We start from the raw sequence: 144,179 nt of genomic DNA on the forward strand, positions 1-144,179 counted from the left end.
TAACTTATAAATGTAGATATTTGACCAATATGATTCTTATTTCCAAGTAAATGTTTATACAAAAGCTAGACTTTTAGTATATATTCCAACATACCGGTCGATCGCAGGCCGAGTGAGTGCCCCCGCGCTCTTATATGCTCGGCCAAGCAAAACTCGCCCGAGCATAAAGGCATTTAGCCTTGTATATAAATCTCAGCATATAACCGGCCGACTATAGGCCGAGTAAGCACCCACGTGCTCATATATGCTCAGTCGGGCAAAACCCGCTTGAGCATAAAAGCATTTAACCTTGTATATAACTCTCAGCATATAACCGGCCGAGCACAGGTCGAGTGAGCATCCTCGTGCTCGTATAGGCTTGGTCGGGGAAAACCCACCCGAACATAAAAGCATTCAGCCTTGTATACTATTCTCAGCATATTATCGGCCGAGCGAGCACCCATGTGCTCGTATATGCTCGACCAGGGAAAGTCCGCTTGAGCGTAAAGGCATTCAACCTTATATAATTTATATTCTCAATATATTATTGGTCGAGCGAGTATCCACGTGCTCATATAAGCTCGATCGAGCAAAGCCCGCTCGAGCATAAGGATATTTAGCCCTATATAATACTCTCATCATCTTACTGGCCCACAGCAGGCCGAGCGAGCGCTCTCGTGCTCATATATGTTCGGTTGGGCAAAGCTCGTCCGAGTATAAAGAAAAGATCAATAGAAGGTATTCTTAACAGTATATACGGCCGACTTGAGCGACCGCCCGAGATATATTCAGCAGGAAGCACTCTTAACAGTATATACGGTCGACTTGAACGACCGACCAAGATATATTTAACAAGAAGCATTCTTAACAGTATATACAACTGGCTTGAATGACCGGTCGAGATATATTCAGCAGAAAGTACTCTTAATAGTATATACGGCCGGCTTGAACGACTGGTCGAGATATATTTAACAGAAAGCAATCTTAATAGTATATATGACTGACTTAAATGACCGGCTGAGATATATTCAGCAGGAAGCACTCTTAATAGTATATACGGTCAGCTTGAACAACCGCCCGAGATATATTCAGCAGGAGGTATTCTTAACAGTATATATGACCGACCTGAACGCCCGACTGAGACATATTCAATAGGGGACATTCCTAATAGTATACACGGTCGACTTAAATGATCGGTCGAGACATGTTTGACAGAATGTTTGGCGGGAAATATCTTCTAGAAACTTCTTCAATTATGATGACGTTGTTGGGACCTTGACGCCCGCTAGAGAGAGGGTGGGTGAATAGCATCTCACCCAAAATATCGCTTCCTATAATGGTTAGTGTGCACAGTGGAAATACAAGACAAACACTAACAAAAGAAGGCAAACCTAACATGTTGTTTAACGTGGTTCGGAGATAAAGCTCCTACTTAACAGCTGTCCGTAAGGTGGACGATCCCAATCCGTCGGTGGATGACTCCCCGAAAAACCTCCGACTAGCTCGAGTAGCTCCTTGTGGGTGGAGAAATCTCGCCACAAACTTGCATAAGCTCTTAATCACTTAAGAAGATCTTGGAGACTCTAATAGGGGTTAACCACATCTATTTTCGTCAACCTTGGCCAAGCACCCCGAGCTCTATTAAATAGATCTCGGGAGGAAAACATCTACTTATTTTTCCCACCACCAGTCAACTGGTACAACAACCAGTCGACTGGTCTTAAGTGAAATTCGATTGTTACAAGCCAACGGTCGTCTACCAGTCGACTGATGAAAACACCAGTCGACTGCTATAGTACTGCTACAGTAATGTTACAGTACTGCTACAGTAGCGCTACAGTAAAATCTTAATCCTAGAATTTAACCCCCGAGTACATTCACTCAGGGGGTTAACGAGCGATATTTAAAATTTGTCTTCCCACTTATGTTCTAAATTTATCTTTACAAAATTTTTGAACATTTTCATAATTTATCTTTTGAAAACATTTTCAAATATTATTTTCTAAACACTTATTTCATCGCTTGGTTTTTAGGTTAACAATTCTTCTTTTCAACATTCTTAATCTCTTTTCAAAAAGGTCTATTTTTCAAAAATCTTGAGAAATTTTTGAACTACTCTTTTTGCTTATTTTTTCTTTAAGATTATATGCTTAGCAATCTCTGGTTTCAAAATTTATTAAGTGATTTTTCTAAACTCCAATACTTTTATCTTGGAATGCTTCAAGTTTGTTGTTCATATTTTCCCTATTTTTGATGTGTGTTAAAGGGGGAGGGATAGTAAATTCAGGGGGAGTTAACAAATTCAGAGGGAGAATTAAGTAGTTAAAATGCTTGCTTACTTATCTTTGGATATGTTATAAACTTAACTGTGAATCTTGATTGCTAAACATCAAAAAAGGGGAGATTGTTGGTGTAGAGTGCACTAGAATCGAACATGAGTTTTGATATTGTCAAAGATTTAAGTTAAGTCTTGTTGTAATCTAATAAGTTAACTAAGTGTATAGGATGTTTACTCAACCGGAAAAGTCTTAGCAAATCGTGAAAGTTAGACAGGAAGTCCAAGTGGGGTTGAGAGGATCCAACACTTGGCATGGAAGTTCTATAGGTTTGGAGGATCTAGTATCGAGAGGAAGCCCTAGTGAGCCGATTTGATGCTAAGCGGCAAAGTCCAAATAGATCTGGAGGACCAATGTTTGGCAAATAGGTTAAGGTAAATAACTGGAGAGGAGCGATGGTGAGGTCATGTTCTGGAAAGGAACAAACCCTACGTTGTCGATTCATCTGAAGAAACTGGAAAGCTTTTCAAGTTGAGATCAAAATAGTTCTACTATCAATTACTACTCATACATTATATATTACTCTCCTAACTTTGTTTTGCATAAATATTTTATTTAACTCTATTTTACAAGAACTGGCCTAATTGGTCGACCGGACCCATGGATCGGTCGACAAAACCAGGTTGATACAGAACAAAGATAAGATCATGCCAAAGAAAAAATGGAAGCCAGGCCGATAGGTCGACCAGATCCAGAGATCGGTCGATCGAATAATTAAAGCTTTAATGGAGATTTAATAGTGAATCTCGACGAACAGGGAAACTACATTGTTCGATCGACCAAACAAGGTGATCGATCAATTAATGCTCATAAATGTGTGCATATCTTGATGAAGAAGGAAAGCAAGGGGTTCAACCGATTGATAGGAGGATCAGTCGACCAAATGGATCAGTCGATCGAACAACCTTTTGGTAGACCGAACCAGGCTTATAAAAGGGGAGCTCAAGATCCGAGGCAAGACATCAATTTTCAGTTCAACTATGAGCAAAGTCCCTATTCGTGCTACTACTCTACTACTCATCTTCATAAGCAAGCTACTGCTCCAAGAAGTGCTGACAAGCTGCATGCTTATTCTTCTGTCGGTATATTTTATTAAATCTTGCATTGTATTTAATTTGAAAGAAGATAATAGTTTATTACTATCTTCTACTTACATTTGTACGCATTGCTTCTTTTCGAAGATTTTAGAAAGAAGAATCATAGTGAATTGTCCAACGGTGCGATCAAGGATCGTGGGTCTTGGAGTAGGAATTGACATAGGCTCTGAACTAAGTAACCACCTGAGTCATCTTTATTGCTCTTTCTTTTTATGCTGCTTTACTTTGATCTATTTCTATCGATTAAAGAAAAAATTTTAACGAGCGATATTCACCCCCTCCCCTCTATTGCTTCTTTTTGATCCATAAGTCTATAATTATACGAATAAGGTCTTAACTCCTAAACAATTGAATTGTGTTTTTTTTAAACTTGCAAGATATCTATGTAAGGTCTTATATAAATGAATTTTAAATCAAAAAAATCTCCACATTAGGTTTTATTGTTCTTTGTTTATTATTTTTTATTCATAATTATCTATCATTATGAACAACTCTCTGAATATTAAAAAAGATAAAAAAGAAAAAAAAAAGAGATAGCCCAAAGCTTAAGAGGTTCATTAAATAAATATTTTGGTAAAGAATCACATAACAAAACAGAAATTTTAGTTCAGATTTTAACTAATGAATCAAATACAAATGAAGATTTTGTTGAAAACAAGAATGATGAAAATGAAGAATTTGTGAGAAATGAAAGCGATGAGAATGAGAAATTTGTAGAAAATGAGAACGAAGAGAATATAGATTTTAATGATTTGGATAAAATTGAAATAAACAAAACTAAAGATATTGATAAGTGTTGTGATGATGAGCGTATAAATAAATATCAATGTTCGACACCTAAATATGATTTGAACATATTTGATCCAAGAGTTTGAGATATTCTTGATACAAAAATGAGAGATTTACTTGTAGAAAGAGGACCTAAAATAGAAGATATTCTCAAGTCTCGTTTATATAAAGAATCTCAATACTTTTCTCATATTTACTATATTCAAATGTTACCAAATGGTGAGACTTGTGATTGAAAATGGTTAGTGTACTTGAAGGAGTTGGACAAAATATTTTGTATTTGTTGTAAGTTATTTAAAGTAATACACACCAAAAGTAATTTAGCAAGAGAAGGAGTTAATGACTGGAAACATTTATGTGCCAAACTTAAATAACATGAAAATAGTGTTGAACACCTCACTAATCTAAGAGCTTTTGTTGAACTACAAATGAGATTAAATAAAATATTGACAATTGATAAGAAAATACAGGAATAAATTTAAAAAAGACAATACATTGGATACACATTATGCTAAGAATAGTTGTTGTTGTCCAATGTCTTGCAATACATAATTTGACATTTCGTGGCACGCATAACAAAATTTATGAAGATGGTAATGGTAATTTTTTGAGTCTACTTGAAATGATTGCAGATTTTGATCCAATAATGCAAGAGCATTTTCGACTCATTCAAGATAAAAAGATTCATTATCATTATCTTAGTCATGAAATTCAAAATGAGTTAATATCTATTATAGCCTCCAAAGTCAGGAATGCAATAATTAAAAAAGTAAAAGAGAAAATATTTTTCAGTAATTCTTGATTGTACACTGGATGCAAGTCATAAAGAGCAAATGACTCTCATATTAAGATGTGTAGATGTTTCAAAGACTATAATTAAAATAGAAGAGTATTTTTTTGAATTTATAAATGTAGAAGATACAACTGGTTTAGGCTTATTCAATGAATTAAAATTTATTTTTCAATCTTTAGAACTTGATATTAATAATGTGAGAGGACAATGTCATGATAATAGATTTAATATGAAAGGCAAAAATCAAGATGTGCAAAGAAGATTGATTGACATTAATCCTAGAGCATTTTACATACCATGTGGTTCTTATTCTCTTAATTTAGTTGTTTGTGACATGACAAATTTTTGTGCTAAAGCAAAATCATTTTTTGGAGCATATCAATGTATGTACACTGTGTTCTCTAATTCAACAAAAAGATGAAATGTTTTGCTTGAATAAATTGATGGGTTAAATTTAAAATCATTGTCAACTATAAGATGGGAAAGCTATATTAAAATAGTCAAAGTAATACTATCTCAAGCTTCCCAAATTAGAGAAGCTTTGTTCAAATTAGCATAAATAAGTGAAGATAACAAATTAAGTAGAGATGCTGAAACGTTAGCATCTAGTGAACTTTCAAATTTTGAATTTATATTAAGCCTTGTTATTTGACATGATATTTTGTATAAAATTAACTTAGTAAAAAATTACAGACAGAGGATATGCATCTTGATGTTGTTGTAAAAGAATTGTCTGATCTTGTTTCTTTTTTTTTTAAAATATAGAGAAAATGGTTTTGATTCTACTGTAGTTGATGCAAAAAAAAATAGCATCTGATATGGAAATTGAGCATATATTTCCTATAAAACGTAAAATTAGTAGAAAGAGACATTTTGATGAGATTGCTAATACTGAAAGGGAAAATCAATCATCGAAAGAGTCTTTTTAAATATATTATTTTATCTTAGTGGTCAATGTTGCTATTAGGCAATTGAAAGTAGGTTTGAATAGTTACAATATTTTGAATCTATATTTGGGTTCTTGTATGATGTTACAAAATTAGTTTCATGGATGATGATGAATTAATGAATTCTTGTGTGAATCTTGAAAATACTTTAAAAAATGGTGGCACTTCTGATATTGATGCAAAATATATATTTTCAGAACTACAAGTTTTGTAAGTAATGTGTTGGTCCCTTGGCTGCCAGCTAGAGGGAGGTGAATAACCTTGCACAATAAAAGCAAACACCTTTCTCGAAACTTTGGAAATAAAGCACTTGTATAAAAAAAACTGATTAATAGATAAGAAAAAGAGGCATAACAATTTATTTAGTTTGTAATCAGGTGATTGCTAATCTAAGACGTTTGAAAGCTCACTAATGTCTCTTTCAGACGGAGAAGCCTCTTACAATAGTCAAAGCTCACATTTATACAACTAAACTCAATTATGATCGATTAAAAGTGTTCTCTTTAGCTTCTGAGATCATGACTATATTTATAGCCCTGATCGAGGTGCCTGGAAGAGTTTTAGGAGCCTAGAGGGGGATAAAATTTTATCCCCGTCGCAATGGATCGACTTTCTGGTCCGGACGCCTAGACTAGGTTTGGGCGCTTGGACAGCTTGATGACCTATTGCTAATGCCACGGGCTCATGCACTTGACGCTTGGCCAACGCTTGTTGTTGTTATTGCTCCACCATTTTTGTCGCTTGGGTTTGTATCAGCATATCGAGCTCCTCCTTTGTCAGCGTCACCGTGGTGAGTCATCCAACATCCTCCATCTTCTCATTTTGGATGCAGGCTACGTTCCCACAGACGACACCAATATGATATTGTCCAAAAACAGGAAGGTGGCTAACTGGGGATGTGACTGCTGTGTTGACTGGATGTAGACCGCGCCCGGCTCTACAAAATAAGCAACGTCAATGCCGAACCAGGGAAGGGGTCTCCGACGTTGGCCCTCTGACGCTTAAGTCAATCACCGGAGCTATAGAAGAAAGTGGAGCAACAGTAGCACAAGCACAAACAGTGAATAACGCGTACCTCTGTCGATGTATAGACCCCCTTTATATAAAGCCCTAGTGGACGACGTGCATACTCCTCGAGGAATGAGCACATTCTCCAATGTGTCCTATGAAACGACTTGTCAGAAAAGTGACTCTGACATCATACCTTAACAGGACGTACATATCCTTGACAAGACAGTAGAAGCTTCCGCCGTACGATCTGCCTGTTGACCATACCTTGTGTCAGTGACACTATCTCCCAAAAGGATATTGAGAGATACGACGATGATCCCGCTACTCGGCCAAGTGGGGTAGTCGCTCAGTTGGGGACTCCTTCGCTCGGTCGGCCTCGACTGTTCTTCTTTGCCATAATTGGGTATAGTAGACTGCCGCCTCCCGATCGGACAAGCGCATCAGTCTCCGGGTGTTCTACCGCTCCGTACTGAGCATCTGACGATCTTATAACCATATTGTTCTGAGCTAGACGGGCGGTCAGCTCGGCCAAGCCTGTTGCTGATCGGACATTGTCTGCCCGATCGACCTTGTAGTCAACCTCCGCTTAGCTTCTGTAGGCGAGCCCTTTAATACCCTGGCGTTGATCACCTTGACTTTGACCTCCACCTAGGCAGTTGACCCATACCGGGTGGACCCCTCTTTATCACCGCATCATTGACCATGATTAAATTATGTTCATTTGGAATATAATTAGTGGCATGGAGTTGTACATTTATTTTGCTCGTTGAAATATTATTTTAACTAGATTATCAATTAGAAAAAAAATCAAATTGATATAAAGTTGTTATTGCTAGTCTCTACGTGCTATAGAAGTTAACAACTAGTTTCTATACGTTATATAAGTTACATTTTAATGTTTACATGATCGATTATGATTATATAATATTCATTTGAAATATAGTATGTGTCATGAAATTTTTATTATTTGTTTTATTTATTAAAATATTATTTTAACTTATCATTTAATAAAATTAAAATACATAAAGTTGCTATAGGAGAAGTTAACAATTAATTTGTATCATACGGCTGAATAATAAGAATATTTTAAATAATTCATATTAAAATTGGATTTCCATTTGATTTTAATTATAAATGGGATGCCCATCGGATGATTTTGTACTATGTTTTTGATTTTTGCCCAAAGTTTATTGCGTGGTAAAGTAAAATATTGTTTTATATATTTTCTCCATTTTTCAAAATAAAAAGCGAAATATTGATGTATGTTTTAAAGAAGAATCCACGTAACCTCGTAATTCAACATTCCTGATTTGTATAATTGTATTTGTGCTATTTTAATTACCAGGACGGAGAAAAAATAAGAAAAATTAATTAAATAAAAAGAGTATATATAAAAGCAAGTGACGCTCTGGTATTATCTCCTTCCCCGTTCCATTCCGTTCCACTTCTGCCGCCTCCCTGCCGATTGCTCCCGATCTGCCAATCGCCAACGGGACGGAGGAGCAGAAGTAGAAGGCATGGCGCCGTCCTCCCCCGCCTTTCCTCCGTCCAACATCTTCGTGTTGCTCGGGGTGGGCCTCGCCGGCATATTACTTATGACGCGGCGCCTCCGGCGGCGAGTCACGAAGGAGGACTTCGGTGCCTTCGTCCAGCGTCTCCAGGTTCTACCGCCGCCTCCGCCTCCACCTCCCAAAGCCCCCCACCCGTTGACCGGCCTCACCTTTGCCGTTGCCGACGCGTGAGCCTTGGATTCATTCGCTGCCCTTTTCTCAGTAGTTGTCTTCTTGTTCTAATTTCCTCGTGTTGAATCTCGTGATTTAGGTCGCGTAGAATTACCCTTTATATCCGTTTTGGGTTTTTCTTCTGAGACTGGATGTCGAATAGTATAGAGATCCTGTATGATTATTGCGACATCAAATAGTAAAGAGAGACTGTGTAATTACTGCCATATGAAATAGTGTAGAGAGCCAATGGCAGATGGCATTTGAAGTATGGAGAGTCTGTGGGAGAGATTGTTTGAATGCGATTCCAACAGGTGGTAGACCAAATTTCCAGTAGATAAATTATCTTTTGTGGTTTTTAAAAATACATCGTTATTGAACCATGTTGTCCCAGGTGTTTGTGGTCGGCTAAGTTAAAATTCATGGACATAAGTTTAGGCAATATTGATGTTGGCTGTTATACCCAACACAACATTAATGATTTTCATCTAGGTTTGAGATGATGTTTTTCAGTTTTTGCCCGATGCACTGAACAGATTTTCAAGTGGTGTACGTTACTATATCCTATTTCACCTTTCAGATATTTGACCTTCTCACTTTGACATTATTTCTCTGTAAAATGATAACCCTATTTTTCTTGGATTTGTGGTTCAATTTTCAGATAGAATGTGCTTTTAATTTAACGGTGGCAATTTAAGTTTATGAACACTCTTATTTGATAAAAAGGAAGTTATTTTTCTCTGGACCATAGCTAGATGTGCTTTCTCCAAAATTCTAGATCCAATTACAAATTTAGTGAGATTCTGACTATTTGTCGAATTAACAGATTTGATATTGAAGGATATGTGACTGGGTTTGGGCACCCCGAATGGGTAAGGACTCATGAATCTGCATTGAAAACATCCCCCATCATTTTGGCTCTTGTGGATGGTGGTGCCACTTGCGTTGGAAAAACTGTCATTGATGAGTTAGCATATGGGTAAGAAAGTTAGCCTTTACAAACCTTGTTGGTATTTCCTCATATATGTTCTATTTGTGTTGCCAGTGATGTATACATGGAATATTTGTTCTGAGCCATTTCAATAGTTTTTCGTATTTACAAATAATGTTTACATAAAGACTTCTAGTCATTTCTTTCATCCTCTCGAAGGTCCTGCCTTCACTATAGTCATTTCTAGCTAATAATACTGTGCCCTTTTCCAGTATAAGTGGTGAAAACAATCACTATGATACACCTGAGAATCCTTCAGCACCTGAGCGAGTGCCGGGAGGATGTTCAAGTGGGTCAGCTGTAGCTGTTGCTAGTGGCTTGGTAGAGTTTTCCCTGGGTGAGCTTTCTATATCTTCTACTTTTTTTGCAAAAGAGCTGTTGAAGTTTCATACAAAATATCCTTAGACTAGTCTCTTATGTTTCAATTTTTCCTTGCAATTTTATAACTATGTTTTTCACACGACTGAAAGAGATCAAGCAAACTACTAATAGCTGTGTAGTTTATCTATGTTTTTCACTATTCTTTAGTAAGCATTCATGCGATGATGATGAAGTATTATTATCTTACACAAATCAATTAACAAACTTTAGTGGTTGGCTCATTGTATTGTGAAAAATGGCAAGTGATGTGAAAATAAGAGGACTAGTTCTCTCTTTCTTACTGCTGCAAATATACAAGAGAGATTCTATAAATACAATGTAAAGCAAGAGAAAAGTAAATGAAATACATATTTCCAATAAGACATTAAAGGAAGCTAGGGAAGCCTAAGGACATCTAGGGAAATGGGAAGCATGCTTCATCTAGGAAATGGGGAAGCATACTTGCAATTAATATTTTATTTTCAACATTCCCCCTCAAGTTGGGTTGTAGATGTTGCACATGCCCAATTTGTCACGTTGCTCTTTAAAGTTGTTGCGTGGGAGAGCCTTTGTGAGAATGTCAGCTATTTGATGTCGAAATGAAATACATGAGAGTTCCATATTTCCGTTCGTCACATTCTCTGACATGAAATGTGCTTCAATGTGCTTCGTTCTATCATGGTGAACCAGATTTCAATGTGCTTCGTTCTATCATGGTGAACCAGATTTTTGGCGATACTGATAGCTGCTTGATTATCGCATTGCAGTTTAACTGTCTTCTCCGTGGAGATTCCGAGGTCATTCATAATTCTTCAGATCCGTATTCAGCTTCAGCATTTCTTCTAGCCACTACGGACTGCTTTTTGCTTCTCCAAATCACCAAATTTCCCATTACATACTTGCAATAGCCCGAGGTTGATCATTTGTCATTAACGTTTCTGGCCTTGTCCGCATTAGTTTAAACGTGTATGCCTATGTCTTCAGTTTTCCGAAATAGTAGCCCTTTGCCTAGAGTACTTTTAAGATATTTGAGAATCCTGTAAACGACTTTCATATATTCTTTTGTGGGATGATTCATGAATTGCCTTACCACACTTACAGAAAATCTGATATCAGGTTGAGTGTGATAGGTAGAGCAATCTACCTACAAATTTTATGGTATCTCCCCGTCTGTTGGTGCCTGGTCCTTTTTAGAACCAATTTTATTTGATCCATCCATTGGGGTATCCACTGGTTTGCATCCAAGCATTCCAGTTTCCTTTAGTAGATCCATAGTGTATTTTTGTTGTGAAAGAAAAATGCCTTGTTTCGATCTTGCTCGTTCCATTCCTAAGAAGAATTTTGGATCTCAGAGACCTTTGGTTTCTAATTCTCTTGTGAGGAGCTCCTTCAATAGAGCTATTTCTTTCTTGTTGTCCCTTGTGACAATGACGTCGTCGACATAAACAATAAGAATAGAGATTTTGTTGCCAAACGAGATTTTTACAAACAAAGTGTGGTCTGCTTGGCACTATTTGTACTCGTGTTTGGTTACAGATGCCGGCAAACTTGTTGAACCACGCTCTAGGGGATGTTTGAGCCTTTGAGGTATACAAGGATTTGTGTAATCTGCATACTTTGTTAGGGGATGGTTCGATTCCAGATGGAACTTCCATATAGACTTCTCCATCCAAGTCTTCATTTAGAAAGGCATTTTTGGCGTCCAATTGGTGGAGCTGCCAATTCTTCTTAGCGGCCAAGGAAACGATGATCCTGATGTGTTAAGTTTAGTGACGGGAGCAAAGGTCTCTTGATAATTTATTCTATAAGATTGTGAGACCAGTCGTGCCTTCAATCTTTCAACTGTTCCGTCCTCCTTGTTTTTGACTTTGAATATCTACTTGCACCCAATTGCCTTTTTTCCTTTTGGTAGTTCTCAGATGAACCAAGTGCCATTTTTCTGTAGTGCTCTTATCTCATTTACTACCCGTTTCTATTTTGTCTAATTTAGAGCTTCATTAATGTTGGATGGGACCTGAATGTTGTCGAAGGAGGCAATGCATGCTCAGTATTTTGAGGATAGCCTTTCATAAGAGATGAAATTGGAAATGGGGTGGATAGTGCATGATCTGACCCCTTTCCTTAAAGCAATTGGTATCTCCAGATCATCTGTTGTGGGTAATTAGACTCATGATTTAAGGTCGTACCTGAATGAGTCTAGGATCTGAATCTGGTTCCAGCTTTTGGATCAGTGCTCAGCGTGTTTTTCGTCTAGTATATACACGAACTTCTTCGGGCGGTTTAGGATCGGTAGAGGATGCGTTTATGTTAGAAGTAGGCTCAAGTACAGTATTTGTGTCATGAGTAGGCTTAGACATAGTATTTGTGTTAAGGATTATTTCAGACTCTTTAGGATGATATTCTCTCAAATTCTCCCCCTGAATGTCAGACTTGGAGTAGTATGGTTGATTTTCAAAGAATGTGACATCCACGGAGATGTAGGTTTTCTTGGTGGTATGTGAGTAGCATTTGTATCCCTTTTGAAGGGATGAATATCCAAGAAAAATGCATTTAGTGCAGCGAGGGTCAAGTTTGCCCTTGATGATGTTTGTGGATATGGACAAAGGATGTGCACCCAAAGATGTTGGTGTGTGGAAGTGATTGAAGAAATTTGGTTTGTGGGAAAGATTGGAGAAGACGTTGAACTGGGCTTTGGAAGTTGATGATGCGTGATGGCATACGGTTGATGAGGTATGTGGCAGTAGAGACGACATCGCCCTTGAAGATTTGGGGTGCATTGGAGGAAAACATTAGAGAATGAGTTACTTCTAGGAGGTGTCTGTTTTTACATTGGCAACTCCATTTTGTTGTGGAGTATCAACATAAAAACTGAGATGAATGATACCTTTGGAGTTAAGAAATGCTCCTGGGTTTGAGGTGAAATACTCTTTTGCATTGTCGGTTTTAAATACTTGGATGGATGTATGGAACTGTTTGGATCATGGCAAAGAGTTTTTCGAATGTGACCGACCTCTGATTTTTCTTTCATTAGAAACAACCAAGTGAGTCGTGTATGATCATCAACAAAGGTTATGAACCAACAATTTCCCGTGAGAGTTTTGATTCGGGATCGACCCCACACATAGTTGTGAATGAGTTTGGAAGGTTTGGATGGTTTATAGCGAATTTTTGGGAAGGAGACCTGTGTATGTTTAGAAAGTTGGCAAATCTCACATTGAAATGAACATATTTTTTCATTAAGGAATAGATTTGGAAATAACAGGGCAAGATAAGAGAAATTTGGATGACCTAACCTCTAGTGCCATAACATGATTTCAGCATGTTTACTGACAACTAGGTTGAGGTGGAATCTCGCAAATAATGTAGAGTTCTGAACATAGCTCAGCACTGCCAATCGTCTTCCCCGTCTCCGTATCCTGAAATTTACAATGATGAGAGGAGAATTTAGCACGACATTTTAAATCATGAGTCAATTTACGAATGGATAATAAATTGCAATTTAGTGTGGGAGCCTAAAGATCATTTTTCAAACATATGTTTGGTGTTATTTTAGCTGAACCAACACTGATGATTTTAGCCATTGCTCCGTTAGCAACATGGATATTTGACTTATCTTGTCGTGGCACAAAGTTATGGAATAAAGATATATCACCCGTCATATGTTCCGATGCTCCTGAATCGATAATCCATTGCCCAAACGCCTTAGTTTTATTTTCAAATATCAGGAAAATACCTTAGTGGGCAGCGGGATTTAAGTGGGAAGAGGAAGCATGGCCCCTTCAAATTGGGCTTGAGGAGCACCGTTTTGCCTTTGCTGGAAGTCACAACCCATTCTGTCATTTGGTCTAGCAAAGGAGGCTCATTCTTTCCGCGGTATAAGTCCTGCATGTTAGAGGTTTTTCATAAGGGACTCAATCTAGTTTTGGAGGGTGGTATGTTGAGTAGCGGCGTGCGCATGGTGGGAGCGATCGGTCTTGGCTTCCAATTGACTGACTTTCCATGAAGGACCCAACATTTCTCCCTTGTGTGGCCAGGCTTTCGACAGTGGTCGCACTAGGGGTGAATTCGGTGAGGTTGATGCTCCTCGGTTCGATTTGTAGGACGCTATTGGAATCGCTGCATGGAGAGAGCAGTGGGCTCGATGGCTTGGTGGGACCAAGCATTACCTTTTGTCAACTTTCCTCTCGGCGAATTTCAACAAATGCCTCTTGCACGCTAGGCAACGGTTGAAGACTTAGAATTCATGCCCAAAAGCTGTCGAATGTGGCGTTTAATCCGAAGAGGAACTTGAAGGTTCTTCTTTTTTCAGTGAGCTTTCAGTGAGTTTCAGCGTCATTTTTGTTTGTCCATTCTTGTGATTCAAATGTGTCCACTTGCTGCTAGAGACGAGACAGAATGCTAAAATATTGGATTGCAGAAAGGTCTCCCTGTTTGAGGTCGTGAATGCTCTGCTCGACTTCAAATAATTCAAAGGTATTGTCAACTTGGGAGTATGTTTCTTGCACCTCATCCCAAATGCCTTTTGCAGTTTGATGAAGTAGGAAGTGTTCACCTACTTCATTGGTCATGGAGTTCAACAACCAGGTCATTACAAGGCTGTTGTTGACCTTCCAAGACTTGAAATTGGGATCGTGGATTGGAGGTGGTTGGGATTTGTCAGTAAGGAAATCTTCTTTCCCTTTTCCGTAAATGAAGATTCTAACGGAGTTGGAACATAAGCCAGAAATATATGAACTGTCGATGATGGGTACATTGGTTGATGACATGAAGAGGAGAAGAAGAAAGGCAGCTAGTTAGGGAGATTTTAACAGAGAGATAAGACCATGAAGAATGCCGAGAGATGTGAAAATAATAGGACTAGTTCTCTCTTTCTTACTGCTGCAAATGTACAAGCAAGAGAATGGTAAATGAAATACATATTTCCAAGAAGACATTAAAGGAAGCTAGGGAAGCCCAAAGGACATCTAGGGAAATGGGGAAGATGCTTGCAATTAATATTTTATTTTCAACGTACTGAAGCAGTCTTTATACTCAGAACCTGAACCTCTTGATCTTACCTTATACAGACAATATATCAGAAGCTGTTATGGGTGATGGTGATGCTTATATTGAAGGTTCTTTTAGGCCTACTTAAGAAAGAAAATTTTACTTCTTGAATCAAGATCAATCTAAGCATGCAAATGGGGTAAAAAAAGACATGGGAGATTGTAGAGCTACCAAAAAGGAAGAAACTGAAGAGGTGGAACTGGACATAATAAAATATTAGGTAGATGCGAAACAAGTATAAGACAAGACAGGACTAGTAGCTAAAAGATATACACGTGTATAAGATAGACAAAGGTTTTAAATGCCAAACCGTGCCAGTCGGAATGGATAAAATTTAGGTGACAATTGGTTTAGGGGATTGAGAATGAGGGAATGTAATAATAGTAATATAAAGTGTTTGGTTAATGGGTTTGGGAATAATAATTTTGAAATCATTCCTAAATAATCGGAAATCGACAAAACCCAATGAAAGTGGTGGGTTTAGAATTCATTCCTGTCTTTTCTTTTTTGCTGCTCGTTTCTCTCCTGTGCATAGACAGGGCACGCCTCCGCCGCGCTACTATCGCACACGTCGCAGAGGCAGAGGTGACAGCAAGGGAGGATGACGACCGACGCCGCTTGGCCCCAGCAAGTGCAAGCACAAAATCCTTTCCCTTCAATCTCTAGTTTGTTGGAGACGAACCAGTTCAAAGGAATGGGATACTTCAAGGAAGCCATTGGAATCCCCGAGCCAAGCCGCTTCAGCTCCCTATCCACCTCCCAGTAGGTCACCGATGACATCGACGCTGTTGGCCGCATTGTTATCATCATTGGTTCTCCTCCCATTCCCGTTGATTTCCCACTAAAGTCCCTAACTATTCTATCAAAAGCTCGAGCTTTTCTGACTCAGATCTGACCGATTCCGTGCGGGAGCAGCGGGATTGGAGCAGAGATGCGAGGGTTATGGCCCTCCACAACGCCCACGTCATCATTAGAGTGAGGAACCTCAAGGTCGTTGATGTCGTCAAGCAACGCATCCTCCAGAACACTCCCTCCACTAAGATCGACATCATTGAGCTCGAAATTAGCTCGTAGAAATCTGTGCGAACCTTTGCCGACAAGTTCCTCGCCATGAATCTTCTCCTCAACATCTTGATGTAAGCAATCCACATACAGAAACATTGCAGGAATTATGAACTGTCCTTATTTTGCCCTAAAACCTCATTTTCCCTAATTTTTTTTTTATCAGAAACAATGCTAGAGTTATGAACTGTCCTTACAATCTCTCAGAGGATTGAATAGAGTTCAGTTTGCCACAAATCATATCAGTTTAGTGGAAGTTTGACGATCATACCTAATCCCAGCTTATAAACCAAACAACAGTATTGGAATGGCTAAACCTATTCCCGTTCTAGTCTACTATCAAATCCATTCTCATTCCAATTCCTGCACCCCACCAAATGCCACCTTAGTGTTCTGCTTGTCAGTTGACTCGACTAACACTCAAAATGACTTCGATACTTTGGTTATAGTGACGATGAAGGTCGTTGAGGGATACCGTGACATCAGCAAAGTTCCTCTTCCACGACATCAAGAGAGGCCAAGAGAGATCGTGGGAGCAAGTGACAGGCAAACTAGGATTCGATAGTGTTCAAGCATCTTCTCATCATCCTTTGCCTCTTTTCTAGGTGTCAGTTTGGGCACCAAGGGTTATTAAAGTTTTACTCAATGGCATGCACGATTTTGTTGTCGCACATTCACACAATTAAGGATCCTAATTTGAATCCCTAACTACAAAATATAGTTATAATTATATAAGTTATATTCTAAGTAACTTATTTTCTAATTATATAAGGTATATAACTTATATACTCTAGTCGTTTGGTGTTGGTTCTAGCTATCCTATAGTTCTCATAATGCAATACCAAAATTGAACCTTCGAGTCATCCAATAACTTGGAAGGAAGTTGAAAACCCACCTAGAGGAAAAACTCTCGCACATAAAACTCAAATTGAAAATGATTGAAAATTGTATTAATTCAAAAATAAGTAATTACATGATCCAGGACTTTTAATGGACTTGGCTTGACAAGAAACACAGAAATAAATTATCCTAAATAAAGAAAACATCCTAATTTTTAATAGGGATTACAATAATTCCTTATTTATTAACAAGACAGAAAATGTTAAACACCAAATGGAAAAAAATCAAATATCTGATTTATTGCAGATGCATCAATCTTTTTTTTTAAAAAAAATCTTTCTTTTTATCGTGAATGCGCAAATCTCAAATTTATCTTCAATTTATTTTCTTCAAAATTATTTCCTGCATTGTTTGTTTCCTCATCTGCATTAAAGTGTCCATATATGTTGGTAGGCACAAATACCAAGGGTAGATGAAGAGTACAAACATCAAAGTTGATGACCAGATCTGAAAATTTTCATCACATTCTTTTTTGTTTGCCATATTCAAACAGTTTTCTGTTTCTGCTTCTTTCATTTGTTTATAAAATGCTTCTCTCTATTACCTTCCTCTGCACAAGTGGTAGATTCAGCTATTTGGTTGTTATCTGACATTTTGCATGACTTTTCCTTTGGCAAAAAGAATTTATGCCTACAGTTACCTTTATTCTACATCCATGTCTTGTGAGTTATGGAAAATAGGTACACCCATCTTGGTATTGGAAAAAATGAAGATATCTAGGTTCTGGCACCAATCTTTCAAACAATCAGTGATAAAACCCATTTCCTTTTCCCCCTTTCCTGGAACATAGAATATTTTTCTTATTTATTTTTGATATTTGCAGGTGTTGATGCTGTTGGTGGAGTGAGAATACCTGGGGGATACTGTGGCATTTTAGCTTTCCGACCTTCTTACGGTTCTGTTTCTAATATGGGTGTTATTCCTGTTTCCCCTAGCCTTGACACAGTTGGTATGGAAAGCATTTCTATCACTTGAAATATTACATATTCAACTGAATATGTGTGCTCTGCTGTTAGCTTTGAACTACCATTAAAGTTTTTCATATGTTCTAATTTTTTATTTTGGTGTTAAAAGTGTAAACTTAGATGTAGTTACTACTTGTTAGGCCATTGCATGGGATGAAAGCTTTTAGGGTGCTAATGAGGGGACAATTAACATACTATCTCTTGATTCTATGTGGAATTTTGGATGTTTGATATTGCATCCTTATCCTTTTTTTTTACCTTCTAAAGTTAGTGACAAAATGGTAGTCTATTTTGTTCCATTTGTAACCAAAGGAATTTGCATTGGTTTATGTTGTTTCAGGATTATTCTCCAAGGATCCTAATGTGTTTCATCGTGTGGCTCATATACTGCTCCAGATTCCATTTGGTGGTTTACGCCAACCTAGAAGTATAATGATTGCAGATGACTGTTTTGAACTGTTGAAAATTCCGACCAGCAGTGTGATTCAGGTGCTGGTCAAATCTGTAGAGAAGCAGTTTGGACGTATGTAACCATGTTGAGTTTCTCCTCCAAGGAGATGTTCTTTCATGTTTCACTTCTCCCATTCTTTTGATATTGTTAACTTTGTTTTGATATTAGCTTGTCAATTCATTGGTGTAGGGCGACTTCTAAAGCATCTAAACCTCGGAGATTATTTGTCTCCAAGACTCCATAGCTTGAAACAACTTCAAAATGGAACAAAGAATGATGAGTCAAGAAGCACACTCCTATCGCTTGCTAATGCTATGCAATCTCTTTACAAGTAAATATAGCTTGTCATTGTTACTTGAGCAATTTCCAATTTTCCCCTATGGATATGCATGCTTAAGAGTTTTAATTGATTTTTTCTGTTTGAGTTGATGATGATAGAGTTTTATGTGTAATTTGGAATAATTTGAGAAGCACATTTCCAGTGATTTTTGTTAAACCAAAATAAGAACAGACATTTTGCTGCATTTTCTAAATTTATTACATCCTGATTCAGAGGTGATGTTGATTTCATTGATTTGCTTTTTATGTCAGCTTATGGATGGTTTGGTGTTAATTTCTTGGCCACTTCATCTAGTTCTTATTGAGCATAGACATATAGTTTGCCAAGTGAAAATTTATGTACATTTAAAAAAAGAGCTTAAGTTGCTGAGGGATTGGAACTTGGTCCAATCTGAGGTTGGAGTTATTTTCAAGCTCATATTATGCTGCTAATCGTTTGGTTCTTTATATTCCTTTTTTTTTTGTGAGTTTCCTAAGTGCGTAAATGCATAATGACACCACATGGGAAAATTAGAAGAAAAGAAATTAAAATAGATGGGTCAGGAATTGGATTACCTCAATTCTGGACGTGCAGAATATTTATATCAGCAATCAAAGTTTTAAGAGACGAAAATGACTTAATATGGTTGTTGCTATGATCTCTAAGGATGTCAAATTGGTTGTATCAAACCAAGCTAGAGTTACTTAAGTAATCAATGGTCTTTCTGCTACAGTTTGACATGTTATATACACAAAATGTGAATCGGCAAGCCACATGCCGTAGGCATGGTGCAGACAACTCACCAGCATTTTTTTCCCTTTTTGGCAAATGTCCTCAGATTTACTTAATTAATTAACCTTTTTCTTTTTTATGTGCATATAACTTGACTGATAAAGTGTATTGGAAACTTAATTTTTATACCCTATTCGGTTGCAAATTCTATTAGATGCCTTGACATTCTTAATATTGCATACTTCTTTATGGCGCTGATGAAGCTTAAATTAAATAATAGTTTTGTCCTTTATTCACAGCCATGAGTTCAGGAATAGCCATGAGCAGTGGATCAGCTCTACTAAGCCTGTCCTAGATCCATTTATCTCAGCACAAATAAATAGATCGCTGGCCAATACACTTGCACTTGATTGTTGCCATTCTGCAAGAGAAGAGACACGCTCAGCCCTATATTCTCTTTTAAAGGTAGATACAAGAGACAGAACCGTTCTCTAGTATTTAAATTGGAAGTTCTAATGTAATATGAACTTATATACAACTCTTTAGTCTGATATAGTTGCAGCAAAAAAGTTTTACTTAATATTGTTAGTTCCTCCACTGTTCCAACTATTTCTTTCTTTATGTGATTCCTAACAATTTGCATTTTCATTAACAAAATAGTCATCTTGATTTATTTTTTTATCTTACACTGGAATATCCATTTGTAGAACAAGTATTTTAAGCAATCAGTTTATGAGAATGGCAATATTTGAAATAGTTTGTATAGATATGCAAAAAATAACCGATCAAAATAACCTACACTCTCAGAAATAGTGGTTTGAGTCATAAGTCTTAAGGGTAGAAATGAACTTATCATGTTAGTATGCAGGTTTATATTTTTATTAAATAGTTGAAAATAATGTGTCTCGTGTACTATAAGAAATAGTATAATCTTGCTATGATGCCAACATTGTCTAATGAGTAGATTTCTATCCTTCAATAACAAAGGAGGGGGGAACAGAGTAGAGGAAAATAATAATCCTGGAGATACGCATACATGCTAAGTAAAAGGCAGCACACCTTTGGCCGTTCCTAATTTTTCTCTTCCATGTTCCCCACCTTTCCTGTTTTGGCCCGTATAACTCTCTCCAGAAATTTGAGATTGAAATTCTTTTGCCGTACTAATGTAATTGTTGTGCCATTGTACAATTTAGGAATAGAAAATTATTCTGTTGCATCTATAATTAAGATAACCATGACATGTGTTTATATAGACTCATTATAAAAGCTTAAATTTAGAAGTCCTAATGTTGGACTAGAGGAATCACACCAATAACTCTATTGGTTTATATCTTTAAAGTTAGAACTATTAAACTAGGATGAAACCCACTAGACCAATAATCCTATTAATCTAATATCTTTAATGGCCGTGAATTAATCAATTCCTTGAAATATTGGGTTATATTTTAATGACATTTATATGTTTTCCTGGAAAACTTTTTGACATGAGTGCGACAGCTTGGTGCATTTGTTATATTATAATGTCATTAATATGTTTTCCTGATAAAAGTTTTCACCATGAGTGTTATGCTTTGGGTTCATTTGCTGTATTGTGTTTTGCTCCTTTACAATAGATGCATTTGTTATGGATTCTCAGAGAATGATTTTCTTGTTATCAATAAATTGAAGGACACATTATGGTATTGTTTTATTTACTTTTTTTGGCACAATCAGTGGAGCTCTCTCATTGGATCTTTTGCTTTGTCACTCTTTGCTATGTTGGCACTTCAGGCACTAGGCATCTTAAGTTTCATATGGTCTGTTGGATATCAAAACTCAAGAGTCTCAAATTTCTTAAGAAAGGCCTCCCACACACGAAAGATTTGCAAGATTCATTTTAATATCTCTCAACTCTTATTAATCTCTATGAGAAATGGAAAACAGATGTCATAGAGGGGAATTCCTTGAAGTAATCCACACTGTTGGTCTGAGTCTATTCTTTGCAGTCTTTGTCGTGTATCTTTAAATGCTTTAGCAGATACTTAACTATAAACACCCAATGACAAGAAACACATGCACCACAAGGCGGAAGAAGTTATCATTCATGTCTATTATGATAGAAGAACAAACATTGACGCCATGACTTGTTTTTGATAAGGATCTCCAAGGGCTCCATGGTGTGATTTGGGAATCTTATAAAATGACAAAGACAATAAAAGTGATTAAAATAATTGAAAGAAACTAAATTGGTAGTAGGATACATATGAAGTCAGTTGTAGTGGCTGAAAATCTTATGCAACTATCTAGCCAAGTCGGTGATATGTGTAGTGTATAGTGGATGAATTCAGTGGAGAGGTGAATGGAGCTGCTGGTGGAAGTGGTATGGAAATAAGTGGAAATGGTGAAGAAATGAAGTAATAAGGTGTATTTCAAAGAATGGCACTGCTGGAAAAATCCTCTATTACAATATAAATGTGCATAGATTATTCAAGAGCTATATCTTTCTACAATTGGTGAAACTATGGATATTATTTTGATGAACATGTGCATTGCAAATATTATTCATATGATTTTAGATATCTTATCTATTGTTCAACAAAAGGAGGACATGGATGATGCTATTATTAATAGGATAGAATTAGTGGTCTAGACAATTAAAAGCTTCTGGAGCCTTGCTTGATTGTCATGTACCTCTTGAGCTAAAAGAATTTTTTTTTGTCAGATTGTGTTATGATTCACTGTACTTTATGAATGAAGGTGTTTTGGTAGTAGTGAGCAACATATACACAGAATTAATGTAACAGAAATAAAAATACTAAGATGGATATGAGGATTTGAGAGTAATTTAGTATAGCTTTAGTAGATCATAAATGTGAGAATTGTTGAGATGGTATGGACATATTCAAAGGCAATCAATATATTTATTAGAATGAAAGGTAAAGTTGTAGAGGTAGAGCAGAGAGAATATTAGTAAATGTAATAAAACATGATTTAGTTGATTTGAGTATTATTATTGATATAGCTTTATTGAATTTGGTGGAGTGACAAGACATATGTAGCTAACTCCAAAGTTGGTACAAACATGGCTGGACGATGCTGATTGTATATATTGACAAATTAAAGTTCTGTTGTTATTGTAGTCTTAAATTAGACATGCATAAATATATTAATATATATGCATGATCGCTGACAAGCATATACATTACTTCTTTATGTAACTATGGTGTTAATATGTCATTATACTATTTTTTTGACTAAGTTGATGACTCTGCAAACAGGATGATGGAATACTTGTCATCCCTACAGTGTTAGGACTTCCTCCAAAGCTTAATGCAAAGCAAATATTATCTGAAGAATATCTTTCTCATACATTTTGTCTGTCTTCTGTTGCTAGTATGTCGGGTTGTTGTCAGGTACAATACTTTTAAATGGAAGCTCACTGAATTTGTGTTGGTGGATATGTACCCGCATGACTCATGATATCTCCAATTATTTTAGCACGCTAACAATGATTGTTTTATGTTCTAATACTACAGGTCACCATACCCATAGGAATACATGAAAAATATTCGGTCTCCCTTTCTTTCATTGCCAGGCATGGGGCAGACTCTCTCTTGCTAGATACTGTCAAGTCCATGTATGCTACTCTTCAGGAAGAAGCTAACATTGCATCCAAGTCCAACTTTTCAAAAAGTAGCATTAGCAAGGAAGAATCTGCTGAAATTGCAAAAGAAAAAGTCAGTTACATATCTCTTTATGTCATATGCTTGGTTCTGTAGATTTATATCTAACTCAGGCTGTGTGCACAGTTTTTTTTTCTTAGTACTGTCAACATTTTGCTTTTATGCTGATTGTTTTTGTGCTTTCTTTATGGATTGACCTCTAGTTATTGTTTACGTGAATTGTTTCAAATAATGTATTGTTTGGCCAATTTTACTAACTTTGGTTTAAATTTTTCTACTGTGTTTATCTTTATGGGCACTATTTAATTTTTGTCTCTTGTTCGTATTGTAGGGTAATGCTGCTTACAAAGACAAACAATGGCAAAAGGCTATAAATCTATACACAGATGCAATCAAACTTAATGAAAAAAATGCAACATACTATAGTAACCGAGCTGCTGCATATCTTGAAATGGGAAGGTACATATTGCCTTTATTATCCTGTTCTATGATGTTCATCAATGTACTTCAACGCATATCAAATAATCTTTATTTTCCTGTTTTTCCATTTAGTTACCTTCAAGCTGAATCAGATTGCACTGACGCTATCAACCTTGACAAAAAGGTATGCCTTTTTTTCTTTTGGTGAAATTACAACTATTTTTGTTTTAGATATGGGAAATTAGAACGAGTATAATCCCCCCTTTCCCCTTAATATTGTTATGTTTTTGGCATAAAGTTGTCATGACTGCTAATAGATATACATTTGGCATCTGCATTACTTCATTCTGATTCTGTACAAGTATTTTTATTGTCATATGCTAATCTTGAGTAGACTCAAGGTAGAACTCAAGCTTTAAATTATGATATTATACACAGCGTTATGGTTTATATTGTCTTAAAGATTGTCGATCAGCTAAAATTTGAAATGCGTTGCTTATGGAGGTCTTGGCTTATAGGAATAACTATTGGGTTTCCCATGAAATACCATAGAGTTTATTCTATGTAAAGATGAACACAGAATATTAATTAATTACTATGGAGTTGTTATTCCTCAATCATCCATTTTAGCTATTCCTTCTCAATTTCAAGGAATACCTATTCTTATCTTGTTCCAATCTTCAAAGGGTACCTATTTATTTTCTACTCTATTTAATTTTCCAAGAAATAGATATTCTGACTGGGTTGGGCAGGCTGGGTGGACCGATCAGGTTGGACAGGATGGGCTTCAGTCTATTAGCATAAGTACCAGTATTTCTATATATAGCTATGGAATACTTCTAATTACTAGTTGGTCTGTTGTCCACCGTCATCAAGCTGTTCCTCCCAAGTCGAACTACTAGGATGAGCTCTACATGAATCTTATTATATGATTCAACTCTGTAGAAGATTTGGTCACAAGTAAAATTTTATTTTCTTGGATCATTTTTATTGCATTAATTAGAATTTTATGTAGAATCTATTGGCAGGCTGAAATGCTAATATTCTCTTACAGAAGTTTCTCTGGTTTTATTTTTTTTTCGCAATCATATTCTCTGCTGGAAATATTTCCATTGATTTGAGAGCACTTGAATAATTATCTCATGTACTCTGCATCGTTTTTGTTATTTTGCCAGAATGTTAAAGCATATCTTAGAAGGGGAACTGCCAGAGAGATGTTGGGCTACTATAAAGAAGCAATTGAAGGTCTCTCTCTCTCTCTCTCTCTCTCTCTCACACACACACACACACACACACACACACACACAACATGATTATAGGATCTTAATCCTTAATTAAACTCTCACTATATATACATATATTCAAGCTATCCCACACATGCTCTATCATGTATCTAATCTGTTTGTTCTTGTAAAATCCCAGCACCATAGAATCGCACTGATGCATACAAAGATAAATATAAATCTTTAACAACCATTTCTAATTTACGATTTCATCTCTTAAATATGCAGACTTCAAGTATGCTCTTGTCCTGGAACCTACAAACAAAACAGCAACAAATGCTGTCAATCGACTAAAGAACGTATTTCCCTAGATGTTCGATCACATGAGATGCCAGCAATTTTAGTACTTAAAATTTTTGTAGTCAGGGCGATGAGTGATACAGGATCTAGCTGGGCACCTTGTAAGAGCCCTGTGCTGGTCATGACATAAAAGCACATGAAATGCTCAAAAATGGATTAACAGATGGTGATTGATAGCGCCATAGTTGTGCTGGTTGAGGTGCCTCAGTTATATCTTTGTTTTTTGTTTTTGTTTTAAATCTGTAGGCTAGTCTCATTTTTAGCTGTTGTTACGTGAGAGTATTATAGTTGAATAAAATTGTACTAATTTTTAGACTTATTTCTTTTATTTATAATTGCATTTGCTGCGTTGTACTAATCTTTTATTTTGTTTTTGTTTTTGTTTTGGGTATTTCACTGAAGACAAAACAACCAGTTCTCGTCTGCTGTTTCGGAAGGTTATTTATCTTTTGACAGTATTAAAATGATCTCAATTAACAGCATTGGTGTTAAATTTTCACACACTTCGAGAACACCTTCATCGAATTAGGGATGTAAGCAGCTTAGTAATACAATAATATTATTATAATTTCTTTAAAGTTTCATTAGCATTAGGATATCTTGGGTGTTATAATGTTCACTATCTCATTAAAAAAAATATATATAGAATCTATATTTATATAGATATTATATTAATATTTTTATTTTTCACATTCATTTTAATATTAACATTTGCTATTATAGTCTATATACACATCAAAAATCTAATTTTAACCTTATAAAAAATATACTATCAATTCAATTTAATCCGTTAATTTTTTATTTTAAAAATTATTTATTTTTTAATAAAAAAAATATGAGAGCTCTCATCTGGTGCGTGCATGCATGTACTAGGTGATAGGTTTTTTTTTTTTTAAAAAAAAAAATTATAAAGAAACCTTTCAACGCGTTAAACTGTTTGAATGCGTTCAAAGGTTTGAATGACATGTTGAAATAATCTCTCATCTCATATTGGTTTTAACACCAATTGAATGATATAACATCCAATAATTTCTACCCGTGTCGAATCCTAAGAGGGATATAATAATATGAGTAAAAATAATAAAAAAAAGGCGTTTCGTTTTTTTTTTCTAAAAACAAAGGGGTATTTGCTTTTTAATTAAAGGGCGCTCCATTATACATTGTTTAATCGCGTACCTTTATCTTTTTGCTTTTATTGTTTTTATTTTTATTTCTCGTTTAATTTATTTAGTTAAATTTTGAATTGGTCGGATATGGTAGGACAGTTATGAAGTTGTAATCAATACGTATATGTAGTGTAGTAACTACGAAAGTATAATGGTTATAGTATGTATAATAATTATAAAATCTTAATTGTTATAACGTGTTGGATTGATTTAGAATTTAGATGGAGAATAATGATAATGATAATGATGAATCAGGTAGCACAAAATATGGGATGACCGATTTGAGTTGATGGAAATTTTCTATTAGCCATTAAAATAAATTGGGAAGTATTCCCAGTTGGCGGTCGAGAAGTCCAGCAACACATGGTTGTACGTTCCATCTTCAGAAAAATCTCTATAAATATATTATAATTAGAATTGAATCATAAATATTTAAATGATAATTTGATATCTTTATGTTGTACTATAGATTCCAGGGTTAGAGCGGAGATAATAATAAGAATACGAAAGAAGGATGGATAAATATACGAGATTAAATAGTGACCAGAGAAGACCTCTTTTCAAAAAGATAGATCCACTACCTTAGCGCCCCCACAGGCCATAGGCGCATGGCGGGGTAAACCTCAGGTCGTCAATTCCTAAAAATCAACCCCTGATTATTATGTCAGAGATACTATGCATCCACCGTCTATGCTATGCCCTGGAAATAAGAAGACCTCTTTTCCCACCCAAAAAAAAAAAAAAAAAAACCTCTTTTCAAGATTCCGAAAAACATGGAGTATCTTGTGATTTTTGTCCTTTTAATATTAAAATGTATTCCTTTTTCAGTCAAATTAATTGTATCGCTCAAGATAAATTTTTGCATACTCGATAAATTTAAAATTACAACGTAGCCCTTTCCTACTCTATTCCAACTTTCTTAATCTCATTCCCGTTTGCGTCCTGCTCGATGCGCCCGATTGCGTAATTAGGGTTAAGGATTCTTCTCTTTCCCTTCTCCCGTTTCCTCCTTTACGACCCGTACTTTTTCCGACTTATCGGAGTTACAGAGTAAGGAAAATGGTCAGGCACGGACATGGGATTTCGGTCGAGGTGGTGGGATCGATGCTCGAGATGGCGGACATGGCATGGCACGCCCTCGAGCACCGCCGCGAGCGCGGCGTTGCGGTTCATGACGATCATGAATCGGCGCGGCTCCGGGACGAGAACCTTCGGCTCAGAACCATACTCTCCGATAATCTCGCCCTATTGCAGACTATCTATAATTCGCCCGAAGTCTCCCTGGATTGCCCTCCTGATGTGAGCTCTCCTTGACCTACTTTGAGAATTCATTAAGATGGAATGTTTGTTGCTGTTATAGATAGTTCGAGGAGAAAGGTTTATTTGTCTTGGATTGTTATTCCGAGGTTAGCTCAATTGGAGGTTGGATTGGGAATTTGGAATCAGAGCTGAGGAATTACTTCACGATTAATTTTGTTAGGAAAATGTTCTAATTGATGTTTTATCTCACTAAGACACCTGTGCTAGATTTTCTGTCAGATAAAAAAAAAACTAGTATTGAGGCATATAGAAGATCTAATTTATTGTTATGGTGATATTTTGGTACCCTCATGTTTTTGGATGAAGCGAATTCTGTTGAAATTGATTAAGGTTCTTTGTTTTCAATGAACAGTTATGAAATGTGTTTGACAACTTGTTGGCTATTTTATTTTAGTAAAATTGATAATTTGTTACATATACCAAACACTTGATGCATCTTTCTTTAAATAATGAAAGAGCCCTATTTTCATGTTCTACACTTGCTTAGTTGCTTATCTTTTCCAGTTACAGATCCTTATCTACAGATCATGAAAAACATGTGAAAGTAGTAGTTTTTTTTTCATATTTTATTTACATGTTTATAGTTTAAATTAGAGAACTGGAAGTAATGAGATTATCAGTCTACCAGAAAGTAATTATTTAATAAGTACCTCATAAGACATAGATGTTATTGAAGAAATTGAGATGAAAACCCCTCTATGTATGGCTTGGCTAACATTAAGAAATTCCTAACAATTCTGTGGAATTTGCAGCTTCATTCACGTCTTTTAGCCGCTGTCAAGAACTCAAACTTCCTAGAAAACCTTGAATCACTTCATGAAGGGTCAAAATGTATAGAAAATTCTGGAGTCCCAATTACAAATGATATAGGTTTTTCCTCAATCACATAGACTTACAATTGTTTTTAATCTGAGCATACAAATCTTCTTTACCAATTTTTGGATCCTCAATTTGTGGCCTTTGAATCAGATGCAAATCAAAGTGGTACCGAAGTTGCAATCAAGGTTGGTGATGCGGAACCCAGCTGGTGGGTTTGGGTAGTCCATGAAATTACTCCTGATTGTTTGGAAGAAATCAGCGGGATCGACAATGAAAATTATGTTATCATCAGCGAGGAAAACGTGGTTGATGGCATATCAAACTATATCGCAAGATGCATCATAGAACACCCTGACTCAAAAGTATCCTTTTGATAGCTATAGATACTTCACTTCTGATTGATGCACCTTTTTCATGTTTTAATATTTCTCTTCTTTATTCCCAGATATTAACGCCAGAGGAGTTGCAAAAAGGTATGACAGAATGTAAACCTTCTAAATTATGGTGGTATCAGTAGGATCAAATGTGTCACAAATGGTGGCCCCTTGATAAATTTTGTAACCCCACTTGTCTCTCGTCTGTTTTATAATTTGGTGAATAAAGCCTCATTTAGTGCTGCTATAATGATTTAATTATTTCCTACTAAGAAAATCATTGGAGCACATAATATGATACTTTCTTTTTTTTTAGTTTCTTATCTTGCTTTACATTGTTTAATTTGACTTCTCATTGTGGATTGCATATTGATGTTTTTTTATTCTAGTATTATATTTGGTTTTCAGCACTAGATTTGTTTTGTTTTCTTCATAATTGTACCTTGGAATGTGTTGTTTGTTATTCATTTGAACCATATATCTTGTGCATGTTGCATTCTGAAGATTGAGGTGTCCCTTTGGACATGCATTCTCAAAAATTGGAGTTGGATTTTTCTATGGTACTATATTTCCATGCTTTGCTATGTATAGATTGGGTAGTTGTTTAATCAAACATAACATTAGCAAAGTTTATCCTGTGTTTAAATCTTGCCACAATCTATAATCCAAAGAGCGTCTATCCAATTAAGTTAGACTACTTGCTTTGTCAAATCTAGTTTTGCCCACACGAGGGTAAATGTCATTAGAAATTTAGAACACAAAAGTTTTAATTGGATTCATTAGACATATATGTTGGGTGCATATAATCTCTCTTCCTAGGGAAGATATAGGAACACAAAAATTTTACTGGATTTGTTAGACACATATGTTGGATATATACAACCTCTCTTCCTGTACCTATAAATAGTGATGAAATCAAGGCACATCTGTGTATACATTAGGCTTCAAATATCCTGTATCGCTTAGCTTGCAAAATCCAATCCTATGAATGCTGATTTTCTTTATTGAATTATCTCAGTTTTCTTTTGAAATGGCAATCTGATTGAATGAACTCTGACTTCCAACTATGCAGTTGTAACAAAGGCTATGGGTGTAACTAAGGATAGGAGAAAATGGAAAGACATTTGGGAGGCTGGGAAAATTATCTATACCTTGTCGACATGGGGAATTGCTTTAGCTGGGTGAGTGTTTAGTGAACTTGTTTTCAGAGTTATTAATTTAGTGAATATGTTCAATGTACACTTGCCATCAATTCATATACTGCATAGATGGAGTCCCCAGGGCGTAGCACAGATGGGGAGTGCATGGTTCTGTGGCTGAAAGGTCCAGGGGTCGATCCCCGGGGTGTCACTGCCTGGGGTTAACGTCTCCGCCATGCACTTTCCACCTGTGTACCTGCATTTACCTCCCTCCATATCCGTGGGACCGGCTCTAGGGGGGCCGCTGATGTGGCGGTTCCACATATACTGCATAGATGGATTTTGCAATATATCGCATACACTCGCCCACACGGGCGTAGTCGAGTTGGTACTCGGGTGAGGAGTTGCCACAATAGGACTCGGGTTCTAATCGCGGGGTTCACCCCATGCTGGGCTCCCTCACCTAGGAGGCCGGCTGGCCAAATGACCCCCATGATTTACTCCCTTCCAATGTACTTGGGGCGGACTTGGAGGGGCCCTCGAGGTGAGGGTTGTCACCTTTTGCCACATTATACTGCATAGATAACTTTCAATGTTTACATTTCTCATGAATGGAGGTCTTTAAAATCCATTGAGGAAATTTAATAAGTCGATAATGTAACTTATGCATGTAGAACTATCAAATTAACGACGACTATGTACAAGTCATGATGGTAGATTTTAGCAGTAGATTTAGCACCTCCTTTATAGCCGTTTGAGCTAGTATTATGACAGATTTTTTACCTCCATCATGTGATTCACAGCTCAATATTTAAATTTTGATTTGGTACCAATTTGGAGACTCGTTGTTTTCTACAACAGAAATTTTGTTTGATTGAACTTAATAAGCTGTTTTGCATAATCTTCAAATTGTCAGGCAAACTGGTACATTCCAAACCTTTAAATTTTTGGAATGAATATTTTTCATTTAACTTTCTATACATATATGCTGTATCTTCAAGAGTTTCTAATTTCTTCAATTGTTTTGCGAGATTATTGTTGCCTCCTGAGTTATGTATTCACCCCTATCAATAATTATTTCTAAATTGTAAGACTTGGAATTCCGTGAAAACATTATATATATATAGTTTACACTTTCTATTAACATCTTTATCTGGTACCTTAAGTAAAATCACTCATATTAATATATATGCACAATGCAGTAACAGTTCTTAACATGGATGTCAATTTTGAGAAGTTTATGCGTATAAAACTTCAAAATATCCATGTCAATGCAAGTTTACCAATTGAGCCGTATCTGTGCTTGAGGCCAGATACAAATTCCAAAAGTAACTTATCCTGTGCCCGAATGGAATATTAAATCTTCCTCTCCTAGTTCGTCTTCTGCATATCATTCATTTGTGGGAATACAAAATGGGCCAATGCAGAACAGAAGATTGTCTGAGGTAGTTTGTCTCTTTTACTCGACTGAAGAATATAAATTCATCATTACAAAAAAAAAAAAAAAACAAAACATGTTTTTGTTTTCGATTGTGTTAACTAAACAATAAAACTACAATATGTTTAGTTGGCAGTAAGATAGCTGGTGAGCAATCTGAGTGATGCGGCCTCTTAGCGTCATATAGTTTTCTGGGTTCGATTAACTTTCTCTGTTCGCAGTTTCTATGTATCCATCCACTAAAGGCTCTCGTTTTGATTGAACCTCAGGCTATACAGGCACAGGGCGATCGTGAAAGCCGCAGTAAAAGGGGTTGGTGCATCTGCAAACCTTGTCAGGAAGGCTCTCTAGAATCCCCGACGCTTTGTGCTAACTGTGAATAACACTCTTGATTGTTCTTGCATCAAACTTAAAACTGTTGTGCCATTTGTACAGTTACTGAAATGTTATGTGTTTACAAGGACGGAAAAAAGTGTTCTGATCCTACTGTTGCATAGGAATACATATGCACGCTATCTACAAAATGGAAGGATGGTTTTATATTGTATGTGAATGTCCCAAGAATGTTTACTTGGAAATGATATCTCTGCTATTGTCAGATTACGGTGGTCGTGCCTAGCTACATGCCAAATCCTGACACGGTCCACCTGATAGAACACATCCACCGGATCGATCACGCATCCATTATTTATAATTCAGAAAAAAAAAAGATCTCTTCGACATGGATTTTATCTTCATAGGTAGCCTAAGTTTTCTATGGCTGATGTTCCACGTATTGAATTGTAGACTTGCTAGTTAAAGGTCGAGAGTCTAAATGTGCGATTTTGACATGCTGCCAATCTTTGTGCTAGATTCCCGTGCTTGACGAGTATACAGGATGCTCGAAAGTAATCCGAGTGCTCATAATTTTGTGTGTTGTGCACGGAGTCTGGTAGCATAACACTCTTCTCCAAATGTGTATACGATATAGAAATACTCGAGTCAAAACCATCCAATAATCTAATATTTTAAAAGTTATTTTTTAAATGTACATAAGTGAAGTTGTACTCGGAATTTATTCCATCCAACAATCATGCCAACTCTTCACAAGCTTGCTCAATTTCTTTGGCTACTAAACGAAAATAATTTCAATCGATTAACTCAATGCAGTGTCAATGTAGATAAAGTTGAATATCTTTTGTTCTTATAATCGGATTAATCCTGATCGATTTGATTTTATAAAAATTTTCTATCAATCATTAGGATAAATCGAAAAGTTCAAATAAATCCCAACGAACGGCCTAGCATCACACATTTTTCAAACTCCCTAAATCTAATATACCCCGGATAAAATTTGAACTCTAATCGTCTAAAAAGACATCACACCAGGCTTAACGCAGATAAAGTTGAATAGACGTACTTTAATCAGATTGTTTATTTGAGAACTCTACCACCTGGAGCCACTCACTCGAGCCTTTTACAGTAGTGTAGGAGACTGTGACGGTGTATTTGATTTTCTTTTTTCTTTTTTTTTAAAAAAAGCTGTTTCATTCTCTATGGATTCTTGAAATAAATAAAAAATCTCAGACTATCTCCTTTTATTTTTACAGGATATACAGCCTAATGAACAGAATTTTCACAAGAAAGAGAGAGATTCATTTCCTTTAGCAAAATTATAATAGATTGATGCACCTACTCTAACATAACATTTACAACTCAGATTTATCGATAAGATTCAGATGCCCTTCCCCTAGGAGCAGAGCTTCTTCTCAATAAACTGGGCTTTAGTTTAGCTGGGACACTCCCATCAGTCTCTCTACTAGATTCTGTTAGTTTACTATGATTAGTTGTATCGGAATACAAAAACGATGATGCTCCATCGTTGTGACACTGCTCTCTGCTGCCATCACAAATCGTATCAGCTGTGACACTATCTATATTACAATTCACAGCTGCAGATGAGTGGGTCGAGCAAGAAGCTGAGTTTCCATCGCCGTCCACGAAATTCAAGAATCTTGACGGACTCTGCCAAGTTTGTTGATCCAAGTTCCCAAATATGTAGTCTACGAAGTCTTCAGTGCTTGTCGAATTCCTAGTGCTCTCTGTGCTGCATGAGGTCTCATCTGAGCAGCTGAACAGGGCAGAGCTGTGGCTCGATGAATCTCTGGCAGTGAAATGAAGCGCTCTGTATCCAACCGCCTGATTTGGTTCATCATGGCATTCTGGTAGACCATGTGTGGTCTTTTCTCTGTCATAACCGGAAGAATGAGCTTCTCTTGACCTGCTCCTCTTAGTCAATACGCGGTCTAGGGACAAGGTCCTACTTGCCAAACTTGGGCAATGTGGTGAGCATCTATCATGAGAAAATGTTTGAATAACTACATTGCATTATCAAGAAAATCACGTTATGATCACCTAAACATTTACCTGGCATAAAAAAGCATGTATGCATTCTTCGACAAGACTTGTCCAACCTCCACAGCTTCTACCTGCACATGTGATTAGGTTTCCATGTTCAGTTGTAAAAATGGTAAATTATTGTGCACGACTGCTGACAATTACAATACTTGATTTACCTTATCGAGATCTTAGAACAAAAAGGGAATTTATAAATTAAACTTTTAGTGAAACTTACCATAGCGTCATCCGTCTTAAACCATTTCCCTTGTATATTCTTCACATAACAAACATAGTGGCCAGAAAAAGCAGCATTCATAACATCCAAGTGAACCACCACAGAATAAAGCTTGTACCCCAAGGATTTGTCAGTCGATCCACTATGCATATAAGGTGCTAAATCCAGGTATTCAGGAAAACTAACTGCTTTATTGAGCTTACCAAATTTACCAGACTGTAGAAAATAAACAGACACATGTAAACACACCAATTGCACATATGAAGAGTTATTATACTTGAGAAAGAACAAATTATACACCATAACAATTTTTCCAAAGGATTACCTGAAACCGTTTCAAGGCAATCGTAAGGATATTAGGGGCATCAACTATTGTCAATTTCTTTTTGGCTCGCTCATAGGATTTGCATCTGAGATGGAGCAAACAAGTTTATAATCACAGAGGACTAATTCATAGCTAACAATAATGAGAATACAAAGAAGGTTGAGAATGGGTAGCTAAAAAAGAACATTACTGCTACATATGCAAAACTGTCTTTGGCAGGAGCACTACAATTATTCCAGCAAATACAAAACAGATGTATAAATAGCTTAAGGAAATAAGGAATAGTTATTGTACCATAGGCCAGTAGGACTGGCAAACCACGGAATCATAAGGTTGCCAATCGGTTAGCTCATGGAGTGGAAAATCTAGACACCCGGATTGAATAGGTTGAGGTTTTGAGAACACTGGATAACTTGGGCAGAAAAGGTAATAGGGATCATTGCTGTCCAGCTATATGCAAATACAGAAATAAGCTTAGAAGATCCTAACTTTTTTACACGGATCTCTTGCATTTTTTAATCCATGAACCCTAACACAGTGCAGGAACAAATCCCACTCACATGGTAGCATCATTATATCTACTAGTTCATCATCTCCAAGGCCATCTCTGACTCTAGTCTTCTTCCTTTTTTCACAGTGCCTCAAATACTAAACCTGTCTGTTCATCTCTGCATAGCTACCTTCTTTTCCCAACCAACTCCCCAACCGCATTGCCGATCAAGGACAATTTAGGTGGTTCCTATTAATTCTTCCAAGCTAACTGATGCTAGTAGTAGATCCATCACATCAAATTTTCGTGAAAATGGTTTTTTTTATTGCAATCTTCCCTCTGTATCTCTTTATTCATGTATAGAGAAGAGACTACAGACAACTAAATATTTTTACAGGATGCTTTTAAATTGCTAGTACTGTCAAGCTGGGTTGGACAACAATAATGAAGAAATTTGAGAAATTAAGGGAAAGGAAATCTAAATTCATTGAATGTAGAATATATAAGGTAACAAGAAAATATAAATTTATTTTATTTGAACAAAATATGCAGTTTTCTGTTTGAACTAGGCTCGTCCGACTAGTGAGCATCAGCTTGAAGCTTTGGTTGACATGCAGTCCAATTGATTGACCTGCCTATTGACATGGTAACTGAAAGCTTGTCCAAGTTAAAATTTGGTACAAATCTAATAACTATGGCCCAAGTTCCCAATCAAGCAACAATGGCCTAAAACATTAATTATATGCTAATTGTATAAGAAAGTAAATTTAAAGCATATATTACAACAGAAACTTTGTAGAACTTAATTAAACCCCAAAAGCCCCTAGAAGCTATTTCATCTAACTATACCATCATCTTCAATTATAGTATGGTGTTTCCACCATCTATTGCTTCAAAATCAAATGACATTCAATGCGGGAAAAGGTCATATGATGACCCCGAGCGTCCCACACAGTTGGCCCCATGACCATCTGTAGAGAGGTAAATCAAGAAACTGTAGATGGTCCCCATGGGGAGGGTATTTCCTGGATTTTACCGAGATTCAACCCTTGCTTAATGCAGCAAATCTACCTATGGTTACCATCTCAGCTATGCCTCGGGGCAAATCAAATGACATTCAATTGTAGCAAAAGGTGATTGCGCTCACCCCAACGCCCCTCACAACTCGTATCAAGTTATGTGAAGGGAGGTAAATCACGGGGTTAGCTTATAGCCTACCGCCAAGTGGTTAGGATTTTTTTTCCTGGTGGGAGGATTTTTTTTTTCCCGAGGGCATGCACCCGCCAGAAATTGATCTCTTGCCTCATGGTAACAAGTATATTACCCTCTAGCCAACTAGGCATTCCATGGGGACAAATCAAATGACATTCAAGGTTAGAGGAATTGTGGTCTTGAATGCACTGTTGTATTACATATTAAATATGAAAGGAAAAAAAAAACAGGAGCACAACAACTACAAAACAATCTTTATTAAAGATGTCATATTTACTCATATATAATGATACAAATCATAACTGCAGTCTGCAGGTAGCATTACAACACAAGTATTCCATTTTTCAGTAGTTTCATGAGAGCTAACATTCCTTGTTTAACTCTTGTTCAAAGTTTATTAGGATGATAACTTTGGGACACAAGGTAATTTTTTTTTTATATAAGATTGAAAAAAATCTTCAGTATTATCCAATTCTACAACACTCTCCCCTAGTATGTGATTTAGTGATAGTTTCCCACTCTTTTTTGGTACTCTCCTACTCCTCTCCTCTGTTTCGTGTACCTTGCCCGCCTTGATACCAACTCCTATCCACTTTTCCTATCTCCTACAATAGAGTTTCTCTCTCTTGGACTCTCTCATCTTCTTGTCTCTCTATTTCTTCCATGCACAAGTGGCCATGTTTAGATTCCAATGTCGTCTTATCAGCCAATATCGTCTCATGTATCAGTTAGTGAGTGAGCAAATAAATTCCATCCGTGCCAATGACACATACTTCCGTTAGTGAGTGAACAGATAAATTTCATCCGTGCCCAATGGCACGCACTTCAATCCATGTTTTAAATTAAAATGAAATTTCAATTCTTAATGTCGAGCAACATTTATAACTTTGACTTACTAATCTCTTCTAATCTAGAGCATTTCTATTACAGCTGCAAATTAAATTGGTACAGTAGTAATGCACTATTGCGGCGCAATTCCACCATAACTATGCCTAAAGAGATTGCCATTAGCATGGCTACATCACTCAAAGGGTGAACCAAAAGGCAGGGCATGATGCTCAGCAATAGCCAATCCAAAATTCCATTGTCTTTATTGTTCGCACTACCACATGAATGTGTATTGCTTCTGGAAAATGGTAACAAGTATAGCCACATCATTCACTTAGTAAAGATAACAAACTTGATTTTGTTTGCCCAGCGAGAAGTCTTCAAAACAGCTTATAGAGGGAGAAACATTGCACAGAAGAAAATAATTGAAAAGATTCATTAATCAATTTCTCAAGTCAAGATTTCAGGTTTTACTCAAGGATGATCATTGACAGGAAAAATTGAATTGGATAATTTTCCAATTCTCATAAAGATGAGAGCACAGCTATATTTTTAGCAATAGACATTCAATTTCATTCTGCTTTAAGAAAAGAAAAGCAAAATAAAGGTTTTCCACTTCAATGAGTGTTCCACCTTCACAAATATAGGGATGATAATTCTGAAGACAACATTCTTAAATGGTTAATCATCTAGATGCTAGTATAACACTCACCTTAGGCATTGATACTTATTATCACCATCCAAAACCTCTGTCATTGTAAATTTTCTAAGAGCTTCTTCAAGGGTTCCAATATTCCCTTCTATATCTAATGTAAGATCCATCATTCTTTCATTATGTTCAGATCTGTTGTTGCACTTCATGCACTCTATCTGTAATTTTCAAGAACTACAATTTTAACTCCTAAAAATAACTGGAAAGCACTTTAGCATTGGGAAAACTATTAGACATCAAAAATCAAAACCTTCGAGTGCAAGTAACCACCAAAAGTTAGTTGTATGAAAGTAGTTTCTTCAGTCCACCGATCAATAGCATGTAAGCCAGCTTCCTTAAGGCACACAGATTCCATTGCATCAATGGCATATCTGCAAAAGAAAAGAAAATAAAAATGAATATACATATATGCACACAAATCCCACCAAAATAATGAATTATCTAGCCAGTTCCTGAAAATAAGAGCTCACATTTTCCAATCAACAAAAAAAACATTGTACTGTCAATTCTCAAGCATCAATGACCGATACAACACACTGTCTCAGAGACTCAGAGTGGTTAAGGTAGCATTCATGCTTTATGGTTCTATTATCTTAATAATTTCACATATTAAAATCCAGTTTAACTATGACTTGTGACAAATCACCTCAAAAATTCATGGGCATCTTCTTCTCTTCCAAGACCAAGTTGACTACCAATTTTGTACAAGTGAGAAAGTATGCCAGCGGGGGACAAGGGAGATTGCCGAGCTTGTGCATTAATAAGAAGATTTTCTAGTTCACATGTGAAACACCATCCTCGTTTTGGGCCTGTTATTAAGAGTGCTCAAACATTAGCAAAAAAGCTCTGAGTGACCAAAAAAAAACATGTAACCAGTGGACGAAACATGCATGATTTTGAATGAACTCCTTCAAGAAGATAAGCAGCAAGTGGTGTAGTAAAAGCAAAACTCTGGAGCACGGCATTTGCATAACAGCTGCAGAAAAGGAACGATTTAGAATGACTTTAAATCAGATTTTAAAGAAGACAGTAAAAAAGTGTGGAATATTTGTTATACACCATTGCACTTTGTTACTGATACATATTGTTACAGCTAATATGAATCAATGTATATTGAGTCATCATTATTCTTATTTTGGACGTAACAGTTTCATAATTTAAGAAATAGGCTTATGGAAGGTTTTACAAATATAAAGTCCTGAGGTGATATAATTCATAGGCCAACACCTCATAGAACTAGGACCTCATGCGGTAAAGTGGAAATTTAAAAGTACACAGCTTTCATCAAGACTTAGACCCTGATTCCCCACAGAGAGAGGGCAAAAGGGGGGATGGAGCAAACTGCAAAGCATTTGACCACTCCACCATTTACCTTGGCAATTTGGCCAACAGGAGGGAAGAGTGTTGGATCCCATGGCATGATTTGTTGTGTCAAACTCCTCTGCACAATATTGGGCTAATGAAAAGGAAAGCAGAGAAAAGTGGAAAAAATGGTAAAATGATTTGTATACCCTTTTGTTTTCCATTAAGTTCTGCCTCCTAATAATCCTGACCTAAGGGTATTTAGCCAATTAATTCTTCTTCCAACCACCTCTCCAATCTCCTCTCGGTTTTGTCTGCATGGTAAACAAAGCATGGAAGATACCTTTCCCTCTCATCTCCTTCTCCCTCTCCTCTCCATTCCCTTCAAGTAAATATAACCTTAGACTTACAAAAAATCTCATACTTAAATTGTTAAAAAGAAGATAGCAAAACTGAATGGAGAACAAAGAACATCAGGAAATATTATTTATAAAATCATGTTCAGCTAGTATGAGAATGTAAATAACTGAACAAAGAAATATGGAATATTATTTATAAAATGATGTAATTAATAAAACTCTCATACTATGAAATGATCAACAATCACCATTGGCAAGTATGAGGATAAAAAAACAATTGAAAAACTCAAGAGAACCATTTCAGCAAGGATCTCATGTAGAAGAGGAACGTATATTCAAAACTTCAAAAGACACATATTCAAACTTATTTACCAAACAAAAAATTAAATAAGGATGCCTTCAAACAATAGTTACCTATTGTGGCAGTTTATTAGACCACTAGGGCATAGTACCACTTTGTCAGAATTGTACAATTTGACAAAGTATTCAAATGGGAAAAGCATCTGAAAATCAATAAGAAGAATGTTACTATCTCAGAATACCTAAAAAATGTAAAACCGTAACTTTAACTGCCAAAATAAGAAAAAATAATTCAAACCTTCGGTTTTTTAGAAGAATCATTGTCAAAAAGAGATGAATGCTGCTGGGAGAGCTTTGAAAGCTTTAACTGCTGAACAACTTTTTGAACAGATGTTTTAATGTCACTGGAATGACATTCAGCATTGTGACGAAATTTTGTAGTAGCTTTAGGAGGATTATGTACTTTTCTAGATGCATAATCTGATATGAACTGTCCAGCAGGGGATGCTTGTCCACTGTGACTTTTTGAACCACAAGGAGGACGTGATTCATTTAGAGAAGTTCTCAAGGTTGTGTTTATTTGGGCAACTCCTGACAAAGATCTTAAAGAAAGCATTTCATTTCTTGACTTTGTTTGAGAGCATATATCCTCATTAGGAACCTTCTGGGAGAGCCTCATATGGGATCTGGCATCCAAGATACTGTTCTCTCTCTCTTTGTATGTTGTGGAATCTGTTGAATTAACAACAGTGGCACTTTGAGATATACTGGAAATGCTCTCACATTTACAATCATCTTTAGAGAGTTCAAAATTAAAAACTTTCAGAATTGATAAGCTTTAAGCCTAAAGGGCTATTTTCAGCATACAAAGGCACTTTGTAGTCAACTGCCATTCTTACTTTATCATGCAAGACATTAGAAGATAAAATAATACCGTGTGAAATGTTAGAAGATGATTGTATTTCACTTCCAGATTTGGGGAGTACACTGGGATAAACTGCGGAAGAAAAGGCATCGAATGTTTTAACAGGGCCAAAGAACACTGAATAGCTTGAGGATGAAGAATCAGATGAATCAGAAGCGCTTTCTGTTCCCGATGAGTTCAGAAATTCGTCATCACTAAAAGCTTCAGATGAGTAACTTGATGTAGATGATAGCTTCTTGCTGGATGTCATAACTGCCGCCTGATAATTTCCTTCACTATTTGGTTGATTATTATGCAAGTCAGATCCTTCAACTGTTAGCCCGCTCAATGGTGTGATACCAACTACATCAATCCGTGGAGAACCACACTCATTCTTGTGTCCTTGTCTCCAATGAAGTATCTGGCATTTCCCTGAGCTGCAATTAATAAACAGAAATAAGCAAATACCAATTGCCAAGTGCTAACTAACTTTGATCAGATGATAGATTGAAAAGATGTTGAAACTTATGTGGATAGACATTCTAGAATAAATAAAAAAGAAAATGTTATTAATGTTTAGTGGAGTAAAGTCCATAGCAGTATCGCAAAGTAGCCAAAGAGCTTAGCAATATGAATATGTATAGTTAATGAGACTCAAATCTGAATTCATTCAGGTATATGTCACATGAACATAATTTGAGATCAGAAGATTTGATGTTCCAGGTTTCATTGGAAACTGCAATAAGGTTGAGGGCACTCTAGGGTCACTCACTGGCATCAAGATTACCAAAAAAAACATTGGTGGGATCAATCCCAATAAGATGATGCCTGAGTTTGCCACCTGTTGGTTGAGTGGGGAAAAAAATATTAGAAATATCTCCAAAGTTAGTTAGTCCCCTTCACCTCTATATACATTTTCTCACTTTACATTCATATCCTCAAATTTGACATATTTACAAAAAAATACTAGCCTACTTACAACTAGGCCTCTAACACCTTTGATGTCAAGCCACACATGTTAAATTTTCATCTTTTATTGTAAAGACACTACACAGAACACCTTGTCTTCAGCCAAAAATACACTCTTCCACACGCTGAGATTACAAGAATAAGCATATAAGAAAAGAAGTGATGTTACATGGCTCAATCTAAGTCTACACCATATAGAGATCTAAGCCTACATGATATGAAACAAACGTAAAAAGAAACTTGGACAAATCAATTCCTCAAATCACTAAAAGCTCCTAGATGAAAATTTCCTTATCTACAAGCATTATGGTCTCCTACAAGTACAATTTTCTCCATCAAAGTTCAAAATCTTGAGTTATGTCAAAGTTTCAATCTTTCATTAAAACAATATTGTTTGAATATCGTGCCAGTGTTCTAATGTAGGATGTTGGTGACGTATTGGATGTGAAAGGAGGAAAAGATAAAGAAGAAAAATCAATTATATGCTTGAGTTTGAATGTGTTCCGCCTAAAATGATACAATTTGAGATTATCTTGTATAGACACATGGACACAAGGTACAGAAAAATAATAATATTGTCTTAATTCATCTTGAACTTATTGCAGCGTGCCAAGAGGTGTTGAGTGTTGGCATAACATGATACTCATCGACATAATTGATACAACAACACAAGAGACATTGTTTATGCTTAATATTGAATTTTGATACTTTATTGGAATGATATGTTTAGACTTTACCACCTGACATCCAAGGTGCCATCACTATGACACACTTGTGGAGGTGAAAAACCTAGACCTAACATTAAATAGCTCACAATATAAAAAACAAATAATTGTCTCTTGAACTAAGTGCATGTTCAAAAAATCAAATACATCACGTTTAATCAGATAATTCACATTATTGCCTTAGGCAAAATTGATGAGAGATGCCCAGCATGTACACAAGGATTGGAACAAAGCATAATTTCTAAGGTATCTGAGGTGCAAATTATGACCAGCGATCTAGTTTCTGAAGAGCATTGTACAAATCAAGTAAAACATTTATAAATGGAAACAGTATTTGGATATTTTTTTTACATATCTAAGGCAGCTTAGAGAATAATTTCACTATCAACTTCTCCAACAACCACCGCTACCTCTTCTTCCATGGGTTTCTTCTCAGCTCTCCTCTTTTGCCAACCACAGTGACAGTAATAAATAAGGTTTAGCCTCACTTCCTTTATTATGGGTCGACGAGGAAGAACAACACATAGACAATCAATAGCGACACCTTTAGCCATCCCTCGGAATAAATCATACAGCAAATACATGCAATGCTATTAATTCTTAACCCGAGCGTTTGGCATAATGCTTTCACATACCGAACCAAGGAATTGACAGTTCATCAGGTTACCTAAGATCCACAGGCTCAAACCAAAGTAGAAATAGATTAAACCCCTAATTCTAAAAAAAAAAGGCAGAGTCAAGCAGCAAAAAAGAAGCAAAATTCAGTAAAATTTCAACAAGACTCCAACAATTTCTCGAGTTCATAGAGTGGAAGACCAAAAAAATACCAGTATTTTACAGCCTTGCACCGAGAGCACCTCGTCGTGGTAGGGCTATGGCACACAGCACACACTCCCAATCTCGGCCCAGAAACCCCACCTGCCGCAGCAGGGAAGAGCCTCCTGCACCCAAGCACCACACGCGAAGATTCCTCCTCCACCTGCGCGGCCTCCTCCGCCGCGAGGAGCGCGAGGCGCAAGACCTCCGCCCGCCTCGCCCCGGCCCGCCGCCACCTGCGCCGAGCCAGCAGCATCAAGAGCAAGCATATGAAGAGCGCAACGACGGAGAATCCTAGGGCGGCCATACTCCTGCGCTCCGACCGCAGCCCCTCGTCCTGTAATCCTCCTTCGGCGCCGCGCGCATAGATCTTCCCTGAAGCTTCCAACTCCGGTGGCTGCCGCTCGCCTCCGCTCACTCTCGCACGGGTAGCCTAATTCCGCGCCGACTCCGTGAGATTCCGATGCCGGCGATGGGAGATCGAAATCGGCGCCACGCTCGTGGAAGAGGAAGGAGCTCAAAGGCACAATAATTGCCAAATACGGAAAAAGGTAAAGTGGTACCAGAAAACTCTATTTCAATTGAAAACATCCAAAAGAAGGATAGAGAAATGAGTCAAGCGTTTAACATTTGATTTTAGTCAAAATTTTCTAGCTAGCTTTGAGCCTCATTTGAATAATGTATTAGGAGCATTAATTAATTTATGGCCTCATTTAAAGAGTCAATAAGTTTCTAATACATCTGAGAATCAAATTCCAGCATTGAATTAATTCGACTAATTAAATAGATAATTTTTTCTTAATAAATTATTTATCTAATAACGCTGTACTGATGAGTTATTCATTGAGGTGCTTTTCCATTTATTTTTATGGTAGGTAGAAAATTTTTATGAAACTAAATCCATCATTTCAAAATTAGTTATGATGTTAACTATTTTTTTTAAAAAAATAAATAAATAAAACATAATTATAATATTGACTTTTGGTAGACTTTCATGTAAATTTAGTAAACCATTGAAATGATAGGTAAGGTAATTAAGCCAAGTCAAATTTAAAATAAATCAAATTATTAACATGGTTATTAAGCTTGATTTATTTTTTTAAGAGTTTGAGCTAATGAATTCAAGTTTAATGGGAGCTTAATTCATTCAGATGACATCTTAATTTAAACTTATTTAACTGTTTGAAAATTTAAAGTTTTAAAATTATTTAATTGACTATTAAACCTGATAATATAAATTTATTTATTAATTTCAAAAAAAAATATTTTATTTATTATGTTAATGTGGATTTTATTCATGAATATGATTCGCAAATTTTATTTGTGAATGTTGTTTATGAATAATTTACAATTCATATTCACAGGCATACAAAAATTGAACATATATATATTTAACTCATTTAATTAATAATATGGATTCAACTAATATAAATAAATTTTTACTAAATTGAATATCAAATTAACTTGTTAATGATAATTAAATTCATTTACAACTTTGAATTTATTTGACTTGCATCTCCATGTCTAGGATGCCCAAATATATACAACCTTAGAGTGTGAAATAAAATATAATTCTATTTCATTTGCATCATTCAGCCCCTTTTACAAATGAATGCCTTGATATTTTCAATATCTGACCATTTGCACCCCAACAATAGTATTACTTCACTTATTTTTTGAGATTAATGATGGCAGAGGGTATCTTTAAAAAATAGAGAAATTTTAGGGGGGAAATAAAAATGTTGGTCTTACCTTCCTACATTTATTTATTAAGGTAAAGACACACAATCTTCTTTTGAATGATATTTTAACTTTGATATATAAAAAAAATATCAAGTTGCAATTATATTATTTGTTTCCACCGTCAAGCCAATCCACTGATTTTGAAGTATTTTTTTTTTATCATGAGATTAAAGAGTAGATTACTTGGTAAAAGATTACAAGTTTAATTAATCTAAACTTTAAGGCTTTATTTTATTACCTTGGTTTAAAATGAAAAATCATTTCATATCCAATAGAATGTGAGCTAGTTAGATATATATATTAGCAAGGAGTAGTTAAGCCATTATTAGCTTAAACTAATTATTAGGATTAACAACTTAAAAGACCAACTTGTCTTTGTTAAAGATAACTTTCATGATCAATAGTAAATTAAGGAATAACAATATGTCTCATAGTATGTAGGCTAGATTGAGCTGAAATATTCTGAACAAAATTGTTTGGTCAGGTCTGCTCTTCAACTAGTTGGGCTTTTATCAGATCGGTCTAATAATAAGGTCAGCCTTAAGGTATATCACCGGGGTGGCGGCCAATGCCTCCAACTTTTAGGCCCTAAAATTTGATATTGTATATATATTAAAATTTAAGAAAAAATCTCTAAAAAATAAAGAAAAAAAAAAGAATGTTAACAGTAGTTTTTTTCCTTTCCAAGGCATAATGAATATTGAACGTTTCTTCAACTTTTGTCACTTTGAACTTTCGAAGCAGTGAAAAGGCGTAGTGAAAAAACAAATTGAGAGAAAGCTCCGCTTGGTACCTACCTCTCAATTCCTTTATACTTTTTGCACTGCTGTTTTGCAAGATTCTTCTTTTAGTCTTCTTGATCGTGGTCTCATGATTCCTCCCTCGTAGCCTTCAATGATCAGAAGTTATCGGTTTTGGAGGGAGAGAGTTGCCGAGCACAGTTCTATTTAGAGAAAAAGAGTTTAGATTTGTGTTTAAAGAGTAAAAATTATCAGCTTCTAATCACTCTTAGCAACCTTTAGAGATCATCTTTGGGAATTTTCAGCCACACTAGTAGTGGTGATCTGACTGAGTGGTGATCTGACTGATTGTGATGCCTTCTTCTTTCTTTCTATTTTTAGAAAATATTTCTGGTCGAGTTAGTGATCTGACGGTAAGCATAGGAGGACCCACATGGACAAGAGTCAACGACACGTGGAGGTCAAAGTCAGAGGGGTCAACCTACGGGTTTGGCCGATCGGAGAGGTCTCATGACCGCCCGGCCAAGAGAAGTCTCATGGCCGCTCGGCAAGGATCGTGCCAGGACTGGTGCGAAGACAGCTCGACCACGGGTCGGGCTTCTGACACTCATAAGTTGCCAAGTACAGAGAAATTGCCGAGCTGAGCGGCCTGTCCGCTCGACTGAACTGCAGCTCAACCAAAAAAGCGTTCTTGCTCGGTCTGACATGCCTTCAGGCCCAAGCCCTATGGTGCCGAGCGGCTCTCCCGCTCGACCCAAAACGGACAAGGCGCAGAGGGAGACAAAGGGAGTAGTTGAGGATATCCTTCTCGAGATGTGTGTCGCTGACAGATAGCATGGTTGGCGGTTGGACCGGACAGAGAATCGTATGGTGGAAGTTTCCACTGTCACGTCAGAGATATGACCGGACGATTGCGGCATGGCGCCAGAGATGCTTTTCTGACACGACCATTTCAAGTATGCTTTAAGGAGCGTGCACGCTTTGGGACGCGTGCATGCATCCTCCTGGGAGTCCTATATAAGGACCCCCAGACTTCAACGGAGGTATGCATTCTAGATCACTGTAGCTACAGTTTTCATTCTCGTCATTCTGCCTCAATCTCTTCCCGCCGGAGTTGGCTAGAGAGTCGGAGGGTCGTCGCCGGGAACCCCTTCCCGGCTCGATTTTGAATTTGTAGGTTCTCGCCGGAGGTTCGCCGTCTGTCGAAGGTCTATACGTCATCACCGGGAGCGCCACGTCCCCAGCATTCATCGACTCAGCACTCGGACAGGATCAAATTGGCGTCGTCTGTGGGAACGCACCTGAATCCGAGCCGAGAAGATGGAAGAAGCTGGATGCCAACTCATGGTGACGCTCTCTCCCGAGGAGCTCGACGCACTCATCCAAGCGCGAGTTGCGAAGATGGTCGAGCAATAGCAGAAGGCCCAAGCCGAGCGGATAGCGCAGCAGGCCATCTCGATTTCAGGCGGCCGAGCGGCGATGGAGGACCTACCGGAGCAGTACTCTACTTGGGCACAGAACAAGGGGCAGACCGGCACACTAGGAGATGCTCCGCCCGCCCCTATTCCGTTTCATCGGGCACTGTTCCAGACTCCGTCGGAGCTAGCCCTAGCCAACCAGGGATCATCCAATGAAGCGCCCGTGCGGGACGCCAGGAAGGAGAAGGCGCCGCGGGCTGAGTCATCCCCTGAGCGGGTCAATCGCCAGTTCGCCGGGGCGATCTTACAAGACCCTCTCCCAAAGCATTACGCTCCCATATCGATCGGAGAGTATAACGGTACAACCGACCAGGACGACCACCTCGGTAAGTTCAATAATGTCGCTAATCTCCATCAATATACCGACAGAGTCAAATGTAGAGTCTTCCTCACTACACTGTCCGATTCGACACAACGCTAGTTCCGGAGGTTGCCGGACGGATCCATTCAGAGCTTCAGAGACTTTTGAGAGGCACTCCTTCATCACTTTGCCAGCAGCCGACATTACCAGAAGACCAGCATTAGCCTCTTCTCCATGAAGCAAGGGCCAAGAGAAACTCTCTGAGCCTACATCCAACGCTTCAACCAAGCAGCTATGGACATCCCCGCGGTCTCGTCCGAGACAATGATGCATGCTTTCATGCAAGGCTTAGTTGACGGAGACTTCTTTCGCTCGCTCATCAGGAAGTCACCCCGCGACTACGACCACATGTTGAAAAAGACAAATGAGTATATTAACGTGGAGGAAGCGCGGGCGGCCCGAAAGAAGGAAGCACAAGCCGAGCCTTTGGTCCCGACCGAGCGGAGACCACACACCAGCCAGCAATCGCCAAGAGGACCACGTGCCGAGGGGATAAGGCCACATCAAGACTCCAGGTCGCCCGCCGTTCAGCACATTGCGACCGAACGACCTAGGCAAAAAGGCAAGGTATGGACACCCATGTTTTGCAGAATCCATCAATCAACCACTCACAACACTTGAGACTGCCGGAGTCTCCCCCCGGTCAGCCAACCTGAGCCAAGGAATTATCGCCACCGATCACCTTCACTGGACCGGCGACCTCATCATCAAAATACTGAATGACGAATGGCCAAGCGTTCACCCAAGCAGCATCACCATCAATAGCATCATCACCAGCCAAGGGCCAACCCCCGAGCCTCACAGGAGCGAGTGAGACCATCCGCTCGGGAGGAGGAAAATAGAAGCAATGCAGCGCGGGGCGAAATCAACATCATCGCCGGTGGACCGACGGGCGGTGACTCGAATCGGGACAGAAAGTCACACGCCCGGCAACTCAGGATCCACACAGTTGGCTGCAGTCAAGAACGTGCATCCGAACCCGAGATCAGCTTTGGTCCCGAGGACCTTGAGGGAGTTGAAGTACCCCACGATGACACCCTCATTATCCGAGCGGTAATAGCTAACTATACTATTCACCGCATATTTATTGATACATACAGCTCGATCAACATTATTTTCAAGAAGGCGTTTGAGCAGCTTCAAATTGACTAAGCCGAGCTATTGCCAATGACGACCCCGTTATATGGGTTCACTGGCAATGAAGTCCTTCCGATTGGGCAGACCAGATTGGCTATCTCGCTAGGAGAAGACCCACTTCGGAGGACGTAAATCACTAACTTCATCGTGGTTGATGCCCCCTCCACCTACAATGTGATATTGGGACGACCATCTCTCAATGAGTTCTGGGCGGTCGTCTCAACCTCTTGCCAAAAAATCAAATTCCCCGTGGAAGATCGAGTGGGAGAAGTCCAGGGAGATCAGCTGGCGGCCCGGCGATGCTATATGGAGATGGTTCGAGCCGAAGCAAAGTCCGCTCGGAAAGTACCGCGCCTTGAGGTAAATGCTATAACTGAAAAACCCCCTACTTTGGTTTATGAAGAAAAGGAGGAAGTACAGATTCGGGAAGGCCGACCGGAGGCCACCACATTTATTGCGTCCGATCTGGAAGAAGAACAGAAGGAAGAGTTGGTCAGATGCCTCCAGCAGAATCACGACGTCTTCGCGTGGTCAACGCACGAGCTGCCAGGGATCTCACCAAACATCGTGCAGCACGAGCTCCACGTCCGCCCGGACGCTCATCCCGTCAAGCAGAGGAAGCGGGACTACAGTGCCGAGCAGAACGTCATCATACGGGCGGAAGTCGAGAAGCTCCTGGAGCCCGGCCACATACGCGAGGTATAGTTCCCGAGTTGGTTAGCGAATGTGGTACTGGTCTCCAAGCCTGGCAACAAATGGCGGGTCTGCATCGATTTCCGTGATCTAAATAAGGCATGCCCAAAGGACTTCTACCCTCTACCCCGAATTGACCAAATGATGGACTCGACCGCTGGATGCGAGCTGATATGCATGCTGGATGCTTATCAGGGGTACCACCAAGTGCCACTCGCCCAGGAAGACCAAGAGAAAGTGAGCTTCATTACAGCGGACGACACCTATTGCTACAACGTAATGCCGTTCGGATTGAAGAACGCAGGGGCTACGTACCAGCGACTCATGAACAAGGTGTTCCGAAAGCAGATCGGGTGAAACCTAGAGGTATATGTTGATGATATACTCATTAAATCACTCTGAGCGGCCGACCTCTGTGTAAATATAGAAGAAATCTTCCAGACACTGTGGACGTACGGGGTCAAGTTGAACCCACAAAAGTGTCTGTTCGGAGCAAAAAGTGGTCATTTCCTAGGCTACATAGTCATCGAGCGAGGCATTGAAGCGAACCCTAGCAAGATCAAAGCGCTACAGGATATGCCGCTGCCCAGAAACTTGAAGGAAGTCCAACGCCTTACGGGTCGCATAACAGCACTATCCCGGTTCATCTCCAGGACGGCCGATCGGAGCATGCCCTTCTTCAGGATCCTGCGCCAAGCAACCAAATTCCAATGGGATGAGGAATGTGACTGAGCATTCGAAGAATTGAAGGCCTACCTAAACTCATTACCTGTATTAGCTAAGCCATCTGTCGGTGAGCCTCTCCGCATTTATTTGTCTTCAACCGAACACGTGGTCGGTTCGGCGCTAGTCCGGTAGAACGATGAAGAACAGCCAGTGTATTTCCTTAGCCACATTCTAAAGGATGCTGAGTCTCGCTACACTGGTCTTGAGAAGCTTGCCTTCGCACTTGTTCTCGCCGCTCGGAGGCTCCGGCCCTATTTCCTGGGGCATACGATTATTGTCATGACAAATAGTCCCTTAGGCTGAGTTCTCCTGAACCCCGAGGCGTCCGGGCGACTGATCAAATGGACCACGGAGCTCAGCGAGTTCGACATACAGTATCAGCCCCGGACGGCTATCAAGGTGCAGTCGTTGGCAGACTTCGTCATTGAGGTACAAAATCCCGAGCCCGAAGCCACCTGGAAGGTGTACGTAGACGGATCGCCCACTCGGCAAGGAAGTGGGGTTGGCATGCTGCTGGTTTCCCCCCACAGAGAACGGATGCACTTGTCCGTACGGTTGGACTATCGAGCAACAAACAATAAAGCAGAGTATGAGGCGCTAATAGCAGAGTTGCAGGCCGCTCGGCATGTGGGAGCTAGCAATGTTTTGATTCATTCAGATTCACAGTTGGCTGCTCAACAACTTTCAGGAGCATTTGAGATAAGCAACGTCAGGCTCAAGCTTTATGCGGAAGCCTTCGCAAAACTGAAAGTCGATTTCCGAGAGGTGTTGATACAGAAGATCCCCCGAGTGGAGAATCAGGCTGCAGATGAGCTGGCTAAGCTAGCTAACCCGATATCACCGATCGTCATCGAGCAGCCAGTCGAGCAGGTGTCTCTGGTCGCCCACATCGACCGAATGGAGGGGCTCACATTCCCAAACGACTGGCGAACAACCATAGCGGAGTTCCTAAAGTCAGGAGCAACACCGTCCGGTCGGGAGGAAGCCCATCTGCTCATGAGGAGAGCTATTCAGTTTGTCCTCATTGGCGACCAGCTCTACAAAAAAGCATTTTCCAGGCCCCTGCTCAAGTGCGTCGGTCTGAATGATGTGGACTATATCCTACAAGAGGTGCACCAAGGCTCGTGTGGTGAGCATCCGGGCGGCCGCTCGTTAGAAAGGAAGATTCTTTTGGCCGGTTATTTCTGGCCAACTCTACAAGAAGACGTCGCTTGGATTGTCGCCACGTGCCTATCTTGCCAGAAATATCATAACTTCTCACATCGCCCTGTGGAGGAGCTAAAGACGTTCACAGTATTCTGCCCGTTCGACCAATGGGGCTTGAACATTGTGGGGTCATTTCCAATGGCGATCGGACAGTGAAAGTTCTTGCTAGTAGCAGTGGACTATTTTTCCAAGTGGATTGAAGCCAAGCCGCTAGCTAAAATAACCGAGGAGATGGTCAAAAAATTTATATGGCAACATATCATCTGTCGGTTAGGCATTCCGCGGTGGCTCATCTCCGATAATGGGAAGCAGTTCTCAGGTCAGCAACTCAGGGAATGGTGCGAGGGGTACGACATCCAACAAGCCTTCACCTCCGTAGCGTATCCCCAGAGTAACGGGCAAGCTGAAGTCACCAATTGGGAGATCCTACGAATTCTTCGGACTCGGCTCGACCATGAAGGTAGGAGTTGGGTAGACGAGCTGCCCGGGGTATTATGGGCACTCCGAACGACGCCCAAGGAAGGAACAGGAGCGACCCCCTTCCACCTGGTGTATGGGGGAGAGGCCATCGTCCCAGTAGAAGTCGGGGTAGAATCCGATCGGATTCGAGTCTACGATGAGAACAATGCTGAGCGGAGGCATTTGGAGCTGGACCTGGTGGACGAGACGCGAGCCAAGGCCGCCATCCGGTTGATGGCGTACCGACAGAGGATGAAGCAAAACTACAACAGACAGGTAATTCCCAGATCTTTTCAGTTCGGCGACCTCGTCTGGAAGAAAGTTAAGCCGGTCGGCGATGTGACCAAGCTGGGAGCTCCTTGGGCTGGACCGTTCAAGATTGTAGAAAAGCTCCGTTCGAGTGCCTATTACCTCGAGGATGAAGACGGACGGAAGCTAGAGCGACCCTGGAGTGCAAGCCACCTCCAGCCGTACCGAGCTGGATAAAAGGTGCGCTAATGTAATACACGACATATATTTGTCACCCTTTGTCTCCTTCAACCGCAGGAAGTAAAAGCAGAAGGGTTTTTGCAAAATCACGGTCGAGCGGCTAGTCTTCCCAAATCGTCGAGCGGCGACGTTAAATCCCAGAGTTGGACCGGCGACTATAAACCCCCCGGCCCGAAGATCGTCGAGCGGCGACGTTAAATCCCAGAGTCGGACCGGCGACTATAAACCCCCCGACCCGAAGGCCGTCGAGCGGCGACGTTAAATCCCAGAGTCAGACCGGCGACTATAAACCCCCAGCCTGAAGGCCGTTGAGCGGCGACGTTAAATCCCAGAGTCGGACCGGCGACTATAAACCCCCCGACCCGAAGACCGTCGAGCGGCGACGTTAAACTCTAGAGTCGGCGCGGCAACTGTAAATACCCCGCCTAAAAAACCATGAAGTGCTGCTCGGGAAGAATGTGTTTTAAAAAGTAAATAAAAAAATTGAGAGGTTATATTAATTCGCTAAATGGCAGGTACACAGACAAAAGTTGGGTAACACTAACTCACCGATCGGCGAATGTACAGATAAAACTTCAAAAATTTAGAAGCACTCCTCACTCCAAGTAATCAAAAATTGGCTCAGGGATGACATCGAGTAGCCCGGCTAGGTCCTTGGGAGGGATAGACGTCACTTCAGGAAGTTGACCCTTGTCTTTCAGATAAGCAGTTGTCGAATTAATGGCTTCCTCGAAGGCGATAACGAGCCGGTCACACACCTTCTGGGCAAAGTCATCCGAGAGGATATAAGCCTGCCTCATCACAGCAAAGCGGCCTGATTCACCGTCTTGGTACTCCTTGAGGGCGGCTCGGGAAGCTTCAAGGGCGTCTAGGAGATTCTTCAGTTCTCCTTGGAGTTCAGTCTTCTCTACCGATCGGCCTTTCCGTTCGGCGGACAACATGTCAGCTAATTCTTGAACACATTGCTCCAGCGCCCGTGCCTCAATATTTTTTGCGTCTAGATCAGCAATGACCTTGTCCTTCCTCGAAGTCGCCAGGCTGATCTCCTGGTCATGTGTCTTGACCATGGCTTCAAGCCGAGCCACCGCGGTTCCCAGCTCGGAGGATTTATGCCGCTCATCTTCTAGGAGCCTCTTTGTTTTAGCCAGCTCGGCCTTCAGCTCAGCAGGAGAAGGCCCCTGGACCGTGCCTCCCCCGGAGATCTTAAGCTTCTTCAGCTCTTCCTCTAGCATCGCCAAACGGTTGCTGACTACGATGCTCTCCACCCAGTTCTGCACTTAGAAAAAAATGACATTTAGGGGTCAAGCAAAATAACAATGTAAAAGGAGGTTGGGAAGGCATACGCCAATGGCCTGCTGTAGATGGCTGTCGCCGAGCTGACCGGGAGTCATCAGGGCAACACGGGTCCTCGCATCCTCCCATATTTTGGCGAGCAGCCTCCGAATGGTGATCTGATGTTCAGGAACTGTAGGCCGGTCCGCTGCCAGGAGGAACTCTTCTGTTGGTAGGTGTAGAATGACCTTGATCACTCGACGGCCGCTCGGAGCAGACTAAGCTGAACTCGAAGGACCAGAGGACTGGCCGAGCGGAGCAGAGGTAATACCGGAGCGACGAATACGTCGACGGGCCGGGGGCAGAGAGCTAACCGGTTGCACGTCAATCGGATCTGCTGGTAGATCGAGCTTGAAGGAGTCTGATCCGAGGAAATTGCTTCGACCAAGGCCGGAGCCAGGTCAACCCCTGCGGAAGGAACGCCGGCTCGATCAGACACCTGTTCCGCGGGTGTGGCCGACCGGGCGGGTATCTCCGTCCGGCGCCATTTACGGATCATCAAAGTAGCATCCTCGGCTGAGCGCTCTACGTCCTCGGTTTGATCAGAAGGAAGTCCAGTGGACGAAGTAGCATCGCCCACAGCTTCAGTTGTAGAAATCCAAGCGGCCGATCCGCCAACAGCAAAAGGTGCTTCACCGCTCTCACCTTCGTGGGAGCCGACCGACGCAATGCCAAGGTCGACCATCTCCTTAGCAGCCGCCGCTTCGATCTCGGCCGCCCTCAACCTCATCCGCTCGGTAGCGCAAGCGCGCATCATGATGTCAGCTGCAGAAAATGAAAACAAATCAGTTAGATTAAAAGGAAAGAAGGATCAAGAATGCTCTTACCCATGCTGCTCGGAAGCTTTGAGCGGATCGGACTCAGCCCGAACACGTACAACACGCCTTCACAAAGCAGCTTGTGGATGTTGAACTTTTGGCCGGCCAGCATGTTGGCTGTGTGAAGATAGTCTAGCTGGTTCCTATATTTTCCGAGATCTGGTGGAAGCGGTACGGCGGTCTGCCACTTGGTTCGAAAAGATGGCAGCTTAGGAAGACGCAAGTAAAAGAAGTACTCTTTCCAGTATTTGTTCGAGGTCGGCATTTTGTCGAAGAAAACAAGGTCGATCTGCGACTGGAAGAGGAAGGTGCCCCACTAGGACTGTTTGGGGTAGTAGAAATAATGGAAGATCTTGGGGACTAAGGGGATGCCGTGTAGCCTAAATAGGACAACTACTCTGCACAACAGCCTGAAGGAGTTTGGGACGAGCTGGCCGAGCGGGAGGCGGAAGTAATTGCACACTTCACGGACGAACGGATGTAGGGGAAAGCGTAGACCGACTACAAACTGGTCCCGGAAAAAACAAATGGTGCCGATCGGCGGGTCATGTGGCCGATCGGATGAGGTAGCTAATATTAGTTCGTGGTCAGAAGGAAGTTCGAAGGTTCGGACGAGGCTCAGCGCGTCCCCTTCATCAAACCGACTCTCCATGGTAGCATACCAGAGGCCGGGGGTGGGGTCGGACTGGCGAGAGGAATTGGCCATTACCGAGACAAGGGGCGAAGCAAAGGAGAGACAATAGGGTCGACGGGAAAGATGACTAGAACAGTGCCAAAAGGGGACAAACACTGCGAGAGTACGAAGAAAAACGCAAAAGAACGGAAAGGCGAAGGGCAAAGAAGCCTTACAGAGAAGAAGGTGATCGAAGAAGGAGACGAGGGGTCGTCGGAATGCTGAAGAACGAAGCCGCCGGAGCACCAAACGTGAGCAGGAGCCCGAAAACACGAACGCAAGCAGCGGTGAAGGAAGGCGATAAAAGCATTATAAAGGTTGGAATCGATTTGTAATATACCAAAAATATAAATAAGGATGTAAATACTTGGAATTTAATAATATTGAATTATTATAAGGAAAATAAATATATTGGTCAGATAATATATCCGGAAATAAGTTTGTGTGAATTTTAGAATATTTATTGGAATTTTTATGAATTTTAAAGGAGTCATTTTAGATTTTATGGGATAAATGAGTAAGATAGAAAGTCTGTTTAGAAATACCCAATTAAAATGAGAGTTGATTGATTTATAAACCTAAGTTATAATTAAATCAAAACCTAAGTTCGTAATGTGAAGTTTGCATTTTCTTCCTCGTGATCGCGATGCGGCGCCGCTGCACTCCCGATCGGCGACGCCACTGCTCGGGGACGACCGAGGCTGCCCTCCACCTCTTCTTCCTCCTCCTCCTTTGCTTCCGGTGACCTCGAGCATGATGACAAAATCTTGCTTGAGGAGCTCGCCGCGGCCCTCGCGAGCTTCTGCCACCCACCTCCGATGAGGAGCTTCGCCGGATGATGGTCGAGGCCGACTCCGACAGGGCATAGTTTCATCCTGGAGGAGTTCAACCGACGAGGACCTTCGCGTCTCTCCTTCACCAGGCGTACTACGATGTTATTCCGCCGCGGGGATGACCGACGCCGCCGCTGGTGATGCACTACAACCGTCACGCGCAGGCAGGCCGAAACCTCATCTTTGGCGCTTGGCGGCTGGCCGGCTCCCTCCTTCCCTCTTTGATGGGGAAGTTCACCGTGCGATATGAGCCGATGTCGTGCCTCTTCCTTGTGCGGCAGTGCCGCGTTTCGAATGCAGCCGATCCAGGGCCGCTGCCGTAGAGCGTCACCTCCAGCGCCACCTTACCATCTCCAGTCGTCGTCGTCTTCTCGGCACGACCGGATCTGAATCCTAGCCGACTGCCGGCGGCTGCCACGCTGTTGGGGAAGAAAATGTCGAAGAAGGAGAAGAAGCCAAAGCCTGTTTTGGGTAACGGTTAATTAAACGAAATTTTTTATTTTTAACTAACCTAGATTATTCGTTAATTGACGATTAATTATGTTAATTAGATTTGGATTAACTAAGCACTAAATCGATTAATAATCTTGATTATAGATTTAAGTAAATTAAATTAATGGTTAAAGGTTGATTAATTGAGATTAATAGATGGATTAGATGATTAATAAATAATTAGGTAATTAATTGATTAATTGAGGTCACTTGATTAAATTATAATTCAATTAATGGAGGGATTAATATATTAACAAGGAATTAATAGATAGGTTGGTTCATGAGTTGATTCTTGATACACCTTACATGTAGATTGGAGCTAGAGACGTGCTCTTTGATTTGAAGACACCAAAGGACATGATCTACGTGTAAAGGCGGGTACTTCTTGCTTTGTTTTCTTTTAGTACTTTGACCTTAGTGCATGAATTATTTTTTGATAAGGACTGTTTTTACCTTGACTCCACTCTTACTTTCTTGTGCTTGATACTTCCACTCAAAATCTTTGAGTTACTCGTTTTTATATCCATACAGTCTCTTGTTGTTGTCCATGATCAGTAGCAGATACTAGATACTATGTTTGTATGCTTTGATTGTTGCTTATTTATGTACGATATTGAGCATGCTAGCTTCATGTAGCATACCTGTTTCTACTTATATATATATGATGACTGTTGCATTGTTCGCATCATGTCATTGCATGCATGCCGCATCCTCGGCCACTCGAGAGAGTGGTAGCTGGAGTTGATGCCGCTTGTCCTGTCGTGCCGCACTCAGCCACTCGTGTGAGTGGTAGCTGGAGTACGAGCAGCAGGGACCCCCTTCGCTGTGTAGCTAGTTAGCTACTCAGCACCTGTCCATCCGGTCACTCGCGGGAGTGGCGGCCTTTGGGTGGTACAGTTGTCATTGATCCGGCCTCTCGACCATACAAGGGTCATGGTGCAGAGAGGTGGGCGGGGTGACCATCCATGCAAACGCTGTTATTATGCCTGCTTTGGCTGCTGCTGTTTACTTATATTGTTATTGCTTACTTATGCTGCTGTGGTAGGTTTATGCTACCGTTGTTTCTTGTTGTTGTTCACTTATGCTGATATGCTGTCTTATGTTGAGATATGCTCACGTTGTAGGTAGTTAAACCTTGGTTTATTAATTGGAAATGTTTATATACCTTACACATTACCTCTGTAGTTGATCCGGTGGTAAGAGCCCGGGACCCCCTAACGAGGGGTCAACGCCACGTGGAGATCAAAAGGCCAGGTGGTCCGTCGAAGAAGGGTGAGCCGACCGGACTCAGGAGAAAAGGGCAAGCCGATCGGTCTGCCAGTAAACATCTGATAGTAAAAGGCGCCCTGACAGGGATCGGGGTTCCGACGCTCAATGAAACAGTAAATAATGACCGAGCGGAAGGCCTAAGAGAAGGCAGGACGTAATGGGCGCGCCGCCCGGCCGGATGGACTTCCGGACGGCGCTCTTCGTCTAGCCGGCCGGATGGACGTCCTGGCCGGCGGTGGGTAAATAGGGACAGGAACATCTGCTGACAGCCGTCAAGTCGTATGGCTAAGCCATACTCCTAGTCTGACAACGGGGTGTCCTATTGTCCCATCGAAGGCGCAATGGGACTGTTGCAGTATGGCGTCAGGTAAGATTTCTGACAAACACATACCGAGGTATGGGCTGCGGACACGTACGCGCCTCGGTGGGCGTGTAGAAGCTCTTTCACCGCTCTATATAAAGAGCCGCAGACTTCGCCGGAGGTACGCGTTCTACAAGCTTTGGAGCTACTTTTTCCACCACTTGCTTACCTGACTTGAGCGTCGGAGGGTCGCCGCCGGGAACCCCTTCCCGGCCCGACTTCTGTGCAGGTTCGCAAGAGCGTCGTCCGACCGGCCTGAGATCCACGTCAGCGACTCGGAGAGCGCCCCGTGCCCAGCGTCTGTTGATTCAGCTTTCGGACAGGATCAATTTGGCGCCGTCTGTGGGAACGCTCCTGCATCCGAACGGAAGCAATGGACGAGGCTGGACGACAACACATGGTGACGCTTTCGAACGAGGAACTCAACGCTCTGATCGAGATAAGGGCCGCCAAGCTTGTGGAGCAAAAACAGAAAGCAACAGCCGAGCGGCCGGAGAAGCAAGCAACGTCAGCGTCTGGTGGTCGAGCGGAAACACCACCGGCTACCGTTCTATTCCGTCGGGCCCTATTCCGGACGCCTCCTGGGCTGTAGCAGTGAATCGCAATCGGGGATCTTCGTCAGATGAAATACCAATACGGGACAACAGAAAAGGCAAGGCCCTCCGAGCGGACGCTTCTCCCGAGCGGAAGCACCGACTGCCACAGTCCCATTTCCCTCAAAAGCAGATACTTCATCTCCCGAATTCAACTTATAGCAAGCCCCTCCTTCTGGAACCTCAAGAGCGGGAGTTTGATGTCCGGCGATGAATCGACCGCATACGAGGGGGTTGGGTGGACGAGCTGCCGAGCGGATGAAGATGGATTGACACTTGGATCCACCATGAAGCGCAAATTATCTCCAGCCTATCCGGGGCAGGGTGAAAGGTGCACCAATAGGATATGTGCTGTATATTTTCCGTTTGGTTGTATATTTGAAATGTAGAAGGCAAAATGTTATAATGTGCGCAATTGGCGTTATCGGCCGAGCGACCTATCTTCATGGTGTATAAGATCCAAGCCAAGCGCTCGATGAAGAAGGCCTTGAGCCATTCGGCTGGAGGTATAGTATCCGAGCCAAGCGCTCGATGACGAAGGCTCGTGGAGCAACGGGAGCGGAAGGCTCAAGTAAAAGGATAACGCAGCAGGCCGCCTCCACCTCTGGTGGGCCGAGCGGCCATGGCGGACCAACCGGGGAGTTTCGCCATCCTCCTGACCTTGATAAATTTCGACGAGTACACTGTATCCACCTCGCTCCATGGGTATTCGGGAGTTGAGAAATTGAGTTAGATTTTATGCTGATCGGCAGGTTAGTTTTTCAGATATAGTTTCTTTCGGGCATAGAATTCATCGTAATTTTCTGAAAGAAGGCCTGTGTCGTTCGACCGGGCGTATATCATCGGAGCCAAAGGCTTGATAATGAACGCCCCGAGCCGTTGGGCCGGAGGTATAATATTCGAGCCAAACGCTTGACGAGGAAGACCCCGTGCCGTTCGGCCAGGAGTACAGTATCTGAGCCCAGCGCTCGACGAAGAAGACCCCGAGCCGTTCGGCCGGGAGTATGTTATCCGAGCCAAGCGCTCGACGAAGAAGACCCCGAGCCGTTCGGCCGGGAGTATGTTATCCAAGCCAAGCGCTCGACGAAGAAGACCCCGGGCCGTTCGGCCGGTAGTACGTTATCCGAGCTGGGTGAAAGGTGCGCTAAATGTAAATGTATATACATTTCGGCCGCCTATGTCCTTGTAATGCAGGAAGCAAAATTATAAAGATGGCAAATATCTTCGCTGATCGGTTGTGTTAAAAGTAGCCTTAAGGCCGTTGAGCTCCGACGTTAAATATCGAGAGACGAGCCGGCGTCTATAAACGTCCGAGCGGAAGACCGTCGAGCTCCGACGTTAAATATCGAGAGACGAGCCGGCGTCTATAAACATCTGAGCGGAAGACCGTCGAGCTCCGACGTTAAATATCGAGAGACAAGCCGGTGTCTAAGACCGTTGAGCTCCGACGTTAAATATCGAGAGACGAGCCGGTGTCTATAAACGCCCGAGCGGAAGACCGTCGAGCTCCGACGTTAAATATCGAGAGACGAGCCGACGTCTATAAACGTCCGAGCGGAAGACCGTCGAGATCCAACGTTAAATATCGAGGGACGAGCCGGCGCCTATAAACGCAAGCGGAAGACCGTCGAGCTCCGGCGTTAAATATCGAGAGACGAGCCGCGTCTATAAACGCCCGAGCGGAAGACCGCCGAGCTCCGATGTTAAATATCGAGACGAGCAGGCGTCTATAAACGTCCGAGCGGAAGATCGCCGAGCTCCGACGTTAAATATCGAGATGAGCCGGCGTCTATAAACGCCCGAAGGAAGACCGCCGAGCTCCGACGTTAAATATCGAGACGAGCCGACGCCTATAAATGTCCGAGCGGAAGACCGCCGAGCTCGACGCGTTAAATATCGAGAGACGAGCCGGCGTCTATAAACGCCCGAGACCGTCGAGCTCCGACGTTAAATATCGAGAGACGAGCCGACGTCTATAAACGTCCGAGCGGAAGACCGTCGAGCTCCGACGTTAAATATCGAGAGACGAGCCGACGTCTATAAACGTCCGAGCGGAAGACCGTTGAGCTCCGACGTTAAATATCGAGAGACGAGCCGGCGTCTATAAACGTTCGAGCGGATAGCCATTCACATGATACAATCAACGATAGCCTGGTCGTTAAGACCAACATACGGCTGAGCGGCTCGCTTATAAAAAATATACGGAAAACCCCTTTGGGGGTAAGGCACAAAGCAAAAATTGGTCAATGAGAACTAAAGATAATTACCATACCAACAAAGGGCGTTCTCATGCCGAGCGGCTGCTCAGTCGCATGATGAAAGACGTTATTAAAGACAATCGACTTCTGTGCAGGTTCGCTGGAGCGTCGTCCGACCGGCCTGAGATCCACGTCAGCGACTCGGAGAGCGCCCCGTGCCCAGCGTCCGTTGATTCAACTTTCAGACAGGATCAGTAGTTATAAGCAGTACTGTAGCAGATTAGTTCTACTCTTGACCTTCTATTACCTAGCCTAGGATATGATTTTAGGTATGAGCATATGTTGATTATGATTTATTTTATGATCTGCTATTCATCTTATGAGACTGTATTCCTTTTGGCATTCTCTATTGGTTTATATATGTTCATGCACTATCTTTTTTTACCCGCTGAGTTTCAATACTCACCACCCCACAAAATGATTTTCTTTCGCCAGATAGCAGTAGATGATTCATGGATGCTTGGAGAGATGTCGGCTGCCAGTCCTGGGTCCTACGTCACACTCGATGATAGTTTTCATTTTGGTTTTGTTATCGTTTGGAGTGGTATATTGATTTTATGTATTTTGTTTTTCAACAAGTCGATGTGAATTTTGGGTCAAGTTTGTGATGACAAGTATTTTTGTTGGTGTCGTTGTTGGTTTTACGTTCGTATCGTTTTATGTTTTCCGCTGCTGTGTGTTTACGTTCAGCCGTGTAGGTTTATTAAACTGCATGGTTGTATTTATTTTGTCCAGCCAGGTAGGCTGAGTATATTAAACTGTGTGTTCTGTTGTTTATATTTTGTATACATATATATTCCAATCGAGTGTGGCTGAGGTATATTTTGTATGTAGTAATGCTTCAGATTGTCACCCGTACAGGGGAGATGCTGTCGAAATTTCTTTGGACAGAGACTCCTTTTGGGGCGTGACACGATTACTCCGAGCCGTTGGATTCAGGTCATAGGGCCCGAAGACCGGATCCTGCCGTGGAATTCAAAAGGCCAGGGGTCGCGTCAACCCTAACAACCTGATTGCGTGGTGTCGGCGGCAGCGCCACGTGTCACTCGCTCATAGGGGCACATTTAATAGGCTCCATTACTAAGGCATGGCCGCATGCTCACCCTCAATGGTGAGGATTTACGCGAATCCCGGGGAAATCCTAAAGACGCCAGCATTGACCGCCGTTGGATCCCAAAACTCTCAAGTTCCAGGGAATGTGTTGCCGAGTGGCAAGGTTCGCCTCCAGGGTTCCTGAGCGGTTAAGCATTTTCAACAGAGCGGCTGTCAGATCACTAGGCTAATAATCCAGTCAGTCGGAATTGAGGCCTCTTTCGACTAGACTTGAGGGGGAGGCATGTGATCTGGTGGTAAGCATAGGAGGACCCGCATGGACAAGGGTCAACGACACGTGGAGGTCAAGGTCAGAGGGGTCAACCTACGGGTTTGGCCGATCGGAGAGGTCTCATGATCGCCCAGCCAAGAGAAGTCTCATGGCCGCTCGACCAGGATCGCGCTAGGACTAGTGCGAAGATAGCTCGACCACGAGTCAAGCTTCCAACGCTCATAAGTTGCCAAGTACAGAGAAATTGCCGAGTCGAGCGGCCTGTCTGCTCGGCTGAACTGCAGCTCAATCAAGAAAGCGTTCTCGCTCGGTCTGGCATGCCTTTAGGCTCGAGCCCTATGGTGCCGAGCAGCTCTCCCGCTCGACCCAAAACGGACAAGGCACAGAGGGAGACAAAGGGAGCAGCTGAGGATATCCTTCTCGAGATGTGTGTCGCCGACAGATAGCATGGTTGGCGGCTGGACCGGACAGAGAATCGTACGGTGGAAGTTTCCACTGTCACGTCAGAGATATGCTCAGACGATTACGGCATGGCGCTAGACATGCTTTTTTGACACGATCATTTCAGGTATGCTTTAATGAGCGTGCACGCTTTGGGACGCGTGCACGCATCCTCCCGGGAGTCCTATATAAGGACCTCCAGACTTTGACGGAGGTATGCATTCTAGATCACTGTAGCTACAGTTTTATTCTCGTCATTCGGCCTCAATATCTTCCCGCCGGAGTTGACTTGAGCGTCGGAGGGTCGTCACCGGGAACCCCTTCCTGGCTCGGTTTTGAATTTGTAGGTTCTCGCCGGAGGTTCACAGCAGTCGAAGGTCTATACGTCATCACCGGGAGCGCCACGCCCCCAGCGTTCATCGACTCAACACTCGGACAGGATCCCAGTGTTTGAGTTCCTCTAGGAAAAAGAGTTTAGATTTGTGCTCGAAGAGTAAAAATTGCCACGAGTTCCATCTCTCGATGATCCTTGCCTCAGATCTAGGTTCGGCTGGGAATTATTGTAGAGGCGACATCTATCGATTGCTTCAAATACAAACTAGGTTGTATTGCTCTTTTACTATTCTTTTCACTACTTGTGTTTGTTTCATTGCTACTTGCTAGCTTTGTTGCTAGTTTTGTGTGTTTTATTTTTATACTTAAAATTTATATTACAAACATGTTTTCCAAGAAATATCAATCTGAGAGTCAGAAAAGGAACAAAAGAAAAAGAGTGGAATAGATTATTAAAATTTAAAAAAATATTCTTCATAAGTTTTTTAAAGTTAACTCTTCAGATGAAGATTTAGTTGATGAATTACAAAAGAAAGTCAAGAAGAACTAAATGATTATGCACTAACCGAGTAATCAAGAAGAACTAAATGATCATACAATCAATGAATAGAAAGAATTGATGGGAAATGATGATAATAATCATGCAATGAATGAGCAATAAAAATTTAGAGAAAATGATGATAATGATTTGAATGTAGAAGTTGGTAATATAATTGAGAATGAAAATAAGTTAGAGCAAATTGGTTATGTTTTGGATATATATGATCCAGGATCTTGGGATAACATTGATAATAAAACAAGAGATCTTTTGGTAGAGAAAGGTCCTATAAAAAAAAGTTAATCTTAAGTTCATTGTAGATTAACTTTCAAGATATTTTTCATATTCTTATTACACAAGAAAATTACCAAATGGAGAGAATTAAAATAGAAAATGACTTGTGTACTTGAATGATGCGAACAAAGTATATTGTTTTGTTCCAAATTGTTTAAATCAGTGAAAAATAAAAGTTTGCTAACAAATGAAGGTCTTAATGATTGGAAACGTTTAAGTGATAAACTTAGACAACATGAGAATGGTATTGAGCATATTACTAACATGAGAACGTGGATTGATTTGCAAATTAGATTGAAAAAGAATGAAATAATTGTCAAAGAGATCCAAGTGCAAATTAAGAAAGAGAACATTGGAAACTTATTTTAGTAAGGATTATTTCTGTTATGAAATGTCTTGCTAAACGTAATTTGGTTTTTCGTGGGGATAATGAAAATTTACCAAGGTAGTAATGATACACTATTGGGGCTACTTGAATTAATTATAGAATTTGATTTGGTATTGTAAGAGCATTTTAGATGCATTCAAAATAATGAGATTCATTATCATTACTTTAGTTATAAGATTCAAAATGAGTTGATTTTTATATTAGGTTCTAAAATAAGAAGTACTATAATTGAAAAAATAAAAGAGGTAAAATATTTTTCAGTGATACTTGATTGTACTTCAGATGCAAGTCACCATGAGCAAATGACTTTGATAATTTGATGTGTGGATGTGTTAGTTTGTACATACATCTGGGTAGGACTTTTTAATGAATTACAATTTGTTTGAAAAACCATTGGACTTGATATTGATAATGTGAGAGGGCAAGGTTATAATAATGGTTCTAATATGAAAGATAAAAATCAAGGTGTACAAAAGAGATTTCTTATAAAATAAATCCAAGAGCATTTTATATGTCATGTGCTTGTCATTCTCTTAATTTAACAATTTGTGATATGACAAATTCTTATATTAAGGCTGTGTCATTTTTTAGAGTTGTACAACATATGTATACTTTATTTGCTAGTACAAGATCATGTTCATTAATTAACTCTAAAGTCGGTGTCGACAACAAGATGGGAAAGTCATGTTAATAGTATCACATCCATAATAACTCTAAATGAGATAAGAGAAGCTTTATCTGAATTATCAAAAGTTAGGAAAGATGCTAAGACTAGGAGTGAGGCTAAATCTTTAGCAACACATGAACTTGAAAGTTTTAAATTTTTGTCGGGTATGACTATATGACATAACATTTTGAAAAAAATTGAATTGATTAACAAAAAGTTGTAATATAAAGATATACAAATTGACATGACAATAAAGATTTTGAGAGGATTGATTTCTTATTTTGAAAGATATAGGGAGGAAGGTTTCGAATCTGCTATGACATTAGAGAAAGAGATTGCATCTAAAATGAAAAATTGATCCTATTTTTTCTCAAAAACGTACAATTCGTAGAAAGAAACAATTTGATGAAAGTTGTTATGCAGAGATTTCACAATCTGCTAAGGAATCTATTAGGACTAATTATTTCTTTGTTGTTGTTGATATTGCTATTTCATCTTTAAAAAATAGATTTGAACAATTGAAAATCTTTGAAAACATTTTTGATTTTCTATTCAATCCTAAAAAGTTACTTTCAATGGATGATAATAGATTGCATGAGTGTTGTGATAATCTTCAAGTTGCTCTAAAATATAATGACAAGTCTGACATTGATGCTGATGATTTATTTTGTAAATTGTAAGTGCTACAAATGTGTTTACCAAGAGAAACAAAGTCAACTTTTGAAGTTCTTGAGTTCGTAAAAGTGTTATATTGTTTTCTTAAAATCTCCATTGCTTATAGAGTTTTGTTAACTATATCAGTTATTGTAACATCAGTAGATTTTTTTTCTAAACTAAAATTGATAAAATAACACTTGACAATGTCTCAAGAAAGATTAAATGACTTGCCAATTTTATGCATTGAAAATGAGGTGTTAGAAAAATTTGATTTGGAAGACCTTATTGATAATTTTGTTTCTCAAAATGTTAGAAGATCTAGATTTTTTCAATGAATATTTGATACTTTTTTTTGTTTGTATTTGTAGATACTGTACTTTTTAGAGAAGCATGGGAAATATAATTTATATGGTGTTATATTTTTTGGAGAATCTTGAGAAATATATTATGAATGGAGTTTATCCTATTTTAAATAAAATATATTATTTTTTTATATTTTTCTATTAAACTCTATTGAAATTGTATGTTAGTAAATTTTTTTATAGGGTCTTTTTTTCTCTTTTCGCTAAGGGCTCACAAAAGTCAGGGTCAGCCTTGCCCAATAGTAGGTCAACTTTTCAGATACCGAATATCACAAAGATCTTAGCGAGATGATTGGAAAGCCTTAGAAAAAATGTTAGAAGGGGGCAAGATAAATCCCTCCGATGCTTAAGTCAAATCTCACATAAAACGGTGGAAGAAAATTAAACAATAGATGAGTCAACAGTAAAAGAATAATATATATGATCCTGTTTGAAAGTGAAGAAGACGATGAGCTGGTGGGGCTGACTTCGTCATTGACTGCGGGAAGACTAAGACCTTGCCGACTGGTATCTGCCTTTTTCGCATATGTCACTAGGCGCTCCAAATTAATGAAGATTGGGAACTCAACTAAACTTAAGATAAGTGTTGTAGCAACGAGTCCCAAATCATATTTTTCCAAAGATAGCTAATAAATGTGTGTCAACTTTGCTTCCTAAATTCTTTTTGGATTTTCTATTAAACACAAAAAAAAATGAAATTCTAGCTCGCTGTAAAGAAAATTTCAAACTCTCTCTAGAGCATTGCTATAAATCAAATGAATTACATCATGAAATGAAATCACTCAAGACCAATAAATCTAAAGAAAATCTAACCTCATACAGGAGTCACTTCCTAACAAGAAAAAGTTAAAATACTTGATTCAAACCAAGCTGAATTGTAATTTACAACTTCCACTGCATCAAATAAGAGAATTGGAAGAATAACAACATTTAGCATCAAATTGATCAATAAGCATTTTAAATGAGCTGCTATACAATTTCAGAAACCAGAAATCAGATATAGAATTCAGAGATTAAATTTCATTCAACAACTCATCTAAGCTCTTGTCTTGATTTAGATTTATCTAAACCTAGAACCACTTAACTAACTAAGCTAAGCTATGCTACTCTTAATCTAATGAAGAAACCGTTATCAACAGATCTTGGAAAATAAAACCTAGAATTCAAATTGACAACTGAATTTACTGTAAACAAGTGAGAAGTTAATGTTGGTGCAATCATGCCCTGGAAGTTTCAATGTGTTGACAATTATTTAAGTTTAGGTTAATACGTTGGAACTAACATGCATTGTGAGTTTGCAGGAGGAGTTTCTTACAGGTCGGAAGACCAGATGCAAGAGAAGTCCAAGAAGGTCGAGGACTGGATTCTTGGTAAAAAGGTTTTTTGCAGGTCAAAAGACCAGATGCAAGAGAAGTCCGAGAAGGTCGGGGACCGGATTCTTGGCAAAAGAAGCTCCTGCAGGTCACAAGATTATATGTGTGTTAGGCTCACTATCAGAGATCGATTGGTGAATCGATTCAGACATGGCTGTGAGGCAGAATGCCTTTGAATCGATCAGCCGATCGATTGAAGGTAAGTCAATCGATCGGCCGATCGATCGGAAAGGATCTGCGCGAAGCACAGAACCCTTCTGAATCGATCATCCGATCGATCCGTGAACTTTCTGTGCGAAGCACAAAATCATCCTGAATCGATCAACCGATCGATTCACAAAGCTGCGATTTCATGAGCAAGCAACTGAATCGATTCAAACTCTGCCCCAATCGATCCAAGTCAAATAAAAGAATCTGCACTGTTGATCTTGACGCGATGGCTTCCAACGGATACTTGTGAATCGATTGGGACATAATCTCAATCGATTCACGGCGACGGCAACGTGAGAAACGACTAGTTTTCTTGATGTTTAAAACGCTTGAAGAAAGAGGAATAAGTATCAATGAATGAAAAATACTGTTCTATTGCTCTGGTGTGAGGAATCCTTGAAGTGCTCAAGATCTCTCAAGCGTTGGAAGTAAAAGCTCTCAATCTCTCCAAGCTTTCAAATCTCATGCTACAAGGAAGAAGTTATTTCAAGTTTGTAAATCTTTTCTCTTCCTCATTGTAGTGAGTGTGAGCTATTTCCTTTTGGAGAGGAAGTATTGTAAGTGTTGTAAGGTTTCTCCACCTTCGGTGTGATTCCGAGAAGGAGGGTTTTTGGATAGTGGAAGTGTGGTGAGTGGCGCGAATCCTTGGACTAGTCACCTCCTTGAGGAGGTGGATACCAAGTAAATACCGGAGTTAGCATTGGCTTCAAGTTTCCGCTGTGCAAAATCAAAGATCAAGAAAACGAAGTGAGCCATTCACCCCCCCCTCTAGCTCAACCGATCCTAACAGTTAACTTGCAAGAACTAAGCAGATTGTAACAAAGATAAGAACTAATGTTGAATTCCCTAAATCACTAATGAAATGGAACAAACTTGAAATTCTAATGCAGATTAAACTATCAAACATTGAATTATAATCTCAATATGAATCAAGAATAGAGATCGTCATCTCAATTATTAACTACGACGAAATTCAAAACTGATTGGGGGGTTTTCTATAGAGTAGAACAAGTAAAACATGAATGCTTAAAAACAATTCTATAAACTAGGTAAAAATGAACACCCACAAACTCAAATAAGAGATCTGATCCCTTCTCTTTGCTGTGAGGCAAAAGAACTATTGAGACCCATCAAGTTCACAACAGCAAAATTAGTTATCCCAGCCTGTTAATAAGATGCACCAAGCTTCTGGGAACGCCCTGTCAGCTTGTGATCGGATTGCACGAAGAACAGAAGAATGAAATGAATCGCAGAGCTTCAATCGATTGATCGGATCGATTCACTAGCTGCGAACGATGGTAGAGGAAGAACGGATGTAGAAGCTTCAGGGAACACCCATTCATGCTCTACTAATGACTGGAAATCCACAGATCTGGGGAACACCCTCTAATTTGTGGAAGCGGCGGATCGCGGAAGAAAGAATCAGAGATCGGGGAACACCCACTAATCTCGATCTGAACCTCGATTGCTGATCGCCGATTGATGCAAGACTTGTTGTCGAAGTCGAAATTTAAATTCAAGATCTGGATGTGGAAGGAAGTTACGGGCGTCGCTGAAGAAGAAGAAGGATGAACAGTGCAGAAATTACGAAAATGCCCGAGCTCCATGAACACACTGTAGCTTCTCAAGTTTTAAACCTCTCCCAATATGATCCAACGGCTGAGAATGCTCTGATCTCATCTAACGGTTGGATGACTTTAGATCTAGATCAAAATCTTCGGATCTTCATCAACGGCTGGGATCTGCTCTTCATTAGGTTGGATAAGCTGGATCTTCAGTAGATGGCTTCGATCTACTCCAATCATGGATGAACGGTCTAAATCGCTTCAAGTCTTGATCGTCTTGTTTAGCCCTAGATTTGAGCCCAAATGTGGTCCGATCTGATCGGGTACATGGCCCTTTTGATGCCTACAAAGAATATAACAAATATTTGCATCTAATACCATGATTATAAGTCAATTTGCAATTAAGTCCAAGATTAAATGTAATTATGAAATGTGATGTAGATATGAGTTCAATCTATGAGAAAATCATTAAAAACTTGCATTATGAATCAAGATAATATAGCCAAAATCATGGTTATCAAATCCCCTACACTTAGTCTTGGACGTCCCGTGCAAGTCAAGAAAAAACTTAAAAATCATCTCCACACAAATTCCCTAGCAATACCTAGAAGATAGTAAAAGGTAATTAACTAAGGTCATCTAAAAATCACAAACAATCATGAATACAATCCAAACAATAATCAGTAAGTATAGTAGTTTTAATCTAATAGAAAAATTAAGCAAGTTGCAATCTCACAAGGTATTCACCTATTCTATCTCTCACACTCAAACATGTATAAGTGAAGCTCACTCAATGTCACTCACAACATTTCACTACCATAAGCTTGCTTATTTTCTAATTCTCCACCACTATAAAACATAGCATACATGAATCAAAAGGATTTTATCATCAAGAATTGAAATGAATCAAGAAGAACAATTAAGGTGAATGAAATAGGCAAAAGAAAAGAATTCAATGGAGAAAATGAGAAAATGAGAGTATTGGAGGAATATACTTGATGAATTGACCCATTTGATGTGAAAAGAGATGAATACCATTTGTCGTTACCAATTCAAAAGATCAAGCTAACCTCTCCTTCAATTTGATAGCCATCCAAAAATCTTGATACTCTATCTTCACACTTGATACACTTAGTCTTGCCACTGTCATTTTTTTTTTTACTATTTTTCCACTTCAGTTCTGTTTTTACACTTCAATTCTAGCACTAGAAACTAAAACTTCTCCCCCACACTTAAAACATTGTCTGTTTCAGACAATGAAACACATCATGTATCCATAAACTTGATATATCTGTAGCCACTTTTTCCTCCTTTATTCTGTAGGTTTTCTGAAAATTCTGCTAGACTTTGTTAGTTGAGTCTTCGAGATCTGTAATGAGATCAAAACTACAGAATTAGCTTTCTGAATTACAACTCAAACTAACTCATCTTACGGAGTCCTTAGTTGTAAGCACTCCACTTGGCACCTAAAGATCAATTTCAGAACTAGCTCTGATTTCTAGATTTTTGGTTTCAAGAATTCCACTTCTAGAAAATCAAAACAGGAGCTAGTTTCTATTTCAATTGCAGGAATTGTGAGTCAATAAGGAGTTTTTGGACCGCAAGGGCTATTTTTGTCTTGATGAAGTACCAACTCAAACTCCATGCACTTGCAACAAGCGGAGTGGAACATGCTGTTCTATTAGCAACAGTAATTCAGCTCAGAATTTAGAAACTCAGAAGTATAACCAGATTCAAGAATTCTAGTCTAATTCTTGCACTTTAAATCCATACTTAAAATCATACTCAAACATATAAGAAATAAAAACTGTCAAAAGAGAATACTTGAATTTCAGAAACTTGCATATGCAGATTTGTTTTTCAGAAATCAACATTGCCTATGGCTGGAAATTGAATTCCAGTTGTTTTTATCAGTAGTAGCATAAAGAAACATCACAAAATAAGGTTCCACTTCAGAATTCCAAAAATCCAGTATATAAGAAATATTAATATTTGATGCCTTGGTTGCTCCCTTTCAATCTAATGATTAAGAAACATTCATTTACAACTCAGATACTCAAGTAAAGAAATCAAGTTCAAAGAAGTCAAGGTGTTCTTTCAGCAATTCAGACATCCAAGAACACTTTCAGATTCAAAGAATTGAGGTGCCAAAAAGTTTCAAAAATTCAGAATTCTGTTTCAAGTTCAAGAGATTCCATATAGCTCTGAAATGATAAAAACTTATCTTGCAGTTATCTTTGTTCAGAAAATCAGAACTACCTCGGTTGAGAAATTGACTGCAATTGCTTCTCCCAATTCCCATTTAAAAACTTCCTCAACAGCAACCATAAGAAGTTAAAAACATAATTTAGTATTTGTGCAGTTAACCTTGGCATTGATCGCCTTGCATAGCTCTTTAGTTAATTAAATTCTCTGAATACAGAGCTTGGACACAATGTCATTCCTTTTGCAAAGTTGGGTTAGTGATGTGTTTAGAGAAATCTCTAGGTCAAGAGCAACCCTATTCTGAGCATTAGTTGTCTGTCTTTCTAGCATTTTTGAACTTGGTCCTTCACTAATCAGATGCTTGGACCAAAGTCTTGGTTCAATCTTGATGAAATTGATACATCACTTGCAAATTCAATTTCTACAGGTTTCTGGTTTTACTGGACTAGTACTATTCTTTTGGAACTCAAGTGACCAAGCAATTTGATTCAAAACATCAATTCCAATATGAGCTCAGATCATTACAGCTGTCAAAAACAGAATCTTGCATCTTGATCAACAAATAGGTTGAAAAGTTTGTACCATTGCATTCTTGGAGCAATTCGACAGTTCGGTTCTCTATTTATACATCAACATAAATATTTCAGATATAAACTTCTCCATTCCAACAGATTCAAAAGTGACACTGATTGCTAAACAATTGATGTTGCTATTGAAAAATAGCTTCAATAAGAATTACCACATTCACTCAAACCCTTGTTTTCAGTTTTCTAGACTAGTTCTAAAATTAGCTTCCAAAATTTGGATGCTTCAGTTTCAGAATTTGGAACTTGGTAACAAATTCCCAAGTTCGATGTATCAAGTTTAAATATGTCATTTCAGATCTCAACTTAAGGATTTGGCTTCAATGAAATTGCAGAAGTTACAAAGCATAAGATGGTCATGCAGCACTCAGTGGTGTTTCCAAATTTAATGGTCTTCATTAGCTTTCCATTCCTGTACAGCAGGAATGTTCAGTTTTGAGCATTCTGTTGTACACAAATTCCAGCTACCAAAAATTCCAGCATATAATTCATTAATTTTAAAATTTGGCAATCAAATTCCTTGTATCAAATTCTGAAAACAGCAAAAACTTCTAATATTAAGACTGTTGTGGTAATTTCCCTAGGTCAAGGTTGACAGTTTGACTAAGCTTGAGTTGAGTCAAACTTGAGTCAGGATTTGAGTTTTGATGTTTGATAATATAAGGAGATTGCTGGAGCAATCGTCCGGTTATGGAGATGGTCAAAGGGTTGACCAGGTTGATGAGAATACAAGTCAAGTAGGTCAAGGTTGACAGGAGACTTGACTGGGAAAGTCCTAGTGAGGAGCTAGGCAAGGGAAAGTCCTGGTGAGGAGCTAGGCAATGGGAAAGTCCTAGTGAGGAGCTTGGTAGGAGAAAGTCCTGGTGAGGAGCCAGACAAGTGGAAAGTCCTGGTGAGGAGCTAGGCAGTTGGAAAGTCCAAGTGTGATCTTGGCAAAGGAGAAAGTCCTAGTGAGGAGCTAGGTAGGAGAAAGTCCTGGTGAGGAGCCAGGCAATTGGAAAGTCCAAGCATGTGGTCTTTGCAAGGTAAGTCCTGGTATGAATTGGCAAGGAAGACCCGACAACTAGGATGAGGCCAAAGGAAGCTGCTGAAGGCAAGGCGTGAAGGATGGGGAGATATCCGAGGGACGCAAGGTTGATGGAGGAGGCTAGAAGGCTAGTTCGAGTTTGGTCGGGTGTGGCCAAATGTTAGGCATGGAGACCCAACATGTCACGGTTGACTGGGAGTTGGGTTGGAGACTTTGGACTTGAGATTGAGTCAAGTCCAGGCTGGTCAATCGATTGGGCAATCGATTGGGCAATCGATTGAACCATGGCCTAATCGATCGGTCGATCGATTGGACTATGCTGCGATTGTGGGAAGGCCCAATCGATCGACTGATCGATTGAGATATGAAATCACGAGCATAGAGACTTTCTCAATCGATCGGGAGATCGATTGGGCAGCAGAAGCTCACACGGATGCGAGAGCACAGAAAGGCGCTGAATCGATCGGGCGATCGATTTAGGCAGTCTCAATCGACCGGTCGATCGATTGGGAAGTGACCGTTGCGCAGGATGCAGGTGATGGATGGCTGCGATGGAGTGGTGCTGACGTGGCAATCGATTGTGGTTAATTTCAATCGATTGGAAGCACTGTATATAGCCTGGGCGGAGCGTTTTCTTCGCTAGTTCTTTGCGAGCTTTTTCCTGCGATTCTTCTCCGATCCTCATGGCGATTTCTCCAGCATTCACGCCAGTTCTTGAAGGCACTTGGGGAGCATCTCCAAGGTTCAAGAGGCAACAACAAGCAACAAGTAAGCAAGAAGAAGAGTGTATTGTAGTTATATCTTGTATTTTCTTCTTGTGTGAGTTGTGTTGTTGTGTGTGGATTTGTACGAAGCTTCTCCGCCTCTGTCTGCGATCGAGAAGGAGTTGTTCTTAGTGGAGATAATGTGTCATGTGTGGATCTTTGGATTAGTCACCTCTTTTTGAGGTGGATACCAAGTAAATCCTAAGTGTTATCATTGTGAGTGTTTGTCTTCGAGTATTCCGCTGCACAACAATAAGACGAAGCAAATCGATGCAAGCGCGATGAAACATTATTCACCCCCCTTCTAGCGGGCACATCGGTCCCAACAATTGGTATCAGAGCGAGGTCGCTCTTCTACAGACTAACCGCTAAGAGAGCAAGAAGCTAGAGGAAGAAGAAGATGGAGATTGAAGGATCGCTCGGATGAGATATCCGAATTCCACCTCCGTACGACAAAGAAGACTTCAATTATTGGAGGACGCGGTTGGAGACATGGTTGTTGGGATCTTAGATGGCTAGAGGGGGGTGAATAGCCTCTTAAAAACTTAGACAGAGAGTTCTACACAAAAACTAGTTAGCACAGCGGAAGTGGAAAACTAAAACGAAGGAAGAAAAACACACACACAGCAGACACAAAGATATACGAGGTTCGGGGATAACTTGCCCCTACTCCTCGGCGTGTCCGTAAGGTGGACGACTCCTTGATCTTCGATAGATCGCACCCCGGATAACTTCCGGCTAAAGATGTCTCCTTCTCGGTGGAGCAACCTCTCAACAGAGTCTCAAGAAAGATCTAAATTAAAGCACGAGACTTACAGAAACTCGGTGGCAAAGGAGAATAGAAATGCTTACAACCACGCGAGTATCAGTAGCAGAAAACAGAGATCGCAGTTCACCCGAGAGCTCAAGAACTTCGCACAACAGCACAGACTTTTCTTTCAAGCTTTCTTCGTTGTCTTGTTCTTGTTCCCCTCTCGCTGTTTTTACTGCTTCTCAAATCTGATCTTCTGCTGTCACAGATCTGGTCAAAACTGCGCAAATCAGCGCTGCAGCCAATCCCTCTTCCTCCTTACCTGGTTCTCTGAACTCACACCAATGATATCACAGTCATCACTGGCGTCTTCTGAGCTCGAACCAATCCCCAGGAGTCAAGCAGATCGCAGCCCAATCGCAATCAGAAACCCAGTGAACGTTGATGCCTCAAATGCATCTGTTGCAGCAAATCACAGTGTAAAGAGCACTTGTCTTCTTCTCTTAATGAAGCTCAATTTGAATTCAACCATGAGAATGTGACCTGCAACCTGCAAGCTCAAAAGACTCACAGCAGATGGTTAAAAACAGATGGTGAAGACAAATACGGCAATCAGAAAAAGTACATGCAAAATAAACATGGGAGATCATCGATTACACGCATTCATCACCATTTAATCGATCATCAACGACCGATTCGCATCGATTGACGAAATGCAGCAATCCAAATGGTCCGAAAACTGATGAAGACGAAAGAACTGCTCCGACTTGAAGGCTGCTGTGGCTGGCCAAATCTAGAGAAGAGCTGCTGTGAGGTAGGCGAAGCTGTGAGGTTCTGTCTAGCCTCATCGATTCCTGATCGGTCGGCAGACCGATCAGGTGTCAAGGTTTCACTGGATCGGTCTGCCGACCGATCCAGCTTCTCGACTCAGTCCGGGTCGAGCCCTCTCTGACCTAGTCCGGAAAAATGAGCTCCCTAGCCCTTTCCGACTTTATCTGGTCCTAGAGAACGAGCTACCGAACCCTCTCTGACTCCGCATGCCAAGTTTCCTTCTTGGACTTTTCAACACCAGATGTCCGATCACCCTTGATCCATCTGGATTTTCCCTTGCCCGGCTTCACTCACCAGGACTTGCACCTAGCTTCACTCAGGTCAACCTAGTCAACCTGGATTAGTAATTAATCTGAGTTAATTATCTGATACAAACTTAAATCAGTGTCAACAGCAAAACAACATCCAGGTCAGACTGTATCAACAATCTCCCCCTTTTTGTTGTTTGACAACACGATTTAAGTTTAGATCAGAAATGCTCATATACCCATAATTTTAGGGAAATCAGGATCCTCCCCCTAAGACGGATACACCACCAAGTCAAAGACGGGAATCCTCTCCCCTAAAATCAAGCTTTCATACATTTCTAAACTTAGGTATCCTCTCCCCCTTTGTCAAACACCGAAAAGGTGCAAATGAGGTGACAAAAACTCAAAAGACTCCCCCTTAACCCATACTGCCTTCTCTTAACTGACCTAGAGTTCCCTCTAAGGTCACAATATGACAATAAGAAAGACATAAGATACAATCAAATCATGGCATAGAAAAAAAACGATAGAAAATGAAGCATAATAAAGAGCAAGCAAATATAAAACTGAGTAGCATAAATATATGAGTAGCATCAGAAGTGCAAACATCCAGGTCAGACTAACAAATAACATCCAAAATACATACAGACAAGGTGACACACAGACTATATCAATCAACGTCCTCAACATGAGGAGCATCATCATCATCGGCAGGAAGGGTGAAACTCGAGGCGGCGACGCGGAGGATGGATAGCTCAGGTAAGATCGAGGCGGGTAGCGTCCATCCATCCGAGTAGCAACCGTGTCACCACCGATGATCGCGATATCATCGGCCTGGTCAATATGCCCGCAGTCATCGTAGCGCTGGTCTATCCGAATGCGTAGTCCATCGAACTCGCAGCCCACCATCTCCTCGTGTCGGCCAAAGCGACTCTCCATCGGCGATCCGCCAGCAGATCGTGATCGGCTCTCCATCGCCAGCAGGAGGAGCAGAACAGGAGCAACACTGTCGCCGAGGTAACTCACCTAGTGCCCTCCCATCCTTCCACCTAATCGCCCCATCTCGTCCTAAGATTCCGGACTTGGAAAACGCACGCTTCCCAAGTCGACAATCGCCTAACCATCTTTACTATCCTCCCTTAGAGACATCAATACCCGTGGTCTCAAGCAAGACAGTAATTATATGCCCAAAAGGCATATAGATGGTGTAACCGCTTGGCTCGCTATGGGATATGATAGAAGTATAGACACTCGACATGACATCAAAGTCAAGACGCCTACGTAACCCGTAAAGCATCAGACAATGATACGGTCGAATCTCTGCCAATGGTTTAGAGGTGATAGGTAGAAGACAGTTTGTGACAATTTTGAAAAGAATGTAATCAGGAGCAGAAAGGCCAAGGGCTGCAAATGTAGGAAAATCGACATCTAACTCATCTAATCCATCCGGTCTCGGATGTCCAAAGAAGTACTCATAAATCGAGTTAGATGAGACATCAAGAGGATGAGGCACGGGTTCAGGCAAAGAAGGATAGAATGAGAACACCGTCCCCGAACACATACGACAGCCTAAATAATCAAAGAAGGCAATTAAGCTGAAATCAACGTTTTGCTTAGCCACTCTTGATCTATAACTACCATCAATAGTCTGATGAAGGTTGTTATAGAATTCAGAAACTAGGTCAAAGTTGATATCCCTCTCTAAATATACCAAGGAATCAAGTTTATAGTAGGCTATGATCTCCGTAATCGCTGGACAAAACTCATTCATGTATTTTTGATCGACTGATCTACATGGAAGCAACTTGAAGGTCCTTTCCTTAAAGGATTTTTCAAACTGTTGGTTGGGAAATCTTCCCGAACTGGATGGTTGAGGTCGGGAAGGAGCAGCAGGAGCTTTGGATTTATCTTTGGACTTGGAAGTACCCTCACCTACTGGTTTCTTTCTAATGGGACACAATGGGAAAAAGAAGAGCACAGGAGCCACCCGAAACACAAAGCCACAGATATGTGAGAAATGAAATCGAAATGCCAAAGTTCTAGAGAAATAGGAGTTACCTTGGTGCCATTGAACTCTTGGCTAGAGCTTCGGAGGGCTAGAACTGGGACTAGTGTTCCGGCGTGCAAAGAGAAGAGAACGGATGAGCTGGTGGGAAGAGTCGGCTAGGGTTTCGCGTGAATGAGGGAAAGAAGGGATCAGGAGGTTTTAAGGGTTTAGATGGGTGTACAGTGAAGAAATGATCGGACGGTTGTCCGATCAGAAGATATCAGAAGCCTCCTGATCGGTCCCTGGACTGATCCAAGATCATCCTGATCGGTCCCTTGACCGATCAGCAAGATTCCTGATCGGTCGGTAGACCGATCAGAGATTGATCAGTGGCTTTTCTGCCGAATTGATCTGATCGGTCTCCGGACCGATCAGGGAACTCTCTGATCGGTCTGTAGACCGATCAGAAAGAGATCAGTAGCGGGCTCGAGCATGCCAGGCTGACTTGATCGGTCCGTAGACCGATCAGTGTCTGATTTCTCCTGTAATTTCAGTAACTGAAAGTAGTAATTTCAGTAACTTGTGTTCGATAATTCGTGGGAGTTTCTCTAGGAAAACTCCCAAGTTCAGCACCTAGAACATGGAGGATCTACAAGCATAGCTCTTACCTAAAAGTTATGGTCTGAACATGTTTATAGCCCTAAAGTTTCAGATTCTCATCAAACAAAACCTCACACTAACTCCAACCATATGGAGTTCTGTCTTCTTGGTCCTTAAGAGATCAAAACATATTTTTGCTAAACTCGTCTCTATGATCAGGTTCAAGTATGTCAAAATATAGACAACTTGTCCTAATTTGCAATCAAGGCATGAAAGCTGAAATTCTTGATCCTTGTTATGTTTAGTTTCAAGTTTGTCAAAATATATCCAAGTTATTATTATTTCCTTTAATAACCTATCGTTTTATCAATCAAAGTCATGACATGAACCAAACAACAATACCAATCAACACATCAACCATCAACCATGATTAGAAAATTTCTAGGCAAAAGTCCAACCAAGATTCCTTGGTTGGAATATATGAGTACGATCTAGGAACCAATTACACATGAATTATGTAATGGTGTTCCCCATACTCAATTAATGTCTCTTCAACCTAATTATTCAAGAGATGCATGATACATTTTGAATAATTTGGTTGTTCCTAGCATCTCACCCCATTTCTAGCAAACAAAAATATTTTGTTAAACCTTATAGTTTGTGTGAGATGTTCCCAAGTTGCCCAAAATCATTCCCAATTTCTTTTGTCATTTTAATTTGTCCTTATTGATCATGATGAAGTCCTAAGGACCTAAGGAGCCAAACACATCCCCAACTCCCTCCTTAAATGACTAAATTCATTTTCCGGAAGGGGTTTGGTGAAAATGTCGGCTAGGTTTGACTTTGACTCCACATATGTGAGCACAATGTCACCCCTAGCTACGTGATCTCTAATGAAGTGATGACGCACTTCAATGTGCTTGGTCCTTGAATGATGGACTGGATTTTTAGTTAGGTTGATCGTGCTAATGTTGTCACATAGCACTTGTACACCCTTATAAGAAAGTCCATAATCCTCTAGGGTGTGTATCATCCACAACAATTGTGATACACTCTCTCCCATGGCAATATATTCAGCCTCGGTCGTGGAGAGGGCAACACAATGTTGCTTCCGACTTGACCAACTAACTAATGATGAACCTAAAAATTGACAACCCCCACTAGTGCTTTTCCGATCCAATTTGCACCCAGCATAATCGGAATCAGTATAGCCTACCAAGTCAAAAGACTCTGTACGAGGGTACCATAGACCTACTCGAATTGTGCCCTTAAGGTATCTCAATATTCTCTTAACTGCAATTAAATGAGATTCCTTGGCATAGACTTGATATCTAGCGCACATGCCCACAGCAAAAAGTATGTCAGGCCTACTAGCTGTGAGATATAGAAGACTACCAATCATGCTTCTATATTGCGTTAGATCAATTGGTTTCCCACTCTCATCATTGTCAAGGCGAGTGTTTGTCGCCATTGGAGTGGACACTTCCTTAGAGTCACTCATATTGAATTTTCTAAGCATCTCTTGAGTGTATTTCGTCTGATGGACATAAATGCCATCTCGAGTTTATTTGATTTCAAGTCCAAGGAAGAATGTCAATTCTCCTACTAGACTCATCTCAAACTCACTTTCCATGTGAGAAATAAATTCATTCAAATAGCCCTTGTTATTTGAGCCACAAATTATGTCATCGACATATACTTGGGCTACAAAAATATTTTCACCATCTCTACGCAGAAATAGTGTTGGGTCTATTTGGCCTCTCACAAAACCCTTTTCTAGTAAATATGTTGACAACCTTTCGTACCAAGCTCGTGGTGCTTGTTTAAGCCCATAAAGTGCTTTCTTGAGCTTGTACACGTGGTTTGGAGCTTCGGTATTCACAAACCCCGATGGTTGTTCAACATAGACTTCTTCTTTACTAAAACCATTTAAGAAGGCAGATTTAACATCCATTTGATAGAGTTTGAAACCTCTATGTGCAGCAAAAGCTAGCATCAAACGAATGGACTCTAATCGTGCCACGGGAGCATAAGTCTCATCATAATCGAGACCTTCGACTTGACTATAGCCCTTGGCTACAAGTCTTGCCTTGTTTCTTACAACTTCTCCCTTTTGATTTAACTTATTTTTGAAGACCCATTTAGTTCCAATAATGGTGGTCTTTTTCGGTCTAGGAACCAAGTCCCACACTTGGCTCCTTTCAAATTGACCTAATTCGTCTTGCATAGCTATGATCCAATCAGGATCGCGCAATGCCTTATCAACTAATTTTGGTTCAATCTCTGAAATCAATGCGACTTCACTAGACTCATTTCTAAAGAATGATCTAGTCCTAACCCCTTGTTGGATATCTCCCACAATTTGGTCTTGGGGATGACTAGTGGCTATCCTAGATTGTCTTGGTGTTGGTGGTACCTCATGAATGGTCTCACTCGGCACAGGTGAGGACTCAATATCAGGCAAAGGATCAAATTGAGTTCTTTGTTGCCTTTGCTCATCAACATCAGAGTCAACTTCGACTCGTTCTTCATTTTGATCATTCAAACTTAGATTTCTAAGTTCAAATTGAATTTCTCCTACATCCCTTGGTTGATCATTTAAGTTAGGGATTTCTTCAAAGGCTACATCAGAGGACTCTTCAATCAATTTGGTCCTATTGTTGTAGACTCGATAGGCTTTGCTGGTAAGAGAATACCCGACCAGTATCCCTTGATCAGCCTTAGCCGTGAACTTCCCAAGATGGTCCTTGGTGTTCAAAATAAACACCTTACAACCAAACACCCTAAGATGTTTAATTGTAGGTGGTTTCCCAAACCAAAGTTCATGGGGAGTCTTTCCTAAAAACCTATGTATTAAAACTCGATTTTGCACATAGCAAGCTGTATTCACAGCTTCAGCCCATAAGTAGCTCGGTAGTGAGTACTCATTGAGCATGCTTCGTGCAGCCTCTTGTAGTACTCGGTTCTTTCTCTCCACAACCCCATTTTGCTGTGGGGTCCTTGGAGTAGAGAACTCATGCCTATATCCCTTTTCTTGACAAAACTCTAAAAACCTATGATTTTGAAATTCCCCACCATGATCACTTCTAATGGTTTTAATTGTTGTCGATTTTTCATTTTCAGTTCTTCTACAAAAGGAAATAAAAATATCTATAGTTTGGTCCTTATGTTTCAAAAAGAAGGTCCATGTGTATCTAGTAAAATCATCAACGATTACCAAGCAATATCTACTTCCATTCAATGATATTACACTACTGCAATCAAATAGGTCCATGTGCAATAAATCTAAAGCAGTAGATGTACTTACAGTGCTTTTACCTTTATGAACACCTTTGTTTGCTTACCCTTTTGACATGCATCACATAGTTTGGTCTTGTGGTACTTGATGCTGGGTAAGTCTCGCACTAATCCTTGGTTGGCCAACTTCCGGATGTTCTTCATGTTTACATGTGCCAACCTTCTATGCCATAGCCAAGACTCTTCTTCTTTTGACATAAAACACTTAATCAAAGCATTAGTAGCACTTTTAAACGATACTTGATAAATATTATCAACCCTTGTGCCTACTAGTATCAGTGTCAAGTGTGTCAATGTGTTTAACCAAACATTGACTTGAATGAAATTCAATTGTGTAACCCGTATCACACAATTGACTGACACTTAGGAGATTAAAAGTCATCCCCTTGACTAGAAGGACATTCTTGATATGGAGACATTCAGATATATGAATGTCTCCAACTCCTACAACCTTCAGACTACCATTGTTACCAAATGACACATTACCTCTATTTTTGTTTTGAATGGTAGAAAATAGTGACTTGTCCCCGGTCATGTGCTTGGAGCATCCACTATCAACAAACCAAGTTGATAGACGCTCCCCCTTTACCAATGCCTACAAGACACGAAAGATAGATGTTTTAGGTACCCAAGTCTTGGGACCTAATGCATCTACAATGAAAGACTTAGGCACCCATGCCTTTGTTACCTTCTTCCTAGTCTCATGAACCCTAGAAACATGCGATCTATGAAATTGGGTTCTTGACACTAAAGAAATAAAGCTAGACTCCTTAGGTTGGTATCCTAATCCAGCCTTGTTGTAGACCGCCCTTTGGGCATTTAGAATCATGTCTAATGTCTTGGAGCTAGTTGAGAATTTCTCAAGCATTTTCTTGAGTTTCTCAACCTCACCCTTCAAGGCTTTGTTTTCATCTTCAAGGAGCTCTAGATGTAGGTCATCAACCTCATCTTCCCTAAGAGCTCTCAAGTTCTCTACTTCTTCTTTTAATGATTTATTTTCTGTTTTTGATTTTTTAAGCAAGGTAGACAAATGTGTAATAGTCTTATAGCATTTTTCTAAGTGAGAAGAGGTTACCTCTTCATCATCCGAAGATGATGAAGCCACGGCTGATGTGCTTGAGTCATCACTCTCGGATTCGGACTCCTCCCTTGCCATGAGTGCCAATTGCCGAGTACTCTTCTCCTTCTTCTCTTCCTCCTCCGATGAGCTTGAGGAGGATTTATCCCAAGTGGCCTTGAGAGCTTTCTTCTTCTTGGCTCTTTCCTCCTTCTTTTTGGCCCGTTCCTCCTTCTTGAGTTTTGGACACTCACTCCGGTAGTGGCCTTTCTTGCTACACTCATAACATGTAACATTAGTCTTATCGATATTTTGATCATTAGATTTACCTTTTCCTTTATATCTCCTGCTTCTTCTCATGATCCTCCTCACAAAATTTACCATCTCGCTTGATGATGATCCACCTTCATCATCGGACTCGGAGGAGGATGAAGATGAAGGAATCTCTTTCTCCTTCTTCTTTTCTCTCCTTTTTCTCCCATCCTTGCTCTTTTCTCCTGCAACCAAAGCTATACCTTTCTCCTTTTGACCTTTGTTAGCAAGTTCATGAAGTTCCATTTCACAAAAGAATTCGTCTAATTTAACAATGGAAAGATCCTTGGAAACCTTGTAGGCATCTACCATAGATGACCACAAGGCATTCCTTGGAAAGGATTTAAGAGCGTACCTTACTAGGTCGCGATTCTCCACGCGTTCATCCACGGAATGTAAACCATTGATGATTTCCTTGAACCTCCCATGTAGTTCACTTACCGTTTCATTTTCCTTCATGGTGAGATTTTGTAGTTGATTCAAGAATATGTCCCTCTTGGCTATCCGAGAATCTCGAGTTCCTTCTTGGAGCTCGATAAGCTTGTTCCATAAATCTTTTGCACTCGAGAATGGACCTACCTTGACGAGTTGGTCCTTGGCAATCCCACATTGTAAGGTGACAACCGCCTTGGCATCGGCTTGCCCTTTACGAGTTTGTTCAGTAGACCACCTTGATGAATCGAGTTCCTTACCTTCTTCGTCCTTCGGTGGTGTGAAGCCTTCCTTGACCGAGAACCACATGGAGATATCAATCTTGAGGTAATACTCCATGCGGCTCTTCCAATACTGGAAATCTGCTCCATCGAAGAACGGTGGTCTGTTGGTGCTGAATCCTTCCTTCATGGCCATCTTGTTGCTCCTTGGAATGTTAGTCCAGATGAAGAGCACCAGGCTCTGATACCACTTGTTGGGATCTTAGATGGCTAGAGGGGGGTGAATAGCCTCTTAAAAACTTAGACAGAGAGTTCTACACAAAAACTAGTTAGCACAGCGGAAGTGGAAAACTAAAACGAAGGAAGAAAAACACACACACAGCAGACACAAAGATATACGAGGTTCGGGGATAACTTGCCCCTACTCCTCGGCGTGTCCGTAAGGTGGACGACTCCTTGATCTTCGGTAGATCGCACCCCGGATAACTTCCGGCTAAAGATGTCTCCTTCTCGGTGGAGCAACCTCTCAACAGAGTCTCAAGAAAGACCTAAATTAAAGCACGAGACTTACAGAAACTCGGTGGCAAAGGAGAATAAAAATGCTTACAACCACGCGAGTAACAGTAGCAGAAAACAGAGATCGCAGTTTACCCGAGAGCTCAAGAACTTCGCACAACAGCACAGACTTTTCTTTCAAGCTTTTTTTCGTTTTCTCGTTCTTGTTCCCCTCTCGCTGTTTTTACTGCTTCTCAAATCTGATCTCTGCTGTCACAGATCTGGTCAAAACTGCGCAAATCAGCGCTGCAGCCAATCCCTCTTCCTCCTTACCTGGTTCTCTGAACTCACACCAATGATATCACAGTCATCACTGGCGTCTTCTGAGCTCGAACCAATCCCCAGGAGTCAAGCAGATCGCAGCCCAATCGCAATCAGAAACCCAGTGAATGTTGATGCCTCAAATGCATCTGTTGCAGCAAATCACAGTGTAAAGAGCACTTGTCTTCTTCTCTTAATGAAGCTCAATTTGAATTCAACCATGAGAATGTGACCTGCAACCTGCAAGCTCAAAAGACTCACAGCAGATGGTTAAAAATGATGGTGAAGACAAATCACGGCAATCGTAAAAAGTACATGCAAATAACATACCGTGGATCGGCCCGCAAACCGATCCACGCTTAGATCATCGCGATCGGTCGCGGACCGATCAGATTAACTGATCGGTCCCCGCATCGATCGATGGCGCCTGCTTCAACACGCGACAGCTCGATCGGTCGCGGACCGATCAGATTAATCTGATCGGTCCCGAGACCGATCGATAGCGTTTTCCCAAACGCCATAGCCTCGATCGGTCTCCATCGATCAAGATGGGCTATCGATCGATTTCTGATCGGTCCGCACCGATCGCAAACGCTCGTAGCCATCGATCAACCTCGATCGGCCGGCACCGATCAGTGTCATAGCCATCGATCGGTCGCCGACCGATCCAGCTTCTCGACTCAGTCCGGGTCGAGCCCTCTCTGACCTAGTCCGGAAAAATGAGCTCCCTAGCCCTTTCCGACTTTATCTGGTCCTAGAGAACGAGCTACCGAACCCTCTCTGACTCCGCATGCCAAGTTTCCTTCTTGGACTTTTCAACACCAGATGTCCGATCACCCTTGATCCATCTGGATTTTCCCTTGCCCGGCTTCACTCACCAGGACTTGCATCTAGCTTCACTCAGGTCAACCTAGTCAACCTGGATTAGTAATTAATCTGAGTTAATTATCTGATACAAACTTAAATCAGTGTCAACAGCAAAACAACATCCAGGTCAGACTGTATCAACAATGGTTTCAAATGGATTGAAACCAATGGGTTGCATTGGAAGCCCCATTTGAAGCTCCTAAGGATAAAAAGGGGAAGCGCCTCCGACCTCGACATTGGACCGAGGAACAACGGGAGCAAGCGGAGGCGGATAAGAAGGTAACAAAAAATTTATTAAATCTATTACCTTCTAATATCATTGTGAGTGTAGGTGAATGCACAAGTGCATGTGATCTTTGGAAGAAGATCATTGCCTATCATGAAGACCCGTCACAATTCCAAGGAGTATAGGAGTCCAAGGAGAAGGGTTCATTGGTCCAAGAAGAGAAGGACCAATCCGATGTTGACATAAGGTCAACATTCGAGGAGAAGAAGGAAGAGGAGGAGAAGGAAGAAGATGAGAGATCTTCTACATCTTCAAGAGAGGAAGAGGTGGAAGTATCCACATCCTCAAGAGTTGAAGAGGTGGAAGCACCCACACCCTTAAGAGGAGAAGAAAAAGAAGATGATGCAACCTCCACAATGCAAGATAAATCAAATGGAGGATCAAGTGTCACCCCTACAAGCGAAGGTATAGAAATTTCGATTGTAAATAATAAAAATCATATCATTTGCTTTGAGTGTAGGGAACATGGACACTATAAGAGCAAGTGTCCAAAATTGGCCAATAAGAAGGGCCAAGTAGTACCCAAGGGCAAGGAGAAGCCCAAGGAGACAATCCCCACAATAAAGAAGAGTAAGGAACACATTGTGTGTTTCTTGTGCAACCAAAATGGACATTATCAAAGCCAATGTCCAAAGGGGAAGAAAACAACCAAAGTCAAAGGAGGAAGCACAAGTCTAGGGGGAACTTCCAAGGTAAAAACCAATGTATCATTTAATGAATCCATTCCTTTGACACATGATAAAAAGCATGCTAGAAATAATTCTTATCATCTTAATGCTATTTATCATGAGAATAGGAGGCATGATAGTATTAAGGATAAATATATTCCTCCTCATACTAGATCTACCACACCTAAGGTTAGAAAGGTAAATAACAACTTAGGTATTAACACCAAGGACTTTAGATATATGCCTAAAAATAGACATGCTCAAGGATTCAATGAAAAATCAAAATATAGGGATTTATGGAGTGAAAACCAAGTCTTGAGGACAAGACTTGATAATTTAGAAATGACCCTAGCAAGAATGGAAAATATGCTTAGGGGTCAAAATGAGCATAACCTAGGAAAAGCTAGACAAGAGCCATCCAATGGCTATAGGGATTTGGGATACAAACCTAAAGCCAAGAAGGATGTGACTTCCTTTCATAGGGTTCCATATAGCTATAAGACCAACTCTAGATGTAGAGGTCAAGTCAATGATACTAGGGAAGGAATCCCTAAGAGTACTTTTGACAAGACCAATGTGACTAAGACTTCTAAGAAGTCTAACAAAGTCACAAAGAAGGTTACAAGGGAAGTTATTCCTAGAAGTGACCTAGTAGAGGTGACTAAGGTTTCTAAGAAGCCTAGAAAGTGTTGGTTGCTACTCGGAAAACCTAGAGGTTCCACTGTACAAAAATTTTGTACAAAGGTCTGAACCTTTTCCTAGCTACCATGTGTTCTTTTAAATTAAATTTTGGATCGCCTGCGGAACTTAACACGTTTGATCCAAAACTTAATCTATTTGTTCTTTTAGGTTTTGACTTGGATCTCCTGCGGAACATAACACGTTAGATCCAAATCACCTAAGTTATTAATTCCATTAAATATTAATTTCCAAAATTGGTTCCCAGTACTGACGTGGCGAGGCACATTGTAACGACCACCCTTCTTACTACTACTACTCTCTAAGGATGACCGTTACTTAACTACTAACTCTACTTAACAGGTATGATTAAATATCACATGGAAACCCTACCGAAAAATTTTGACAGAGTCTCCCCTGTACCGGTGACCAAATCTATAATACAAACATAGTATACGCAGCCACAGACGGCTGGAACATATTTTCCACAACCACGCAGTAATAAAAATCACAATAAAAACAAAGAAACTACTCTAGCAATAGCAATGACTACCGCACTCCACAAATAATAAAAGAGACAAGCTAGACATGCGGAAATAAACTCAACTACAATCCCAAATTTAATATAACATTAACAGAGAACTAAAAGAAAGTCTTGACAATTTTGCCAGCTACTTCTGGATCTCTCCACAGTCCAGTCACCACACACCTTCATCACTACCACCATCCTGTCGTCTCCCTTCATATCTTAGCTTTTCCTTTATCTGCGGTAGGAGGAAAAAAAACAAAAGATCTATAAGCGAAAACGCTTAGTAAGTACTAATCTATCTCACAAAAACTCGAAGTGCATAAAAAGAATGCAACAATACTAAAACTGAAATGCTAAAAGCAAAGCTGCATGTACTCATGGTATACAGAAATAAAACTGAATACTAAACATGCTCACTAATTGACAGAAAAGTAATGAAACAACTACTGTAAGCTTAGAATTAAAAAACTAAACTTTTATTGATTCTAAGCATAAACTTGTTTCATTTTCTTATATCCTTATACTAGAAATTAATCTTTTAATTTCTCTTTCACTTTCTTCTTCTTGTTCTTCTTACTTTTCTTATACTAGAAATTAATCTTTTAATTTCTCTTTCACTTTCTTCTTCTTGTTCTTCTTTTCTTTCTTCTTTTTCTTTGGGCCCAGGCTAAGTACCATCTTTGTTTTGCGCGCTCTATAATAGTGACTGGGGTAGCGAGCCTCCAGCCCTATGAGGATAAAGACCTCGGTCTTACCAGGGCCAAGACCTCGGAATTGGTCACCTGGATTTGTTTAACGACAACCTCGGAAGTCGGGTACTAGCCTCTTACTTTAATTTACTTGTTATCTCTTTTTAACTAGACTTTAGTCTTTTTCTTTACTCATGCTTCTTATAATCCTTTATTGGAGCCTATTAGAATCCTATAGATATATCTAATAAGTGTAGGATTACAACTAACCAAGCATGTTACATGAAAATAACACAAGGGAAGCCGATCTGAACTCTCTAAGCACGTTATAAAACAAGGCACAGGAAAGCAAATATGAACTTACTAAACATGCTATAAAATAGAGCAAAAGGAAGCTAACTTAGACTTTCTAAACATGCTATAAAATAAACCAAAAGAGAGAGCTTATTTAGATTTCCTAAACATGCTATGATAAAAACAAAAGGAGGCTAATCTAACCTTACTAATCATGCTACAAAATAGAGCAAAAAGAAAACTAATTTGATCTTTCTAATCATGCTACAAAATGGAGCAAAAGAAAGCTAACTTGGACTTTCTAAACATGCTGTAAATTAGGGCAAAAGAATGCAATTTTGAGCTCTCTAGGCATGCTGTAAAATAGAGCAAAGGATAGCAACTACCAGCTACATTAATCCGAGATAATGCAAGCCACATAAGCTAAACTAAACCTGCCATACTTCTTCTACTTATATAGGTTATTCCTGCCACTACATCTCAACCGAAAGCCAGACCTCCTCCTATCCATGGTAACAAACATTTAAGAGCTAAACTCCTTCTACACAATTAAACTCGAACAATAAACTGGCATGCTTAACAGTTATGCTACCGACGGTAAGGAATAAAAGGGAAAACCCTAGCTTATAGTCCTGTTCAACAGCAAACCCAAGCAAGGAACTCTTGGCACAGCACTTAGCATAGCAAATTTGGCACAGCAAACACCGAAAGCAAGAAAATCATACACTGAGACATTGTAAACATGTGAGTCATTTCCGTTTATGGCAGCAACCACAGAAACTACACTACCAACTAGAAATCTAACTCATCTCCTACCCGTGACCTGCCCACAAAACCATAACCTAATCCGACCAATCCCTTCTTCTCTGATTCACGGCAGCAAGCACAAGCAGCGAAATTCTGTACAGCATGCTTAAAATTCCAACATAAAGAATCTAACATCTCTAATAGGCCATTCATACAAATGGAAGGGAAGGGAAACCTTAGCAATTCGGCTAGGTCCACAGAGCATGGAGAGAAAAGCCCTAGCATATGATTCCACTCGGCATAGCAAAATCCAGAAGCAAGAAAACGAAATCCAAAGATTCGGAGCAACTCCTACCACAGGTGAGTAGTACTTACCTCGTTCTTGCGCTTACAACCGAGAAGAAGAAAGGGGAAGACTTTTAGGGCTTGGCGGCTTGCAAAATTTTGGCTTCCTCTTGTACCCGCGAGCTCCTCTCCGTCGAGATAACCACCCACGGTGAAGGATGACTGGAATAAGGCTTCGTCGGCGCCGGAGACCCAAGACCTAGCTTCCTCTTGGTTTCCGCCGAGAGAGACGACGCTGTCGCGAGGGAGAAGGGAAGAAACAATTTCGGGAGAAATTGTTTTGGGTTTTGGAAAATCAAAACCTAATTCTCTTTCTTATACTCGGGTTATAATTATAACCATGCTTTAAATCTAATTCTCTCCATATTAGATTAACAAAACCATGTAGCTCAGCCGGTTGGGTCGGTTTTGCTTGGGTCAGTCCGACCCGAGGTCGTGGGTTCGAACCTCGTCTTCAACGGTTTTGTCAAAATTTCTTTCTTTTTGTAAACATACTAAACGACCTCCAAAAATTGCGTAAAAATACTCTAAAAATTTCTAAAAATCTCTAGAATATTTTAAAAGCATTTCCAAATATTTTTATAGACATTTGGAACTCGAAATAGGAAAAATTGGGTTGTTACAATCCTCCATACCTTATAAAAAGTTCGTCCTCGAACTTAGAATAGCTCTGGATACTTCTGTCTCATACTGTCCTCCCGCTCCCAAGTGATTTCCTCGTGCTTCTGGTTCTGCCAGACGACCTTCAATAGTGGTACTTCTTTGTTTCTCAATCTCTTGATTGCTCTGTCCACTATCTGTGTAGGTCTGCTCTCATAACTAAGATCCTCTTGGATCTGCACTGACTGAGGCTGAATCACTTGGCTCGGGTCATGGAGACACTTCTTTAGCATGGAGACATGAAATACATTGTGTATTGCTGACATGTCTTGTGGTAAGTCCAGCCTATAAGCTACTTTCCCAATCCTCTCTATGATCAGATAAGGTCCTACACAGCGAGGACTTAATTTGCCCTTCTTGCCAAATCTCATCACTCCCTTCATAGGAGCGACCTTAAGGAAAACTGAATCTCCTACTTGGAATTCCAATGGCCTACGGCGTGTGTCAGCATAACTCTTCTGTCTGCTCTGGGCAGTCTCAATTCTCTGTCTGATTTTCTGGATCGCCTGAGTGGTCTCGTCTATCAGCTCTGTCTGAATACCCAGCTCTACTTCCATTTCTTTTCTCTCTCCTGCTTCTTGCCAGCATATGGGTGATCTGCATTTCCTGCCATACAGTGCCTCATAAGGTGTCATCTTGATGGTGGCCTAATAGCTATTGTTGTAGGTGAATTCAGCTAAGCACAAATACTCACACCAACTTCCCTTGAAATCCAGTGCACAAGCTCTGAGCATATCTTCTAAAATCTGATTCACTCGCTCTGTCTGTCCATCAGTCTGTGGATGGAAAGCTGTGCTGAACTTGAGTTTGGTGCCTAGTGCATTCTGAACGCACTCCCAAAAGTGTGAGGTGAAGCGCCCATTTCTATCAGAAATGATAGATTTAGGAACTCCATGATGTCTGACTACCTCTTTAACATATAGCTGGGCCAACTGCTCTATAGAGTGGGACACCTTGATGGCTAGGAAGTGAGCAGACTTGGTTAATCAATCTACTATTACCCATATCGCATCATATCCATTGGTGGTTTTTGGAAGACCGGTTATGAAGTCCATGGATATATCTTCCCATTTCCATTCTGGTATTGGAAGAGGCTGAAGAACTTCTCCTGGTCTCTGGTGTTCTTCTTTGACCCTCTGGCATGTCAAGCAGGTACTGACATATTTAGCAACGTCTCTTTTGAGTCCTGACCACCGGAACCTCTATTTCACATCTTGGTACATCTTGGAAGAACCAGGATGCATGAAGTATGGTGTGCAGTGAGCTTCTTCTAAGATCTTCTTCCTCAGTTCTTCATCATGGGGCACGCAAATGCGACTCCCTTGATAAAGAATCCCGCTATCTGTTACTCGAAACTCTGATTTGTCTTCTTTCTATAACCCTTGCTCGATTTTCTGGATGTCTGGATCTTCACTTTGCTTTCTCTGTACCTCCTCAAGCAATGTGGACTCTAAGGTCAATGCAGAGAGTTGCCCTTCAATAATTTCAAGTCCAAAATCCGACAACTCCTTCTGCAGTGGCAGGGCTAGTGATGACAAAGACATCAGTGATGCACTAGATTTTCTGCTGAGTGCATCTGCCACTTTGTTAGCTTTGCCTGGGTGGTAGAGAATTTCACAGTCGTAATCTTTGACCAACTCCAGCCACCTGCGTTGTCTCATGTTTAAGTCCTTCTGAGTGAAGAAGTACTTAAGACTCTGATGATCTGTGAAAATTCTACACTGAATTCCATACAAATAATGTCGCCAGAGTTTAAGTGCAAAAACTACAGCTGCCAGCTCAAGATCATGAGTAGGGTAGTTCTTCTCATAGTCTTTGAGTTGTCTGGAAGCATAAGCTATGACTTTCCCTTCTTGCAGCTCCTAAGCCCATCTTGGAAGCATCGCTGTAGATGTCGAAACCCTTATCGCTCTGTGGAACAGTCAGAATGGGAGCACTGATCAATCTCTTCTTTAGCTCTTGGAAACTCTGCTCACATTTATCTGACCATTCGAATCTCTTGTTCTTTCTGGTGAGGGCTGTTAGTGGAGAGCCTATCCTGGAAAAGTCCTCCACGAACTTCCTGTAGTACCCAGCTAAACCAAGGAAGCTTCTGATCTCTCTGACGTTCTTGGGTCTACTCCAGTTGTTGACCGCTTCCACTTTGGCTGGATCCACTTGAATACCTTTTTTAGAAATAATGTGACCTAAAAACGCCACCTGATTTAACCAGAACTCGCACTTGGAGAATTTAGCGTAAAGCTGCTTTTGCTGAAGAGTCTGCAGTACTATCCTCAAGTGCGTGTCATGCTCCTCTGGGGTCCTTGAATAGACCAGAATGTCGTCGATGAATACAATGACCAATTTGTTAAGATATTCTCTGAACACTCTGTTCATTAAGTCCATGAAGACTGCAGGTGCATTGGTCACTCTAAAAGGCATAACTACAAACTCGTAGTGTCCATATCTGGTTCTGAATGTCGTATATCTCTTTCTTTCGCCTTCAGCTGATGGTACCCAGAGCGTAGGTCTATCTTTGAGAACACTGTTGCTCCTCTTTACTGATCAAATAAGTCATCGATCCTGGGAAGGGGTACTTGTCCTTAACTACTACTTTACTCAGCGTTCTACAATCTATGCACATTAGCCTGGATCCGTCTTTCTTCTTAACGAACAACTCTGGAGCTCCCCGGGGTGAATGACTAGGGCGAATGAAGCTTTTGTCAAGTAACTCCTGTAGTTGTTCTTGTAACTCCTTCAGCTCTGCGGGAGACATGCAATACAGAGCTTTTGAAATTGGACCGGTTCCAAGAACCAATTCAATCTCAAATCCTCTCATTTATTGGGAGGTAGTCCAGATAGATCTGCTGGGAATACCTTGGGATATTCACAGACCACCCGAACCCCCTCTTTCTTACCTTCTTTCTGTTCTTCTGCACCTACTTGACTGGGGCTCCGAGCTCCCTACTGTCTTGTCTTCTATCTTGGTTGGCTTGAACTCTATAAACTCCTCATAGTACTTGTTGGTGATAGAACTCTTCATAGAACTCTAACTGAAAATCTGCTCAGCTCATCTGATCGGCTGCTCTCTTGGTCTTTATCCTCTCCCACTACATACGAGCATCTCCAGACAGGCAGAAAGAGGCGCACTTGACCTTCTCGACTTCTGGCCAGTCAAGAAGCTCCATAGTGCTCTCTAGTGTTCTAAACCAAGCCTGGGCATCCCAGGGCTCAGTTGTGCCTGAGAAGCTCTCTGGTTTCATCTTTAGCCACTTTATAAGATAAGCTTCTAGTCTTTGGGGTGCTGTGACGGCTCCCTGGGTAGCTGGTGGAGTCTCAATTACCACTGGAGCGTCTGCAGTGATAACTGGAGGAGGGGGAAACTGCTGGCTGGTTTGCCATCAGATTGGCAATCACTTGCTGCTGTTCTGCTACTTGTCTCTAGAGTTAGGCAACAACTTCAGAGAGATTGGGCTCAATTGATCTAAGCTCTTCGTTCTCCTGATCTTGGTTCTCAGTACGAACGGTACGGGGACATCCTTTTTCTTAACATCTAATTATGCAAAGAAAAGGACTTGGTATCCTCTCTCTAACCCTTCTAATCATACATAAATATGAATAAAGAAAAGGGAAACTAAATCTTCTATCTTACTTTAGTACTAAAAAAAAACAAGTACTCTATACTGCAGTTAATAATAAGAAAAGCATAATAAAGAAAGAATTTAAATACTTTCTTACTTGGAGAAGGCGAGGATGATGCTGATGTGTGTGTGATGCTGGAGAATGGAACACTGCTCTGATACCAACTGTAACGACCACCCTTCTTACTACTACTACTCTCTAAGGATGACCGTTACTTAACTACTAACTCTACTTAACCGGTATGATTAAATATCACATGGAAACCCTACCGAAAAATTTCGACAGAGTCTCCCCTGTACCGGTGACCAAATCTATAATACAAACATAGTATATGCAGCCACAGACGGCTGGAACATATTTTCCACAACCACGCAGTAATAAAAATCACAATAAAAACAAAGAAACTACTCTAGCAATAGCAATGACTACCGCACTCCACAAATAATAAAAGAGACAAGCTAGACATGCGGAAATAAACTCAACTACAATCCCAAATTTAATATAACATTAACAGAGAACTAAAAGAAAGTCTTGACAATTTTGCCAGCTACTTCTGGATCTCTCCACAGTCCAGTCACCACACACCACCATCCTGTCGTCTCCCTTCATATCTTAGCTTTTCCTTTATCTGCGGTAGGAGGAAAAAAAACAAAAGATCTATAGGCGAAAACGCTTAGTAAGTACTAATTTATCTCACAAAAACTCGAAGTGCATAAAAAGAATGCAACAATACTAAAACTGAAATGCTAAAAGCAAAGCTGCATGTACTCATGGTATACAGAAATAAAACTGAATACTAAACATGCTCACTAATTGACAGAAAAGTAATGAAACAACTACTGTAAGCTTAGAATTAAAAAACTAAACTTTTATTGATTCTAAGCATAAACTTGTTTCATTTTCTTATATCCTTATACTAGAAATTAATCTTTTAATTTCTCTTTCACTTTCTTCTTCTTGTTCTTCTTACTTTTCTTATACTAGAAATTAATCTTTTAATTTCTCTTTCACTTTCTTCTTCTTGTTCTTCTTTTCTTTCTTCTTTTTCTTTGGGCCCAGGCTAAGTACCATCTTTGTTTTGCGCGCTCTCTAATAGTGACTGGGGTAGCGAGCCTCCAGCCCTATGAAGATAAAGACCTCGGTCTTACCAGGGCCAAGACCTCGGAATTGGTCACCTGGATTTGTTTAACGACAACCTCGGAAGTCGGGTACTAGCCTCTTACTTTAATTTACTTGTTATCTCTTTTTAACTAGACTTTAGTCTTTTTCTTTACTCATGCTTCTTATAATCCTTTATTGGAGCCTATTAGAATCCTGTAGATATATCTAATAAGTGTAGGATTACAACTAACCAAGCATGCTACATGAAAATAACACAAGGGAAGCCGATCTGAACTCTCTAAGCACGTTATAAAACAAGGCACAGGAAAGCAAATATGAACTTACTAAACATGCTATAAAATAGAGCAAAAGGAAGCTAACTTAGACTTTCTAAACATGCTATAAAATAAACCAAAAGAGAGAGCTTATTTAGATTTCCTAAACATGCTGTGATAAAAACAAAAGGAGGCTAATCTAACCTTACTAATCATGCTACAAAATAGAGCAAAAAGAAAACTAATTTGATCTTTCTAATCATGCTACAAAATGGAGCAAAAGAAAGCTAACTTGGACTTTCTAAACATGCTGTAAATTAGGGCAAAAGAATGCAACTTTGAGCTCTCTAGGCATGCTGTAAAATAGAGCAAAGGATAGCAACTACCAGCTACATTAATCCGAGATAATGCAAGCCACATAAGCTAAACTAAACCTGCCATACTTCTTCTACTTATATAGGTTATTCCTGCCACTACATCTCAACCGAAAGCCAGACCTCCTCCTATCCACGGTAACAAACATTTAAGAGCTAAACTCCTTCTACACAATTAAACTCGAACAATAAACTGGCATGCTTAACAGTTATGCTACCGACGGTAAGGAATAAAAGGGAAAACCCTAGCTTATAGTCCTATTCAACAGCAAACCCAAGCAAGGAACTCTTGGCACAGCACTTAGCATAGCAAATTTGGCACAGCAAACACCAAAAGCAAGAAAATCATACACTGAGACATTGTAAAGATGTGAGTCATTTCCGTTTATGGCAGCAACCACAGAAACTACACTACCAACTAGAAATCTAACTCATCTCCTACCCGTGACCTGCCCACAAAACCATAACCTAATCTGACCAATCCCTTCTTCTCTGATTCACGGCAGCAAGCACAAGCAGCGAAATTCTGTACAGCATGCTTAAAATTCCAACATAAAGAATCTAACATCTCTAATAGGCCATTCATACAAATGGAAGGGAAGGGAAACCTTAGCAATTCGGCTAGGTCCACAGAGCATGGAGAGAAAAGCCCTAGCATATGATTCCACTCGGCATAGCAAAATCCAGAAGCAAGAAAACGAAATCCAAAGATTCGGAGCAACTCCTACCACAGGTGAGTAGTACTTACCTCGTTCTTGCGCTTACAACCGAGAAGAAGAAAGGGGAAGACTTTTAGGGCTCGGCGGCTTGCAAAATTTTGGCTTCCTCTTGTACCCGCGAGCTCCTCTCCGTCGAGATAACCACCCACGGTGAAGGATGACTGGAATAAGGCTTCGCCGGCGCCGGAGACCCAAGACCTAGCTTCCTCTTGGTTTCCGCCGAGAGAGACGGCGCTGTCACGAGGGAGAAGGGAAGAAACAATTTCGGGAGAAATTGTTTTGGGTTTTGGAAAATCAAAACCTAATTCCCTTTCTTATACTCGGGTTATAATTATAACCATGCTTTAAATCTAATTCTCTCCATATTGGATTAACAAAACCATGTAGCTCAGCCGGTTGGGTCGGTTTTGCTTGGGTCAGTCCGACCCGAGGTCGTGGGTTCGAACCTCGTCTTCAACGGTTTTGTCAAAATTTCTTTCTTTTTGTAAACATACTAAACGACCTCCAAAAATTGCGTAAAAATACTCTAAAAATTTCTAAAAATCTCTAGAATATTTTAAAAGCATTTCCAAATATTTTTATAGACATTTGGAACTCGAAATAGGAAAAATTGGGTTGTTACACACATGGCCTTCTTGGATATGGGAGCAACCACCACCGACAAGACAAAACCTTTTAAGGAAAGCTAATATTTAATTTCCTAAAATAACTTTAGGTCAACCAAAAAGAACAATCAAATCACAAGGAAAAGAAAAACAAAAGAACACTATATCGAAAACAAATTCGAAACACTAGAATCGTATGCCTCTTGTATTTAGTATTATTTCCAAAAATAACTAGTATGATGCGGAAAGAAAAATTACTAGTTATACCTTTTAGAAAGACCTCTTGATCTTCTACCGTATTCCTCTTCTAACCTCGGACGTTGTGTGGGCAACGATCTTCCGAGATGAGAACCACCTAGCACCTTCTTCTTCCTTACAAGTTTCGGCCATCAAAACTTCTCCTATGATGAAGAGGTTCGACCACCACCACCATGCTCCAAGGGATGCTAGAAAAGAGGCTTCTTTTCTCTCATTCTTCTCCTTCTTAGTTCCGGCCACCAAAGCTATCTCCACCATGAGAAGGTTTCGGCCACACAAAGGAGAGGAGAGGAAAGAAAAGGGACGGCCACACCCAAGGAAGAAAAGAGGGAGAAAAATAATAGAGTTGTTCCCCTTGAAGCCTCCTCTACCCCCTCTTTTATAATCCTTGGTCTTGGCAAATAAGGAAAATTTAATAAAAACTTCCTTAATTCTTTTGCCATTGAAAAGGAAAATTTATTTAATTAAAAAACAATTTTTCTTTTCAATTTTGCAATGACCGGCCACACCAAGAAAACTCCAAGCAAATAAAATTTTAAACAACAATTAAAACTTCCTTATTTGCTTCCGGAAATTTATAAAAATTTCTCAATAATTTTTATCCCTTCATGATTGGTTTATAAAAAGGAAATTTAATAAATTAAAATCTTTCTTTTAAACATGTGGATAAAAAGAAAGTTATCTCTAAAAATTAAAATCTCTTTTAATCTATAAATAAGGAAAGATATCAAATCTTTTCTCAATCTTTTGTAACTAATAAAAGAGAATTATTAATTTTTAAACTTTCTTTTAAATCATGAACATGGTTAAAAAGGAAAGTTTTCTTAAAATTTAAAATCCTCCTTTAATCAACAAATAAGAAAAGATTTCAAATTTTAAACTCTCTTTTAAACATGTAGATGATTTACAAATAAGGAAAGTTTTAACCAAAAATTAAAACCATCCTTTTAAACTACAAATAAGGAAAGAGATTAATCTCTTCTCTTAATCTTTTGTAGAAAACTATAAAAGGAAATTTTAATTTTTAAACTCTCTTTAAAATCATGATATCCACATAAGAAATAATTTTAATAAAATCCTTTTAATATTCTAGTGGTCGGCCACCTAAGCTTGGGACCCAAGTTCCTCACCACCTACATGGCTCATCCACTTGGTCTTGGCCGGCCCTAGCTTGGGTTCCAAGCTAGCTTGGCCGACCCCATTGGATGGGTAAGAAGGTGGGTATGCGGTGGGTATAAATCTCTATATACTAGAGGCTACGATAGGGACCGAGAGGAGGAATTGGTTTTGGTCTCCCGATGAAATTAAGCATCCCGTGTTCGCCCCGAACACACAACTTAATTTCATCAATAATAATTCATTCCACTAAAGAACTATTATTGAACTACCGCACCAATCCCAAATTATATTTTGAGCTCCTTCTTATTATGAGTGTGTTAGTCTCCCTGTGTTTAAGATAACAAATGCCCACTAATTAAGTAAGTTACTGACAACTCGCTTAATTAATATCTAGCTCCAAGAGTAGTACCACTCAACTTTATCGTCATGTCGGACTAAGTCCACCTGCAGGGTTTAACATGACAATCCTTATGAGCTCCTCTTGGGGACATTCTCAACCTAGATCATTAGGACACATTTTCCTTCTATAATCAACAACACATACTATAAGTGATATCATTTCCCAACTTATCGGGCTTATTGATTTATCGAACTAAATCTCACCCATTGATAAATTAAAGAAATAAATATCAAATATATGTGCTTGTTATTATATTAGGATTAAGAGCACACACTTCCATAATAACTGAGGTCTTTGTTCCTTTATAAAGTCAGTATAAAAGGAACGACCTCAAATGGTCCTACTCAATACACTTTAAGTGTACTAGTGTAATTATATAGTAAGATAAACTAATACCTAATTACACTACGACCTTCCAATGGTTTGTTCCTTTCCATCTTGGTCGTGAGCTACTGTTTATAATTTATAAGGAACCGATAACATGATCGTCTGTATGTGACACCACACACCATGTTATCTACAATATAAATTAATTGAGCAACTACATTTATCATAAATATTGACATTTGACCAATGTGATTCTTATTTCTAGATAAATGTTTATACCAAAAGCTAGGCTTTTAGTATACACTCTAACAATCTCCCACTTATACTAAAAGACTAAGCTGCCATATCTGCTGCCATACATCTGATTCCCAACCCTTCAATATGCCCATCAAAAGCTCTTGCCTTAAGGTCCTTAGTGAAAGGATCTATAGGTCATCACCTGATGCAATCTAGGCAGCAACAACTTCTCCTCGTTTATACGATTTCTCGTATTGGGTGGTACTTGAGCTCTATTGTGTTTACTTGCCTTATAGACTTATGGTTTCTTCGAGTTTGCTACTGCACCAACATTATTACAATAAATTATAACAATCTTTGGACAAACCAGAAATCATATCTAAGTCTATCTTGAGGTTATTGAGTCATTCAACTTTTATGGCTACCTCAGAGGCTTGCCATATACTAAGCTTCTATGGTGGAGTCCAGAAAAACACCTATGCTTATCACTCTTCCATAGTTATGACTTTACCTCCTAAAGTAAACACAAAACCCCGAGGTTGACTTATTATTATCCCTATCTGATTGGAAGCCAAAATCCATGCAACCCACTAGGACCATATCAACTGCCTTGTAAGATAGCATATAATCTCTAGTGCCTCTAAGGTACTTCAATATATGCTTTACTGCAGTCCACTGTCCTTGTCCAGGGTTACTTTGAAATCTGCTAACTATGCCCTTGGCAAAACAGATTTCTGATCTCGTGCATAACATATATTAGGCTTCCGATAGCCGAAGCATAAAGAACTGCCTTTATTTCCTTTATCTCCTTTGATGTCTACAGAGACATATCTTTAGATAAAGTTACTCCATCCTAAAAAAGTAAGAAACCTTTCTTGGAGTTTTGCATGCTTAAAACGAGCAAGGATTTTTCCGATGTATGAAGCTTGGAATAAGTAAAATATTCTTTTCTTGCGATCCCTTATTACTTTGATATCAAGAATATATACATTCTCCCAAGTCCTTTATATCGAATTGTTTGGATAACCATACCCTTATTTCTGACAACATTTTGATATTGTTTCCAACTACCAAAAATGTTATCTACGTATAGTACAAGAAATACCACCACGCTTCCATCACACCTTTTATATACACAAGACTTATCCAGTTACTAAATGAATCCAAAGGTCTGGATTACTGGATGTTCCAAGACCTTGAAGCTTTGTATCAGTCCATAGACTGATTGAGCTTGCACACAAGATGCTCTTAGCCATTTGCAATTAACCCTTCTGGTTGCTTTATATGGATGCTTTCTTCAAGACTTCCATTAAGGAATGTTGTCTTGACATCCACTTACCAAATAGATAAAAGAATCCGGATAGACTTAAGCATGGCTACCAGTGAAAAAGTTTCCTTTTTCATCTAGCCTTGCTTTGAAAGTTTCTACCTTCCTGTCTATCACTCTTTTCCTAATATAGACCTTTTTACACCCAAAGGCTTTTATACCATTTGGTGGTTCTATAAGCTTCCAGATTTTATTAGAATACATATATTCTAATTCTGTTATTCATTACTCTTTGCCAAGATATTGCATCTTTATCTTGGAGTGTTTCATCATATGTCCGGAGATCAGATTCATGTCCTCTAGGGATCGAGTCCAAAAACTCTCCCAAAACATGAATCTTTTTAGGTTGCCTAACAGCCCTCCCACTACGACAAAGCACTTTCTACAATTGTTTATCATTTGTGATATGTGTTGCAGTTTCCTTGTGGTATCTCATCTTGTACAGTTGGTACTAGATTAGACATGCCTTTTATTATTTCCTTAAGAACAAATTTTCTTATGGGCACATGGTTTATTACATAGTCCTTTTCTAAAAATCGGTCATTGATACTAACTATGACCTTCTGATTTTTAAGACTATAAACCTACTTTCATTTCACTAGGATAACCCACAAACAAGTGAATTCCTGTCCAACTTATCATTGTCTCTCTTCTGCATATGTGCTGGACTACCCGAATCCGAATATGCTTCGAAATAGGCTTACGCCTATTCAGCAATTCTATATGAGTAGAGAGTTCTGACTTTAGAAGGTACTATATTCACTCCTATTTCCAGAGTATATCCATAAAATGATTTTGATAATATTCTTAATAACTCATCAATCTACTTATTTCCATAAGAGTCCTATACCTTCCTTTTCCTACACCATTCTGTTGGGGTGTACCAAGGTGCAGTTAGTTGGGATTGAATCCCTACTTCTGATAAATGACTCCTAAATTCTCCCAAGAGGTACTTGCCACTACGATCTTACCGTAGTGTCTTGATATTTTTACTTTGTCGTTTCTCCACATCAGCCTCGTACTCTTTGAACTAATCAAAGCACTTAGACTTGCGGCACATCAAGTAAATATATCCGTATCTCAAATAGTTGTCTATAAAATAGATGAAATATTTGAAACAACCTCTTGCCTGGATGCTCATAGGATCACACAAATCAGAATGAACCAATTCCAATATATCTTTGACTCCATACCCCTTAGACTTAAAAGCTTCTTGGTTATTTTTCCTTCCAAGTAAGACTCGTAGGTTGGAAAGATTTCCACTACTAATGAACCCAAAAGTTCATCAACTACCAATGAATCCTACTCAAGTTAATATAACCTAGCCTTAGAAGCCAAAGATATAATTGGTTCATTTTCGAAGGTTACTTTCTCTTAAAGTTAGAAGATGTGTTACTAATTTCCATTTGTTGCATCGTGAGAGTTATTGGATTTATAAATTACCAACCAACGTACCAAAACAGATAACTTCCCTCTTTTTCTTAATAACAACTTTGTTATTAAAAGAGGCAGAATATCAAGTTCTTTGAATAGTTCAGAAACTGAAAACTAGTTCTTTCTAAACTTGGTGCGTAAAGACAATTACTCAAAAATCCATGTTTTATTCTTACCAAAAATAAACATCTCCTACTGCAACAGCTACCATTTTTACAGTAGTGCCCATGTAGACGGTGTTTTAATTTTCATTTAGTTGTCGGGTTTCCTGGAACCCTGCAATGAATTGCGGACATGATTAATGGCATCTGTATCTACACTCCAGGTTCTGGTAGATAACACCACTAAACATGTTTCAACTAATAAATTAAATACACCTATATTGTTCTTAGTTCTAAGAAGACAGTCTACCTTAATGTCCAAGTCCTATTTCCAATCATTACAATTGGGATTACTAAGTCTTTTCTATAGTATGACTACTAGGGAATTGATAAACATTTTAAATTCTAAGAATCACAAAAATATTTGGTCAAGATCAACTCCTTAAAAATCCCTATGAATTTTGTATGCCACGATAGTGTGAACGTATACAAAATCGAAGAGGAGATTTTATTCATTAATTTTATCATCTCGTCAACTTTACTTTATGACGAATAAAATTAATAGTTGATCTGTCTTTGATCAAATATTTGGTCAAAACTTTTTGAATTTAAAATAACATTGATTCCTCAAACAATATTATTTAAATTCACCAACACCTCAAACACCGTGAATTTTGCATGCCACGTTAGTGTGGACGTATACAAATTCAACCTTTGTAAAAGGAGGGTTTTAACCCATTAATTTTATTATCTTGTCAACCTAACTTTTTGACAAATAAAATTAATAGTTGGTGTCTTTTGGTCACATAAATAATAGCAGTGACTCCGATGGGGAGGATACTATTATCTGTGTCTAAGTGTATACCATTACTTGACACTAAGTCCATTAATAAGATTATGCCCCTTCCGTTGGGGAAGATCACATGCTCTTAATTAACTTCCTATAGTCATCCAAAAATGGAAGTCTATTCTAGTGATCCACAAACAAGCTCATCCGTTATGGAGGAAGGCACTCAGAGCCAACGCGCAAGCTTGTTTGCATCACTTACAAAGCAGTAATGGAGACCATGGGATTTATTTAAAAATCCCTCTCCCACTTAGTTATTTATAAACGAGGAATTTTAACTATGCTAGCCTACTAGTCATGTATATTAACATGCACACACAGCACAATATAAAAGTAATAAATAGAAAATCTAATTTTCAACTATTATGGCTTTTATCTATGGTTGTCCTCCGTGTGTTGTCATCCCAAGCTGCTGCCATATTTGGCCACCGCCACCGGGTCTAGCTGTCGCATCCATCTTGCTCCTTGTTCCGCTGCGCCTCTAGTTCTCAGAAGGTCTACGCTTTGCAAGATTCGATCCGCGACATAAATAGAATTTTACAATTTTGATCCTATATTCCATAAAAGGAATGTACATGTATCTAGATCAAAAATAAAATCTTAATAAAACTAAATACAGCTCCTGCTGTATTTTATAATACAATCATGCACACACATATAAATGCCCTTGACATGTCCAAGGGTCCAATCACACACATAAAACTATAAACCATAATAGTTGGATCCTGCATCCACAAAGTTAGCACATCCTACTATTATCCTGCCTAAATTATGTATGACATGTGCATAATTAAACTAATACCAAATACATAGAGGCAAAACCCTAGCTCTGATACCAATTATTGGTTGCTACTCGGAAAACCTAGAGGTTCCACTGTACAAAAATTTTGTACAAAGGTCTGAACCTTTTCCTAGCTATCATGTGTTCTTTTAAATTAAATTTTGGATCGCCTGCGGAACTTAACACGTTTGATCCAAAACTTAACCTATTTGTTCTTTTAGATTTTTGACTTGGATCTCCTGCGGAACATAACACGTTTGATCCAAATCACCTAAGTTATTAATTCCATTAAATATTAATTTCCAAAATTGGTTCTCAGGACTGACGTGGCGAGGCACATGGCCTTCTTGGATATGGGAGCAACCACCACCGACTAGACAAAACCTTTTAAAGAAAGTTAATATTTAATTTCATAAAATAACTTTAGGTCAACCAAAAAGAACAATCAAATCACAAGGAAAAGAAAAATAAAAGAACACTATATCGAAAACAAATTCGAAACACTAGAATCGTATGCCTCTTGTATTTAGTATTATTTCCAAAAATAACTAGTATGATGCGGAAAGAAAAATTACTAGTTATACCTTTTAGAAAGACCTCTTGATCTTCTACCGTATTCCTCTTCTAACCTCGGACGTTGTGTGGGCAACGATCTTCCGAGATGAGAACCACCTAGCACCTTCTTCTTCCTTACAAGTTTTGGCCATCAAAACTTCTCCTATGATGAAGAGGTTCGACCACCACCACCATGCTCCAAGGGATGCTAGAAAAGAGGCTTCTTTTCTCTCCTTCTTCTCCTTCTTAGTTCCGGCCACCAAAGCTATCTCCACCATGAGAAGGTTTCGGCCACACAAAGGAGAGGAGAGGAAAGAAAAGGGACGGCCACACCCAAGGAAGAAAAGAGGGAGAAAAATAATAGAGTTGTTCCCCTTGAAGCCTCCTCTACCCCCTCTTTTATAATCCTTGGTCTTGGCAAATAAGGAAAATTTAATAAAAACTTCCTTAATTCTTTTGCCATTGAAAAGGGAAATTTATTTAATTAAAAAATAATTTTTCTTTTCAATTTTGCAATGGCCGGCCACACCAAGAAAACTCCAAGCAAATAAAATTTTAAACAACAATTAAAACTTCCTTATTTGCTTCCGGAAATTTATAAAAATTTCTCAATAATTTTTATCCCTTCATGATTGGTTTATAAAAAGGAAATTTAATAAATTAAAATCTTTCTTTTAAACATGTGGATAAAAAGAAAGTTATCTCTAAAAATTAAAATCTCTTTTAATCTACAAATAAGGAAAGATATCAAATCTTTTCTCAATCTTTTGTAACTAATAAAAGAGAATTATTAATTTTTAAACTTTCTTTTAAATCATGAACATGGTTAAAAAGGAAAGTTTTCTTAAAATTTAAAATCCTCCTTTAATCAACAAATAAGGAAAGATTTCAAATTTTAAACTCTCTTTTAAACATGTAGATGATTTACAAATAAGGAAAGTTTTAACCAAAAATTAAAACCATCCTTTTAAACTATAAATAAGGAAAGAAATTAATCTCTTCTCTTAATCTTTTGTAGAAAACTATAAAAGGAAATTTTTAATTTTTAAACTCTCTTTTAAAATCATGATATCCACATAAGAAATAATTTTAATAAAAATCCTTTTTAATATTCTAGTGGCCGGCCACCTAAGCTTGGGACCCAAGCTTTGGCCGGCCACCTACATGGCTCATCCACTTGGTCTTGGCCCTAGCTTGGGTTCCAAGCTAGCTTGGCCGGCCCCATTGGATGGGTAAGAAGGTGGGTATGTGGGTATAAATCTCTATATACTAGAGGCTACGATAGGGACCGAGAGGAGGAATTGGTTTTGGTCTCCCGATGAAATTAAGCATCCCGTGTTCGCCCCGAACACACAACTTAATTTCATCAATAATAATTCATTCCACTAAAGAACTATTATTGAACTACCGCACCAATCCCAAATTACATTTTGGGCTCCTTCTTATTATGAGTGTGTTAGTCTCCCTGTGTTTAAGATAACAAATGCCCACTAATTAAGTAAGTTACTGACAACTCGCTTAATTAATATCTAGCTCCAAGAGTAGTACCACTCAACTTTATCGTCATGTCGGACTAAGTCCACCTGCAGGGTTTAACATGACAATCCTTATGAGCTCCTCTTGGGGACATTCTCAACCTAGATCACTAGGACACAGTTTCCTTCTATAATCAACAACACACACTATAAGTGATATCATTTCCCAACTTATCGGGCTTATTGATTTATCGAACTAAATCTCACCCATTGATAAATTAAAGAAATAAATATCAAATATATGTGCTTGTTATTATATTAGGATTAAGAGCACACACTTCCATAATAACTGAGGTCTTTGTTCCTTTATAAAGTCAGTATAAAAGGAACGACCTCAAATGGTCCTACTCAATACACTTTAAGTGTACTAGTGTAATTATATAGTTAAGATAAACTAATACCTAATTACACTACGACCTTCCAATGGTTTGTTCCTTTCCATCTTGGTCGTGAGCTACTGTTTATAATTTATAAGGAACCGATAACATGATCTTCTGTATGTGACACCACACACCATGTTATCTACAATATAAATTAATTGAGCAACTACATTTATCATAAATGTAGACATTTGACCAATGTGATTCTTATTTCTAGATAAATGTTTATACCAAAAGCTAGGCTTTTAGTATACACTCTAACAGAAAGGTCCTTAGGAAGGTATCTAGGGAAATCATCCCTAGTGAGTACCTAGAACATCCAAGGAGTACCAATAGGTTTTGGGTTCCTAGGAGCATATTCTCTACACCTTAGATGGGTTTAGAGAGTGTCAACTTTAATTGGAAGGGTAGTCAACTCAACCTTGATGAAGTTGACATTTGGAGAGCATTTTAAAGGTTTTACTAACCTTTGAAAATGAGAAGGATTATTAGTGTTACTCTTTGAAAGAGTTAAATGTGTCAAAAATTTGAGGAGTTGAATCTAATTTAAATTGACACACTTGAGAGAAGCAAAAGTAATGTCAAATTTGGAATTTGGCATTTTCTTATGGAATTAAGGGAAATGTAAACCTTAATCCAAATTGTCACTCTTGGAAAGAGTAACATGTGCCAAATCTTAAGGAATTATGTTTCAATTAAATTGGCACAATTTGGAGAATCATATGAACTACCAAGTTGGGATTTTGGTATGTTCTTAGGGAGTGAAGGGAAAATCCGGGCTTAAAATATAAGGTGATTACTCCTTTGGAAGGATAAATATGCCAAAATTTGAGGAATGTGCTTAATTTTAATTGGCAATGCCAAGTTAGGGTTTGACACTTTCTTGATGAAATTGGGTAATTTAGGATTTAATTTTAAGATTAGCTAAGGTTTAAAGACACTTAGATAGGTAATCTAGGTATTTTATGTATGCTAATTTGTCATGCTTTTTTTGTCCATCATATGTCATGACATCATATTTATTTGTGCATTCATGATTATTATGAAAAATATAAAAATACCATGTCATATCATACATACATCATGTAGTTATAGGAAATTTTTTTTAAAAAATTATTTCTTTTTGATGTATGTCATAACATATCATGCATCATGTTTAATTCCTTGTAATTAAGGACCAATGACATTCACTAACAAGTAACATCCTTGGGGATGTTCATAACCATCAAAATGCTTAGGTAGATATGCATGATCCCTTAGTTTAGGGCAAAACCAAATATACATCTCACAAATAACCATAAGATGACTTGTATGTGTTTTAGTATACATTAGATACAAGTGAGATGTTAGGATGGTGAACAAAACTCAAGATATTGATTTAGTGCATCTTGTTGAGTTTTAGGTTCATCAAAACACATAGTTATGTGTTTTCCAATCATTGGGAAAGCTAATGTACAAGTCATGTGCATTGAGCCCAAAGAACATGGTTGGATATTGGTTTTGAAAATATTTTTAAAATGATTTTGAAAACCTTGGTGAAGACTATCTGTTGATAGTATTCATCATTAAAAAGTTAGACACAAACTAGGAGAAAACATTGAAGTTTTCAAATTTGTGTCAATCTTTAAAAATAGGAAGTATTTTCATAGAAAATTATTTTTCCTTGATAGAGTATACCTTAAAGAGTATCTACATGAATTTTCACGATTTTTATAATTTTGTAGAATTTTTAGGGAGTTTCTGAATTTTGCTGAAACTAAATTTTAAAAAATCAGAAACCCAATCGATCAGCCGATCGATTGGGATGGTTTTAATCGATCAGTCGATCGATTGGGAAGCCAATTCCCGTGAACAGAGGGTCAGTGGATCGATCAGCCGATCGATTGACCCAGGCTGGATCGATCAGTCGATCGATTTAGGGGGAATTTCTGCAAGCAGAAGCTTGCGGAATCGATCAATGGATCGATTGAAGTAGCTTCAATCGATTGAGTCCCAACTTCAATCGATTGGGAAGTTTGATTATGGCTGGAAAATCATGAATTCAGCACATTAAGCCACTTCAAGTTCCAATAACCATTCCAAATCCCTTGGAATATATTTGTATACATTTAGGGGGAGTTTTCATGATGAGAGCAAGTATGGATTGGTTAAGGTAAACTTAGGTGAAGTGTAGGTCGGGGTTTAGTTTCATTATTGAATTTTGAACCTCAAAACTTCAAGTTTTGATTTTCCTAATTGTTTAGGAACTCCAAGTCATTGTTGGTGCAATGACAGAAGTTGACCATATTTTTAGGGGGAGCTACTTCTTGAATGCATCAAAATTTACTTTCAAGGACCTTGGAAGGGGGTTAAACCTTCATGATGGATAATACTCAGGATCGAGTATTGGAGAACAATAGAAGATTGGTTCTCTTCATTGCTAGGATAATAAATGCCCTTGGATGAGCATTATGGAGTAGGTTACTGCTAAAGGGGGAGCATTGGATTAATGAAGGGGATCGAACCTTCATTGGTAAAGTGGAAAATGCTCTCGGATGAGCATTGTGAAGAAGATTATTGCTCAAGGGGGAGCATTGAATATAATAAATGGGAGTTTCATTGGGAAGTTGATGCATGCTCTAGGATAAGCATTGTGAAGTGAAGTAGAGCTCAAGGGGAGCTTAGGAGGCAATGAAGAATATGGGATCTTCATTGTGGGGTTGTTAACAACATATGAGGTTGATCCGGTGGTAAGGGCGAAGGACCCTCGTTGGCGGAAGGTCAACGACACGTGGAGGTCAAAGGTCAAGAGATTCAACCCTAAGACTCGGCCGACCGGGTGAAGCAGGCCGACCGGCCGGATGAAGCAGGCCGACCGGCTGTGAATCCCCCGAGCCGAATGAAAGACAATCCGACTAGGGGTCGAGTTTCTGATGCTTAAAGTAAAAAGGTTTCAAGGGCCGAGCGGGCTGTCCGTTCGGCCGGTGCACAAGGCAACACAGGCAGGAGCAGTCTCATCCGAGCATACGACCGAGGCAGAAGTGATATGCTTGTCGAGCGGCCTAACCGCTCAGCCCTGGAACAGACAGGAAGCACAAGAGGACAAAGGAGACAGGGGATAACATCATCCTCGAGACATCTGTCGACAAGCAGCAGAGTTGGCGGCCGAGTCGTACATAGGATCATACGGTGGAAACTTCCACCGTCACATCCGGGATATGCTCGAACGATTGTGGAATGGCGGCAGAGGTACTTTTCTGACTGAGGCTTGTTAAGATATGTTTGGGGAAGCGTGCACGCATAGAGAAGCGTGCCCGTGCCTCCCCGGGGTCCTATATAAGGACCCCCAGATGTTGACGAAGGTATGCGCAAATCTTTACTGTAGCCACATTACGCTGCCTCTCTCGTTGCCTGACTTGAGCGTCGGAGGGCCGTCGCCGGGAAACCCCTCTCGGCTCGGCTTCTTTGCAGGTTCGCCAGAGATCTACACCACCAGTCGGAGACAGTGGAGCGTGCCACGTCCCCAACGTCCGTCGACTCAGCGCTCGGACAGGATCAAATTGGCGCCATCTGTGGGAACGCACCTGAATCCGAGCCGAGAAGATGGAAGAAGCTGGACGTCAGCTTTTGGTAATGCTCTCTCCCGAGGAGCTTGAAGCACTCGTCCAAGCGCGAGCCGCAAAAATCGTGGAGCAGCAGTAGAAAGCTCAAGCCGAGCGGGCAGAACAGCAGGCGACATCAGCCTCGGGGGGCCGAGCGCCACCTAAAAACAGGCAGGAGCAGCTCTCAATATGGGGGCAAAATAAGGGACCGGCCGACACCCAGATGGGGGCGCCGCCCGCCCCGATACCTTTACATCGGGCTCTGTTCTAGACGCCCTCGGAGGTAGCGCAAGCTAATCAAGACAAGGGATCTTCATCGGACGAAGCACCCATCCAGGACATCAGAAAAGGAAAGGCGCCCCGAACGGACGCGTCGCCCGAGCGGATCAACCGACAGTTCTCAGAGGCCATTCTTTGCGATCCACTGTCGAGGCATTATATGTCCCCTGCGATCGGGGAGTACAATGGGACAACCGACCCAGATGACCATCTGGGTAAGTTTGACAGCATTGTCACTCTGCATCAATACACAGATGGTGTGAAGTGCCGGGTGTTCCTCACCACGTTGTAAGGATCGGCGCATCGGTGGTTCCGGAGGTTGCCGGACGGATCTATCACAAGTTTTAAGTAATTCCGAACGGCGTTCCTCCATCATTTTGTAAGCAGCAGGCGCCACCAGAAGACGAGCGTCAATCTGTTTGCCATCAAGCAAGGCGCGAGGGAACCGCTCTGAGCGAACATCCAGCGCTTCAACCAGGTGGCCATGGACATTCCAACGGTCACCTCGGAAATAATGATGAACGCGTTCATGCAAGGGCTCGTGGACGGTGATTTCTTCCGCTCGCTCATCCGGAAGCCGCCCCGGGACTACGACCACATGCTGCATAAGGCCAACGAATACATCAATGTGGAGGAAGCCCAGACGGTGAGAAGAAAAGAAGCCCTGAGTGACCAACTAGCTTCCGCCGAGCAGAAGCAGCCCATCAGTCACCAGCCGCCCAGAGGACCGAGAGCCAAAGCCGCCTGTCCTCATCAGCACACTCGGCCGCACGCCGTCCAGCAAATCGCGGCTGATTGCCCAAGCCCAAGGGGAAGGTATGGACCTCGATGTTTTGTTCACTCCATTAGTCGGCCACTCACAACACCCGCGACTGTCGGAGCCTACCCCCCATCGCTCATCCTGCGCCAAGGAGCTACCGCCGCTAATCGCCTTCACCAGACCGGCGACATCGTCAACGGAGCCCCGTTCAAAGGATAGAAAGGAGATCCCCCGAGCGGCAGCATCGTCAGCAGCACGGAGCCCACCATCGGGCGTCGCATGAACGACCTCGACCATCCGCTCGGGAGGAGAAAAATAGGGGCAACACATCTCGGGGCGAGATCAACATCATTGCCGGAGGCCCGACTGGAGGAGACTCCAATAGAGCCAGGAAGGCATACGCAAAGCAGCTAAGGATACATGCAGTCGGCTGCAGCCAGGAGAAGGCGAGCGGACCCGAGATCAGCTTCGGGCCCAGGGACCTCGAAGGCGTCGAAGTCCCCCACGATGACGCCCTGATCATTCGAGCGGTAATAGCCAACTATACTATTCACCATATTTTCATTGACACAGGCAGCTCGGTCAACATAATATTCAAGAAGGCATTCGACCAACTGCAAATCGACCGAGCTGAACTACTGCCAATGACGACCCCCCTTTATGGGTTCACGGGGAACGAAGTCTTACCGATCGGCCAAGTCCGGCTGGCTATCTCGTTGGGAGAAGAGCCGCTCAGAAGGACAAGGACCACCAGCTTCATCGTGGTTGATGCTCCTTCTGCATACAACGTTATCTTGGGGCGACCGGCTCTCAACGAGTTCCGGGCGGTCGTCTCTACCTTCTGCCAGAAGATCAAGTTCACGGTAGAAGATCAAGTAGGGGAGGTGCGGGGAGACCAACTGGCCGCTCGAAGATGCTATGTAGAGATGGTCCGAGCCAAGGCGAAGTCCGCTTGGAAAGTGCCACGAGTCGAGGTAAATACTATAACCGAAAAACCACCTTCTTTGGTTTATGAAGAAAAGGAGGAGGTGCAGATCGACTCTTCCCGACCGGAGGCCACAACCTTCATAGCATCCGACCTGGAGGAGAAGCAGAAGGAAAAGCTGATCAAATGCCTACAGCGGAACTGTGACGTCTTCGCTTGGTCGACCCATGAGCTGCCAGGGGTCTCACCAAGCGTAGCTCAGCACGAGCTTCACGTCCGCCCGGACGCTCGGCCTGTGAAGCAAAGGAAGAGGGACTTCAACGCGGAGCAGAATGTAATTATCCGGGCGAAGGTAGAGAAGCTTCTGGAGGTCGGCCACATAAGGGAAGTGCAATTCCCAAGTTGGCTCGCAAATGTGGTTCTGGTCTCCAAGCCGGGCAACAAGTGGAGAGTCTGCATCGACTTTCGGGACTTGAACAAGGCATGCCCGAAGGACTTCTACCCCTTCCCTGGATCGATTAACTGGTGGACTCCACGGCCGGGTGCGAGCTGATATGCATGCTGGATGCATACCAAGGTTACCATCAAGTGCCGCTCGCCCGAGAAGACCAGGAGAAGGTCAGATTTGTCACGGCGGACGACACCTACTGCTACAATGTAATGTCGTTTGGGCTGAAGAATGCAGGAGCCACCTACCAGCGTCTCATGAATAAGGTCTTCAAAGAGCAGATCGGACGTAACTTGGAAGTATATGTGGTGACATACTTATCAAGTCCTTCTGGGCGGCCGATCTCTATGCGGATATGGAGGAGACGTTCCAAACATTAAGAAGATACGGAGTCAAGCTTAATCCTCAAAAATGCCTGTTCGGAGCAAAGGGCGGACGTTTCCTGGGTTACATCGTAACCGAGCGGGGTATAGAGGCGAACCCCAGCAAGATAAAGGCATTGCAAGACATGCCGCCTCCCAGGAATCTTCGAGAGGTACAGTGTCTCACCGGTCGGATAACGGCGCTGTCAAGGTTTATCACTAAGACCGCCGACCGGAGCCTGCCATTCTTCAAGATTCTCCGTAAAGCCACCAAGTTTCAATGGGACGAGGAGTGCGATCGGGCATTCGAGGAACTGAAGACTTACCTGAATTCCTTACCCGTGTTGGCAAAACCGGCCGTAGGTGAGCCACTCCGCATTTATTTATCTTCAACTGAGCATGCTGTGGGCTCAGCATTAGTAAGGCCGAGCGGCGAGGAACAACCTGTATACTTTTTAAGTCATATCTTAAAGGATGCTGAGTCTCGCTACACCGGTCTCGAGAAGTTGGCCTTCGCCTTGGTCCTTGCCGCTCAGAGGTTGCGCCCTTACTTTTTGGCGCACACCATTATTGTGAAGACGAACAGCCTGTTGGCAAGGGTACTTCTGAACCTTGAAGCATCCGGACGACTCATCAAGTGGACAACAGAACTTAGCGAATTCGACATCCAATATCAACCCCGCTCGGCTATCAAGGCACAGTCCTTGGCAGATTTTGTGACGGAGGTACAAAAGCCCGAGCCCGAAGCTACATGGAAAATATATGTGGACGGATCATCAACTTGGCTCGGGAGCGGAATTGGGTTCTTGTGTAACGACCCGCCTCCTACTGACTAGGCTGTGAGGCCGGGCGTCACATTATGCTGTGCTAAGCTATATCCATGACCATCACTAGTTTAGGTGCGGAAAGTTGTGCTAAATTTTAAAACTTTGTTAAACTATTATCATTTCTTTATTCTATAGGTGCTAAGGGGTGTAATCTAAACTATTCATGATATATTTTACATCCCCCATGGTCAAGGAACTGAGCTAAGGGTTTTCCAGTTGTTATCAGGCCTCCCAATCGATCCACGGATCGATTAGAATGGTCGAATCGATCCAGTGATCGATTCAGCTCGTTACTGTACTCGGGTACTTAGGTTGGATCGATCCAGTGATCGATTCAGCACACTACTGTGCTCGGCAATATGTTGGATCGATCAGCTGATCGATCCAGACTGACCAATCGATCCAGGAGCTTACTGTTCGCGGTACGAACTTCTCAATCGATCGACCGATCGATTGAGAAGCCTCCAATCGATCGGCCGATCGATTGAGGTTTCTGATTTCGTACCAACACTCTGATTTCAGCACTGTTTCGTGCCAAAATCACTTATATCAATTCCAAACTAAATGAAATGCCTCCTAACATCAATTATCTAGCATTCTAAACATACCATGGTGCATAATCCACTAATTCATAACATTTAAACAACTGAATGACAAAAACTAAAATAACAAAGTTCTAATAATTAAACTTGCTAAAATCCCTAGGATCTTTATTCCAAACTCCAGCTCACACACATCTTCCTCGTTGCATTGACCTCCAGCCTCCGCTAGTCTATTTTTCCTTTACCTTTATCTCCAGTATAAGGAAAAAGTATCTGTAAGCTTGAGAGCTTAGTAAGAAACCATCTACCTCACTAAAACATGCATTCGATGCAATATGCTTTTAAAAGAATGCTATTAAAATCATATGCTGAACTTGAGAAAACATGGCATACTGAAATCACTACACGTGAATACTAAAACATGGCATACAGGTTCATAAGATATGGAAATCAAAACTGATCATAAGACTATCACATGTCTCTATAAGAAAACTAAACAGAGCATGGACTGAACTAAGCTGATACTAAACTAATGCTAGAGTTGTACTACTTTCACATAGCTATTTTGTGAGGTTCTGAAAACTAATTACATAATAAGTGAAAATACATAATCATGCTGCTGATGGGCCCGGCAACTGTACTTGCTATGCGCGCATCCCTAACTAGACCCGGGTTTGCAAGTCCCGAATTTAGTAGGGTTACTAGATTATCTGAACCTAGGGACGACTATGGGAGCCCAACCCAATGGATATCTAATCCAGTACAGTGCCACTGAGAAAGTAAAATACTAACATAGCTAATTTTTGCTTGTCTTGCTCTTTCTAGGTTATTTGAACCTAGAGCTAGGTTGTCTGAACCTAGAGGCGACTGTGGGAGCCCACCCATTGGACATCTAATCCTATAAAAGCTGTAGCAAGACTATATGAGCTGTAAAATGCTTCTATTGCATTTATCTAAGCTATTAAAATGCCTATGGTGGCATTTACTCGAGCTAAGCATTTAATCGGGCACTCGGTGTGCGCTAATGCACCCCCTATGTGCCAAAAACTCCATATATCTAAACTAATGCATAAAAACCATACGGAAGCTACTTATACTGCAGGTGAGGGGTTTCTTACCTCCTTTTCGTAGTTTCTTACGATTCTAATCGCTAGATTTTCCGGAGAAGACGATCCCTTCAACGATCTTCTCGCGTCTATGCGTTCCTCTCGCGGAGGGAAACGTCCTCGTGTCGGAGTCGTCGCCGGAGGTGCTCTTGAGACCCTTGGGACTGAAACCCTAGGTTTCTTGAGGTTGGCGCCGAGAGGTGAGGAAGGAAGAGGGGTCGGCGGTGAGGGTTTGAGGGAGAGGAGAGTTACGTAAAAAAAAAAAAATAACTCTTCACATATTAATTCCCTATTTATATTAAGTGGTTATTTCACCCAACTCAAATATAAATGTAATTGTTTCCCTTTCCTTTCAGCACGGCCCTGCTGGGTTCACTTGGTTTACTAAAGCTATCTATAAGTCATAGGGTTCGCTAGGTCTCGGGTTCAATTCCCGCGTAGGCTATTTTCGTTTTCTATTTATTTTTGCTACTTCCGCTATTCTAAAAATTCCATAAAATATCCTAAAATTCCAGAAAAATACTAGGATATTTCTTATAATTATTTTGAAAATTTTCGGGCGTTACAATCCCCCACACCTTATAAAAAGTTCATCCTCAAACTTAGAATAACTCTGGGTATTTCTGTCTCATACTGACTTCTGTCTCCCAAGTTGCTTCTTCTGCTGAGTGATTTTGCCAAATGACTTTTACTAATGGTACCTCCTTGTTCCGTAATTTCTTTACTGCTCGGTCTATTATCTGAATAGGCCAACTATCATAGCTGAGGTCTTCGCGGACTGGTACCGACTGGGGCTCAATCACCTGGGTGGCATCTGGGATATGCTTCTTCAGCATAGAGACATGAAATACATTATGGATGGCTGACATCTCCTGTGGTAGCTCTAGCTCATATGCTACCTTGCCAACTCTTCTAGTGATAAGGTATGGTCCCACATATCTGGGACTTAGTTTGCCCTTCTTCCCAAAACGCATTACTCCCTTCATGGGAGCTAATCTGAGGAACACTGAATCCCCAACTGAAAACTCTAAGGGTCTGCGCCGTGTATCAGCATAGCTTTTCTGGCGGCTCTGAGTTGTCTCTATCCTCTGGCGGATCTGCTGTATAGCTGCTGTGGTGTCTGCTACTAGATCTGTCTGAAGTTCTAGTTTTTTATGTTCACCACTCTCATACCAGCAGATTGGAGATCTACACCTCCGCCCATAGAGAGCCTCGTAAGGTGCCATACCGATGGTGGCCTGATAACTGCTATTGTATGCAAATTCTGCTAAACTCAGATATTTGCACCAACTTCCCTTGAAATCTAGGGCACATGCTCGGAGCATATCTTCGAGTACCTGATTTACCCGCTCCATCTGACCATCTGTCTGAGGATGGAAGGTTGTGCTAAACTTTAACTTAGTGTCCAAAGCTGACTGTACACACTCCCAAAAGTGTGATGTGAACCTACTGTCCCTGTCTGAAATAATGGTTCATGGGACTCCATGTATTCTAACGATTTCCTTGAGATACAACTGTGCTAGCTGCTCCATGGAGTAGGATATCCTGATAGCTAAGAAGTGAGCTGATTTAGTCAATTTGTCGACTATTACCCAGATGGTATCAAAACCATTCGTGGTTCTGGGTAGTCCCACTATGAAGTCCATGGAAATATCCTCCCACTTCCATTCTGGAATCTGAATAGGCTGCAAAACTCCTCCTGGTCTCTGATGTTTTACCTTGACCCTCTGACAGGTCAGACAGGTGCTGACATATCGAGCGATGTCTCTTTTCATCCCAGGCCACCAAAAACGTTTCTTCAAGTCCTGGTACATCTTGGTGGAGCCAGGATGCATCGCGTAAGGAGTCTAGCCTCATCTAAGATCTTCCTCTTTAGTTTCTCCTGATCTGGAACACAGAGTCTGTAACCGAAGTATAATACCCCACTATCGGACACTCTGAATCCTCTACTTTCTGATTCTGCCATCCCTTGCCTGATTTTCTGAATTTCAGGGTCCTGTTCCTGAGCTGTTTGGATGTCCCCAAGCAAGGTAGACTCTAATGTCATAGTAGAGAGCTGCCCAACTATGAGTTCGAGACCAAAATATGTGATCTCCTTCTGTAGGGGCGGTGACATGGCTGCTAGCGATAATAGGGTAGCACTGGACTTCCTGCTAAGTGCGTCTGCTACCTTATTGGCTTTCCCTGGGTGGTAGAGGATGTCTATATCGTAGTCCTTGACCAGCTCTAGCCATCTGCGTTGTCGCATATTCAGATCCTTCTGAGTGAAGAAATACTTCAGACTCTGATGATCTGTATACACTCTGCACTGAGCTCCATACAAGTAGTGTCTCCAAATTTTGAGAGCGAACACCACTGCTGCAAGCTCAAGGTCGTGAGTGGGGTAATTCCTCTCATAATCCTTGAGTTGTCTGGAGGCGTAGGCGATTACCTTGCCATCTTGCATCAGCACTGCTCCTAGTCCCAACTTAGAGGCATCACTATAAATGTCAAAGTTGTCTGTGTTCTCTGGTAGAGCTAGAATAGGTGCATTGGTCAATCTTCTTTTTAGCTCGCTGAAGTTGTTCTCGCAGTCCTCTGTCCACTGAAATTTTCTGTTCTTCCTGGTGAGAGCTGTCAGTGGGGAGGCTATCCTGGAGAAGTCCTCTACGAATTTTCTGTAATAACCTGCTAATCCCAGAAAGCTTATGATCTCACTAGCGTTCTTGGGTCTTTTCCAGTTACTCACAGCTTCTATCTTACTGGGGTCTACCATGATACCATCCTTTGAGATGATGTGACCCAGTAAGGACACCTGATCTAACCAAAATTCACACTTCGTGAACTTGGCGTACAGCTGGTTCTGCTGAAGGGTCTGCAATACTATTCTCAGGTGTTCTGCGTGTTCTTCCTGAGTTCCTGAATAGATAAGAATGTCATCGATAAACACAATAACAAATCTATCTAGGTAGTCCCTGAATACTCTGTTCATGAGGTCCATGAAAGTAGCTGGAGCATTTGTCACACCAAAGGGCATGACTACGAACTCGTAGTGTCCGTATCTAGTCCTGAATGCTGTCTTGGGTATATCCCCTTCTTTAACTTTCACCTGATGATAACCTGACCTGAGGTCTATCTTAGAGAACACTGCTGCTCCCTTTAGCTAATCGAACAGGTCATCTATTCTGGGAAGAGGATACCTGTTCTTGATTGTGACTTGATTCAGTGCCCGGTAATCTATACACAGGCGCATGCTCCCGCCTTTCTTCTTCACGAACAATACAGGCGCTCCCCATGGTGAGTGACTAGGGCGTATGAAGCCTTTGTCAAGCAGCTCCTGTAGTTGCTCATGAAGTTCCTTCAGTTCTGCTGGACCCATGCGGTGCGGTGCTTTGGAAATAGGATTGGTACCGGGAATGAGCTCTATCTCGAATTCAATCTCCCTGTCTGGCGCTAAGCCTGGTAACTCTTCAGGGAAGTGATGTGCGTAGATTATATACTCTTTTATGCATGTTTTTACGCACATTTACATACTTTGAGCATGCTTGATCTATGCATTTTTATACTTCCAGCTTTCCTTTTAGCGTATTTACTCTTTTGGTTCGGAGATCTGCTTTTTGTACATTTTCTGTACACAGGAGTCGAAATTGGTGAAGATTATGCATCCTCGGGCAAGCTTGGAAGGAATTGAAGGGAGAGAGCATCAGGCCGTGTACCACACACTACGCAGTAGTTTTAACAGAAGGAAGAGGACATGGCGTGTGAATCTCACACTGCCGTGTCTTGATTTGAAGAAATTAGAGCAGATGCCTTACATGGCCATGTAGATCTACACACGCAGTGAGGTTTCCGAGGCTAAGGTGTGGTGGTGTGCACCACACCACCTGTAGCATTTCCAGAGAATAGAAGGGTCCTGGGTCCTGGCCGTGTTGCTTTAAAGAGAAGAGAGCTAGGCCGTGTGAGTCACACGGCCGTGCAGCTTTGGCAGAGAAGGAAGAGGACATGGCCGTGTGAATCTCACACGGCCGTGTCATGGGGCCGTGTGGCGCCCGATTTCCTCCTCTATTTAAACCCTCCTTCATGAATTGAAAGGGGATCTCTTCCCCTTTGGGGAGAAGACAAGATTTGGTGGTTTCCTCCCATTCTTGGGAGGATTTCTGGGTGATTCGAGGGGAGTTCTTGACGATTTCGACTCCGGAGCGAGGATTGGATCCGAAGACGAGGCTTCTTCGTAGATAAGTTTTCTCTTTCCCCCTTTTCTTGGTTTCTTAGATTGGGGATTTAAGAAATGCTTGTAATCTTTATTTCTTCGGGTATTCTTCCTCGATTCATGGAGTAGATCTTGTATTCTAGGATTAAGGAGTATTTGTATGATGGATTGATGTAATCTCTTATGGATTTGCCATTTTCTTGTTTCAATGACATTGTCTTGCTTGTATCAATTAGATCTTGAATGATTAATGGTGATTTGTGCTTAATTCTCATTCTTGATTGATTGTTTGGATTTCTTGTGGACTTTGTAAAGATAAACTCTCACTCGATCATCCGAGGGATCCACGTGACAGGTGCAAGCCTGTGTAAGGACGTTTGAGAGATAATCTTGAAGAGGAAATTGGAATATTCAAGAGAGTAGGATGGATCTTGTGATTAGTTTCTTGTATCTTGATAGATTAATAAGTTGTGGGCTTCTATGTTGATATCCGAGGAAGGCATAGTAATAGGTGCGCTTCTGTGTAAGGACAACGTAGGTTCACGTCTAATTGATCATATTTAGATACATTTCTCAGTCCTTAGCCGGTTATCTATTGCAAGAGAGAACCGGCAACTTTCTACAAGTGTTTGGCAATTGAGGGATAGGAATTGGTGAACCATTTACATTCAAGAAATCTTACAAAGAAACTGAAACTCCTAGAATCTCCCTTTATCATAACCCAAAACACTAAACTCTTGTTTGTTGATCTTTAATATTAGATTTATTTACCTTCACTTTGCATTTGAAACAATTGGATAATTGTTTAGCTAATTCACATTGAGATATTTCTAGTGCTTATTCCAGTCCCTGTGGATACGATAATCTTTTATATTACTTGCGACATTTCTGTACACTTGCGGAGCGTAACAAGTTTTTGGCGCCGTTGCCGGGGACTGCGCTATAACATTAGGAATTATCAATTGAGTTAGACTAAATATAACATTTGTTTTCCTTTCATATTGCATAGTTGTAACTAATCATTAGATTTCTGTTTTTACTTTCTTGTATAACTTTTACTTCTTGTTAATTCTTTTTGTACAAATTCAATTCTGCATTTTTGATTCTTTTATTTTTTTCTTTTTCTGTTGAATTGTCATTTGCTATCTTGTTCTTGTGTATGCGAAGATCTAACTTTGCAGGGGGATTCTTTCCTTTTGACCCTGAGATTGACAGAACTTTCCATAAAAGAAGAATTCTGCAAAGGCAAATAGAAGAACAAGAATATCTAAACATGGTGTGTAAGTCACTAGGAGATTATGGAGCTCCGAAGTCTGCAAAACAAATGGGAGCAATTGTTTACCCTAACATACAAGCAAGAAATTTTATACTCAAACCATCTTTTGTTTCCATGGTTCAGAAAACTCAGTTTGGAGGATTGGAGATTGAGAACCCTTATTCCCATTTGATGGAGTTTTATAGATATTGTTATACTTTGAAATATGAAGAAGTTTCATCTGATATTGTTCAGCTGCTTGCTTTTCCTTTTAGCCTGAAGGATGCTGCAAAAAGATGGTATAATTCTCTAAAGTCTCAAAGTATCAAAACATGGGATGAGTTAGAACAAAAATTCCTTGACCAACATTTCCCTCCAAGGAAAACTACTTATTTGAGAAGTCAAATTTTAAATTTTAAGCAATTGGATGGAGAAAAATTATACCAAGCCTGGGAAAGATATTCTTCTCTTCTGCAGTTATGTCCACATCATGGAATTGAGAAATGGTTAATTATGCATTTGTTCTATGTTGGGCTTTCTTTCTCAAATAAGAATCAACTGGATTTAGCATCTGGAGGATCATTTTTGAAAAAAAGTCTAGAAGAAACTTTTGAGATAGTTGGCAGAATTACGCAAAATTCCAATGATTGGGCAGATTAAGATAGCTCATTCTTAACAATGGATATCATTAGAGAAAAGGATGATGTTGAAAAAGGGCTTATCTTGAATCAAAACGATTTCCAAACATTATTTCCTTGGTGCTGTGAATCATTATCAAAAATGTTTGGTGAAAAAGCATTTTCAACAGAAAAGGGGGTATGTCTTGGTGATCATAAGGAGGATGATCTGTCTTTAGATAATGAAGAGTTTTTAGAAGAAAGCTTGGCTAAGGAGGAGACTATGTTGATAGAATAAGAGCCAGTTTTACCAGAAATAGTACCACCTCATCTTGAACTTAAACCATTACCACCAAGTCTTAAGTATGAATTTCTTGGGCCGAATTCTACTTATCCAATTATAATTAATGCTCAGTTAAATGAGTTTGAAACAAAGAGACTGTTGGATGAGTTAAGGTTGCATAGAAAGGCCATTGGATATACAATTGATGATATAAAAGGGATTAGTCCATCTCTCTGTATGCATAGAATTTTACTTGAAGAGGGGTACAAGAACTCAATTGAGCATCAAAGGAGACTAAATCCAAATTTAAAAGAGGTAGTAAAGAAGGAAGTGATTAAACTTCTTGATGCAGGGATTATTTACCCAATTTCGGATAGTGAATGGGTGAGTCCAGTCCACGTGGTTCCAAAGAAAGGAGGAATGACTGTTATCAAGAATGAAGAAGATAAGCTAATTTCAACACGAACAGTGACGGGGTGACGAATGTGCATTGATTATCGGAAGTTGAATAAAGAAACAAGGAAGGATCATTTCCCTTTACCATTTATTGATGAAATGCTTGAAAGATTAGCTAAGCATTCCTACTTTTGTTACTTGGACGGATATTCTGGATTTTTTCAAATTCCAATTCATCCTCAAGACCAGGAGAAGACTACTTTTACTTGTCCTTATGGTACCTTTGCTTATCGTCGGATGCCATTTGGGCTTTGTAATGCTCCAGCCACTTTTCAGATATGCATGATGGCAATTTTTTCAGATTTAATAGAAAAAATTATGGAGGTTTTCATGGATGACTTCTCAGTTTATGGAAATGACTTTGATTCTTGTTTGTCAAATCTTTCTACTGTTCTAAAAAGGTGTGAAGATACAAACCTAGTGTTGAACTGGGAAAAATGTCATTTTATGGTTAATGAAGGAATAAGTTTGGGGCATAAAATTTCAGAGCGTGGTATTGAGGTAGATCAAGCAAAAGTGGAAGTAATAGACAAATTACCCCCACCCATCAATGTAAAAGGAGTTAGGAGTTTTTTAGGACATGCTGGTTTCTATAGACGTTTTATTAAGGACTTTTCAAAGATTTCCAAGCCATTAACTAATCTGTTGATTAAAGATGTTGAGTTTTGTTTTGATAGCAAATGTATTGAAGCCTTCAATAAAATCAAGAGTGCTCTTACAACAGCTCCAGTCATTCAAGCACCTGATTGGGATCTTCCTTTTGAAATAATGTGTGATGCTAGTGATTTTGCTGTAGGAGCAGTGTTGGGACAACGAAGAAATAAGATTCTACATGCGATCCATTATGCAAGTAAAACACTTGATGCAACCCAAGTAAACTATTCTACTACAGAAAAAGAATTATTGGCTGTGGTATTTGCTATTGATAAATTTAGATCCTATCTAGTAGGATCAAGAGTAATAGTATATACTGATCATGCAGCTATTCGGTATCTACTTGGAAAGAAAGACGCTAAACCTAGGTTAATCAGGTGGATTTTACTTTTGCAAGAGTTCAACCTTGAGATTAGGGATAAGAAAGGAGCTGAAAATGTAGTAGCGGATCATTTGTCTAGAATATCTCAAAAGTCAGAAAATGAGGTGGATTTTGATTTACCTATTGATGACATATTCCCGGATGAACACTTATTAGCTTTATCAAGTGTGAAAACTCCTTGGTACGCAGATTTTGTGAATTTCCTTGCTAGTGGAGTGTTACCTCCGGATTTTTCTCATCAACAAAGGAAAAAGTTTTTTTCAGAAGTTAAGAATTATGTTTGGGATGAACCTCTCCTGTATAAGAAGTGTAATGATGTGATTTATCGAAGATGTATACCTGAAGAAGAAGTTAGAGATATCTTGTTTCATTGTCATTCTTCGTCCTATGGAGGACATTTGGGTAGTTCAAAAACGATTACGAAAATTCTTCAAGCAGGATTTTATTGGCCAACCTTATTCAGGGATGCTAAGTTGTTTGTTCAGTCTTGTGATCAATGTCAGAGAACTGGGAATATAATTAAAAGAAATGAAACGATGTTAAATTACATTCTTGAGGTTGAGTTATTTGATGTTTGGGGAATTGATTTCATGGGACCTTTCCCTCTTTCATATGGGAATAGGTATATTCTTGTGGCGGTAGATTATGTGTCCAAATGGGTATAAGCTGTGGCATCTCCTACGTGCGATGCGAAAACAGTTATCAAATTATTTAGGAGTATTATCTTTCCAAGATCTAGGGTGCCAAAGGAAGTCATTAGTGATGGAGGATCACATTTTATGGAGAAACAGTTTGAAAACTTACTTAGAAGATATGGAGTGAAGCATAAAGTAGCAACACCTTATCATCCTCAAACTAATGGGCAAGCTGAGATATCTAACCGGGAAATTAAGTCCATATTGGAAAAGACTGTATCCACTTCAAGAAAGGATTGGGCATTGAAATTAGATGATGCTTTATGGGCATATCGAACTGCTTATAAAACTCCTATTGGGATGACCCCATTTCGATTAGTTTATGGTAAGCCTTGCCATCTTCCAGTTGAACTAGAACATAAGGCTTATTGGGCAATTGCAAATTTGAATATGGATTTAAAGGAAGCAGGGGAGAAAAGGAAGCTTTAGTTGAACGAACTTGATGAATTAAGGATGGATGCATATGAGCATGCTAAATCTTATAAAGAAAGGACGAAGAAATGGCACGATCAGCACATTCTTCGTAAAGACTTTAATGTAGGAGATTTGGTTTTGTTGTTCAATTCAAAATTAAAACTTTTTCCTGGGAAGCTTAAGTCAAGGTGGACGGGTCCATATGAGGTAAAGAAGGTTTATCCTTTTGGAGTCGTAGATAGTTGGAACAAAGATTTTGGGATAATTAAGGTAAATGGTCAACGTTTGAAAAAATATATTCATGGTACGAAAATAGAAGAGGTACAAAGGTTGTATTTTTCTGAACCTCGCCCTCCAGATTGAATTCTTTTAGCTAGTATAAATTCATTTTGTTGGTTTTACTTGTTTTAATTTTGTTTTCAAAGCCATGACACATGGGAGGATTGGGAGTGTCATCTAGACACGGCCGTGTAAGATATCCCGAGGAGAAAAAGGTCTAGGCCGTGTCCCAGACACGGCCGTGCGAAGAAACCCGTGAAAGAAGAGGTTTAGGCCGTGTCCCAGACACGGCCCGTGTCCGGAATCCAGAGAAGAAAGAGAAGGGGGCCGTGTCACAGACACGGCCGTGCGATGAGAAATGAATATGGCCGTGTGTTATCACACGGCCTGATCCACATCTTTTTAGGGAATTAGGGCACGGGGTGTGGGCGGCACACGGCCGTGTACCGCCGCTCGTTCCTCTTTCCTATTTTCCCATTTCTAAAGGTTTAAACTACTTCTTCTAATTTTTCTTTCTTATTCTTCTTAAGGAGATTTGATTTTCTTCCATGGAAAACGTGATTGAGGAGATTTCGGCCACAAGAAAAGGGAAGGAGAAGGTGGTTGCAAGAAAGGAGAGGAATGTTTGCTTTAAAGGTATTTCTAATGACTTTGGTATTGTTTTCTCTAGTGATGAGCAACGGTATAGATATTTTTCTTTATGTAAACGACCTCTTTTAGGCACTAGGTTTCTTGATGTTGAAACTTTAGAAACTTTGGGGTTTAAGGATGATTTAGTTTGGTTACTTGAAAGGCTAGGATGGAGTGGTTTAGTGAACATAAAATATCCTACTTATCCTAAAATTGTTTTTGAATTTTTTAAGCTCAATAGAGGTTGATAATGTTCAAGGTGGGGGGAAGTTTAAATTTCGTTTGTTTAATGAAAGTTATGAATGGACGTTGGGAGATTTTAATACTTGTTATGAATTGTCAAAGAATGATGTGTGTGTGATTTTGCCCCAATTTGAGAATTCACATTTTTAGCAATGAAAATGATCATTTTTCTTCCCTGATTTTCTTGATTTTCCACCTCCTCCATCATATTGATTTCATCGGGATGATGAAAAGTTTAAGTCTGGGGGGTGTCATGTACTGTTTAGTTTGGTTTTCAGTTTTTAGTTTTTGTTAGTTTTTCATGTTGGTTCTTATTTTTATTGCTTGTTGCTTTATTTTGCTTGTTTTTGAAATAATCATGGCAAAAAAAAAAATTTGAGAACATCAAATCTTCACTTATATGCTTTCTTGGATTCAAGTGAAACGTTAGCATGATTATTGTCTTGATTCATGATGTTCGAATGATGCTAGTAGTAAACTTTGTGTAGTTCTTTTTTCTATCTTGGGAAGCATTAATAAGCTAAGAATCTTATGGTGATGAGTTTTAGTTTTGGTTCAACCTTAAGGATTTTATCTTCACTACACTTGTGCTTGATGCTTGAATAGTTGATGTTATTGAAATAGTCATGATTCATCTTGTTTGCTTAGTACTTGGTTTCCATGGTGATTTCTCAACTTTCATTTTGGTTACTAGATGAGGCTCAAATCATTAAAGCTCATTTGAAAAAAATCAAAATATCCCAACATGTGTGCTAAAAGTACATTTGTGAATAAGTTTTGCACAATGCAAACACTTATAAAAAAAAAAAAATAAGGGATATAAAAAATAGTTGTCATGAGTGGAATCTAGCAAGTCACCCCTTTGAGACCGAGTTAGGTTACTGGGGAAATGACTGCTTAGCTTCCCTTGAGATTGAGCACACCTTTGAGACCTTGGGTTAGTTGAGAAATATGAACCAAGTGAATGGTGAGTAAGTGCCTATCACTGGTTACTTGTCTTTCACTGGAAACATTAGGAATTCAAATTTGATGACGACTTGACTAGGACATGGATTGAAACTTGAAGGGTGTTGAGTTATTTTTACACTGTGCACAAGATTCTTATGCTTGAACCATACTTTACTTGTTTCCATGATCACGCTTGTTAATGAAACTTTTTGATAGAGTTAGGAAAGTGCACTAGGTTTTATGAATGTGTTGTAGAACATATGAATTTAGACTGCAGCATTTTGCTTGAGGACAAGCAAAGGTTTAAGTCTGGGGGTGTGATGTGCGTAGATTATATACTCTTTTATGCATGTTTTTACACACATTTACATACTTTGAGCATGCTTGATCTATGCATTTTTATACTCCAGCTTTCCTTAGCGTATTTACTCTTTTGGTTCGGAGATATGCTTTTTGTGCATTTTCTGTACACAGGAGTCGAAATTGGTGAAGATTATGCGCCCTCGGGCAAGCTTGGAAGGAATTGAAGGGAGAGAGCATCAGGCCGTGTACCACACACGGCCGTGTAGTTTTAATAGGAAGGGAAGAGGACATGGCCGTGTGAATCTCACACGGCCGTGTCTTGATTTGAAGAAATTAGAGCAGATGCCTTACATGGCCGTGTAGATCTACACGGCCGTGTGAGGTTTCCCGAGGCCAAGCAGGTGGTGGCCGTGTGCACCACACGGCCGTGTAGCATTTCCAGAGAACAGAAGGGTCCTGGCCATGTGGATCTACACGGTCGTGCTTGGTTGCTTTAAAGAGAAGAGAGCTAGGCCGTGTGAGTCACACGGCCGTGCAGCTTTGGCAGAGAAGGAAGAGGACATGGCCGTGTGAATCTCACACGGCCGTGTCATGGGGCCGTGTGGTGCCCGATTTCCTCCTCTATTTAAACCCTCCTTCATGAATTGAAAGGGGATCTCTTCCCCTTTGGGGAGAAGGAAAGATTTGGTGGTTTCCTCCCATTCTTGGGAGGATTTCTGGGCGATTCGAGGGGAGTTCTTGACGATTTCGACTCCGGAGCGAGGATTGGATCCGAAGACGAGGCTTCTTCGTAGATAAGTTTTCTCTTTCCCCCTTTTCTTGGTTTCTTGGATTGGGGATTTAAGAAATGCTTGTAATCTTTATTTCTTCGGGTATTCTTCCTCGATTCATGGAGTAGATCTTGTATTCTAGGATTAAGGGAGTATTTGTATGATGGATTGATGTAATCTCTTATGGATTTGCCATTTTCTTGTTTCAATGACATTGTCTTGCTTGTATCAATTAGATCTTGAATGATTAATGGTGATTTGTGCTTAATTCTCATTCTTGATTGATTATTTGGATTTCTTGTGGACTTTGTAAAGATAAACTCTCACTCGATCATCCGAGGGATCCACGTGACAGGTGCAAGCCTGTGTAAGGACGTTTGAGAGATAATCTTGAAGAGGAAATAGGAATATTCAAGAGAGTAGGATGGATCTTGTGATTAGTTTCTTGTATCTTGATAGATTAATAAGTTGTGGGCTTCTATGTTGATATCCGAGGAAGGCATAGTAATAGGTGCGCTTCTGTGTAAGGACAACGTAGGTTCACGTCTAATTGATCATATTTAGATACATTTCTCAGTCCTTAGCTGGTTATCTATTGCAAGAGAGAACCGACAACTTTCTACAAGTGTTTGGCAATTGAGGGATAGGAATTGGTGAACCATTTACATTCAAGAAATCTTACAAAGAAACCGAAACTCCTAGAATCTCCCTTTATCATAACCCAAAACACTAAACTCTTGTTTGTTGATCTTTAATATTAGATTTGTTTACCTTCACTTTGCAGTTGAAACAATTGGATAATTGTTTAGCTAATTCGCATTGAGACATTTCTAGTGCTTATTCCAGTCCCTGTGGATACGATAATCTTTTATATTACTTGCGACATTTCCGTACACTTGCGGAGCGTAACAGGAAGACTGCTGGGTAGTCACATACGACTCGGACCTCTGCTAACTGTTGGTCCTTGTCCTGACTGGTACTGACTACGTGTGCTAAAAATCCCGTACATCCTGAATCCATTAATCTTTGTGCCTTCATAGCTGAGAGAAACTTCTTGGCTTTTCTCTTGGGTTCTCCGATGAACTCAAACTGTGCTTCTGCTTCAGGTTGGAATACGACTTTCTGTTTACGGCACTCTATAGAGGCACCGTATCTGATCAGGAAGTCCATTCCAAAGATGACATCATAATCAGTCATATCTAGCACTATCAGATCACAAAAGAGTTCTCTGCCTGCTATAATGACTGGCACTGCTCTGAGCCAGTGCGTGGATACCATAATTTCTCCTGAATGTAACGTCGTCAGAAACTGACTACTGAGTACCTCTGGAGGTATCGCTACTTTCTCGGCAAATGTCCTGGATATATAAGAATGGGTTGCCCCAGTATCGAATAAGACAGTTGTACTTTGCTGTAAAATACTAATCTGACCTGAAACAACTGTCGAGGCATTCGCTACGTCCTCTCTGGTGAGTGAGTAAATCCTCGCATTGGTTGTAGCTGGAGGGGCTTCTAGTCTGCCCTGGCTGATATGTGGACCATCTAAAACGGCCTGCATCTGATGTAGCTGTGCTGGCTGGCCTCCATACTGTATTGGCTGTGGTTGAGGAAGACTTGTCTTGTTCGGGCATTGCTTAGCCATATGTCCTTCTTGTCCGCATACAAAGCATCCTCGTGTGCCCTTGCGACAAACTCCTGGGTGAAATTTCCCACAAGTAGCACATTTGGGATAACTAGGCTGTTTGCTAGCTGGTCCTCCTTTTGGGTAACTCCCTGGTTTGCGCTTGTTGCTAGAGTTCCTTCCGCTAGAGCCGGGAGCCGTGGCCTGTGTTTCGAGTACCGAGCCTCCTGCCCTTGGACTCGAGAGGACTTGTCCGCTTGATATTGTTCGATAGTGCTCGGTGGTCGAGCACCGACTAGTTCTTCTGGTTTGGCCTATGAACGCCGCCACCACATTCATCGCTATCTCCGGCCTCGGCATCTTGAGCATCAACCGGACTCGTTCTTTTTCTGCTGACTAGTTTAGGCATAGACGAGCCAATCTGTTGAATTTCTTCACGCTTCCTCCACTGAAAGGTTGCCCTGGCGAAACTCAGTGAACTCGCCGTAGTGGCGGTTTGTGACCGCATGTGAAAGAACTCCTCAAGAATTCCTCAAGTCAGCCCATGTCATCTAGTTTACTGGGCGCCGCTCAATTCTCTCCCACCACATGCGTGCATCTCGGCATAAGGAGGCACATTTCACCTTCTTCGCCACCCGTAAGCTCCATCGCATTTCCAAGAGAACTGTGCCTGCATCCCATGGTTCATCGGTGCTCGAAATTTCTAGCTTGACTCTCTCGCCACCGATCGATAGGCTTCTTCTTGTCTCGCTGTGGGCCACTGTGCTATAGGTCGGATCTGGAACTCTAAGACCATCATGCTAAGTTTGGTTCCGTGATCGTGGGAGTATTCTCACGATTAGCCTTTAAGGTGGCTATCTCTCGTCGCTCTAGCTACCGCCAGAATCGAGCCACTAATGTCAGAAGGTCCGAGGAGGCACCGAATCGCCCGCCATGCCGGGCTCAGTAGCTGGTGCCCTTCTAGCTGGGCGTCCTTGTGCCATTTCTAAAGGAACAAAGGACATACATAACTAAATTATCACGTTCACATAGCTAATACTATCATGTTAGTTACTATCACAGATAAGCATACTTTGGTTATCTACAAACATGAAAGCAATAACATACAAAGTGAGAGGTATTCTTACTTGGAAGCTGCAGGTTCAATGCTGATGTGTGTGTAGGAAGTATGGAACTTGCTCTGATACCACTCTGTAACGACCCGCCTCCTACTGACTAGGCTGTGAGGCCGGGCATCACATTATGCTGTGCTAAGCTATATCCATGACCATCACTAGTTTAGGTGCGGAAAGATGTGCTAAATTTTAAAACTTTGCTAAACTATTATCATTTCTTTATTCTATAGGTGCTAAGGGGTGTAATCTAAACTATTCATGACATATTTTACATCCCCCATGGTCAAGGAACTGAGCTAAGGGTTTTCCAGTTGTTATCAGGCCTCCCAATCGATCCACGGATCGATTGGAATGGTCGAATCGATCCAGTGATCGATTCAACTCGTTACTGTACTCGGGTACTTAGGTTGGATCGATCCAGTGATCGATTCAGCACACTACTGTGCTCGGCAATATGTTGGATCGATCGGCTGATCGATCCAGACTGACCAATTGATCCAGTGATCGATCCCAGGGCTTTCTGTTCGCGACAGAAGGCATCCGGATCGATCGGCTGATCGATCCAGGAGCTTACTGTTCGCGGTACGAACTTCTCAATCGATCGACCGATCGATTGGGGTTTCTGATTTCGTACCCACACTCTGATTTCAGCACTGTTTCGTGCCAAAATCACTTATATCAATTCCAAACTAAATGAAATGCCTCCTAACATCAATTATCTAGCATTCTAAACATACCATGGTGCATAATCCACTAATTCATAACATTTAAACAACTGAACAGCAAAAACTAAAATAACAAAGTTCTAATAATTAAACTTGCTAAAATCCCTAGGATCTTTATTCCAAACTCCAGCTCACACACATCTTCCTCGTTGCATTGACCTCCAGCCTCCGCTAGTCTATTTTTCCTTTACCTTTATCTGCAGTATAAGGAAAAAGTATCTGTAAGCTTGAGAGCTTAGTAAGAAACCATCTACCTCACTAAAACATGCATTCGATGCAACATGCTTTTAAAAGAATGCTATTAAAATCATATGCTGAACTTGAGAAAACATGGCATACTGAAATCACTACACGTGAATACTAAAACATGGCATACAGGTTCATAAGATATGGAAATCAAAACTGATCATAAGACTATCACATGTCTCTATAAGAAAACTAAACAGAGCATGGACTGAACTAAGCTGATACTAAACTAATGCTAGAGTTGTACTACTTTCACATAGCTATTTTGTGAGGTTCTGAAAACTAATTACATAATAAGTGAAAATACATAATCATGCTGCTGATGGGCCCGACAACTGTACTTGCTATGCGTGCATCCCTAACTAGACCCGGGTTTGCAAGTCCCGAATTTAGTAGGGTTACTACGTTATCTGAACCTAGGGACGACTATGGGAGCCCAACCCAATGGATATCTAATCCAGTACAGTGCCACTGAGAAAGTAAAATACTAACATAGCTAATTTTTGCTTGTCTTGCTCTTTCTAGGTTATCTGAACCTAGAGCTAGGTTGTCCAAACCTAGAGGCGACTGTGGGAGCCCACCCATTGGACATCTAGTCCTATAAAAGCTATAGCAAGACTATATGAGCTGTAAAATGCTTCTATTGCATTTATCTAGGCTATTAAAATGCCTATGGTGGCATTTACTCGAGCTAAGCATTTAATCGGGCACTCGGTGTGCGCTAATGCACCCCCTATGTGCCAAAAACTGCATATATCTAAACTAATGCATAAAAACCATACGGAAGCTACTTATACTGCAGGTGAGGGGTTTCTTACCTCCTTTTCGTAGTTTCTTACGATTCTAATCGCTAGATTTTCCGGAGAAGACGATCCCTTCAACGATCTTCTCGCGTCTATGCGTTCCTCTCGCGGAGGGAAACGTCCTCGTGTCGGAGTCGTCGCCGGAGGTGCTCTTGAGACCCTTGGGACTGAAACCCTAGGTTTCTTGAGGTTGGCGCCGAGAGGTGAGGAAGGAAGAGGGGTCAGCGGTGAGGGTTTGAGGGAGAGGAGAGTTACGTAAAAAAAAAATAACTCTTTACTTATTAATTCCCTATTTATATTAAGTGGTTATTTCACCCAACTCAAATATAAATGTAATTGTTTCCCTTTCCTTTCAGCACGGCCCTGCTGGGTTCACTTGGTTTACTAAAGCTATCTATAAGTCATAGGGTTCGCTAGGTCTCGGGTTCAATTCCCGCGTAGGCTATTTTCGTTTTCTATTTATTTTTTCTACTTCCGCTATTCTAAAAATTCCATAAAATATCCTAAAATTCCAGAAAAATACTAGGATATTTCTAATAATTATTTTGAGAATTTTCGTGCGTTACATCTTGCTACTTTCGCCTCAGGGAGAGCGGATGCATTTGTCCGTCCGGTTGGACTATCGGGCAACGAATAATGAGGCAGAGTACGAAGCCCTCATAACCGGACTGCAGGCCGCACGACATGTTGGAGCCAGCCGGGTGGTGATTCACTCAGATTCCCAACTAGTCGCTCAACAACTCATGGGTGCCTTCGAGATAAATAATGCAAGACTCAGGTTGTACGCGGAGGCTTTTGAAAAACTCAAGACTAGCTTCACCGAGGTGATGGTCCAGAAGATACCCCGAGCGGAGAACCAGGCGGCAGATGAATTAGCCAAGCTCGCATGCTCGATATCGCCGGTCGTCATCCAGCAACCAATCGAGCAAGTATCCTTGGTAGCGCACGTAGACCGGATGGAAGGCCTCACATTCCCGAGCGATTAGAGAACAACCATCATGGAGTTTCTGCGCTCAGGGGCCACGCCATCCGATCGGGACAAAGCTCAGCTACTAAGGAGGAGAGCCGGTCGGTTCACGCTCATCGGAGATCAACTTTACAAAAAGGCGTTCTCCCGACCTCTGCTGAAGTGTGTCAGTTCGGAAGACGCCGAGTACATTCTCCAGGAGGTACACCAAGAATCTTGCGGAGGTCATCCGGGCGGCCAGTCTCTGGCTAGAAAGATCCTGCTGGCTGGATACTTCTGGCCAACTCTGCATGAGGATGCCGCTCGGACCGTCGCAACATGAATTTCTTGTCAGAAGTACCATAGTTGTTCTCATAGGCCGACGGAGGAAATGAAAGCGTCCACAGTGTCCTGCCCGTTCGACCAGTGGGGCATGGACATCGTATGACCCTTTCCTATGGCGACCGGACAACGAAAGTTCCTATTGGTGGCAGTTGATTACTTCTCCAAGTGAGTGGAAGCCGAGCCATTGGCCAAGATAACCGAGCAGATGGTCAAGAAATTCATCTGGCAACACATCATCTGTCGGTTCGGCATCCCGCGTCGGCTCGTGTCGGACAACGGGCGACAGTTCGTCGGAAAGTAGCTCGAGACATGGTGCAAGGGATATGGCATTGAGCAGCACTTCACGTCTGTGGCATATCCCCAAAGCAATGGTCAAGCTGAAGTAGTCAACCGGGAGATCCTCCGAATTCTTCAGGCTCGACTCGACCACATGGGAGGAAGCTGGGTGGACGAGCTGCCAGGAGTCTTATGAGCCATCCACACGACCCCTAAAGAGGGAACGGGAGTAACACCTTTCCACCTGGTGTATGGAGGCGAGGCGGTCGTCCCAGTCGAAGTCGGCATATAGTCCGTCCAGATCCAGAACTACGATGACGCGAATTCCGAGCGGCGGCAGCTAGAATTGGACTTGATTGACGAGGAGCGAGCCAAAGCATCCGTCCGGCTGATGGCCTACAGGCAGAGGATGAAGCAGAACTACAACCGCGCGCGTGATTCCCCAAGCATTCTAGGTGGGTGACTTGGTCTGGAAGAAAGTGAAGCCGGTCGGAGACGTAAGCAAGCTGGAGGCTCCTTGGGCAGGACCCTTCAAAGTCATCGAGAAGCTTCGATCGGGAGCCTACTACTTGGAGGATGAGGATGGACGACGGCTAGAGAGGCCATGGAGCGCAAACCACCTCCAACCCTATCAGGCTGGATAAAAGGTGCGCTGATGTAATATATTTCATGAATATTCCGTTCGGATGTATCATTTGGTTGCAGGAATGAAAGCTATAAGAACAAAGAAAAGGCATGATCATGGTGCACCAAGCGGGTAGCTGCATGATGCCGTAGCCAAGACCCCGTGTCGTTCGGGCGGGCGTATATTATCCGAGCCATATGCTCGATGGCGAAGACCTCGTGCCGTTCGGCCGGGCGTATATTATCCGAGCCATATGCTCGATGGCGAAGACCCCGTGTCGTTCGGCCGGGCGTATATTATCCGAGCCATATGTTCAATGGCGAAGACCCCATGCCGTTCGGCCGGGCATATATTATTCGAGCCATAGGCTCATTATTGAAGACCGTCGAGCAGCGACGTTAAATCTTAGAGTTGAACTGGCGACTATAAACCCTCCGGCCTGAAGGGCGTCGAGCAGCGACGTTAAATCTTAGAGTCAAACCGGCGACTATAAACCCTCCGGCCTGAAGACCGTTGAGGAGCGATGTTAAATCTTAGAGTCGAACCGGTGACTATAAACCCTCCAGCCTGAAGACCGTCGAGCAGCGACGTTAAATCTTAGAGTCGAACCGACGACTATAAACCCTCCGGCCTGAAGATCGTCGAGCAGCGACGTTAAATCTTAGAGTCGAACAGGCGACTATAAACCCTCCAGCCTGAAGACCGTCGAGCAACGACGTTAAATCTTAGAGTTGAACCGGCGACTGTAAACCCTCCGGCCTGAAGACCGTCGAGCAGCGACGTTAAATCTTAGAGTCGAGTCGGCGACTATAAACCCTCCGGCCTGAAGACCGTCGAGCAGCGACGTTAAATCTTAGAGTCGAATCGGCGACTATAAACCCCCCGGCCTGAAGACCGTCGAGCAGCGACGTTAAATCTTAGAGTCGAACCGGCGACTATAAACCCTTCGGCCTGAAGACCGTCGAGTAGCGACGTTAAATCTTAGAGTCGAACCGGCGACTATAAACCCTCCAACCTGAAGACCGTCAAGCAGCGACGTTAAATCTTAGAGTCGAACCGGCGACTATAAACCCTCCGGCCGGAAGACCATCTTGCATAGACACGACAAGTCATGCGGGCTTCGGCTCGGTGATAAACACCAGCAATCGACAAGCCTTGTTCTTAGGGACAAGAAGAAAATAATAACGTACTTCCGTCCGGATCGATCGGCGAGAAGATACTAAAAAGGTCGGCCTGTGAGCGGAGCGGCCGATTGGCCAAGTTACAAAGGGTCGAGTTACAAAAGGTACTTCGTGAACATCTATCGGGAATTCCATTTAAAAGAAGTGGGGGTGTTCAGGCGAGCGACCTAGTTACAGAGAATACTTCGTGAAAAATTCCTTTGGGAAGCAAGGCAGGACGAGAAACGATTAACGAGAAGAAAAAGGGGGAGACGCGAACGGCAGTAGTTCGCGCTCCGATCGGAAGACACAAGTATTGAAAAAAAAGAGTAAGCTAATAAAAAGACGACATATCTTCATTAAAATTCAGGCCCTTAGAGCCGATCGGAAGGGTTACAAAAAACACTTCATTCAAGGAAATCATAAACGGTCTTCGGGATGGAAGAAAGGAGCGCCGCGTAGTCTTCGGCCGGGATGGTATCGGAGTTGGGAAGCTGACCCTTGGACTTCAAATAGTCCATCGTGGCGGCAATGGCCAGCTCAAGACAGTATACATCCGCTCGCAGACCTTCTCAGAAAATTCGTTCGAGTGGATGTGTTGCTGCTTCAGGGCTGCGACTCGGCCTAGCTCAGCCTCTTGATACTCCTTGAAGGCAGCTTGGGAAGCTTCAAGAGCCTCCTGCAAGTTCTTCAATTCGTCCTTATGTTTGATCGCTTCACCCGAGCGGCTCGCCTTCTAGCCGTCCAGCTGCTCCATCAACTCCTTAACTCATTGTTCCAGGCCCCGCGCCTCGACGTTTTTCTTCTCCAGATCAGCGATGGCCGTTTTCTTCCGATCGGTAGCTAGGCTTAGTTTCTGGTCAAGAGTCTTGACCTGTCTTTCGAGTTCGGACAGAGTAAAGGCCTAGTCAACCGTCTTCTTTTGCTCCGCCTCCAACAAATCTTGGGTCTTCTTGAGCTCTTTCTGCAACTCGGCATATGAGGGGCCCTGGGAGGACGGGCCGCCCGGACCCTTTAGCCTCTTCAGCTCTTCGTCCACCATGGTCAGCCGATTGGAGACAGCAATCTCCTCCATCCATCTCTGACATAAACAAGAGTATTGATAGCCGATTGGAAAGAGGGCGTAAAGGACTTCGGAAGAAAACACACTTACCCCAGTGGCCTGCTGCATATGGTTGTTGGCCAGTTTGCCGAGCGGAATCATCGCGACACGGGCCCAAGCATCGGCCCACATCTCGGCGAGGGGCCCCTTCATGGTGATCATATGCTCAAGCGCGGTCGGTCGATCAGACTCGGACAAAAGTTCCTCGGTGGGAAGATGCAGGGTGGCCCTGGTGGTGCGGCTCCGACCGGGAGACGTGTGAGCAGATGCAAAGGGAGCAGAGGCAAGGGCGGAGAACTTGGACAAAATAGCCAAGCGCTAGACCCGGTGGGGGGCAGGTGGAAGAGTGCTGACCGGCATAGCCTCAATAGGGTTGGCAGGCAAGTTTAGTTGAGACGGAGTCCGATCGGAGGATAATGCCTCCACCATTAGAGTTTTCCCTCGAGAATCGGATCCCGCCCGCTCGGATATGCGGACAGCAGAAGTAGCCGATCGCAACGGTGTCTCCATCTGGTGCCTCTTTTGTCTGAGCGGGTGCTCGCCTTCCCGATCGGAGCCTTCCTCTTGCTCGGCTGGCTCCCTATTTGAAGTATCGCCTCCCGTCACCTCCACGGGTGAGGCCTGAGCGACCGACTCTTCCGCGTTTGTCTCGCTCTCACCCTCGTGAGAGCCGACCGGGGAAATGCTCAATTGCTCCATCTCTTTGGCGGCTGCCGCCTCAAGCGCCTCGGCCTTCCTCTTCAAAATCCCGAGCATCACAGACTCCATGACGATATTTGCTACAAAGGAAAAAGAAGAAAATCAGTTAGCACTCAAAGTACATGCGCAAGTGAAGTTCTTACCGAAGCTTCTCGGGAGTGGAGTGTGGCTCGGACTCAGGCCGAATATATACAGCACGCCTTCAGGCAGAAGCTTGTTGATATCGAGCTTTAGACCTGCAAGCATGTTCGCGGCCTCGAGATAGTCCGGTCGGGTCTTAAATCTTTTTAGCTCGGGAGAAGTAGGCGGTCCGACCTGCCATTTGGTTCGGAAGGGAGCCCGCTCGGGAAGACGAAGATAAAAGTAATACTCCTTCCAATGTTTATTGGAGGAAGGAAGTTTATCAAAGAAGACTAGACCGGGCCGAGCCTAGAATAGATAGGTACCCAGCTTGGACTGCTTGGGATAATAAAAATAATAAAAAATTTCCTGTCGGAGAGGAATGCAGTGTATCTTGAACAGTACAACCACTCCACACAAAAGACGGAAAGTGTTGGGAACTAATTGGGCGAGCGGAAGACCAAAGAAGTTGCAAACGTCGGCGAAGAAGGGGTGAAGAGGAAACCGCAGACCGACTGTGAATTGGTCGTGAAAAAAACAGATGGCTCCGCTCGGCGATTTGTGAGGCCGAGCGGTTAGTGAGGGTAGAATAAGTTCAAAGTCGGATGGAATGTCAAAACCATCAAGCAAAGCCTCGGCGTCACGCCGGTCGAAGCGAGACTCCATGGTAGTATACCAAGAACCTAAAGTGAGGTCTGCGGGTCGAGATGAACTGGCCATTATCCGATCGGGCAAGAAGGCAAAAGCCAAGAGAATAGAAAATGACACACGACAAAGAGACAATGAAAGGGACAGCGACCAGAAGACGAGAACTCGACAAAAAAGACGAGGAAAACAGAGAGGAAAGGCGGAGGAACCTTACAAAGAGGCTGGGGATCGAAGGAAGACGGCGGGGAATCATCGGAAAACGGAGAGTCGGAGTCGCCGGAATGCTGAAGCACCGAAGAAGGCTGCGGGAATGCAAAGGCGAAGGTGCGGCGGAGGAAGAAGGTGGCGACTTTATAAGGTCGGGCCCGATCGGCCTCGACCGTCGGATGCAGGTCACAGGAATCGAGGCCCCCATCGGGCCGTTCATTTCAAACCGTCGATGTCCCATCGGACACATCGCCAAGCTGTACGATGACGCTAGCGGAGGCGCCACGTGGCACCATGTCATAGGGGTGCATTTAATGAGCGCCATTACGGCGCACAGCGCGCGTGCTCGATCTTAATGGAGAAGATTTGCATGAATCCCGAGGAGATCCGAAGGGCGTCAACGAAGACCGTTAACTCGGCAGCAAAGCCAGTGCTCGGAAGAGGCCGAGCGGCCGTTTGGAGGAACATTCCCGAGTGGCAGGGCGGTATCACGCAGGCCGACCGGCTGTCCAGTCAGTCGGACTTAGCGCCTCCTTCGACTAGACTTGAGGGGGAGGCATGTGATCCGGTGGTAAGGGCGGAGGACCCTCGTTGGTGGAAGGTCAACGACACGTGGAGGTCAAAGGTCAAGAGATTCAACCCTGAGACCCGGCCGACCGGGCGAAGTAGGCCGACCGGCCGGATGAAGCGGGCTGACCGGCTGTGAATCCCTCGAGCCGAATGAAAGACAACCCGACTAGGGGTCAGGTTTTCGATGCTCAAGGTAAAAAGGTTTCAAGGGCTGAGCGGGCTGTTCGTTCGGCCGGTGCACAAGGCAACACAGGAAGGAGCAGTCTCATCCGAGCATACGACCAAGGCAGAAGTGATATGCCTGCCGAGCGGCCTAACCGCTCGGCCCTAGAACAGACAGGAAGCACAAGAGAACAAAGGAGACAGGGGATAACATCATCCTCAAGACATCTACCGCCAACAAGCAGCAGAGTTGGCGGCCGAGTCGTACATAGGATCATACGGTGGAAACTTCCACCGTCACATCCGGGATATGCTCGGAATGATTGTGGAATGGTGCCAGAAGTACTTTTCTGACAGAGGCTTGTTAAGGTATGTTTGACGAAGCGTGCATGGATAGAGAAGCGTGCCCGCGCCTCCCCGGGGTCCTATATAAGGACCCCCAGACGTCGACGAAGGTATGCGCAAATCTTTACTGTAGCCATATTACGCTGCCTCTCTCGTTGCCTCACTTGAGCGTCGGAGGGCCGTCACCGGGAAACCCCTCCCGGTTCGGCTTCTTTGCAGGTTCGCCGGAGATCTACACCACCAGTCGGAGACAGCGGAGCGTGCCACGTCCCCAGCGTCCGTCGACTCAGCGCTCGGACAGGATCAGAGGTTATAAACAACATAGAGTTAACTCTTATGGAAAAGAGTTTATTTTCAGTTTTTGATGTGTGATAAAGGGGGAGAATGGAAGGTTAAGTTAGGTCTTCATCCTAAGCAGGGAGAGTTTGCCCTCTAGGAAAGGGAGAGAATGAAGGAAACCTTCATTCATGCCTTGTCATGAAGAGGTTAAGGCTATGAGATTTAGCCTTGTGATAAAGAAGAGGTTAAGGCTATGAGATTTAGCCTTGGTATAAAGAAGAGGTTAAGACTATGGGATTTAGCCTTGGTATAAAGAAGAGGTTAAGGTTATGGGATTTAGCCTAACTTAGAGGTATTGTCAAACATCAAAAAGGGAAAGATCGTTGGGGTAATTTTCCTAGGTCAAGGTTGACCAGTTTGACTAAGCTTGAGTTGAGTCAAGCTTGAATCAGGATTTGAGTTTTGATGTTTGACAATATAAGGAGATTGCTGGAGCAATCGTCCGATTATGGAGATGGTCAAATGGTTGACCAGGTTGATGAGAATACAAGTCAAGTAGGTCAAGATTGACAAGAGACTTGACTGGGAAAGTCCTAGTGAGGAGCTAGGCAAGGGAAAGTCCTGGTGAGAAGCTAAGCAACGGGAAAGTTCTAGTGAGGAGCTAGGAAGGAGAAAGTCCTGGTGAGGAGCCAGACAATTGGAAAGTCCTGGTGAGGAGCAAGACAAGTGGAAAGTCCTGATGAAGAGCCAGGTAGTTGGAAAGTCCAAGTGTGATCTTGGCAAAGGAGAAAATCCTAGTGAGGAGCTAGGTAGGAGAAAGTCCTGGTGAGGAGTCAGTCCAAGCATGTGGTCTTGGCAAGGTAAGTCCTGGTATGACTTGGCAAGGAAGACCCAACAACTAGGATGAGGTCGAAGGAAGCTCCTGAAAGCAAGGCGTGAAGGATGGGGAGATATCCGAGGGACGCAAGGCTGATGGAGGAGGCTAGAAGGCTAGTTCGAGGTTGGTCGGGTGTGGCCAAATGCTAGGCATGGAGACCCAACATGTCACGGTTGACTGGAAGTTGGGTTGGAGACTTTGGACTTGAGATTGAGTCAAGTCCAGGCTGGTCAATCGATTGGACAATCGATTGAACCATGGCCTAATCGATCGGTCAATCGATTGGACTATGCTGCGATTGTGGGAAGGCCCAATCGATCGGCCAATCGATTGGGATGTGAATTCACGAGCACAGAGACTTTCCCAATCGATCGGGAGATCGATTGGGAGCTGCCAATCAATCGGTCGATCGATTGGGCAGCAGAAGCTCTCACGCAGACGCGAGAGCACAAAAAGGCGCTGAATCGATCGGGCGATCGATTTAGGCTGTCCCAATCGATCAGTCGATCGATTGGAAAGTGACCATTGCACAGGATGAAGGTGATGGACGGCTGCGATGGAGCGGTGCTGATGTGGTAATCAATTGTGGTTGATTTCAATCGATTAGAAGCACTGTATATAGCCTGGGTGGAGCATTTTCTTCACTAGTTCTTTGCGAGCTTTTTCTTGCGATTCTTATCCGATCCTCACGACGATTTCTCCAACATTCACGCCAGTTCTTAAAGGCACTTGGGGAGCATCTCCAAGGTTCAAGAGGCAACAACAAGCAACAAGAAAGCAAGAAGAAGGGTGTATTGTAGTTATATCTTGTATTTTCTTCTTGTGTGAGTTGTGTTGTTGTGTGTGGATTTGTACGAGGCTTCTCTGCCTCCGGCTGCGACCAAGAAGTAGGGGTGAGCATTCGGTTAATTCGGTCCATAAATTAACCGAATTAATCGAAAACCGATTTAGTGTTGACTAACCAAATCAAATCAAAGTTTTACTAAAACTGAATTAACCAAATCAATTATTTCAGTTAACACCGAATTAACTAAATTTATTTAAAATAACAATAAAAATAATTTATACAAAATTAATATCAAATTAACTGAATTAACCGAATGCTCACGCCTACCGATAAGGAGTTGTTCCTAGTGGAGATAGCGTGTCGTGTGTGAATCCTTGGATTATAGTCACCTCTTTTTGAGGTTGATATCAAGTAAATCCTAATTGTTAGCATTGTGAGTGTTTATCTTCGAGTATTTCGCTACACAACAATAAGACGAAGCAAATCGACGCAAGCGCGACGAAACGCTATTCACCCCCCCCCCCCTTGTAGTGGGCACATCGGTCCCAACAAAGACTACCTTATAACACTGTCTGATAACTTTCCATTCCTTTTATATGTACATCAATTCTAGAAACAAATTCAATGAAATTCCAGAATTAAGACTGATTTTCCGATTCTTGTCCTTAAGTTTCAGAACTGGAAATTGAATTTAATGGAACTTCAAGAACTTAATAAGACTAAATCTAATTATGTTATAGCTCCCTGGTGACATCCACATTGCAAGAACTCGTATGAATTTAACAAACATATTCAGAATTTGTGTCAAAAGATCTCTATTCAAAAATATTGTTGAAACTCGAATTCTGGATTCTGATTTCCCAGATCTACGTTTCAGCATTTTACTTGAATTTCAGAAATGCAATCAAAGCAATAAATCAGCTTTCTATGGTTTTGAAGTTGCAGAAATTAAAATCAATGAGATTTATGAAATTCCTGCATTAAAACTTGGAAAACATATTCATAACCCTTTATGAAAATTTTTAGAACTCAACTGACTCCTAATCATTGTTGCTTCAATTTCCAGTTTCAAAATTTGGAATACAAGGAAGTTCTGGCTCAAATCATTAAGAATTAAGTTGTCAATTGGCTATGTAATACAAGAATTCAAGTTCAAGTTGTAACTAGTTTGAGACAGCATCAGATTCGACTATAGCTAATTCATTCCAATTCTAGAATTTTGAGTTTCTCATTGATTAGTTGCATAACTCTTCATCCAGTTATCTTCATTCCTTTCAAAAGATTGATTCCAACAACAACCCCCCTCTTGAGCACACTGATCAGAATAGATGTGGACTCTGCAAATGTTATATGATCATCAAAGAAATAGCATTCCAGCAATTCAACATTTGTTAACCTTCAGCAACTCCTCAATTCTTTTAGGCTTGCTCATACATTAGTCCCTGCTTAAGGTTGGATAATCAACTTCTCAACTCATGCACTTGAATTTCTGTGGTTCTGGTTTCTTCACACGAATTATTGTATTGGATTATTGAAACTGATCCTGTCCGAACCAGGGGTCAACGAACGCTGGGGACGTGCCGCTCCCTACTAGATCCTCAGGTGCTCCGGCGAACCTGCAACAAAACCGAGCCGGGAGGGGTGTCCCGGCGACGGCCCTCCGACGCTCAAGTCAGGCGAGGAAATAGCAAAGAAGTGGCTTTTAAGTAGAATACTCGTGTACCTCCGGTGAAGAAATGGAGACCTTATATAGACCTCTCAAAGAAGCCTGGGCGCGCCAATCAAAGCAACCACCTGCTTTTGACCATGCCCAGGTATGGGTCTGTCAGAAGGGCCATGCCCAGATATGGATCTGTCAGGAAGACGTCCATGAGGCCATACTGCTACTGTATCAACCTTTCCATGATGTGACGGCAAGATCCTCCATCGTGCGATCTTGTGTACGGCCTAATCATCAGACATGCTTCTGCTGATATCCCATATCCCGAGCCGAGCGCATAGGCCGCTCGGCCACCTTTGTACCCTCACCCTTATCTTGGCCGAACGGACAACCCGCTCGGCCCTTTGGTCCCAGCCGAGCGGATTCCCGCTCGGCCCTTCGATCCTCCTGCCTTGGCGTCGGAAACCCAAGCCCATGGATGGGTTATTTCTAGCCCGCTCGGACCATTACCCGCTTGACCAGCCCTCCATCCGTAGCGTGGACCCTTCAGAGGGTCCCCCATTCTGGCCGGATCACTTGCCTTCCTTCAAGTCTAGTCGAAGGAGGCGTGAGTCCGATCGATCGACTATGTGTCCGAGCGGCGTCGCCGCCCACCGCTTATAATATCCTCGGGTCGTTTTCCGCCAAATTCACCGCTCATTTAGTTATGGTTGTCTTGTCGCTCAACGTGATGTTTGCTTGTCTAAATCTTCTCGAAAATCACGCAAACTCTTCATTAAGGCGAAGGCGTATGGGCGCATTAATTGCGCTTGGTGACAGAGCGCCACGTGGCTCCTCTTGCGTGGCGGTGATGATCCGTACGATGGGACGCCGATTGCTTTGAAATGGATGGTTAGATGATGACCTTGTCTTCCGTGACCTGCATCCGACGGCGGAGGCCGACCGACCTCAGCCGTATAAAGCCTCCGTCTCCTTCCTTCGCCGCATATTCGCTCGTGCGTTGCCTTCTGCTTCTTCCTCTGCCGTGACCTCCGACGATCCAGTTCTTGTTTTTCGGCGGCTACCATCTCACTGGTGATCCTTTCCGTCCGTTTCCTTCTCAGTGAGTCTTCTCCCTTCGTTTACAAGGTCTTCCCAACTTGTTTTGCCTCTTTTGCTCCCATTCCTTCGATTCCTCGTTATCTTTTTGCTTCTTCGAGATGGCAAGCTCCTCCAAACCCGCTGTTGGTGTTCATGGCCCTTGGTACCTGACCATGGAGAGTCGGTTTGATGAGGAGGGTGCTCGGCACCTTGTTCGTACATATGGGATTCCTGATAACTATGAAATAGTTGTAGCCAACCCGACTGACCGGCCCCATGACCCCCCGATCGGCACCATTTGTTTTTTTCTAGACCAATTCCAGGGCGGCCTTAGATTTCCTACCCATCCCTTTATTTTAGAGGTTTGTAACTATTTTCGCATCCCGCTCGGCCAACTTGTGCCGAATTCCTTTAGGCGAGCGGGTGGTCGCCTCTTTGTCGACAAGTCCCTCTTGACCCCAAAATATTCCACTTCTTTTTCTACCCTAAACAATCCGAACTGCACTTTTATCTTCCAAAGTAGAATAGGCTTTAGATTTTTGATAATATGCCGACCTCCAACAAACACCGGAAGGAGTTTTCTTCTATATCCGCTTCCCGAGCGGCCAAGATTCCAACCAAATGGCGCATCAGGCCGACTCAGTAGGAGCTCAAGTTCGTACAACCCACCTATCTTCATGCGGCGATGGTTATCCCAGCGATACAAGATCGACCGATTGCTTCTCAAGGTGTTGTATTTTCTGATTGTCTCCTGCTCGCAAATCTCCCTTCCGCATGAGTAAGGATTCTTTACTCTCTTAGTCTTTTTGTCTAATTGATTTTAATTTCTTTTACCGCAGCTGAAGTCATGTGGCGCACCAAATCTGAAGTTGAAGGCCGTGGAAATTGAAGCGCCACCAAAAGGAGCTGGGGTCTCATCCCCACCGCCCAGACGTGGAGAGGGGCGCACTCAAAGTCGCCCCATCCGCCAACGGAGGTTGAGGCATCTCGCTTCCTCGCCCCGCCGGGGTTCCTCAGTCGGATCCACTGAAGCTCGCGGCGTCAAGAGACTCACCTCCGCCACAAGAGGGGAACCACAGCGCCGATCGGCGAATCACCGCCGCACGCCATCACAGATCGGGACCCCCGTGGCTTCGCCTACCGCACAGCCCTCC

The 144,179-nt window shown here is 41.2% G+C and overlaps 3 protein-coding genes across 3 annotated transcripts; 2 read left to right on the forward strand and 1 right to left on the reverse strand.

The window, feature by feature from the left end:
• The first annotated feature begins 8,357 nt into the window (after positions 1-8,357).
• On the forward strand, positions 8,358-25,483 carry LOC121971705 (translocon at the outer membrane of chloroplasts 64-like). Its single transcript, XM_042523101.1, has 13 exons — positions 8,358-8,690; positions 9,500-9,652; positions 9,877-10,001; positions 17,856-17,981; positions 18,338-18,520; positions 18,638-18,779; positions 19,799-19,964; positions 22,757-22,891; positions 23,015-23,215; positions 23,493-23,620; positions 23,714-23,765; positions 24,757-24,826; positions 25,093-25,483. Exons 1-13 carry the CDS (start codon positions 8,470-8,472, stop codon positions 25,173-25,175), a joined length of 1,785 nt encoding a protein of 594 aa, XP_042379035.1. The 5' UTR covers positions 8,358-8,469; the 3' UTR covers positions 25,176-25,483.
• Positions 25,484-27,239: 1,756 nt separating this feature from the next.
• On the forward strand, positions 27,240-32,018 carry LOC121971706. The gene is made up of 6 exons (XM_042523102.1): positions 27,240-27,629; positions 28,403-28,520; positions 28,620-28,831; positions 28,915-28,942; positions 29,916-30,024; positions 31,690-32,018. The coding sequence occupies exons 1-6, from the start codon at positions 27,390-27,392 to the stop codon at positions 31,769-31,771; spliced, it is 789 nt and encodes a 262-aa protein (XP_042379036.1). The 5' UTR covers positions 27,240-27,389; the 3' UTR covers positions 31,772-32,018.
• A 1,044-nt stretch (positions 32,019-33,062) lies between these two features.
• On the reverse strand, positions 33,063-48,118 carry LOC121972935 (ubiquitin carboxyl-terminal hydrolase 17-like). The gene is made up of 14 exons (XM_042524546.1): positions 47,951-48,118; positions 43,286-43,548; positions 42,988-43,212; positions 40,497-40,903; positions 39,861-40,294; positions 39,677-39,765; positions 38,492-38,577; positions 38,248-38,410; positions 37,852-37,972; positions 37,602-37,759; positions 34,360-34,444; positions 34,035-34,250; positions 33,827-33,888; positions 33,063-33,752 (listed from the first exon to the last, which is right to left on the reverse strand). The coding sequence occupies exons 1-14, from the start codon at positions 48,116-48,118 to the stop codon at positions 33,122-33,124; spliced, it is 3,108 nt and encodes a 1,035-aa protein (XP_042380480.1). The 3' UTR covers positions 33,063-33,121.
• Between the last annotated feature and the right edge of the window lie 96,061 nt (positions 48,119-144,179).

Source organism: Zingiber officinale, chromosome 4A (genome assembly GCF_018446385.1).
Source record: "Zingiber officinale cultivar Zhangliang chromosome 4A, Zo_v1.1, whole genome shotgun sequence".
NCBI lineage: Eukaryota > Viridiplantae > Streptophyta > Magnoliopsida > Zingiberales > Zingiberaceae > Zingiber > Zingiber officinale.

Excerpts from the sequence above, each read along its gene's own strand:
- LOC121971705 (XM_042523101.1), top strand. The coding sequence starts at position 8,470 with ATGGCGCCGTCCTCCCCCGCCTTTCCTCCGTCCAACATCTTCGTGTTG. Across the intron at positions 8,691-9,499 it reads ACCTTTGCCGTTGCCGACGC|ATTTGATATTGAAGGATATG; the intron begins GTGAGCCTTGGA and ends TCGAATTAACAG. Across the intron at positions 9,653-9,876 it reads ATTGATGAGTTAGCATATGG|TATAAGTGGTGAAAACAATC; the intron begins GTAAGAAAGTTA and ends GCCCTTTTCCAG.
- LOC121971706 (XM_042523102.1), top strand. The coding sequence starts at position 27,390 with ATGGTCAGGCACGGACATGGGATTTCGGTCGAGGTGGTGGGATCGATG. Across the intron at positions 28,832-28,914 it reads TAGAACACCCTGACTCAAAA|ATATTAACGCCAGAGGAGTT; the intron begins GTATCCTTTTGA and ends CTTTATTCCCAG. Across the intron at positions 28,943-29,915 it reads GCCAGAGGAGTTGCAAAAAG|TTGTAACAAAGGCTATGGGT; the intron begins GTATGACAGAAT and ends CCAACTATGCAG.
- LOC121972935 (XM_042524546.1), bottom strand. The coding sequence starts at position 48,118 with ATGGTCTCACTCGCTCCTGTGAGGCTCGGGGGTTGGCCCTTGGCTGGT. Across the intron at positions 43,213-43,285 it reads GCTGCGGTCGGAGCGCAGGA|GTGGCGGCGGGCCGGGGCGA; the intron begins GTATGGCCGCCC and ends GGCTCGGCGCAG. Across the intron at positions 33,889-34,034 it reads TTAAGACGGATGACGCTATG|GTAGAAGCTGTGGAGGTTGG; the intron begins GTAAGTTTCACT and ends TCACATGTGCAG.